Below are 130,414 nucleotides of genomic sequence, written 5' to 3'. Positions count from 1 at the left end.
TCCATTCATGTGGGGAAGATCACATGAGGGCAAGTTTCATGTTTATTTAATGCGTTTCTCTCAGAATAAGTTAGCCAGCAGTGGAACTTCCCGTCACTATTAGAATGGAAACTTCTTTCCTCTCGTAATAGAGTAGGTCTTGCTAAACTAGGCAACCCTACTCAGGGACACCTGTAATTTCAAGAGTTGTAGTAAAACAATGAAACACATGAGTGTTTATCAAATATTTACCTATTAATCAACTCTCCATAAACTGAACTACTGAAGTACTGGCTTGGGTGCCTTAAAAACTGTGCTGTAACTGAATTAATTTACATTTGGGTCAACTGAATGTTTTATTCAAGGCAGGGAAGTAAAATATAAATGGAAGCATCCACTAGATAATCCTATGAGAGTGCCAGGAGGATCAATGAAATGGGAATGTTGCCATGGTTATCAGGAAACAGAGCTGGGACTGTCATTATCAGGAAGATATTGAAAATGTGACCCAATAAACTCATAACACTGGAGACATTCTGTCCTCTGTACCTTAATTATTGTGATCTTGGATTTAGGAAGGAAGCTTGAATGGAGAAAAGTATCTTCTTACCAGTTGGCAATGTATAATTCTTAGAACGTTTTGCCAGTTATGTGGCACAGCCCATCTTGAAAATGAAGGTAATTTTCTAAATGGAAAATGTTATAAACTTATCAATCATTCACGGAAGCCCACTGCCATGGCTACCCGGAGAAAACTCTGGTTCCAAATGAATAACACCTTTCTGTAGTTCCATGTCAGTATGGGGAGCTAGCTGCTCTTGTTTCAAAGGACACAATTTGAAGTTCACATTTCACAGGGCCTTATAGCCTGTCACAGCACACTCTGTATTCACTCTCCATTACAGTTCAGCTAGGCTTAAAGGGGAAGCTCAAATATATATATATAGTAAGCACACCAAAGGGATCATAATGCTCATCTTTATATAGATTATTAGCAGATGAAGCACAGGTGTACCTCAGCAACTCTGGCACTCAAGAGTCAGACACAAGATGCTCTCAAGTTTGAGGCCAAGCTGAGCTACAAAGAAAGACCCTGTCTAAAATTTAAAACTAGAGAACACTAAAACCAGTAGCAACAAGCAAAACAGGCAATCACTAAGACAGACAAAAACAGAAGGCAATTGCCATCTGTAATAGGATCTAGACACAAGTTAGATCCAAATTAAAATTAGACTCAGGTAGCAATGAAGTAAACTTACTGCATCTTCCTTGGAACTTGTTTTGACTATCTTTCTTATATAAAAATCTATTGGACTGAGGGAAAGGAAAGGGAAGGATGACGTTCCCCAAAGATAGGAAATGTACTCATTTGTTAACTTATGAAATGATAGGCCCTTTCTTCCTAACAATTGTTTAAAAAATCTATTGTAATCTTACAAATGTACCTTCTATCAACTGCAAATTTGCCCGCTATAAACTGCTGCATAAATCATAAGAGGAATAATGGATAGCATCATAATTAGAAAGAAGGATGAGCTGGGAGTCAGTGGCTTACATTTATAATTCTAGCTATTCAGGAGGCTGAGATTCAGGGATCCTACTTTGAAGTCATCCCAAGTAGAAAGGGATATGAGACTGCATTCCCAAAAATGTTTAGCAAAATAATTATTCTGGAAGGCTGACAGAAGTGGTAGAATGCTAGCTGAGTGCTAGGCTCTGATTTCAAATCCTGACACTTGGAAAAAAGCAAAAAGAAAAGGAAGAGTGACATTGTAGTGTAGAAAATGGAAATGGAAATATGTCTGATTTACAAATTAAATAGAAATTTGCAAGACCAGTGATCTACAAATATCAAGGTATATATCTGTAGTAAATGAGTGAAAATGCTCAGGTAGTTTAATTGATCTGCAGGGAAATCATATCTATATATAAACAAAATAAAAAAATAAACAGCAAAAAATCCCATCAATAAATGGCCAAATGAATGAGACAGTTCTCAAAAGTACGAATGGGGGGCTGGGAATGTGGCTCAGTGTTAGAGTGCTTGCCTACCATGCATGAAGTCCTGGGTTCGATTCTTTAGTACCACAAACACAGAAAAATCCGGAAGTGGTGCTGTGGCTCAAGTGGTAGAGCACTAGCCTTGAGCAAAAGAAGCTCACAGACAGTCATCAAATCTACATTGAGATTCCATCTCATCTCAGTCAAAACAACTGTTATCAGAAGGGAAAAATATCCACAAATAGCAGCAGATACTAGATGCAAAAAGAATACCCTCTTAATGTGGGTGGGGGATGTAGAGGAAATGTTTGTATGTATGTGCTGTGTGTATGTGTTTATGTGTGTGTGTATATCTCCTTGTGTATTTATGTTAAACACAAGGAGAATTATTCACAATAATAAAGAACAGAAAATGTTATTTGCAGGTGGACCTGAATATAATTATGGTGATAAAAAATAAGTCAGATGTGGAAAAAGCATATTTTCTCTCATAGGAAAAAACTAGATTTTAAGAGAAAAATTGGAAGTAGAAAGAGTATGGTTTTGGAAGAGAAAGAGGATCTGTGTGAGAAGACCAAGAAATGATGATGGTGGTGAATATGGTCAAAGTATACTATGCACATGCATGATATGTCATGTAACATTAATATATGCTGGCATGAGAAAAATAAAACATCAAGAATTAAAAATAAAGTATATAATATATTGATATTCACAAAGTTGTGAATCTGTCATCACTAATTCCAGAATATTTTGAAAATTCTGCCCTGCACACATTAGTTATTTACTTTCCATTCCATCTTCCCCCTCAGCTCCTGAACAAAATTAATTCCTTCATTTCTCTATCTTCTATGCATGTCCTATGACTGGAGTCCTACAATAGTGTGATCTTTTCTTAGCATAATGTTAATTTACCATAATTATTTTCAAGATTCATCCATGTATAGCATAGACCTGCACGTCATTCCTTTTTATGGTTAAATATCTTATTGTATGGTTATGCTCCATTTTGTTTATTCATTAGTTGAAGGGCTAGTTTCTAATGCTTACCACGCTGGGAACACATACAGGGAGCACAAAGTTTGGTCAGGAGGCAGTAAGAGACTAGGCAAAACACAGGCAAGACCCAACAGAGTGAATTTTATGGAAGCAACCACTGAGGCACAAAAGAAGATTTAGAATGTGTTAATTTGAATAAATCTAACAGCCTCTACAGCATAGGGCCCGACTAGTTGTGGTAAGTCTTTTACCTGGTCCTCACATTTCAGACCATTCCCCAGCAGATGGGTAGTGGCATAAAGTGTGGTAATCCCTGGAAAGGATATTCTCTCCAGATCAACAAGGTCCCAAGTACCAAAATGTCAGAATAAAAAGTTGTCTTTGAGCCAGGCACCAGTGGCTCACACCTGTCATCCTAGTTTCTCTGGAAGCTGAGATCTGAGGATCACAGTTCAAAACCAGCCCAGGAAGGAATGTCTGTGAGACTCTTATCTCAATAAACCACCAGATAACCAGAAGTGGCGCTGTGGCTCAAGTGGTAGAGTGTTCGCCTTGAGCTGAAGAGCTGAGGAATAGCACCCAGGCCCAGAGTTCAAGCCCCATGAAAAGTGGTCACTACACATCTATAGTGACCACTTCCTTCTGGCCACCTTCAACTTCTTTTAATTGGTCTACAGAGAGGACAAAACTAAAGAAGAGAGCTTCTGCTAGTAACTAAAGTATAGTACCCAAGGACATAATTTTTCACTTGATATGGTCATACATACAGCATAATGAAGTTGTAGAAATCACTTGCCACTATAGAGTTTTCATTGAAACACAACTTTTTCTTTTAAAAAAACTGCTCAATCGTGAGCAGATAATTAACAACCTTTTATGATAACCTAATAAAATATTATACATTAGTACTTCAATGTGTTAGTACTTACTTAAGTTCTTTTCATTTCTTAAGATTAACTGAAGTGTTTATAGGTGAGTTTTGCTTTAAATTATCCCAAAAAACAAACAGAAAAGCTAAAGGCACTGATGACACAAAATAGAAATAGTAATAATAATTAAGACTTGAAGATGAATCCATTAAAACTACAGATGGGAACCGGTGGCTCACACCTGTAATCCTCCATACCCAAGAGGCTGAGCTCTGAGGATCAGAATTCCAAGCCAGCCAGGGCAGGAGACTCTGCAATACTCTTATCTCCAATAAACGACTCAAAAAGAAGGAGGAGGAGGAAGAAGAGGAGGTGGACGAGGAGGAGTTGGAGGAGGAGGTGGAGGAGGAGGAGGTTGAGGAGGAGAAGGAGGAGGTGGGGGCAGAGAAGAAGAGAAGGAGGAGGAGGAAGAGGAGGAGGAAGAGGAGGAGGAGGGGGAGGAGGAGGAGGAGGATGAAGCCACCACAAGCAGTGCTAAGGCTCAAATGGTACAGCAATAGCCTTGAGCAAAAAGAAGCTTAGGACAGTGGCCAGGTCCAGAATTCAAGCCCCAGGACCGGCAAAATTAATCAATCAAACAAACAAACAAAAAACACTTTGCAATACCTTTGTCTGTGCATGAATACAGTATTCACATAATAAACCCTTTAAAACCAAGGTGAGATGCACAGGAAAAAGAAGTATTAAAATTTGCAATCAGTGTAGGAGAGTAACTTTATAGAAACCCAATTCATATACGGTATGTATTTATACTATTATGAATCAAAACTCCATCCCTTTTCCTTAAATTCCGGGATTGCTTAAGTGACTTGATCTTTTTTCTAGTTCCAAATATCTGCAGGCTAATATTGACACAGGTTGATCGAATTCTTGTTGAAGTAGTTTTATGCTAAACAATGGGATCCTAAGGGTGAGGTAAAGCATGTTGTGATATTTTCTGATGAGAGTTTGATCCAATTAGGAAATTTCACTAATCAAAGACCCTTCACTCTCAAGAGAGCTTTACTGAATAGCAGTAAAGGTTGCTTAATTAATAAGATTAAAACACCCTTCAGAAACAAGCTCAGTATGACATTTCTATCTGTGTCAAGAAACCATCCTCCAAATATAGCACTGTGAAATCTTGGTGGGAATATTTGGTCAGAATGATCAGAAGGAAGGGAAAGAGGGAAGGGAAGGGAAGGGGAGACTATTGATATTTGTACATCTATTAGTTATTGGTTCTAAATAGTATTTCCTTAGAGTTTCCATAAAATAACCAATTATTTTTTGCTTAAGAAAATTATTTCTGCTGTAACAATTAAAAACCTATTTTAAAAAATCCCCAAATGATACATGTAAACCAAGCGATAGAGGAAATTAGTAAAAGAAACCATTCTCTGAGAGTAATTTCCTCATGGTGCCTGTAAACTGAGGGAAAGAAATTGCAAGAAACATTCAATGTATCTGTGTAAGTAAACTTAAGAAACTTAAATTACTATATGCAACTACAATGGGGAAAAGACAGATAAACTTTGATGAGGTACCTTGAATAAGAGCCACGAAGCCCACATCTGTGGCCCCATAGCAACTTATCTACTACTATCAACTATTCTGCCTGGACCAGGACCTTGTCTCCTGAAATTCAGGATACACATTTAGCTTCTGGGAGCATTCATTAGAAATGCTTCAGAACAAGGAGTGATTAGAAGGAGATTTAGTTACTAAGACAGCAGGTGAAGCAAATACCCTGACACCATCACTGTAGAAACCAACTCCCACAGTGTAAACAGATGGGCCAAAGAAGGAGGAAGAAAATGACTGTATAATTAAAACCAGCGTGTTCTGTGTAGACACAGGCTGCCATTCTTCTTACAGGATGGTTTAATGGTGCCAACTTCCTTTCTGAGGTCATAGATTCCATCAGGGGAAATAAGTCATTCAATTCCCATAGGTGTTTGTCCAAACAGCCAACATGGTCATTAAAATTATAGTTATAAAGCACTTTTAATTAACTGAGAAAAATGATAATTAAATAAAAATGATATCTGTAGAAATGGTTTATATACTTTATAATTTCCAAATTTAATCTCCAAATATTTTGTAACCTTTTCAGAGACCAACCATATTGTTCAGAAAAAAGAGAGAATTTAGAGGTATGTTTCTTCTTCCTTGATCTAAGCTTGCCAGAACTGAATTCCGCTTTTCTTTTCTGGAGATAACAGGCCCATGAGAACAACCGTTGCTAGGCACAGAATACCAGAAAATGACACTCAGAGGAGAGGCTTACAGACAGGACTGAGAAGCCTCTCAAAGTCCCAGCTCTGCCAACATGAAGGATCTGGGTGGGTGCTGGAGTGGGTGCTGCTGGCCAGGTAAGATGTGGAGAAAGGACTAGAAGATGCTTTGAGTCACAATGCCTGTGTCCTAACATTGTGCAAAGTGCTTTCTCTGTCTTCATGTCTGAGGGGTCCAGTCACTTCTGTGCTTCACATGGGAGTTTGATATTGTATTGTATTGTATAGGTTGACATGCAGATGCTGTGAAAATGAAGTCACATAAACAAGTGAATAATCTTAACATTACTGTTGCACTTTTGACTTTCTCTATTACTTCTTGGAGCTTTAGACCTTTATTTAAAGCAGAGCCTTATACTAAGAGGTGCTCTCCTGTAACATCTCTGTGTTCTGACTTTTATCACGTATAAACTACATCCTGATTTTACAAGACGGAGACCTCTGAGTAAAGAAGCTGAGGAGGAGCAGAAGCTGCTTTCTGTGTTGTCAAGGTGACTGGTCACTATTGTTCTTTGCATACATGGGATTCAGTACAGCTAGCCTGAGTCATGAGAGGGATAAAGTAATGGCTACTATTATGAGGACACGATAAGGAGTAGATGTAGAAGATTATGAAGACCGTAGCTAGATTCAAAAGTCCCTTCTCTGGAAGTGGCATTATAGCTCAATTGGTAGAGTGCTAGCCTTGAGTTGAAGAGCTGAGGGACAGTGCTCATGCCCAGAGTTCAAGGTCCACGACCAACAAAATAAGAGTCCTTTCTTTGCACCCTTCTCCCTGCCCCATCCTACTTACTCCTGTACTACAGACCAGCAGACCCTCTATTCACAGGACTGGTCCTAGTTACAAGTTTGTACATTTTATTATCTGTAGCCTATTGAACAAGCATCCCAACACTACTCACTTTTGGAAACTGCTATGTCCAGACCCCCTCTGTCAGATGTGTAGCAAGACAGTGGTGGAGGCCAGTCACTTGCTATCTCAAGCATCTGTGAAAGTCGCTGACTCTTCAGGGTCTCCATTAGTTTCCAAAACTCTTGTGAAAAAGTCATCTGCATCACTGAACACTCCTCTCTCAGAAAACCTAGCAGAAAATGTAATTCCAGCTACAACACCCGAGCCTTCTCTAACTCTACCCTCCACAGACTCTCCCAAGCAGGTGATCTTACCACCAGATCATGCTCTGTCACTAGAGACTATGTTTCCTTTGGAAACTAAGTTTCAAGCAGCTCCATTACCATCCCAACAACTCGCCTCAAATCTTCCTCCCCTAGAACATCATACTTGGGGAATAGGAGATGTTCTCCAACATGCTTCCACTTGTGGAATGACTGGCAAAGCTTCTGACTTGCCCACTCATGACCCACTAACCAGAGAATTGTCCTGCAGAGAGCTGGGTGTGAAAAGCCCGCCCCCTTGTGAGTTAGTAGAATGCGAGGCCAAGCGGGAATCCCTTGCCCTCCATCCTTCCAAGGACTCTACTGAAGGTATTGCTGCATCCTAACAGATCGAGCCTGATAACCACACAATTGTCAGACTTGGCATTCTAGCATTCTTGGAGATCCAAATCAAGAAGAGAGGTGGCTTCTTGATGTGGAAAGAAAGGGAAAGAAAAACTGATTCTTATGCCCAACAAGATAAGCTACGATGCCAATTGAATTCTGTAGGGAAAGTGTTAGTGTCGGTTGCTGAGCAGCAGGAATTGGCATTTTCCTTTCCATTTGGGAGCTCCAACAGCAAGCAAGGGGAGCTGCACAATTAAATGCAGGCCTCATGTCCAAATCCCTATGAAGGCCATTCTCGGCAAAAGTCTATGCAACTCTTTTGGGATCTTCCATCTTTGTACAGTGAGCGTTAAGCTCCACTATCTATGGCTTAGGTGACTATTCTTTGAAATTTGTCTCCTTCAATATAATCTCCAACGTCTTCACAGACCACAAATCGCCAGTAATCCCTGACCCTAAACTTCTGCCATTGCCTGAGATCCAATCTCAAGTCTTGCCTGAGGCTTTGCACCAACATCTTCTAGGAACCCAGGCACAGGCCCAGCTTCACTCTCTGCTCCATGGCCTGCCATCTCCTGAACCTCAGGTTAGGGCTTCTGGAGTCTGTTTTCATGGACTGCAGAGTGAGGCACAGCTCCTTACACCATCTGAAATTTGTCACCCAGAACATAATATATTGCAGAAAAAGCAAGAGAATTTGTAGGATTTACCCTCTGTGGTCCAGAGATCTCGGGAAGACTTTTGTTCTCCAGCTCCAAAACTTCCATTGGTCAGACAGTATTCTAAAGCTAAAGTTATGGTCTCCATCCTTCCTAGTAATTTCCCCCTCACCGGTGACCTGCGGCAAGAACTAGAGCATCAGAAAGAGGCTCATCCAGCAGCACTGGGGCCTGCCCCCAGGATCCAGGAGTCTCTGTTCCTGGTAAGTCGTAGGATAGAAATTCCCCAAAGCTCTGAGTCTAACAGCAGTCAGAGTCTCTCATGGATTTCCTCCTTTAAACATCAGAAGTGCAAACATCCAAACTTTGAATCTAGCTAACTTTAAAGTTTTAATGAGAAGAGCATAGAGATACCTCTGGTAGATGAGGAAGTAGGGAAGGAACAAGGACACAGTGCAGAGACTGGCCCCAAAGACCATCTGTCCAATGCCTCAGTGGGGGCTCCACATAATAGCTCACAGTGTCAGTCTGAGTCAAATTCTGAAAGTTTCACAGGGATTGTGTCAGGCAATGATTTTAGTACCCGACTGGTAATTCTGCATCAGAAACAATTCAAGGATGCCTGGAAGTACATTGGAACAAGAAATTTACAGAAATCAAAGAGTATCAGGTTCCTGGGACTGTGCATGGTTCATGTCATTCCAACAGCATGTACTTGCCCTTGTGTGAAAAATCCCCTAGCCAAAAGAAACAGAGAGATTTGGCACTACTCGTAGGGAAGGACAGAAGTCTGGCCACACCCCATGATATTTCTTTCCCTGAATCCAGCAAGTCAAATATCGTGGCAGACAGAATTACATTTTTTTTCAAATGAAGACAATGCAATGTCTTCCCCAGAAGGCCCAGGAATCAATAGAAACCACTTATGTGAAAGAAGGTCCATCTTGGTTTGCTCCAACTCTAAACTTTCCTCCCCATCCACCTCTTTCTGGAGTATATTCTAAACTTGGGGTATCCCAGCCCCATGGACAAAAGTCTTTTGCTAATAGCCAAAGAAGATGGGAACAACAAATTCAGCCTCACCTGTGAGCAAGAAAGAACAGTGGTTTCAGAGACAATTACTCTCTGATACCAACAAAGAGTACATTGAGAACCTACATAGAATGAAGGAGGGCAGATGGCCTTTTCTGCACCCAACACATGGTGTCCTAGAAAAAGCCAGTGTGACACAAACCATAGCAGACAATATATGCAGTCCAAATGTGTTCCTGAGGACAGCAGTGGCTGCACCTGATGCAGATGATAAGAAACAAATTTTTAGACAAAGCATTCAAAAGACTGATGAAAAAGGGATATGTTCAAAGAAAATTTCCCTATATAATATCTCTAAGGAGATATTCAAGACAAAGGAATTCTGTAATCTTCCATTAGAAGCTAAAAGCAACATCACCAATGAAAGCAAAGCTTCCGTAGTGATACCTATCAATCAAAGCAAAGCACAGGGTATCCTGACCACTAAAAAGACCCCAATAGATACATTGGTTTCCCAAGGTCTGAGTTATCAGACTTTAAAAAATGGACTTTTCAATGAATTAAAACTGAAACTGGAGAGCAGAAAGATAGGAAAGGCCCAGAGTCTTCAGGATGACCAGCCTCTGGAGTCAGATAACTTGAAAAATGTGACTTTACTTACTTTAAACTCTAGTGTCACCAGTGTGGACATGGCAGCTTCCCATGAACTGCATGAACAACTGGACAAGACAACGATCAGCAGAGGGCAGGGCCAGAAGCGTTGCACCATAGTGACCTCCACAATGGCCAAGGTAAAAATTTTCCACAAAGTAACAATGGCACGAGTCCTCCAACACTAAAATCAGACAAGTCTGGTGGAGGAGATACATGGCTTGGGACATCACAACTCAGAAGAGGAGCTGCCATCCTCAAAATAAAACATTAAGGGAGACACCTGCGGGGACATCCTATATTCTGTTACAGAAGGGACAGCCTCCTCCTGAAAACCATTTCAGAAACCACATGAAACATTTTTGTCAGTGGCTTAGTGCAGGTAAAAATGGCAAATGACAAGAAAGCTATCTTGGAAAGGGCAGTTCTCCATGATCATCTGCTCAGGCCAGAAGCCTAGGTAAAGGGAAAGCTTCTTTATCTGGGAACACTGAAAATCAGAAAGTCACCAGAGACACTGGTAAAGTCCCAGTGGCAAAATAAAGGCAGAGGCATGGAGTAGGTGTAACATGCCCCCAGGAATCCCTTGTATCTCCATCTGGTTAGGGTTAGGGTTAGGGTTAGGGTTAGGGTTAGGGTTAGGGTTAGGGTTAGGGTTAGGGTTAGGGTTAGGGTTAGGGTTAGGGTTAGGGTTAGGGTTAGGGTTAGGGTTAGGGTTAGGGTTAGGGTTAGGGTTAGGGTTAGGGTTAGGGTTAGGGTTAGGGTTAGGGTTAGGGTTAGGGTTAGGGTTAGGGTTAGGGTTAGGGTTAGGGTTAGGGTTAGGGTTAGGGTTAGGGTTAGGGTTAGGGTTAGGGTTAGGGTTAGGGTTAGGGTTAGGGTTAGGGTTAGGGTTAGGGTTAGGGTTAGGGTTAGGGTTAGGGTTAGGGTTAGGGTTAGGGTTAGGGTTAGGGTTAGGGTTAGGGTTAGGGTTAGGGTTAGGGTTAGGGTTAGGGTTAGGGTTAGGGTTAGGGTTAGGGTTAGGGTTAGGGTTAGGGTTAGGGTTAGGGTTAGGGTTAGGGTTAGGGTTAGGGTTAGGGTTAGGGTTAGGGTTAGGGTTAGGGTTAGGGTTAGGGTTAGGGTTAGGGTTAGGGTTAGGGTTAGGGTTAGGGTTAGGGTTAGGGTTAGGGTTAGGGTTAGGGTTAGGGTTAGGGTTAGGGTTAGGGTTAGGGTTAGGGTTAGGGTTAGGGTTAGGGTTAGGGTTAGGGTTAGGGTTAGGGTTAGGGTTAGGGTTAGGGTTAGGGTTAGGGTTAGGGTTAGGGTTAGGGTTAGGGTTAGGGTTAGGGTTAGGGTTAGGGTTAGGGTTCGGGTTAGGTCCTGGACTTTTCTTAGCTGGGAGGGCTCTTATTGCTGTTTCTATTCCAATGCTTAATATGGGAATGTTGAGATGGTTTAACTCATCTTGGTTTAGTTTTGGCATGTCAATATTTGCTAGGAAAAGGTCCATTTTTGCCAAATTCTGAAACTTATTAGCATAAAGTTTTGAGAAGTATTCCCTTAAAATGTTCTGAATCTTGGTTGTTTCTGTGGTGATGTTTCCATTCTCATCTCTGAGTTTATTTATTTAGGTGTGTTCTCTTCTTTTTCTGATAAGTTTGCTAAGGGTGTGTCAATTTTGTTAATTTTTTCAAAGAACCAACTCTTTGTTTTGTTGATTCTTTCTATAGTTTTTTTGGATTCTAATTCATTTAATTCTAATTTAATTTTAATTATTTCTTTCCATCTACTCGATTGGGGTTTATATTCCTGCTATTTTTCAAGGAGGTTCAGATGTCTCATTAAATTGTTGGTTTCAGGTCTTTCCAATTTGTTGATGTAGGAACTCAGAGCTATAAACTTGCCTCTGAGTACTGTCTTTACTGTGTCACAGAGGAGCTGGTAATTTGTGTGCTCATTTTTGTTAAATAGCATGAACATTTGAATTTCCTTTCTAATCTCTTCCATGAATCACTCGTGATTCTGCAGTGTGTTGTTCAGCCTCCATGTGTTACCGGACTTTATTTGCTGGCTTTTTGTGTTGAGTTCTAACTTTATTCCCTTGTGGTCTGAGAGAATGCAAAGTATAACTTCCTTTGTGGCCTAAAATGTGGTCTATTTTAGAAAATGTTCCATGTGCTGCTGAGAAAAACGTGTATTGTGATGCTGCTGGGTGAAATATTCGGTAGATGTCTGTCAAAACTAGTTGATCTATGCAGTTGTTTAGACCTGCGGGTTCTCTTTTGAGATTTTGCCGAGTTGATCTATCTAGTGGGGAGAGTGGTGTGTTAAAATCCCCAACAATTAATGTCTTTGGATCTATGTGGGATTTGAGGGAAAGTAGTGTTTCTTGGATAAATTTGTGTGCTCCTTTGTTTGGCGAAAAGATACTTAGAATTGTAATATCCTCCTGAAGGAGAGATCCATTAATTAATCTGTAGAGACCTTCTTTATCTCTTCTCACAAATTTTAAGTTGAAGTCTATTTTATCTGGTATTAGGATTGCAATTCCCGCCTGATTATGGAGGCCATTTGCTTGGTAGATTCTGTTCCAGCCTTTCAGATTGAAAATGTGTTTGTTTTTAGGGGCAAGATGTGACTCCTGAAGGCAGCATATACAAGGATCTTGTTTTTTAATCCAACTAGACAGTCTATGTCGCTTAATTGGAAAGTTAAGTCCGTTAATGTTGATAGAAAGGACTGAGAGGTATTTGGGAGTTCCTGCCATGTTATCCACCTTCTTGGGGGCTGCAAAAACTGGGTTCTTCCTATGGTTCTTGGATTCTCAGTTTGTGTGCAGTTTCTTGGCCTTTATTGTGGTCTCCCTGGTTTTCTATGTGTAGGACATTTTAAAGAATCTTTTGTAGGACTGGTTTGGTGGAGATATATTGTTTCTTTTTTTATTCTTTGCTATGGAAAGTTTTTATTTGGCCTTCAGTTATGAAGGAGAGTTTAGCTGGGTACAGTATTCTTGGTTGATAGTTGTTTGTTTTTAGGGCATGGCATACATCATTTCAGGCTCTTCTTGCTCTCATTCTCTCTGCTGAGAAATCTGAGGTGATTCTAATTGGTTGCCCTTTATAGGTGATTAATCTTTTCTCCTTGATAGCTTTAAGGATCTTTTCCTTGGTCTGAGTTGATCCTGTGTGGATTATAATGTTGCAGTGGGGTGTCCTATTCTCGTCTTGTCTATTTGGGGTTCTAAAAGTTTCTTGTATCTGAATAGACCTATCTTTTTGCATGTTTGGGAACTTCTTTGCTAGGATCCTGTTAAACAAATTTCCTAGACCATTAACTTCTATTTCTAGGTGCTCCTCTACACACATTATCCTCAGATTATTCCTTTTGCTTGTGTTTTCCAAGTGTTGGATAGATCTGTCATATTTCTTGGACTTGTCTTGGATGGTTGTATGTTCTTTCTCTATAATATCTGGGCTGTCTTCAATCCCCGAGATTCGGTCTTCTGCATGGTCTAACCTGCTGTCAAGACTTTCTACTTTGTTTTTTATTTCTTTTCCTTCTAATTGGTCAGCTTTGATGGCTTCAAATTCTTTGTTGAAGCTTTGTTTTAGATCTTGTATGAACTTCCTTACTTCCTTAATTTGGTGCTCAGTGTTTATTCTCAAATCACTTAGTTGATTGGTTATGGTTTCCTTGTACTTCCATTCCTTCTGTTGGTTTCCATTCAGCATTCCGTTTGTGGTCTCCCGACTTCCTTCACCTCTTTGTTAATGGATACCATGAATGCCTTTAGTGATCTTTGTTTATTCTCATCCTGCTCTCTAAATTCCTGTATTACACTTTTTTTAGCTTCCTCACGTTCACACCATTCCTGTAGTTCTTTTTGAGTGTTCTTAGACTTCCTATGCCATTCCTACCTTTCTCTTTGAGAATTCTCAAGCTGCTCATGCAAGTCGTGTATTAGTTTTTGAGTATCTTCCTCACACTCATGCTATTCGTGTATAAATCTTGGTTTGCCTCCTCTCTCTCACTATCACGCTCATACAGAGTCCTTTTTAGGTTTTCAATCTTTTCATTTATCATGTTGGCCAGCAGTGTTTATAGAGCTATTTGGGAACACTACTCTGGATTATTCATTATCTATTTTGTCCCTGATTATCATGAGTGGGAGTGAGATACCCGGACTTGCTATTTTTCTTGTGTTTATTTTTCCGGCTTACTCTGCCCATTTGGGATGAAAATAACACCAGTTTTGTGCTAGAACACTATCTTAAGGCAACCATCAACCAAAGTCTGTATTTGCCCAGTCAATAGTCTGCAGATACAATCTAGTTCAACAGATGCATCAACAATTCATAAAAAAATCATACACGCTTATAAAACAGGATTCATTTCAGGGATGCAAAGCTTGTTCAATACACGCAAATCAATTAATATAATTAATCACATCAACAGGAGCAAGGATAAGAACCACATGGTTATCTCAATAGATGTAGAAAAAGCATTTGACAAGATCAAGCGCCCCTTTATGATGAAGGTTTTTGAAATATTAGGAATCCATGCAACATTCCTCAATACAATAAAAGCTGTATATGACAAACCTACAGCCAGCATTATATTAATGGTGAAAACTAAAGCCATTTCGTCTTAACTCAGGAAAAGGACAAGGATGTCCAGTCTCTTCAATCTATTATTACAATGCCTAGCTACAGCAATAAGATAAGATGCAATCATAAAGAGGATCCAAATAAGAAAAGAATTAAAACTCTCTCTATTTGCAGATGACAGGAAATTGTATTTAAAGAAACCCATAGACTCCACTCCCAAATCACTCAAGCTGATTCAAAACTTTGGCAAAGTAGCAGGGTATAAAATTAAACCCCCAAAATCAATGACTTTTCTGTATGCCAACAAAGAGAAAAGTGTGGCTGTAATTAGGAAAGCAACTCCATTTGTAATAACCCCATAAAAAATAAAATACCTAGAAATAAGCTTAACGAAAGAAGTGAAGGGCTCTATGATGAAAATTTTAAAAACCTGAAGAAAGGATATCAAAGCAGAACTTAGAAAATGGCAAAACCTCCCATGCTCCTGGATTGAAAAGATCAACATCGTCAAAATGGCAATAATTCCCAAGGCTATCTATAAATTCAATGTGATACCTAGCAAAATTCCAACCTCATTCTTCAAGGAAATAGAAGAGGCAATCCAAATATTCATATGGAATAATGAAATATCCCGAATAGCTAAAAGGCTCCTCAACAGAAAGAACAATGCTGGAGAAATATCAATACCAAATTTCAAACTCTACTATAAAGCCATAGTAATCAAAACAGCTTGGTACTGGCACAAGAACAGACCTCAGGACCAATGGAATAGAATTGAAAACCCAGAAATGAACCTACAGACATATAGCCATCTAATGTTCCATAAGGGAGCTAAAAAAAATAGAATGGAAGAAAGACAGCCTCTTCAGTAAATGGTGCTGGCAAAACTGGTTAACTACTCTTAGAAAACTAACGCTTGATCCTTATATATCACCCTGCACCAGAATCAACTCCAAATGGATCAAAGACCTCGGATTCAAAGCAGACACTCTGAAAACATTACAGGATGGAATAGGAGAAATCCTAGTTCTCCTTGGTGCAGGCCGAAATTTTCTTAATAGAGACCCAGAAACACAACAAATCAAAGAAAGGTTGGACAAATGGGATTGTATGAAGTTGCAGAGCTTCTGCATGGCAAAAGATATAGCAAGCAAGATCAATAGAAAGCCCTCAGATTGGGACAAGATCTTCACTAGCCATACAACGGACAATGGTCTCATATCTAAAATATACCTGGAACTCAAAAAATTAAATCCCCCTACAACAAATCCTCAAAGAAAAAAACTGTCCAATAAATAAGGGGGCTAAATTAAAATATACCTGGAACTCAAAAAATTAAATCCCCCTACAACAAATCCTCAAAGAAAAAAACTGTCCAATAAATAAGGGGGCTAAATTCTTAAAGAGACACTCCTCTGAAGAACAAAGAAGGATTTCCAATAGACACAGGAAGAAATGCTCAAACTCTCTAGCCATAAAAGAAATGCAAATCAAAACAACATTGAGATACCACCTCACCCCAGTTAGAATGTCTATAACCAAGCACTCTAATAACAACAGATGCTGGAGGGGATTTGGACAGAAGGGAATCTTACTGCATTGTTGGTGGGAGTGTAAACTTGTTTAACCACTTTGGGAAGTAGTATGGAGGTTACTTAAATGTATCCACATAGAGCTCCCCTATGACCCAGCAATCCCACTTTGGGCATTTACCCAAATGTTTATGAACAACACCACACTAAAGCTACCAGCACAACTATGTTTATTGCAGCATTACTTACCATAGTAAGATGTGGAACCAACCCAATAACCCTCAGTTGATGAATGGATCAAGAAAATGTGGTACGTATACACAATGGAATTCTATGCCTCCATCAGAAAGAATGACATTGCCCCATTTGTTAGGAAATGGAAAGACTCGGAAAAAATTATATTAAGTGAAGTAAGCCAAGCCCAAAGAAACATAAATCCCAAGGTTTCCCTGATTTGCAATATCTAGTATATGTATGAGTTAAGCAAAAAAGTTCAGATAAGGTGATGTTAGGGAAATGAACCCTAAGATATGTATTCAGTTTTTTTTCTTTCATGCGATTGTTTCCAACACATTTATAAGATAATTTCTTTGTTGCTTTGTATGTCCCTCCCCCACAGTATAACCCCTGCTTTCACTGTATTTGATGTCAGTTTAATTTGTGGAGAGTAATGGGAAAAACAAGTCGTTTAAATATAGATACAGGTGGACCCATTGCAACAATGAGGTGTACAAGTCGTTATGTCGAAAACGAACTTTACAGCTTTGGTGGGGGGGGCTTGAAGGCTGGGGTGGGGTGGGAGGAGGTTGGGAAGGGACGGGAAGGAGAAACAAAGGAGGAGGCTACAATGCTTGATAATAAATGTACTCATTTTCTTGTCCATGTAATTGTAACCCCTCTGTACAGTATATTCACAGTAAAAAATAAATAAAAATTAAAAAAAAATAAAAGAAAAAGAAAGAAGAGAAGAGAAGAAAGATTTTAAAAAACTGAAACAGTACAATAAAAAACTTTTTACTTCCATTTTTTGGAGTTCATTTCTATAAATATCATTTTATATGCTCATATGTACATACCTATTGAGCCCTCTATTAAGGATATCCTCTTTTGGTCTCACTGTATGAATGTTTAGACTTCTGTTTAATTCATTATGTCCAAGTGTACTTATTTGTCTTTTACTATCCATTGGAATTTTTTGTAGATTTATAGGCACATTTTAATTATTACAAATGAGGGAAATTATGCAGCTTGTATTTCTTTGGGTCTGTCTTACTTCACTTACTATAATTTTTTTTCCAAGTTTTTCGTTTCCTTATGAACAAGGGAATGTCATGCTCTCCAAAAGAAGCATAGAATTACACTGTGTATACATATCACATTTTCTTTCTTTTGGAAAAACAGTTTTGTTCTATTCTAAAGATGCTATACAGAGTGGTTACAGTTACATGAGTAAGGCAATGAGTATATTTCTTGTTGAGCATTGTTACATACAATATTTTCTTTTTGTTTTCTCATCGTGGGGCTTGAACTCTGGGCTTGGGCCATGTCCTGGTGCTCTTCAGCTCAAGGCGAATGCACTACGGCTTGTGCCACAACACCACTTCCATTTTTTTCCTAGTGGTTTATTGGACTTGCCTGCCCAGGCTGGCTTTGAACCACGATCCTCAGATCTCAGCCTCCTGAGTATCTAGGATTACAGGCATGAGCCACCAGTGCCTGGCCACATTTTCTTGATCCATTCATTCATTGAGGGACATCTGAACTGATTCCATGTCTTGTGTATGGTAATCAATGATGCATTGAACATGGTCATGCTGGTGGCATTTTGTATAGCCTGATTTTAGACAATTAGATACATACCCAGGAGTGAAATTGCTGGGTCATAGGGAAGTTATATGTTTAGTCTATTAAAGAACCTCCATATTGCTTTCCAGAGTAGTTAAACCAGTTTGCATTCCTAACCACAGTGTAGTAATGTTCCCTTTTGGCCACATCCCCAATTGTTAAAGCATGTCTTTGGCCAGGCAGAAACTCTTCAGTTGTATGCAATCCCATTTACCTAGTTTTTGATTTGTTCTGATTCTGGATCATTACTTAGTAAGTTTTGAACTGTACTACCCCCTAACGTGTCCCCTATATCTTCCTGTAATATTATCAGGGTATCTGATCTTACATTAAAGTCTTTCATCCATTTGGAGTTGATTCTGGTGCAGGTTGATATATAAGGATCTAAATTCAGTTTTCTGCACAAGTACTGGGTAGCCAATTCTGCCAGCATCAATTTTGAAGAGGCTGTCCTTTTTGCCATCCTTTGGCTCCCTTATCAAATATAAGGTGGCTATGGGTCTGTAAATTCATTTCTGGTTCTTCTATTTTAGTCCATTGGTCCTCTGTCCTATTTTGTGCCTGTACCAAGTTGTTTTGGTTTGTTTTAATTTCTATAGCTTTTTAATTGAGATTAAAGCTTGGTACTGATATTCCTCCTGGTACTGATATTCCTCCAGCACTGATCTTCCTACCAAGGATTGGTTGTGCTATTCAGGGTCTTCCAATATTCCAGATTAGTTTGTGGATTGTTTGTTCTATATCACTGAAGAATTTTGTTGGATATTGATGGGTATTGAATTGAATTTGTAGATAGCTTTGGGCAATATTGCTATTTTCATGGTTAAACCTTCCAATCCAGGAGCATGGGAGGTTTTTCTACTTCCTTAAACCTGTTTCTAACGTTTTAATCACAGAGGTCCTTCATCTCTTTGGTAATTCCAAAGTGTTTTTTGAGGCTACTACAAAAGGACTTTCTTTCCTGATTTCAGATTCACTCTTCTCCTTATTGGCATACAGAAAAGCTACTGATTTTGGGGGGTTTCTTTCTTTCTTCCTTCCTTTCTCTTTTTCTTCCTTTCTCTTTTTCTTCCTTTCTCTTTTTCTTCCTTTCTCTCTCTCTTCCTTCCTTCCTTTCTTCCTTCCTTTCTTCCTTCCTTCCTTCCTTCCTTCCTTTCTTTCTTTCTTTCTTTCTTTCTTTCTTTCTTTCTTTCTTTCTTTCTTTCTTTCTTTCTTTCTTTCTTTCTTTCTTTCTCTCTCTCTCTTTCTCTCTCTCTTTCTTTCTCTCTGTCTTTCTTTCTTTCTTTCTTTCTTTCTTTCTTTCTTTCTCTCCCTCTTTCTCTCTTTCTCTCTCTCTCTTTCTCTCTCTCTTTCTCTCTCTCTTTCTCTCTCTCTTTCTCTCCCTCTTTCTCTCTTTCTCTCTCTCTCTTTCTCTCTCTCTTTCTCTCTCTCTTTCTCTCTCTCTTTCTCTCTCTCTTTCTCTCTCTTCTCTCTCTCTCTCTCTCTTTCTCTCTCTCTTTCTCTCTCTCTTTCTCTCTCTCTTTCTCTCTCTCTCTCTCTCTCTTTCTCTCTCTCTCTCTTTCTCTCTCTCTTTCTCTCTCTCTTTCTCTCTCTCCTTTCTTTCCTTCTTTCTTTCTTTCTTTCTTTCTTTCTTTCTTTCTTTCTTTCTTTCTTTCTTTCTTTCTTTCTTTCTTTCTTTCTTTCTTTCTTCCTTTCTTACTTTCTTCCTTTCTTCCTTTGTTGGCGATGTGGCTTGAACTCTGGGCTTGGGCTCTGTCCCAGCACTCTTCAGCTCAAGGTAAGTGCTCTATCTTTTGAGCAACAATGACACTTTGGGTTTTCTGGTGCTTAATTGGAGATAAGAGCCTCACGGACTTTCCTGCCTATGCTGGCTTTGAACCACAATCCTCAGATATCAGCCTTCTGAGTGGTTAGGATGCCGGGCATAAGCCACCAGTGCCCAGCTTGGGGTTAATTTTATACCCTGCTAACTCAGCCAAAGTAACTTAGGAAAGGAATCCATGGAGCTCTTTAAATACAGGATCATGTTATCTGCAAAATGGGAGAGTTTTATTCCTTCTTTCCCTATATGGATCCCCTTTATGTTTGTCTCCTGCCTTATTGCTCTAACTAGAAATTCCAGTACTATATTGCAGAGAAGTGGAGAGAGTGAACATCCTTCTCTCATTCTTGATTTTAGAGCGAATGGTTTCAACTTTTCACCATTAAATACATGCTGGCTGTAGGTCTGTCTATATTATATATGCCTATATTATATTGACGAATGTCCCATATATTCCTGGACTCTCCAGAGCTTTCATCATAAAGCGGTGTTGGATCTTGTCAAATGTTTTCCCCCATATGTTGTGATGACCATGTGGTTCTTTTCCTTGCCTATTTTATATATAGAGCACATATTTGGAGTCACTCATCAGTTATAGGGCATCTGGGTTTTTCTCAGGTTTGGCTATTAAGAAAAGTATTGTAATGAACATGGATATATAAGTACATTTATTGTTTTATGACTTTCATTCCTTCAGATAGATTCCTAAGTGTGAGCCAAATGATGATAACTTATACATGTAATCTTACTCAGGAGGCTAAGATATGGAGGATCACATTTCAAAGACAACCTGCCTAAGAAAGTTTGCTAGACTCCATCTTGAAAATGACCAGCATAAAGCAGAGCTGGAGGTGTGGACCAGCATAAAGCAGAGCTGGAGGTGTGGCTCCAGTGGGAGAGCACCAGCCTAGCAAGTTCAAGGCTCTAAATTCAATACCTACTCCCACTAACAATATTCAATAAATAAAATACCCAATCCTGACATGGTTGCAGCATACAGTACTATTTTTTTTTTGAGGAAATCAATTTAGGCTTATTTACATAGTAGTTGCACTAATTTGCATTCCTACAAACAGGACTCTTTTCTCTTGGCATCCTCATATGCTATGTGATGTTGTTTCTGCTCTAGCCATATTGGCTGCAGTGGGATGAAATCTCTGTCATTTTGATTTGCATTTCTTTATGGCCAGGGACGTTATGCATTTCTTTATGTATTTATTGGTCGTTTGTTCTTCTTACCCCAAGAATGATCTGTTCAGCACTTTTGCCCATTTTTGTTTTGGAATAGTTCAGTGTTTTGAGTTTTATGTATATACTGTATATTCTGTATTATGTATATTCTTCGTCAGATGAATAATTGCTTTAGATTTTCTCCCATACAGTAGGTTGTCCCTTTAGCCTTTAGAGACATTGTTGTGTAAAAGCTTTTTAGTTTAATATAATTTTATTTGTCAATACTTGCCCTTATTTGTTGAGCTATTGAATTTCTAATCAGGAAGTCACTACCTATGCCAATGCATTCCAGTATTTTGACTACGACTAGTAGTTTCAAAGTTTCAGGTCTTACATTAAAATTCTTGATTCACTTTTAATTGACGTTAGGAGAGAGAGAGAAAGAGAGAGAGGAGAGGAGAGAGAGAGGGAAAGAGATCTGGTTTCAGTCTGCTGCATGAAGAAAGCTAGTTTTTCCAGCACCATTTCTTGAAAAGTCTGTCTTTTCTCTGATACATGCTTTGAGATCCTTTGTCAGAAATCAGATTGTGGTAGCAGCATTTCTGGGCATTCTATTCAGTAATCTTCATGTCTATTTTGGGGCCAGTTGCTTGCTATTTTTGTTCCTATGGCTTTGTAATATAATTTGAAGTGAGGTATCATGATACCTTCAACTTTGTTTTAGTTTTGTTCAGGATTGCTTTGGATATTTGCTATATTTGTAGTATTGATTTTTTTTTCTGTTTCTGTGAGTAATGATATTGAGATTTTGGTAGGAATTTCATTATCTGCAAACATTGCTTTCCTTAATATAGCCATTTTCTTTATATTAATTCTGTATATTCAGCAACAAGGATGCCTTTCTATCTTCTAGTGTCTTTTTAAAATTTCTTCTTCAATGTTTCATGGTTTTAAGTATAGAAATCTTTCACCTTTGTTAAATTTATTCATAGAAAAAATTGAAACTATTGGGAAATGGAATTATTCTCCTATTTTTCTGTTGATGTACAGAATAGTTATTGGTTTTTTAATGCTGACTTTATATTCTGCTATATTACAAAAGAGGTGGAACTTTAAGGTGCTTTAAGTATAGAATCGTATCATCTGAAAATAACAATACTTTATTTCTTCCTTCCCTATTTGAATCCCTTTTGTTTCTTCTTGTGAATTGTTGCTCTGGCTAGGATTCCAGTGCTATTGTGAATAGAAATAAAGGGAATAGACTGAATGTCTTGTATTGTCCTTGACTTTAGAAAAAATTATTTCAGTTCTGCCTTCATTTACTATGACGTTGACAATATAGGCTTGTCAAATATAGCATTTATTATATTGAGGAACATTGCCTAAACTCATAGTTTCTCCAGAGCTTTTGTCATGAAAAGATGTTGAATTTTTGTCAAAGGATATTTCTGCCTGAATTAAGATGATAATAGGATTCCTTGAGTCTGTTCATATGTGATATTGCATTTATTGATGTAAGTATGTTGATCCACTAACCTTGAGTATCTAGAATATAGCAATTTGGTCATAGGATATAATCTTTTTGATGTATTGCATTTGGCATGCAACAATTTTTTTGGGAATTTCTACATCTATGTTCATCATAGAGATTGGTCTATAAATCTCTTTTTGTTGTATCCTGTCTAGTTTTAGAATAAGTGGAATACTGGCTTCATATGATGAGTTTGTGCCGCGGACCGGCTCTGTCGGGACGACAGAGGATACCTAGTGGAGGTAACTGGAACAGGTGGGGAGATGGCAAACACAACTCACACACAAGAGGAGTGAATGCTGAGTGCGATTTATTGCAGAGGATAACAAGCTTTTATAGCAAAAGTCTCCATGAGAAAGGGCAAAAGGTTACACAATCTTGCTGCAAGGCTTCATTCTTGGGTGGTCACCAGCTGGTCACCTGATCTTGTTTTTTGGATGAGGAGCTATGACGATAGGCACTTGTTTTCGGCTTTAGCTCTACTTTTAAGAAATACAATTGGTTTCGATGTTTATCATCTATTAACCATTAACCAGAGCATATGGGCAAGCTGCTGGACAGAAAGGCATGAACTCTAGTACTTTATTGTTACTTTTGTTTAGTTTTGTACTTCATGCGTTTCAAATCTTTTCTAAGCAATTTTGATCCTTTGCCATTCTTTAGAGGGTCCCCAATTTGTGGCCAAAATCATGATATTCAGTATACTTAGTTAAATCTGGCCATATATAAAATTTAAGTTCATAGTGTCTTTTCTGTAACCCGTTCACATAATCATTTACTCTTTTCCATAGTGGCCTTAACTGTCTCATAAGATCTTTCTTATTCCTTCTTTGATAGTAAGCACCAAGGAGGCCTAGATCTAGCAAGTCTCTCAGTAAATGAAAGAGAGTAATAGGAATTTCTTTCTCCTAAGTAGTTTTCCCAACGGTTGCCATCCTTATCATACACACCTGTAAAAGGCTATGGATCTGGGGGAAGTCTTTGGGGTCCTCTAGATAATGGAGGATCCCACCATTTTCCTCTGATAAGCCATTGTCACCTTTCATCTATCAACCTTTTAGGGATCTTTTTTAGCTTTTGGTCCAAATATCCCTCTGCATCTTTTTTATCTACAGGGTATCTATATGAGTCTATTGTATATGCTTTAAGATTAAAAGGAAGTCTCCAATAGCCATACATTCTTTTTGCTCTAGCCGTGCCTACAGCTTCTTGTAAATTTCTTACAAACAATTCCTTCTGCTGAAGTGACGTCATGAAACCCCCACCTTCCCAGCCCATTATGCTCATTATTTCATTGATGTGTGTGTTATCCCTTTTTGTTTTTTTGTTCTTTTTTATTGTGAAAATACTGTTGAGAGGGGTTACAATTACATGGGCAAGATAATGAGAACATTTCTTTTTTCTTTCTTTTTTTTTGGGGGGGGGGTCCGGTCATGGGGCCTGAACTCTGGGCCAGGGCGCTGTCCCTCAGCTCTTCAGCTCAAGGCTAATGCTCTACTACTTGAGCCACAACTCCACTTCCAGATTTTTTCTTTTTGTTTATGTGGTGCTGAGGAATCAAATCCAGGGCCTCAGGCATGCAAGGCAAGTGCTCTACCACGGAGCCACCTTCCCAGCCCCAATGAGTACATTTCTTATCAAGCATCGTAGCCTTCTCCTTTGTTTCCCCTTCCCATCCTTTCCCATCCTCCCCTCACCCCCCTCACCCAATCCTCCCCACTCTCCCCGCTCCCACCCACCAAAGTTGTAAAGTTCATTTTCGACATAACAACTTGTATGTCTCATTGTTGCAATGGGTCCTCCTGTATCCCTATTTAAATGATTTGTTTTTTCCCTTCCCCTCCACAAATTAAAACAATATCAAATACAGTGAAAGCAGATGTTATACCGTGGGGAAGGGACATACAAAACAACCAAGAAATCATCTTATAAATGTGTTAGAAACAATTGCATGGAAGAAAAAAATACATTTGAATACCTATCTTAGAGTTCCTTTCCCTAACCTATCTGATCTTTTCTGTTTGACTCAGACATACACTAGGAATTGAAAATAGAGAAAACCATGGGACCTATGTTTCTTTGGGTCTGGCTTACTTCACTTAATATAATTTTTTCCAAGTCTTTCTATTTCCTAACAAATGAGACAATGCCATTCTTTCTTATGGAGGCATAGTATTCCATTGTGTATACATACCACATTTTCTGGATCCATTCATCTACTGAGGGGCATAGGGTTGGTTCCATATCTTAGCTATGGTAAATAAGGCTGCAATAAACATAGTCGTGCTGGTAGATTTAGTGTGGTCTGGTTTGTGAGCATTTGGGTAAATGCCCAAAAGTAGGATTGCTGGGTCATTGGGGAGCTCTATGTGGAGTCTTTTGAGGAACGTGCATATTACTTTCCAAAGTGGTTGAACAAGTTTACACACCCACCAACAATTTTATTCATTTGAGCCTGTTTCCGCCTTCCTTTAGTCAGCTTAGCTGAAGGTTTATGTATCGTTTTTTATCTTTTAAATCTCCAACTTCTTGTATAAATTGTTCTATTTTTATTCAAGTAGCCATGTGTGGGTGTGGTGGCATGTGTGCACACAATCGTACATGTGTGCACATGTACTAGTCCCAAAGGTTGAACTCAGGACCTGGGTGTTGTCCTTTACCTTTTTCATTCAAGGCTTGTGTTCTACCACTTGATCCACAGCTTCAATTCTGGCTTTTGGTGGTTAACTGGATATAAAAATCTCACAGATTTTCCTGCCTAGGGTGGCTTTGAACCATGATTCTCAGATCTCAGCCTCCTGAGTAGCTAAGATTACAGATGTGAGCTACAGGTACCCAGTTCATATGCTTATATAAATTTCTTTAAGACATGAGAAAAAGAAAATTACCTCCCAAAGTTTTCAGTTCCTCACTTCCAGATCATGACCTTGGTTTGCATTTCTTTTATTTTTTTGGGTCCGGCCGTGGGCCTTTAACTCTGGGCCTGGGCGCTGTCCCTCAGTTCTTCAGCTCAGGGCTAGCACTCTACCACTTGAGCCACAGCACCACTTCAGGCTTTTTTCTTCTTGCTTATGTGGTGCTGAGGAATCGAACCCAGGGCCTTATGCATGCAAAGCAAGTGCTATACCACTGAGCTACCTTCATTTCTCAGTGAGAATTGCATCAACAGGAAGAAAACTTCACAAGCTCTCATCACATCTCATCTGTCCACATCTGAGCTATGCACTCGGCCTCTTCTTCTGTGCATTCAGGAAATCTCCATGATCTTAGATAAATCCAGTCCTTCCACTCATGTATCAGATCCAATTCCCTCTTGCTTATTCAAGAACATTACTCTGCTCCCTCTCTTCTTCCTTTCCTGTACCATCAATTTTCTCTTGCTCAGTAGCATGAAACACCTCTCATCTCAAAAACCCTTTTAGAGTGTACTTCTCTTTTTAGAAAACCATCCCAATTCTCTGCTCACTTATATACTCTTCCTTATACACCTCACTTATACTCTTCCTTCTCAATGTATTATCTAATTCTTTTTAGACACTGTTCATAATTGATTTTTGCCCCAATGTTTTAGTAGAATTGGAAAGTCACCAATAAGCTTCAAGTTGCTAATAGTTCTCATCTATTTCCCCTTCACCATTAGTTCACAGAGCCTATCACTTGGTTTCCAACACCACACATCTCTGGAAGCTCCTGCTTAATCACCTCAATTATTCTTTTTTTAATAATTTTTTATTGTGAAAATATTGTACAGAGGGGTTACAGTTACATGAGCCAGGTAATGAGTACATTTCTTATCAAGCATTGTTGCCTCCTCCTTTGTTTTTCCCCTACCATCCCTTCCCTCCCACATCTACAACTACACTTCCCTGTAGCTGACCTTCACCTACATTATACTTCCCTTGTCCCCTTTATCTCATCCCCTAAATAATTGGAAATTTCTACTTATTAGTCTACAGACAGCTACCTTTTCTACTTAGACTCAGTTCCTTTTGACCTTATCCAACCTTTGGGCTTTTTGATACCACTACTAACCAGGTGACTTCCAAAATCTGTATCCTTAAATCCAATTTATGGGTCAGTCATCAATTCAACATCTCCACTCAGGTGCTCAGCCTAACATATCAATAGAACTCCAGTTCTATAGCTCCAGTTCGTTTTCCTCAATAGAAGACTCCTCTAGGATTAGCAGCATAGGGAAACAAGATTTACCTTGACCTTTTTATGTCTCTTGCTCTATACTCTAAGCATCTGTTACAACATTTCATGGTATATTTTCAAAATGAAAAATACAAAATAAGAAACAGGAATCAGACAAGAATAGTTGCCTAAACTAATGCTGCTGTTTATATATAGGAAAACAGGAAAAAATGAGCATAGGATAATGAAGTTTCTGGCAGTAAATTATCTGGAACATGGTGGCTAAATGGACTTATGAAGAAGTGGGAAAAGTCATAATGATTGCAGATTCTGACTTAAAAATCACCGTGGACACTGATGACATTGAGATAGGAAATATATGAAAGAATATAATTTTAAGGAAAAGGAAATAAATAAGAGGTCTAATTTTAGTGTATTGCAAGCACCTGTCTACTAAATAGTAAGAAGCAAATGGAATAAATGTTCACATAATATAAATACAGATGATACGTTCATAAATGTGAAAGATAGCCTATAGTTGTGAGAAAATTAGTACTACAATATGGCCAAAACACCTGAATTTTGAAGTGAATCAAATTAAGGAGCATCAAGTATAGATTGCCTTTATTTTCCACATTTGACAGAAGAAACACAAACAAACAATACAAACTAAAATCAGTGCATATCTTTCATATATTATCTTTATATAGCAGTGGGGAAAAGGCAGTGGCCAAGCTGGTGCAAGTGAAAATGTGAGGTGGTCATCATGAAGCTATAACCTTTGAAACCCTCATGTTCTTGTGTAATCCAAATATTTACCTCAACCTGACACATATGAATTCCACCCATTCTAACCCTAATCCCTCAAAAATAACTTCCAAAGAAACCAGTATGCACTCAGGTTCTCTGTGATCAATAACATAAATGCCAGTGCATCTTTCTGACAACAGTCATTCTGGAAGCTTTAGAGCCATGGAAAACACAGGGAAACTGGGACAGAAGTGGATTTGCATCATATTTCATTACTCAAATTATGATTGTGATTGTGAAACCTTTACTACTGTGATTTACAATAATCCAAGAGAACATAGCTGGATTCTTAGATGGTAGGTGGAGAAAACAACTTCTGGCTGGAGACAAATCAGTTTTGCAGTTCTGTATTGTGTTAATTTGATAAGGACGTCACAATGAGAGAATATGTGTGGAATACTGCAATATCCTTATTACAGGTGCTTTTTCTAACAGTAAGATTTTGATTAGAATTTAGCAGCATACAGAGATCCCTATAGGGAATTGTCTTCATACAGAAACTTTCAGAAATCTGATTAACTGAAATTTACTGAAAGTGTATCTGTTGGTCTCATGGAAAACAACAGAAAAATCAAAAACCTCTTCAACTTGGCCCCAATCTACATTGTTAGGACTAACTTTTTACTTACCTCATAGTCACATTTCAACTCATTTCTTCTCATTACACTGTTGTCTGGATTGCAGCTTTCAAGCATTGCTCTATTCTCTCCTGAGCTCTGTAAGATTAGGTTAAAACTCATACCCTTATGCACAAAGCTTTTAAGACTTCTACAGATTAAAGCAATGCTGGATTCTTTGTCTTTAGAGAAAACAGAGAAAAGGATATTCATTCAAAAGTGACTAACAAATACTTGAAATATTATTATGATACTTGGTCTCATAATTTGTTTAGAAAATAGTTTATTTATGAACTTTTAGTCACTTTGAGCTTTAAAGGACTTAAGAACTCCCTCCTTTTTAGTAATTCACTGGAAAGACTTGAAGACCTGGGTAAAGCAGTGCCATTTATTGCAGTGAAAACTGAAGCAAAGGCATTAAAAACAAACCCGACAGCAAAGTCCATCAGCAAACTTTGAGTTATTCTCGACTAATATAGTAGAAGCAGACAGAAGTTAATTCCCCCAGCAACAGTATGAGACAAGGTTTGGTACCAACCAGAGAAACTCACAAGAGTGTTAACATCAGGGTTTTTACTGGGGGCTGCTCATGGAGGCATGAATCAGCTATGAGACTCAGTCCCTATAACCTCCTGTCTTCATTGAAGTAAACTTACATACTATGGTCAGCATCCTAGGATAACAAAAACATTCACACGTGTCATCCTTAGTATAAAGCCTCTGGTTTGTCCCAAATTCTCTGTACAAAGATAGAGCTTTCCAAAGCTCCCAGAGGCTATGAGCCAGGCCTTTGATATGGGCACATGGCTGCAGAGTAAAATCTTCATGGCACAACTTGTTTGGTGATATTAAATTGTTCTACCATATTTTATTGTCCTTTGGTGTCAGTGTAGAGTGAGGTTTACATATTTTATTAAAATATTACTTAATTTTAGAATTTTTGCATCATTATATATTATATGAATATGATAAATATGAAGTGTATGTCTCTCATTTATATACCATGGCTTTTGTTCAGAGTACTATAAAAACATCATTTCTTGGCTTAATTTTCCTCTGTTTTACAATGATATTTTTTGTAGCTATTTCACCTAAGAAAATGTAGTTGGAGCTATAGAATGATATTTTTCAAGAGAAAGTAGGGATATGAAATGTTCAGAGTGCCCATTTTCACTATAAAACCTGAAGAAATAAATCTGAAACCTAAATTCTTTCTTGAAGCCTAATGAGTTTCTCCATCAATTTTGAATAAGGGTTTATTGTTGTCTAATATTGAGTATGATAAAGAAAATATCCCAAATCCCATCCATTATAAGAATAATAATATTTTTTTTAATATTTAAGTTAATATTTTTAAAGCAAGGAAAGCTAAGAATAAACAGTTCTTAGGGATACAAATTTTCTTTGAATAACATCAGACCAGATTCAAAGTTCACAGTATCTAAGTTGAGACACAGGTAAGTGGCACGATAAGAGTAAGTGGCTGAGTATAAGGACTCATTCTGACAGGGACATCTGTAAGAAGACTACATTCCTGCACACATTCTGAAAGTGAGGTTGAGATCATTTGTTTTCATTCTTTGTAAAGGAATTTAATGTGTCACTTCCAGTCTAAGGCAGTAAGGGAAGTAGAATACATTCCTCAGGGTGTTCTGAATACCTAGTAGCCATTATGAAAGAATAAATCACAGTTTTCTATATTAAATCCACTGAGATTCAAGTTTGCTACAACCTTGCTTAACGTAGCCTTGCTATTGTACCTTATAATTCCAGCTCTGTAGTTCACAATATAGTCAAAGGCAAGATACTTCAGCTCTTTGGCTTTTAGTATACTGAAATAAAAAAAACATATAGTTCCCACTAGTTCTATAATATTACCTTCAATTGCAATTGGTTAACAGGAGCCACCTAGATCCAATTCCTAGATAATATCACTGACTATCTGTGATGTTAGCCTCCATATTTCTTCCTCATAAAATTTAGATATGAATGTCTGATATATAGCATCATTTCAAACAATTTTACACATAAAAGGACTTGATAATTCAATAACTCATAAATATATCCAGTATAAACCATTCATGTGAAAAACAAATTGACAAACTACCAATTTGTTTCCTACAGATCCTTAATTTAAAAATAGTATTGTTAGGCTGGAAATGTGGCCTAGTGGTAGAGTGTTTATCTAGCATGTATGAAGCGCTGGGTTTGATTCCTCAGTAGCACATAAACAGAAAAAGCCAGAAGTAGTGCTGTGCCTCAGGTGGTATACTGCTAGCCTTGAGCAAAAGCAGCTCAGGGACAGTGCCCATACAGAGTTCAAGCCCAGGACTCGTGAAGGAGGAGAAGGAGAAGGATGAAGAGGAGGACAAGGAGGAGGAGGAGGACGAGGAAGAGGAGGAGGAGGACGACGAGTAGTAGGAAGAGGAATATTATATTATTAGCCCCTTCCATATGGTTCCCTGGAATGATTTCAAATAAATATTAAACACTTAAAAATAGTATTGTTAACTGAAGTAAATACATACTTATATGTTGATTCTTAAAACCTTTTTTCTAATGAAGAAAAGATCACAAATTTATCCCAACCATTATTGTCTTCTAGTCATGCTTGTGACACTGAAGAATGATAAACCACAGTTCTTGCTTATCAAAACACAAAGCAAAATTCAGAGTATTCTGCAACATTTGTGACTAAAATGATAAATATAAGTATGAAAAGATTATGTCTTCTTGACATGATTACTTTCAACTATGAGACAAATCAATTTTGAATTTCCTTCAGTCTATACTTTAAAGTTGCTAATTTTTATATAAAGAAGATATAATTCATATCTTTGAGGTAAATATATGAATGTTAACATACAAAGATTGCGTACAGATGCTTTAAATAAAATTTCAATGTACCAGATATTGAGATAGTAAGCTATAGTATCCATCCTTGGCCTGTGGTAACCCTCTTTTTATGCCCATTGTGTTTCACAGGCAAGAAGTGATGTTTCTTAGAATCCCTCATCTGCTGGACTTGAAAGGCAGAAGGTTGGCAGCCAGTACTCTGATGGCAGTAGGCACATCTTTAGGAGGCCAGCAGAGGCTCCTCTACAAACTTCTGAGTACCATCCACATTGAGATTCAATTGTACTTCAAGCAAAAGCTGTTTCCACATTGAGATGTTACTAATACGGGTAGAACATAAGATTTTTTTAGAGCTATTTTCAATAATAGATTAGACAATAATAAATAAATAAAAGCTCATTAAGATTGGCAAATTAGTAGTTTCAAACTTTTTTCTTAAAATCTATATCATCTATATTCAAGGACGTGGATTTGATTATAATTTAATTGCTTTTCAAAAATATATAATAGTCTATCCTGTATATCTTTCTCTTTAAGCCTATAGTTACATTTGAACTGTCATGAAATCTCCAAAACAGAGGTGGCTTAATAGAGTTGGCTTATGCCTATAAGCTTAGCTACTCAGGAGGCTCAGATTCAGAGGAACACTGTTCAAAGCCAGCCCAGGCAGAAAAGTACTTGGGAATCTATCTCCGAAATAGACAGCAAAAAACAGGACTGGAGACATGTTCAAGTAGTAAAATGCCAGCAAAGAAAACAAGCTAAGCAAGCACAAGACCTTGAGTTTAAACCATGGTATCAGCAATAAATATATAAATATTATGATATAATAAATACACTATAAATATAAATAAATATGAAATAAAAATAGATTTATATGGCATGTACCATTGCTCACATATTTTGTCAAAAGTCTCAGAGAAGCTGTATGCTCCTACCATGTGTAATTTCTCTGCACTGATGTTATAGCTCTAAATGCCCATGGATTCTTTTTTAAAAAGTAAATTTTCATAGTAGTTAGTGTATCAAAGCCCATCAAGTGGAAGACACAAAGCCAACAGACTCATAGTCCTAATATTGCTTAGTTTTCTTTTCTTTTGTATTATTTATATGCAAGATATCTAATTCTTGCTTATTCATTAACTATGAGCAAAAACTAAACTGGAAGGAAATCTACTGACATTTAGTTTGATATGAAACTGTTCATGAGAAGCTATGGTTGAGATATAACAATTTCTTTACAAAATATTTCCAGGTGGTATGAGATGTTGCTAAGAGACATTTCTGAATTTGATAATGGGTCATGAATTTATTAATGATAAATTAAGTTGATCCCATTCAAGAGAGAATATATATCATTAAAGGATATTTACTAACATTAGTAAATATTACTTACTCTACTACTTTTACTTACGCTTACTCTATTTATTCTATTTACTAACATTAGTAAATGTGACTTACTCTATTACGTTTACTCCTATTTTGCATTTTGGGTGAGTATGCTTTGATTTTATAAGACAGGATATCATCCCCTAGCATAATGCATCCTTATTATATCACACTGAGAGAATATGTTAAATTCAAAGAGGAAAGGTCACAAAAACTGCCCAGATTATATCAATTTGTCCCATCTCCCTTATGCCAGATAGTAAAGAGCACGTTTTTAAGTATCATGTGTAAGTTTTTTCTTTCCTTACTTTTTCCTTCCTTCCTTCCTTCCTTCCTTCCTTTCCTTTCCTTCTTCTTCTTTTTGTATGTGTGACTCATGGTGATTGAACTCAGGATCTGAGTACTGTCCCTGAGCTCTTTTGCTCAAGGCCAGTGCTTTCCTTTCCTTTCCTTTCCTTTCCTTTCCTTTCCTTTCCTTTCCTTTCCTTTCCTTTCCTTTCCTTTCCTTTCCTTTCCTTTCCTTTCCTTTCCTTTCCTTTCCTTTCCTTTCCTTTCCTTTCCTTTCCTTTCCTTTCCTTCTTTCCTTTCCTTTCCTTCCCTTCCCTTCCCTTCCCTTCCCTTCCCTTCCCTTCCCTTCCCTTTTTCCTTCCCACTTTCGTTCCCTCTTTCTTTCCTCTTTTCTTTCCTTTCCTTTTTTTGTGTGAGTCGTGGTGCTCGAACTCAGGGTCTGAGCACTGTCCCTGAGCTCTTTTGCTCAAGGCTAGTGCTCTACCACTTTGGGCCATGGAGCCACTTGTGATTTTCTAGAGTTTGATTAGAGGTAAGAGTTTCATGGACTTTTGTGTCCTGGCTGGCTTCAAACCATGATCCTCAGACCTCAGCTTCTTAAATAGCTAGGATTACAGGCATGAGCCACCAATGCTTGAACTGTTTTACCTATTAAAATTTGATGTGAGATACATTTACTAGGTAAATGAATATGAGACAAACAAAATTCCTTAAAGTTTATCTGATTCTGTTCTTAAGTAATTACAAAATGAATTCAGATTTCAGAAAGGAAGAACTTGGCTGGATTTCAACCCACTGGATTTTGCCATCTGGTAAATAAACAAAATGTTTCCAATTCATTCGATTCCATTGTAAGAGGATACTTCTAGGGAAGAGAAAAGATGACTAGTTAAATATCCTTATAAACAAATATTCTAAGGATAATATCCTTTAACCAAAAACCCAGGGTATTGCTAACAAGAAAGTTGTCATTCACAGCGGGGTATACCTGGCATAAGATTGTTTATTGTAAACATAACAGGAATCCAATCGTATAGATTACCACATAGACATGCTTCATATAAGGTGTTATTTGTATGAAGTAACACCTGTTTGAAATGGATATATTTTATGGCCAAAGTATTAAAGCCTCTGTAAGTAACCTAATTAACATATAATCATTAGAGACCTTGTATGTTAACCTAAACCCAGGATACATTGAGATTTAATTCTTAAGAATTGGCCCTTACTCTGTATTAGCAATTCTGTTACCTAGCTCTTGTCTGCCTTCTGTTATCTGAAAACCTCCCTTAACAAGATTGTTGAGTATATCAGTTCTTTTTGTTTGTTTGATTGATTTTTTTTTGGTATGTTACAGCTTGAACTCTGAGCCAGCTTGCTGTTCCTGAGGTTTTTGCTCAAGGTTAATGTTCTACCACTTGAGTCACACCTCCTTTTCCAGGTCTTTGGTGCTTAATTTGAGATGAGTCTACGGAATTGCCTGCCCAGTCTGGCTTTGAACCTCAATCCTCAGATCTAAGCCTCCTGAGTAGCGAGGTTTCAGGCATGAGCCACCAGCCAGCTAACACTTGAATGTTTTATGACAATATTTGGCCAACATTTTGAATCTTGCTACAAGGCCAGGCATGGTCACTTTTGACTTCGTGTCCATTAAAAACTATGATTGATAACTCTTAGAACCAACTCCTGGAATTTGTGGGCACTGTTTTTGTTGTCTCGTGTCAGAAAAATCCTCTAAAAGAAAAAAAAAACAGGAGAGGGGGTAACACTGTTCAACAAGAAATGTACTCATTGCACTACTTATATAACAGCAACTCCTCTGTATAACACCTTTATAATAAAATTAAAATTTAAAAAAGCCTCCAGTGCATGCTACTGAGTGTATAAGTGCTGTGTCTGCAGTGACTGGCTTTATTCTCGCTTCACTATTAAGAATAATATCAGGTTTATCCCTCTTACTGTTCCCCTTTCCACCCAATCATACATAACAGAAATTGTATCTGAGCATTAATTTATATTTGTCCACAGAACAGACCTGTGCACAGAAAAAGAAAGAGAACCCACATAAGGCCTACAAATTGCTTATGATCACTAACCATCAGTCAAAGTATGAGGAACATCATATAATTTTAAATCTTCAAAAAATATATCCTCAAAATGGACCATTATTTAGTAATAAACACTGGCTTTATCCAAGGCTTTCCTTTCAGAAGAGGAGAGATACAGGGAAAGGATTTTCTGGATTCTAGCATAAACTTGCTCATAAGTCCATGGGAGTTCCTTGTGCATTCTCTAGTTCATTACTATACTCTTTTCACCAGCAATTAAGGCAAAAGAAGGAAATCTTATCAACTGCATCATAGGAATTTAACAGAAATAAGCAATAATCTGTTTAGACTATAGAGAAAGATGGTGCACACCTCATAGAATCTAGGGAGAAAATGAGACAAAAAACACTTCATGTTAATATTTTTCCTACTTAATTTAAATTTTGTGTGAAGAGGTTTTCCCCTATTGTTGAAGATACATTGTCTTGTGTCTTCTTTTTATCATTTGTAAATACATATGAAAAAATTAATTTTGAACACATAATTTTCATTTGGTGGGTCCAAATTAGGTTACATAGATTTGACCCATCTTAAAAATTATTTACAATGATTTATAGTATAGTGATGTCAGTAATGGATCTTCACACTCTTACACAAACTTGATACATAGGACTCCAAGTGAGAAATTTAGTTTTGCCATTTAATCACTAGAGGGAAAGCAAACCAGGCAAAAATATACTTTAAAATAAACAGAAATGTGCTTATTATTAGTCAAATAAAAACATGTACTTTTTTGATATATCATGTAGAAAAAGCTTATAATGTTCTCAGTGGATGCCTCATGTCACAGGACAATTTCATTTTGACACTAGATGCTAATCCTCAGATAGATCTAGTTGTTTCAGTGCCTAGAATATACCCAACATCTTAAGAAATGTTTGTCAACAAACTTCAAATAGTATCTCTTCTGCCTGTGAAATCAGAAAGAAAAGAGGTGGAATAGAGCAGAAAGATAGGTAACAACTTACCTCTTCCAATTCCTACTTTTAAAAAAAATCCTGTAGTAATTATTACATAAAATTCAATTTTTTTCAGTAAAAGTGTGTTGAAACTCACCACTTGTTCAGAGGTTAACAGAGCTGAAATGAGAGACCAGATGACTGCTATTTTGAAACACAACAGATTCAAAGGGAAATTTCTTCACAGAAAAACAAAGATACTGAAATCACCTAACAGAACTTAATTCAGAGCATTAGAAAGTTTTATTTAAGCTAATAAGTGGAGTAGAAATTATCCATACCTCACATTTGATAATGAACCAGAAATAGTATTAAATAAATCCAAATTATCCCAGTTATTTTGGCATATAATAGCTTTACGTTATATCTTTAATCTAAAGAAGATAAAGAGTTAACATATAGCTAATGGCAAAAAGCTTGCCTAGCAAAGGCAATGTTAGAGGTGGTGGTCAAACAGACTTGTATACTTATTACTTGGGAGATTGAGGCAGAAGGATCATGCTTTTGAGGCTACCCTAGGTTATTCAGCAAGCTCTTACTAAATAAAAACGTGGAAAAATTATAAACTTTTTTGCTGTCCTTTGTAGGAGTGTAAGAATTTAGTTATTCTGAAACTTTGTGTATATTGTAGAACTACATAAATTGAACAAGTAAGGAAATGTATTTATAGTGGGAACAAAATTTCTCATTATAGATGGTTATTACAAATGGAATATTGATAGTAAAGGAAAAATTCTATGAAGTCTGGATTAGAATGTAAAGCTTAGTAGAAGTTTGAATGCATGGACATATTTTGTGTTTTCTAGCTTTCTTTACTAAAGAAAATTAATTAAACACATTATCAAGCACTCAAATCTTTTTTCCTTAGTACCTTTCCACACTAATAAGATCTAGAGTTCCTAGGAAAATAATATATATAAATATCTGGGGACACAACAAAAGAATATGGAAATTGATCAATTCTAAAAAAGTCCCATTTGGCCATATCTATGAAAATGTAAGTAGACAATAATCCATTGGATAGAATAAGAATCCAAGGCTACACATTGGTTCTTCCAAAAGTGCAAGACACCAGTGATGATAGACAGACAGACAGACAGATAGATAGATAAATAGATAGATAGATAGATAGATGGCTATGTGGGTAGATGTATGGATAATTATATAAATTAGATAGTAAATAGATGTGAAGAAAAGGCTTCTTTTTACAGTAGAAGTGTGACACTGAATACATCAGAGAGAACAAGGTAGTTAGAAATTTACCATTTTATATTTATAATAAATGCTAAGAGATAAGTCAGACAAAATTACTGGCTGCTAAGTGAAAAGCCTTTGGAGGAAAGGGACTACTGGAAAGAGGATGGATCTTCTGTGATCTTGCCCCTGGTAAAATGCCTATGTGTGTGTGTGTGTGTGTGTGTGTGTATGTGTGTGTGTGTGTGTGTGTGTGTGTGTGTGTGTGTGTGTGTGTGTGTGTGTGTGTGTATTTGTAGAATTTGAACTTCTGTTTCAAAACCCTCTATGAGAATGACTGGAGTTTTCCCTCATAGGTTGATGCAGGAGAAAGTGTGCCTGTCTTCATGCCACACCAGTGCATACTCAATGTAACATGTGGTGCATGACCATTGGTTCTGTTATACAATATAGGACCTAAGCCTTGCACCTGCTAGCTTTTCAAGGACTTACATAAGTGCTGGAAGCATAAAAATACTTTGAAATTAGTTTCGAAATATGAAACTGACTAAAGTCAAAGTCCAGAAATAACTAATTAAATATTTAAATTAGTTATGTCAACTTCATTCTTAGTATTTATAATCATTAATTTTATATGTAAAAAGCAATTTTTAAGCTAAGATTTACAGGGGTGAGCCACTAGTGCCCAACAGAACATATACCTTTAATAGTCAAAAACTTTGAGACACACAAGTTCCAAGCTAACCAGAACTTAACACTCCAACTCTTGGCTGCCTAATCCCTCTACAAAATCCCAATGTCTTCCCTCTGCTTTAGAGTTGGGGGTTGAAATACTCATAGTTTTATGTCTGTATATTTACTTGATATTTTCATGGGGGTCATTCCTCTCTATAATGTTATGATATAAAGTTTAATTACCAAAGCAATCAGAAGGGATACTTTCCACCAAACCCTTAAGCCCTATCACACTCTCAGTTTCCATATCTATGTGCAGTGTGTGTGTGTGTGTGTGTGTGTGTGTGTGTGTGTGTGTGTGTGTGTGTGTGTTCCCTTTTTTCCCAGTACTGGGGCTTACTGAGTGCTTTCCCTTGCTTTTTTTCATTCAAGGCTGGCTCTCTGCTCTCTACCACTTAAACCACTCATCTACTTCTTGTTAATCAGAAATAATTTCACAGGCTTTCCTGTCTGGCTAAGCTCCAAATCAGGATCCTCAGATTTAGTCTCCTTAGTAGCTGTGATAGCAGGCATGAGCGCTTACATATATTTTATCTATTGTTCTAGTTCCCATTGCATATAAATCTTCCTCTTATACCCCTTCTCTTGTCCATTGTATAGAGATCTCTACTTTCATTATGTTTATCTTTCTTTTTTTTAGAATTAATTGAGAAAATGTTTTGAAATCAGTTCTAAATTTTACACATTTTTTCTATTCCTTATGGTTATAATTATAGTCCTATTCCTTATGGCTATAATTATGGGATATAATTCTGTTAATTGTGTATCATTCTTATCTTTTATGAAGATTTAAAGAAAGTTATTTAGGCCCTAAAAAGCTTTGTTCAATGCATTGTTTGACATATTTCATGTATTTTGGAGCTAGTTATTTATTGGAAATTGAGTATCACATGCAGATCTAGAGAACAAAGAGGTTTATGTTGTAATTGAAGACATGAGTTTCTAGGTAACATTCATGTGAGTCTTAAAACCCTCATAAATGTGAGGCTTAAAATCCTCACATTGTAAGTAATTAACACATTCAATGTGAGTGTTTTGGATAAATTATTTAAGCCTTAGTTTTGTTAGCGCTAATTGGGAATAATGATACCAGCTTCATAGAATTGGAAACGGCTGAACATTCCTAACCTGAACATCTAAAGTCCAAAATACTTGAATCCAGAGCTTTCAGAGAATTGACACGACCTCACAAGAGGAAAATTCCCAATTGCCTCTGATGTAATTCAGCGAAAATGAAGGTACACACACACACACACACACACACACAGTATATATATATATATATATATATATATATATATATATATATATATATATATATATATATATATATAATCACCTCAGAATATGTTCATTGTATATGAAACAGTAAATTTCATATTTTTATTTCAATCTTGTCCTAAAAGATACATGCAAACACACACACATGTACAAATATTCCAAAATCCAATCACAGATCTGAAATCTAAAACACTTCTGATGCCTAAAATTTCAAAGAAAGGATAGTTAATCTATATAATTGAAATAATAGAAATGAAACACTTGACCATTGAGTTGAAACCACTTATACAATAATAAAAAATGTTAATTAGAAATAAAATTAATTTAAAAGTGAAACATTCAATTCACAATAAGCACTTAATGAACAGTAGTTACCTATATCATTAATGCCATCGTCATAATTAACATTTTCAGTGTATCTAAAATTTTTGAAATTACTGCTCAAGAGGAACAGAGTATGTATATAGTTCTGTAGCTCTATAACAGAGAGTTCTCACATACCAGAGGAATATCACTTCTTTTAATTTCATGACTATTGTTATACCCAACCCTTTAGAAGTACTCTGTATTCTTAGAACCAATCAATCAAGTTGAAATAATTTGTTTTTACAATCAGTTCAATTTCTTTCAAGTCTGTAATTTTCCAGAATACTTTTGTAACTTATCTATTGTATTATCTTTGGAGACAGAGTGATTTCAAGTGAAGTATTACAATGGAATGACATTTTTATCATTATCTTTGTTTTAGTAGATAATAAATATAGTAGGCATAGATAGATTAATATTAGAAATTACTTAAAGTGCCTAACAAAAATTATATCAATCACTTGCTCTATTATGGCTAGAAATTTTGAGGAAAATATACTATTGACTGAATACTCCTTAAAAGTTTCAGTTATGACAATGTATTGTTTTCTTCCTTTTTTATAGTCTATCCTTTATCTGACATCTTAGTGATCTTTTAAAAGGCAAATTTTTAAACCTATTTTATTTTATTTTTATTGTGAAAATACCGTACAGAGGAGTTACAATTACATAAGCAAGGTAATGAGTACATTTCTTATCAAGCATTGTTGCCTCCTCCTTTGTTTACCCTTCCCATCCCTTCCCATCTCCCCTTCTTCCCCGCACCTCCCCGTCTTCCTCCCCCCTCCCCCGCACCAAAGTTATAAAGTTCGTTTTTCGACATAACGTCTTGTACTTCTCATTGTTGCAATGGGTCAAACTGTATCCCTATTTAAACACTTTGCTTTTTCCCTTCCCTTCCCCAAATGATACCAACATCAAATACAGTGACAGGGGTTATAACGTGGGGGAGGGACATCCAAAGCAACAAAGAAATCATCTCATAAATATATTAGAAACAATAGCAAGTAAGAAAAAAAAAAACATTTGAGTCCCTATCTTGGGGTTCATTTCACCTAACATCAACTTATCTGACCGTTTCTACTTCTGAACCAGGTACCAGAGGCTCGTATCTATAATCACAGATGCTCAGAAGGCTGAGATTTGAGGACTGAGGTTAGAAGCCAGCTAGAGGGAAAAAAAGTCCAAAGTCTCATCTTCAATTAACCAGGAGAATGCCTTGAGGACAATACCTAGCCTCTGAATTCAAGCTCCAGGCCCAGTGCACACATGCTCTGCACATATGCGTACCTACGCATACACACACATGCACACTCAGTGCAAATCTGACCGCATTTCCCTTGTTTACCTTTTTCTGAACTCTCATATAACAAAGCCCCCATGAGGTGTTTTCTACGATGCAATTCATCCGTATGCACCCCATTTCTCAACCAGATAGAACTATTTTCAGTTGTCAGAACATATGATATTTTACTCAGAATATCCTCCTTGCCTTGAAGGCCCTTTCACATTGTTTACTAAATTTCTCCGTGGATTGTAGGACTCAATTCTTTTCTTTTTGAATTATTTCTGTATATTTTATCAAATGAAATTGAGCTCACTGACTTGTACCCACCTACCTGCTGTTATCCTTTATTGTATATACTTTGTATCTGTCCCATCAGCTGGAGTATTGGCTCTATGAATGCAAGGCAGAGATTTGTGCAGTGAGAGTGATTTCTCCTGTATCTTCTGATCTATACCTATATAGATTACACTTCTGGCTTGTCATACTTAATATGGCATGTCTAGGGGAAGAGATGTGGTACTTAAGGACATGTCCTTGAACTTTGCCAACCTCAGCATCCTATACTTTTTACTTTCTCATAAGCAAACTGGAGATGGTAATAAAATGAGTTTATTGCTTGGCACTCAGAAAACAATATGATGTCATTATTATCCTTTGTCTGTACAATGTATTTTTTAAAATAAGATAATACATAGTCTCACTACATGAGCTATTTATTTTTAATAAAGGAATTAATGAAGATTATCATAATAAACTAGTATAGCCAAAAGTAAATACATGAATAATATTTTTTAAAGTGATCAGAAAAAGGTGGGCATTGTGGTATATATCTGTAAGTTCAGCACTTGAGAGGCAGAAGTGGGAATTCTGATAAAGAGTTCCAGGCCAACCTAAGCAACAGGGAGACCTTATCTCAAGAAAGAAAACAGTAATCACAAACGAAATGCCTATTGAAAGCATGGTAGTCTATTCCTATATGGCATCCTCTATAGAAATGGTTCTCAAGATACGATCCCCATTCCAGCATCACATATTGGCATTGTTAGTAAAACCAGTCCTTAAAACTTACCCTAGAGTAGCTAAAACAGAAGTTCTGAAAGTGGATCTAGAGATCTGCTTTAATAAACACTCCAGATTTTTTCTAAACATACAAAGTCTTGAAAACAGTGCTATGCAGTGTGAGTATAAATAATCTACCAATAAATACACGAATATGGAAGGATCTCACAAATACAGTGTTGAATGAAAGAAACCAAACAAAAGAAAAACACATAGTACATAAATCTATTTACATATATCTCAAAAACAGTCAAAATTAATCAGAATTGTTAGAATCCAAGTAATTATTATTGGTCACTCTGGCTACATAATTTGAAGGGCCCAATAGAAAACTAAGAGGCAGATACTCTTGTTAAAATCTAGTCCTTTTAAGTATTTAGCATTCATCTCGGGTTCTAGGATTTCTACTCTGTCAGATTCCATTTTAGAATGGGTTGATTTTTAACATCAGACTTAGTTCTTCTGCAATGTCAATGTCTGGCTGTCACTCAAAATTTTCTTCAAATATTTTTATTCTCATTAAAATAATTCATGTGACATGGTTAAACTCTCATTGGTACTTCAAATCATAACAAGAAAGCATTCCTCCACTCTACCTCTCCCACCATGTCCACTTCCTGTATGACAGTTACCTTCAACTCTAAACATCACTCCTAATATCTTCTACTCTTCTTTGTATAGGATAGTATTAAAAAAAACCTACTACTTCATTTTCAATAAATATCTGTGCTATGTGTAGGACATTTGTTTTTGGTTGGTCGTGGGGCTAGAACTCTGGGCTTGGGCGCTGTCCCTCAGCTCTTCAGCTCAAGGCAAGTACTCTACCGCTTGAGCCACAACTCCACTTCCGGTTGTCTAGTGGTTTATTGGCGATAAGAGTCTCCCGGACTTTCCTGCCCGGACTGGCTTTGAACTGTGATCCTCAGATATAATCCTCCTGAGTAGCTAGGATTACAGGTTTGAGCCACTGGCACCTAGCTTTGCTATGTTTAGAATATTATTGTCTTCTCAGAACTAGCACTGAAACTTCATCATCCAAGGCCTATTAGAAAGAGGCATTGTCTTTAGGAGGTACTTGACAGGTAAGTAGATTACAAGTCCTTGTATGTGTTTGATGAAGGGAATTGTCCCCTCCTTGCCCTTAGATGTCCTATAGGGAAGATAGAGCACCCCTCTTAGAAGAGTGCAGTGACAAGATATCATCTTGGAAACAGAGAGCCTGGGTCCTAACCAAAAGAGACCTTGAGCTTGGATTTCCTAGCCTTCAGAAAAAATGCTATTATTTCATAAAAAGCAACAAAAAAGGCATTCAAAGTTCATAAATGATAAGATATTTTTATCAGTAGGGATTGTATTTTATTTCTAAGAACAAGTTCCTGCTGTGGTGTCATATCTAAACTCCTAGACTATAGTTCCAAGTCTGGAAACCTAGCACTACGTTTATTTTCAATGAGTGACTTGTTCCCCTCATTGCATTTATCAATGGTAACAACAGGAAAACTCTGGAACATTATGGGATAGATGGTGGAACTAGTTTTGTTGCATTTTTGAGGTAGGAGTCACATAAAAATGATTCAGAACAAGTCCACAAACAGTCATAAAGTCTTGAGAAATAACATTGTCTGCTTTTTTTCTTTTTTTTTATACTGAGTTTGTTAAAGCTGACAACACTGCCTTGTATTTTTCAATTAACACTTACATGGAAGATAACCTTGCAAGTGAAAATTTACAAAGAGCCTTCCCCCCAAATGGTTGAAATATTCTAATAGCAGCAGAGGAAGACTCTGAATCATAGAAGGCATCTGATCCTTGAGACAAGAAAAAAAAATTGGCAGACAAGAGCTAAATAATATAACGAATCTTGTTTACCTTGAAACAGCAGAGAATGAAGTAATTTATCCAGAAATACATGAAGTACTGGCAGACCCAGTTTACTACTCTTATTAGAGACCATAATGTAATATACTACCATAAAAAATCTAATAGACATAGTCTTGTTATTCTAAGGCTAGACGTCTAGGACAAACAGAAGTTCCAAGAATCTGAAGCCTATTTAAAATGCAGTCCAAATGACAGCCATGTTCTATAGAAAGTGGGTTCAAAGCCAAAGGAGGAAGAGCACTGTGACTGTGAGCATCACAGGCAGGTAATGGAAGAGAATGCCAAAAGAAAATGCCAAAAAAAGCAGGAACCTGAATACGTTTCGTTCATGGACTGTCTAATATGCAACAGGCTCAAACTTAATTTTGGAAGCCATAAACATCAATTGCTGGTTGCATTTGCAAGAATTCTGTCCCGGCAATCTGAGGATGACAGTTTTTGTTGAAAGTGACATTCTTTCAGAAGAATAAACAGATGTTATAGACTATTAAGAATGTTAACAGATGTTATAGATGTTAAGGATTAAGAAGACAATGATCTTGTTTTCTTATTGTGAAAATACTGTACAGAGGGGTTACAATTACATGGGCAAGATAATGAGTACATTTCTTACTAAGCATTGTAGCTTCCTCCTTTGTTTCCCCTTCCTATCCCTTCACATCCAATCCCCACCACCCCGCCACCTCCACCGAATTCACCGCTCCCTATACCCCCATCACCAAAGTTGTAAAGTTAATTTTTCAATATAATGACTTGTACATCTCATTGTTGCAATGGGTCAAACTGTATCTCTATTTAAACGATTTGTTTGTTCCCTTCCCTGCCACAAATTATACCAACATCAAATACAGTGAAAGCAAGGGTTATAGTATGGGGGAGTGACATACAAACCAACAAAGAAATCATCTTACAAATATGTTAGAAACAATCACATGAAAGAAAAAAAATTGAATATATATCTTAGGTTTCATTTCCCTAACATCAACATAACTGACCTTTTCTGCTTCACTCAGAAATATACTAGTTATTGAAAATAAGGAAAACTATGGGACCTTTGTTTCTTTGTGCCTAGATTACTTCACTTAATGTAATTTTTTCCAAGTCTTTCCATTTCCTAACAAATGAGGCAATGTCATTCTTTCTGATGGAGGCAGAGAATTCAATTGTGTATATATATGGCATTTTCTTGATCCATTCAGCTACTGAGGGGCATCTGGGTTGGTTCCATATCTTAGCAATGGTAAATAATGCTGAAATAAACATATTCGTGCTGATAGCTTTAGTGTGGTCTTGTTGGTGATCATTTGGGTAAATGCCAAAAGTGGGACTGCTGGGTCATAGGGGAGCTCTATGTGGAGTCTTTTGAGGAATATCCATACTGCTTTCCAAAGTGGTTGAACAAGTTTACACTCCAATCAACAATGCAGTATGGTTCCCATCTGTCCACATCCCCTCCAGCATCTGTTGTTATTAGAGTTCTTGGTTATAGCCATTCTAACTGGGGTGCGGTGATATCTCAATGTTGTTTTGATTTGCATTTCTTTTATGGCTAGAGAGGTTGAGCTTTTCTTCCTGTGTCTATTGGAAATCCTCTTTCCTCTTCAGAGCAGTTTCTCTTTAAGTCTTCAGCCCACTTATTTATTAGGCAGTTGTTTCTTTGAAGATTTGTTGTTGGGGGATTTAATTTTTTGATTTCAAGCTATATTTTAGATATGAGACCCTTGTCCATTGTGTGGCTATTGAAGGTCTTCTCCCAAACCGGGGGTTTCTATTGATCTTGCTAGCTATGTCCTTTGCCATACAGAAGCTCTGCAATTTCCTACAACCCCATTTTTCCAATCTTTCTTTTATTTGTTGAGTTTCTGGGTATCTATTAAGAAAATTTCTGCCTGTGCCAAGGAGACCTAGGGTTTGTCCTCTATTCCATCCAGAAATGTTTTCAGAGTGTCTGCTTTAACTCTGAGGTCTTTGATCCATTTGGAATTGATTCTCGGGCCGGGTGATATATAAGTATCTAGCTTTAGTTTTCTACAAGTAGTTAACCATTTTTTTCCAGCACCATTTACTGAAGTGGCTGTCTTTCTTCCATTCTATTTTTTTTAGCTCCCTTATCGAAGATTAGATGGCTATAGGTCTGTAGGTTCATTTCTGGGTTTTCAATTCTATTCCATTGGTCCTGAGGTCTGTTCTTGTGCCAATACCAAGCTGTTTTTACTACTATGGCTTTGTAGTAGAGTTTGAAATTTGGTATTGATATTCCTCCAGCAGTGTTCTTTCCGTTGAGGAGCGTTTTTGCTATTCGGGGTCTTTTATTGTTCCATATGAATTTTTGGATTGCCTCTTCTATTTCCTTGAAGAGTGAGGTTGGAATTTTGATAGGTATTGCATTGAATTTGTAGATAGCCTTGGGAAGTATTGCCATTTTCATGATGTTGATCTTTCCAATCCAGGGACATGGGAGTTTTTACCACTTTCTAGGTTCTGTTTTGATTTCCTTTTTCAGGTTTTTAAAGTTCTCATCATAGAGGTCCTTAATTTCTTTGGTTAAGTTAATTCCTAGGTAATTTATTTTTTGTGGGGCTATTACTAATGAAGTTGCAATCCTAATTTCAGCCACACTTTTCTCATTGTTGGCATACAGAAAAGCCATTGATTTTTGAGGATTAGTTTTATACCCTGCTATTTTGCCAAACTTGAATAAGTTTGAGTAATTTGGTAGTGGAATCTGTGTGATTCTTTAAATACAAGATCATGTCACCTGCAAAAAGGGAGAGTTTAACTTATTCTTTCTCTATTTAGATCCCATTTATATTTGCATCTTGTCTTATTGCTGTATCTAGGCATTCTAATAGTAATTTGAACAGACGTGGAGCGAGTGGAATTCCTTGTTTTGTTCCAGAGTTAAGACGAAATTGCTTTAGTTTCTCACCATTAAGTATAATGCTGGCTGTAGGTTTGTCATATACAGCCTTTACTGTATTGAGGAATGTTCCATGGATTCCTAATTTTTCCAGAACCTTCATCATAAAGGGGTGTTGGCTCTTGTCAAATGGTGCATCTATTGAGATAACGTTGTGGTTGTTATGCTTTCTCTTGTTTATGTGATGAATTATATTAATTGATGTACCTATATTGAACCAGCTTTGCATCCCTGAAATGAATCCTGTTTCATAGTATGATTTTTTGGATGAATTGTTGAAGTCGATTGGCCAAAATATTGTTGAGAAGTTTTGCATCAATGTTCATCAAAGAAAACTGCCTATAGTTCTCTTTTTTTGATGAGTCCCTGCCTGGTATGGGGATGAGGGTATGATGGCATCATAGAATGAGTTTGGTAGTGAACTTTCTTTTTCAATATTATTGAAGTGTTGGGGCAGTATTGGTGTGAGCTCTGCTTGGTGTGAATTCTGCTGAAAACCATCTGGTTATGGGTTTTTCTTAGCTGGGAAGTTTCTTATTGCTGTTTCTATTTCAGTGCTTGATATGGGCCTGTTAAGATGGTTTAACTCTTCTTGGCTTTCTTTTGGCATGTCAATATTCGCTAGAAAAAGGTCCATTTCTGTCCATTTGTCACACTTATTAGCATAAAGTTTTGAGAAGTATTCCCTTACAATATTCTGAATCTTGGTTGTTTCTGTGGTGATGTTTCTGGGTGTGTTCTCTTCTTTCTCTGATAAGATTTGATAAGGATCTGTAAATTTTGTTAATTTTTTCGAAGAACCACCTCTTTGTTATGTTGATCCTATATATGTTTTTTTTCTAATCCTAATTCATTTAATTCTGATTTAATTTTAATTATTTCTTTCCATCTACTGGATTGGGGTTTATCTTGCTGCTCTTTTTCAAGGAGGTTCAGATGTGTCATTAAACTGTTAGTTTCAGATCTCTCCAATTTGTTGATGTAGGAACTAAGAGCTATAAACTTGCCTCTGAGTACTGCCTTTGCTGTGTCCCATAGGTGCTGTTAATTTTTGTGTTCATTTTTGTTCAATATCTTGAACCTTTGAATTTCGTTTCTAATCTCTTCCATGACCCACTCGTGATTCAGCAGTGTGTTGTTCTGCCTCCATGTGTTACAGGATTTTGGTGGTTTTTGGTGTTGAGTTCTAATTTTATACCCTTGTGGTCTGAGAGAATCCAAGGTATAATTTCAAGGTTTCTGAATTTGGACAAGTTTTCTTTCTGACCCAAAAAGTGGTCTATTTTAGAAAATATTCCATATGTTGCTGAGACAAATGTGTATTTGGATGCTGCCTGAATGAAATATAAGGTAGATGTCTGTTAAATCTAGTTGACATATGCAGTTGTTTAGATTTGTGGTTTCTCTGTTGAGTTTTTGCCGTGTTAATCTATCTAGTGGGGAGCATGATGTGTTAAAATCCCCAATTAATATCTTTGGATCTATGTGGGATTTGAGGGAAAGTAGTGGCTAACTATTGGTGCTCCGTTGTTCGGTGAATAGAGATTTAGAATTGTAATATCCTCCTGAAAGAGAGATCCATTAATTTGTATGTAGTGACATATTTTATCCCTTCTCAATAATTTTAATTTGAAGTCTATGTTATCTGATATTAGGATTGCAACTCCCGCCTGTTTATGGGGGCCGTTTGCTTGGTAGAATTTGTTCCAGCCTTTCACCTTGAAAATGTGTTTGTTTTTATGGGCAAGGTGTGACTCCTGAAGGCAGCTGATAGAAGGATCTTGATTTTTAATCCAACTAGACAGTCTAGGTCGCTTAATTGGAGAGTTAAGTCCTTCAACGTTGAGAGATAGGAATGAGAGGTATTTGGGAGTTTGTGCCATGTTATCCACCTTCTTGTGTGCTGCAGCAACTGGGTTCTTCCTATGATTCTTGGATTCTCAGTTTAGGGGCGATTTCTTGGCCTTTATTGTGGAGTTGCTGGTTTTCTATGTGTAGGACATCTTTAAGAATTTTTGTAGGACTGGTTTGTTGGATATATATTGTTTCAATTTTTCTTTGCTATGGAAGGTTTTTGTTTGACCTTTGGTTATGAAGGAGATTTTAGCTGGATACAGTATTCTTGGTTGATAATTGTTTGTCTTTAGGCCATGGCATTCATCATTCCAGGTTCTTCTTGCTTTAATTGTGTCTGCTGAGAAATCTCAGGTGATTCTGACTGATTTCCCTTTATATATGATTAATATTTTCTCCTTGACAGCTTTAAGGATCTTTTCCTTGGTCTGAATTGATCCTGTGTGGATTATACTGTGATGGTGGGATGTCCTATTCTGGTCTTGTCTATTTGGAGTTCTAAAAGCTAATTGTATCTGAATAAGCCTATTTTTTGCATGTTTGGGAAGTTCTCTGCTAAGATTTTGTTAAAAAATTTCCTACACCATTAACTTCTGTCTCTAAGTGCTCCTCTACACCCATTATTCTCAGATTAGGCCTTCTGATGGTGTCTGCCATGTTTTGGATAGATCTATCATATTTCATGGATTTGTCTTGTACGGTTGTATGTTCTTTCTCTATAATATCTAGGCTGTCTTCAATCCCTGATATTCGATCTTCTGCATGGTCTAGCCTACTATCAAGACTTTCAACTTTGTTTTTATATTTCTTTTCCTTCTATTTGGTCGGCTTTGATGGCTTCAAATTCTTTGTTGGGGCTTTGTTTTACATCTTGTATGAACTTTACTTCCTTAATTTGGTGTTCAGTGTTTATTCTCAAATCACTTAGTTGATTGGTTATGGTTTCCTTGACTCCCATTCCTTCTGTTGTTTTCCATTCAGCATTCTCTTTGTGGACTCCCTGACTTCTTTCAGCTTCTTTCAGACATTCATGGATTCCATGAATGTCTTTAGTGATCTTTGTGTATTCTCATCCTGCTCTCTCTATTCCTTTATTACTCTTTGATTAGCTTCCTCAGTTCATGAAATTCCTGTAGTTCTCTTTCAGTGTTCTGAGCATTCTCACAGCATTCCTGACTTTCTCTTTGTCTGTCCTCAGCCAGCTGATGCAATTCCTGTCTCTTTGACTGATCTCAGCCTGTTCACGCCATTCCTTTATTTCTCTTTGAGTGTTCTCAAGCTGCTCATGCAATTCCTGTATCAATCTTTGAGTAGCTTCCTCAAGCTCATGATATTCCAGTATTTATCTTTGTTTTGCCTCCTCTCTCCTTATCACGCTCACAGTGAGTCTTTTGCAGGTTTTAATCTTTTCATTTACCATGTTTACCAATAGTGTATGTAGAGCTTTATGGGAGCTCTCCTCTGGATTATTCATTGTCTCTTCTGTCCCTTGATTTTCATGAGTGGGACTTGAGATACCAGGACTTGCCATTTTTCTTTTGTTTTTCCATCTTCTTCTGCCCATTTGTGATGAAAGTAACACCAGTTTTGTGCTAGAATACTATCTTAATGCAAGCATCAACCAAAGTGTGTAGTTGAACAGTCAAAAGTCTGCAGATACAATCTAGTTCAACAGATATATTTATTCAACATCAAACAACTGTGTATTAATGGACTACGAACAGCAAAGAAGAATTTGTCAAACCAGAAATTATTAGGTTTAGGGTAAGATGTGGGTAAACATAGGAATAGAGGGCTGTGGAAAGACAAAGGGAGTGTTGAATTAACTAAGTCCTACTCTCAAAGAGGGAAATAGATTGGATAGAATGATAGTAGAGAGAGAGAAAAAAAGAAGAAAAAGAAAAAAGAGAGAAGAAAAACAAGAATTATAATTAAAAAGTGAAACACTTTAAAATTCTGCAAAATTAGAAATGTAATATACCGAGAAGAACGGGGATAGGATGAGAAAGGTGGAGGGATAGGAAGAAGACCTGAAAACCTAAAAAATAAAAATGCTTAAAATAGTATATAGGTATAAAGAGGTAGTACTGCTATTAAGGAATTTAAGTCTAATCAACCACGGGTATATTTGAGGGTGAGCAGAACAGCAATTAAGTCACGCAAAAATGAACAAAAGAGAAGAGAATGTGAAAAGAATGAGAAAGAAAGAAAATAAAGGATCAAAACATTAGTAAACCTATATGAACAAAAACACCCACACACATATACCCCTAAAATAAAAATTATGAGGAAGAAAAAAAGTTTAATAGAAAACAATTTTTTAAAGTTAAAAATTAAAAATTAAGAAAAGTTTAAAAAGTTTTTTTTTAAAAAACGGTACAATAAAAGAGTTCTTTGATATTTTTGAGGGGCATGGGAAGATCCTGTATGTCCCTTGTGTCCATAACCAGTCTCTTGTTGGAGTCTCTGGTATGATTATGGTGTTTGATTTTCCTGTGGGTTGATTGGTTTCTTAAGTCAGTTTGTTTGGGTAAGCAGAAAATTGCTCTGCTTTATCCAAGATTTTGTGATCCTCCTCCTAGGGTAGTTCTCTGGGAGGAGATCTGCTTTGAGTATCACAGAAGAGAGAGATGGCTGTTTCCTCTATTTTGGAGATGCTTTGATGAGGCTAGGTTCTGGGTAGAGTTGAGGCCTTTCAGCAAACTGTAGCTTTTCCCTGAGGGGCTAGCTTCTGAGACACTCACAGAGCCCATCCTGGAGCCATTCTCATGCTTTATGTTTACTGAATTTCCATTGATCGTCAAGGCTGCTGTAGGAAGGGGCTGCCTCTGGCTCTATTTACCCAGTGAACAAAACCACTCCTGTATGGGTGGAGCTTTTTCTGCCTGGGCTGGGTGTTGCTGAGCCTGCCAAGTCAGGTTAGGTTCCTGTGACCTGCTAAATCAATCTTTTGTTTTCTTCCAAGTCCTGAGTTGGAGCTAGCTGCCCAGCCAGCCCTTTGTCAGTATCAAAGATGGAGATCTCTGGTAGTGGGGATGGGGAGGGGTGGCCTTCCCTCCTCTGCTCCCTGAGAAGGAGTGAGGATGTCATGCTTCTACTCACTCCAGAGTCTTGGTTCCTGGGTTGTCTCTCTTCTGAGATCTGCAGGATGAAGATGTCTTCTCCTTGTCAGTTCTTGCTGGTGTTGAGTAGAATCTGCATGCCCACTCCGTCTGGCACCTAGGTCCCAGACTCGCTGTGTTGCAAGTATGGTGGCTACGGACGCTGCCACCTCTGCCGTCACTGCAGCTGCGGCTTCTGGCATTTGCTCAGGTCTGTTTCCTTCCTTGGATTTTCCCTCTCTGGCCAAAGTCTCTGTACTGTAGTGGCACACTTGGTGTGATTCCTTGGCTTAAGACTGTTCACTGGAACACTAAACCTGCTTTACATGCGAGAGCTTGTTTAGCCTCCAGCTTCTCCTCTGCCGTCTACCCAGAACCACTGAAGACAATGATCTCTTTCTGAACAGATATCTCCTGGTTGATATATTATTGGGAAAAATAAATGAAATTTCATATTCAATTTGTAGAATACCTGAAATTTCAAATGCACAGAACTTCAGACTGCAGGTATATAACAGAATTCTTTAAAAAAAAAAGATGTGACTAGCTATGTAAAAATAATTTTTAAATTAAAATTAATTAATTAAAATATGAACATTTAGTCCTGTAATCATTATCTTTATTGTCTCTGGAGATACATTGCTCTAGGGCATATCTCAATGACGTCTGTCTTAAGTAGTGTCCTGATCAGATTTATTCACCAAGAGGTATGTATTGCAAATACAATTGTTTCATTACGAAAATGATTATGTGAATGTACAGTACACAAACACACAACCTCCTCTATTTTAAACAGCAAATAATCAAATCAACTTATATCAGTCATGACAAATGTGAAGTGTCATGATTCCTTTTCAATATGCAAATGAAAGATACTAGAATTCTAAAAAGTTCATAAAATCCTGAACAAAGAAAGCATCTTAAAATAAACATAGTGTGTTTCAATTTTCATAGGATGGATTTTTTTCTTCTTTAGTAAAAAAAAAACATAAAGCTTTAAATTTCTGAATACTAATTTTGACAGGATTTTTAAATGCCAAGTATGTGCTAAATAATTCAAAAATTCACTAAGGTCTTTTTGTGCATCTAATGAAAATCTTATGAATCTTTTGAAAGTTTGGAAACAAATATTTTTCTGAGCATCTAACCATTGATTACAGATGTGAGTATTTCGTTATTTATTTAGTTAATTTTTTAATTTTAATTTTTGTCAGTCATGGGGCTTGAATTCTGGGCTTGGGATGCTGTCCCTCAGCTCTTCAGCTCCAGGAGAGTGCTCTACCACATGAGCCACAACGCCACTTCCAGTTTTCTAGTGGTTAATTGGAGATGAGTCTCATAGACTTTCCTGCCCGGGCTGGCTTTGAACTGTGATCCTCAGATCGCAGCCAGCTCATTTGCTAGGATTACAGGCGTGAGCCACTGGCGCCCAGCAGATTTGAGTATTTCTATACAACGTTGCAATTATAATTTAACATAACTGATTCTTTTAATACATCAAATCTTTGCACAGCAAAGGTCCCACAAATTCAATGACTTACAAAATGTGTTACGAAGTATACAATTAAATTTATTAAAACATATCAGCATCATGTGTTAACATTTTATGATTTTACACCAGACTAAGACCCGAGCTACACTATAAGACTTACTCTCTTCATCATGTTTGGACTTATTTTGACATCTTCCAAGGTTTGTGATAGTCTCACCACATCAGTAAAGGATACCAGTTTGTGGCAGATTGTTTATTGTTTAAACCAAATGACTTAATTTCTTCTTTAAACTTGGATTCAACTCTAAACTTTAGCAATCCATATTTTTAAATATGTTTCTCTTCTATGTAACTTGATGGCACAACTTACCAAAAAGTGAAACTTTTAAGAATTATTATAACATTTTCCAGACAAAAGTATAGCGAAGTATAACATTTCTAACACCCATTCACTACCTGAAACCCCCATCAACATGTTTCCAAAATTATTTTATTTCTTCCTACTCTCTTTCTCCTTGAATATTTTAAAGCAATAGCAAAATCATGTTATTCCATGTTTTAACATTTCAAGATGTCTCTGACAAAGGAGTATTATCACAGCTACCCAAATTAGTGAGTCTTTGTTATATTTCAATTAGGAGCCCATTTCCAAATTATCATTACCATTGTTTTATTTCATTTTGTTTTGGGAAATAAGCATAAAAATCAATCTGCTGATATTTATTGGTCTTACTTTTTTGTTTGTTTGCTTATACTGGGATTTGAATCCAGGGTTTTTTAGTTGCTCGGCAGGTGATCTCCTACTTGAGACATGTCCCAAGCCCTTCTTTTGCCTTCGTTATTTTTTGGAGAGAGTCACCCATTTCCATTTTCTCTCGGGGGCTGCCTTGGACCATCATTTTCGTATCTATGCTTCTTGTATATCTGAGTTTATCTTGTATTGCTCCTATTTGTTGGTCTTTTAAGTTGTGTTAAAATCTCATGCTCTTTCATTCACTCTCTTCCTTTATGTTTTTAGCATATTATAGAAATTAGTCAATTATTTTCTTGAATATCTGCAAATGCACGTGGTTATTTCCTCCTATGGCAATTGACGTGTACTAAAGTATTTCCCATTGATTGGAAATGAGCACTAAATACTGAAGTGAATCAGATTCATTATTTGAAGGAGAAAGTGCTCTTAAGGATAACTAATAGGAGGTGCTATTGCTTTAGTAATATATTATGCCAGAAGTTACTGGTGCTGAGACCATCAGTGAATTCAAGGATTTGCCAACTTGATTCCTTTCATTGTAAAGCTCTACATCAAGATCTTAGCTAAAAGTTCTGGCATATATTGATCATCATTACTTAGTGTTTAAATATGACTTTTTTTTATCCTTCACAATTAACTAACTGGAATCTTTCTGTATTCCTTTATAATTTATTTCTTTATAGTTATCTGAAATAACATTTGTAAGTAAATATAGGATAATTGCTTAACTTTTTTTAAAGTTACTAATAGTAAAATAATGAGTTGATGTTTTAACAATGACATACATATTTCAATGAGTTTGGTATGTGATTTTCATTTTTGTTCCTCTGCCTCCTTTTAAGTACCAACAGAAGCAACTTATATTACATTGCAATTTTATTCTTTTTAGTTTTACTTTATTTTCCTTTTGTGCACTTTTATTATTATTATAAAGTGATGTATGGAGATGTTTCAGTTAAGTCAGCTAAACATGTTTTGAACAATATTATTACCTTCTGATTTTCTGGTGGTTGGCCAGAGATCAGAGTCCTACCCTGGCTGACTTCAAACCTGAGATCTCAACCTCCTGAATAGCTAGGATTATAGGCATGAGCCACTGGCACCTAGATTTTTGCATCCTATTTTTGACATAACCTCATTAGTTTTTGTTTCTTGCTTTCTGATACAAAAATACATCAGATGTTCATACTGAAAGAATACTTCCTGTCCTACACAAAGAACCAACCATTTTCCCAAGGAGCTCTGGTTCCATTTAGGAGCACATTTTTATATGACAATTTGGAATTCTTCATGTTCATTGCATCTGATTTGTCATACTCCCATGCCTTAAAAACAGCTGCATTTTTCCTTAGAGGGGAAAATAGCAATCATGAATTCTGTCTAATATTTCTAACTTAAGTTTAAATACACAAGGTTTTTACTTCAACATTTTTGAATTTCTCTCCTCAGCTTTCTCCTCTTCTTTCATCTCTGTCTCTGAAAATATTTCTTACTAATAGTATTAAAACATTTATTTGCCTTTTATGTATCCAGAATAACATCACAAATATTACAAACATGACTACAAAAGTGACCACAATTCAAAATATCTTCGTGGTTCAGGGTCTACAACTAAAATGATGCATTCCACAGTCAGTTACACTAATCATTTTATCTGCATAGTTATGTTGTAAGTTGTACTTTTAAATAATGACAAGGTTAACCATAATCCATTGTTCATCTTAAGATATCGACCTGTATTTTTAATATTGTTACACTTCTATATGTTTATTATTATTTTTTAATATTAGTAAGATCTTCTAGAGTTGTCTCCAAGGTGGTAGAGAAAAACTGAGTTGTCATCATTAATCCCTTCTTGGGTCATTTGAGTCCTTTTTCATCCTGAACACAACCTGTCATCCTTCGTTATGATGTGCAATTGCTGATGCTCAATTCTCCTGAACTGTTGTGACCACCTGGTGTAAACACTAGGCTTTGGTGTAATTTTGGTTTAAGTGCTATTTTTACTGAGACCATCTAAGTGCTATTTTTACTGAGACCATCTTAGTATTTTCATATGTTCGGATAAAAATAAGTAACCATATATACTTCCTAAATGGGCAGCATTATACTGAAATCAATTAATATTCTACAGTAATTTTTTCCTTCTTTCTACTCTATCTTACTCTTCTATCCCCCTCCTTAGACATGAACTCCTTCTCAATCCTAGTTTTGAAAGAGCAGAGATAAAGGATCGAAGATAAAAGATAGAAGATAAAGGATAGAGATCAAAACAAGCAGAAATACAGTTGCTACTATAGTGACAGAGATGATTAATACTGATTTCATTTCCCAAGTTAAAATTTTTCATGGCAAGCATTGCCTTTGTTATAAAACATCGTTACTTTGACAAGATTTTCTCCTACATTGACAAAAGTTGTTAATGAATACCTTATGGTGACAAGGTAACAATACTGACAGAGGCTATATCTTTGATCAAAAGGACTGAATTTTTCTAAGAATACCTTTCCTCTCATCTAACAATTATTAGACACTTACATGTCAAGCACTGGGCTTAGAGCTAAGAGTACAAAAGTAAGAAAGCTGACGGTAAATAATTTAGATATTTTCCTGTCAGAAATTTGGACAATTAAAAAGGGCATGTTCTGATATTTATAATTCTATAAAGGTCATAAAAGAAGGTATCTTGGGTATTGAAAATTGATTCTTATTCAGGACAGGGAAATGAATGTATCTTTGCAATGTTTAGGAACATTCTTACTTTGCCTCATCTTTTTATAAACCTCATTAACTCTAGAAGAAATATAATGCTACCTGACAAACTAAATTCCCAATCAAAAAAGCAGTATATGACTCCAATTAGCATTTTAAATATAAAATTCTTTCAAAAGTTTTCTCTCTACTTGAGAATTTTGTGAGTGGTTTTCAGAAATAGATGAGAAATATGTTTGAGAGTGTGTAATTTGCAGGACCACTATATGTTTTAGAGTATATTTGTGTGGATTAATTTCACCTATTTCTCCTCACTTGTTTGTAATCAGTATGGAAATTTCCAGGAACTGAGAACTTGAAAAGCCATAAAACATTCACTTTCCCACTCTAGATTTCTACTCAACATTGCTGATTCAATGTCTAGTAGAAATGATTACCACTGTCACCTGCTAAATGCAGACAAAGCTTTTGGGCTTTTAGGTCATGATCTTTTGGAGATAATATAAACAGATTACAGAATAATTTGCTCCTTTTTCCCTCCTGGTAATAGACATATCCAACCCAAAATTTCTTCATATTCCCTTGTTTTTCTTTTGTAGCAAAAACTCTTGCTATGAAATCTAAACATCTTAAATTTTGGCATATGCAATATTGAATTGTTAACTACAAGGACCATATTGTAAACCAATCTCCAGAACATACTTATCCAACATAAAGTTTTTTTCTTACTGGGCACCAGTGGCTCATGCCTGTAATATTTGCTACTCAGGAGGCTGAGATCTAAAGATCTTCGTACGAAGTGAGCCCTGGCAAGAAAGCCGATAGAACTCATCTCTAATTACGTACTAAGAAATTTGGAATTGGAGATGTGGCTCAAATGGTAGAGCATTAAACTTGAGCAAAATAGCATCCAGGCCTTGAGTTAAAGTCCCAGGATAGTCACAAGAAAAAAAATCCCAATCATTATTCTCATCAAGCAACTTTCCACTTTCCCCTTCCCCTCAGTTGTTGGAAACCACCACTATGTTCCCTGTCTCTGTAGGTTTGATCATTATAGATACCTCAAAGAAGCCAAATCTCGTAGGCATTCTTCTGTGACTGGCTTATTTCACTTAACATAAAGTCCTCCAGTTCACACCTTTTGGGGAACGTAGCAGAACTTATTTTTTTATTGTAAAGATACTCTACAGAGGGGCTATGGTTACATGAATAAGGTAATGAATACATTTCCTATGGAGCATTGTTACTTATTCTTTGTTTTTCCCCTACTATTCCTTCCTTCCCCATCTCCCGAACTCCTCCCTCTCCCCGACACCGAAGTTGTACAGAGTTGTAAAGTTCATTTTCAACAAAGTGTCTTGTACATCTCATTGTTACAATGGGTCAAACTGTATCCTTGTTTCAGCACTTTGTTATTTCCCTTCCACTCCCCACATTAGAAGATGAAGAGCACTGAAATCAAATAGAGTTTCAACAGGGGTTATACCATGATGGGAAGAACATACAAAAAAATCACCTAGTAAATTAAAAACAACAGTGAGAAAGAAAAAACCACTTTTGTCCCCATCTTGGGGTTAATTTCACTTAGGGTCATCTTCTATGGCCACATGTGCATAGCTTTTGACCTTTTCTGTAGCAGAATTTTTTAAGGCACATTTATATCCCTTTATATGTACATACTGTACTTTCTGCATTCATCTATTGGGGAATGCTTGGTTTGGTTCATTATATTGGCTATTGTGAATAATTTTGCAAAAGATATAAAATATTTATGTCTATTTGGGATCCTGATTTTATTTTATTTATTTATGTATTTATTTATTTATTTATTTTTATTGTGAAAATACTGTACAGAGGGTTACAATTACATGGGAAAGATAATGAGTACATTTCTTTTCTTTTCTTTTCTTTTCTTTTGGGGGGGAGTCCAGTCAAGCTCAAGGCTAGCACTCTACCACTTGAACCAGAGCACCACTTCCATTTTTTTTCTTTTTGCTTATGTGGTGCTGAGGAATCGAACCCAGGGCCTCATGCTTGGAAGGTAAGCGCTCTACCACTGAGCCACCTTCCCAGCCCATGAGTACATTTCTTATCAAGCATTGTAGCCTCTTGTAGCCTCCTCCTTTGTTTCCCCTTCCCATCCCTTCACATCCTACCCCTTCCCTCGCACCCAATCCTCCTCCCACTCCCCCCCCCCGCACCAAGTTTGTAAAGTTCGTTTTAGACATAACGATTTGTACATCTCATTGTTGCAATGGGTCCACCTGTATCCCTATTTAAACAATTTGTTTTCCCCTTCCCCTACACAAATTATACCGACATCAAGTACAGTGAAAGCAGGGTTATACTGTAGTGGAGGGACATACATAGCAACAAAGAAATAATCTTATAAATGTGTTAGAAAAAATCGCATGAAAGAAAAAAAAATATTTGAATACATATCTTAGTGTTCATTTCCCTAACATCACCTTATCTGACCTTTTCTGCTTGACTCAGACATATACTAGATATTGTAAATAAGGCAAACCATGGGACCTATGTTTCTTTGGGCCGGCCTTACTTCTCTTAATATAATTTGTTCCAATCTTTCCATTTCCTAACAAATGGGGCAATGCCATTCTTTCTGATGGAGGCAGAGAATTCCATTGTGTATATATACCACATTTTCTTGAACCATTCATCTACTGAGAGGCATCTGGGTTGGTTCCATATCTTAGCTATAGTAAATAATGCTGCAATAAACATAGTCGTGCTGGTAGCTTTAGTGTGGTGTTGTTCATAAACATTTGGGTAAATGCCCAAAAGTGGGATTGCTGGGTCATAGGGGAGTTCTCTGTGGAGTCTTTTGAGGAATCTCCATACTGCTTTCCAAAGTGGTTGAATAAGTTTACACTCCCACCAACAATGACTTAAGGTTCCCTTCTGTCTACATCCCCTCCAGCATCTGTTATTATTAGACTTCTTGATTTTAGCCATTCTAACTGTAGTGTGGTGGTATCTCAATGTTGTTTTGATTTGCATTTCTTTTGGGCGGGGTGTCTGGTCGTGGGGCCTGAACTCTGAGCCTGGGTGCTGTCCCTCAGCTCTTCAGCTCAAGGCTTGCGTTCTACCAATTGAGCCACAGCACCACCTCCGCCTTTTTTTTTCTTTTTCCTTATGTGGTGCTGAGGAATCGAACTCCGGACCTCATACATGCAAGGCAAGCGCTCTACCACTGAGCAACCTTCCCAGCTCCTGCATTTCTTTATGGCTAGGGAGGTTAAGCATTTCTTCATGTGTCTATTGGCCATCCTTCTTTCCTCTTCAGAGAAGTTTCTCTTTAAGTCTTTAGCCCACTTGTTTCTTTGAAGATTTGTTGTTGGGGGATTTAATTTTTTTGAGTTCAAGGTATGTTTTAGATATGAGACCCTTGACCAATGTATGGCTAGTGAAGATTTCTCCCAATACGTCGGTATTCTATTGATCTTGCTAGCTATGTCCTTTGCCATGGAGTAGCTCTGCAATTTCATGCAATCCCATTTGTCCAACCTTTCTTTGATTTGTTGTGTTTCTGGATCTCTATTAAAAAAATTTCGGCCTGTGCAACGGAGACCTAGGGTTTATTTCTACTCCATCCAGTAATGTTTTCAGAATGTCTGCTTTGACTCCAAGGTCTTTGATGGGATCCTGATTTTAATCTATTAGATATATATCCAAATGTAGAATTACTAATCATATAGAAGTTTTATTTTTAGTTTTATGAGGCATCTTCATACTGGTTTCCATAGTTATTGCACTATTTTGAATTACCCTCAAGAGAGCACAAAGGTTCTGAGATCTAGGTTCTGAATTCTCTATCTGATTGACAATAGTTGTTTTTACTCCTCTTATCTGTTTTCTTATCTTTTTTTATAATAGCGATCTTAACAGCAATAATATCTTAAGATAATTTTACTTGCCTTCCCTGATAATGATGGCAAACATACTCTCAAAGACTAATGATGATGATTTGTATGACTTCTTTGGATAAACATCTGTTTAAACTGACATTAAAAATAGTTCACACATATAGATTGCTTCTTTTTATTTCTCATACAGGGAATATTTAAAGCAGAATAATTTGAGACTCAGGAGAGTCATAAAAGTTTACATTGCCTTCCTGGACTCTGAAATGGGGGAAATACTACCAATTTTGCATAAAAATCCCTTGAGTTTTTCTTTGTTCCCAAAATAGTAAGTGAAAAGAATTTCAACAGCATGTTGGTAAGAGCTATGAGTCAATTATGAATGGTATACATAATGGATAATAGCTTTTCCTGAAAACCCATGTAATGGTCATGGACAATATTAGCACAAAGCAAGTGAAAACTTTTGGATACTGTAAATCATTCGGAGCAAAGCCTCAGTGATGTTCTCATTTATTTATTTTATTTTTCTTAGGTTTCTATGGGAAACTTTACCAAAAGAGAATATTTTGTTTTATTTTAAAATAGAATGTTAACCATTTGTTTATTTATGCAAACCAAAAATGTTTGATAGTTTTCTGAACCCTGAATAAAATATAATTTCATCATTATTCATCTCCTAAAAAAGTCAAAATCACTAGAGACAACATTCCAAAATCTTTTGCAAATGTGCATTTGAGAAGAAAATTATTTCTCATCTCTCAAATAAAAAGGCTTAAATTATTTATTTTAGAAGTGAAATCCCAGGCAATACACATCTTAAGGCATTTAATATTTCACAAAGTCTGGCTAAATTTTTTATTCAACTAAGTTTTATTTTCATATGTTTCATGGTTTTTCTTAAAAGAGAATATTTAAAAACATACAAAACACAAAAACATGCATAGACTTATCAGGTAGGCACTGACTCATGTCTCATGCTTGTAATTGTAACTATTCAAGAGGCTGAGATCTGAGGATCACAATTTGAAGACAGCCAGGACAGAGAAGACTTTATCTCCAGCTAACTAGGAGAAGTTATGTTTGGAACTTCTAGAGCACTAGCCTTGAGCAATAAGCCTATGGGGTAGTACCCTGGCCTTGAGTTCAAGTCCCAGTGCCCAGTGACAACAGCGCGCGCGCATGTACACACACACACACACACACACACACACACACACACACACACACACACACACACACACACAGATCATCTATGAATCATCCACCTATAAAAAACAATTAGTTTTCCAGAAAACAGCTTTTATTTCTATTTCATTTATGCAAATCTTTGTTGCCCATTCCTATTCCTATGATAATTTGTTTTCCCATATTCCTCTTCAGAGAACTACAATGAACTACAGTTCGTCTTTATGGCTATATACACTTGTTTATTTCAACTTATTAAATATATTTGCAACAATAGTGGCTGCCTTTAGTTAAATATTTTATCCTCACTGTTAACCCGACCATCTTGCTCCACGAGGCCCATCTGTCTTTCTTTCATCATTTTATTTGATAGGAAATGGCTGTAGCCACTTTTTTACTCATTTGTTTTTATCATATCACGTCATTTTAGATTGCTTTCTTGGCAGGCGGGTCTTGTCTGGACCAATTCTGTAGTCAGACTTCCAGCTACCATGGCAGTGCTTCATGAGCTGTACCTCTGAATAATGTAAATTGTCACCATCTTTTGTTACCTCACAGCATATAATAATAAAGAATCAAATTACAATATAACCTCCTCCTCTATGTTCTGCAATATATAGCCTCGAAATTGTTTCTAATTCTTTCTTTTCATAAAATTTAAAGACAACATGTCATCAGGCAGAGCTAACTATTGTTCCCATAGCTAAAAATATGTTCTTCAAATTAGATTGAAAATTGAGAAAATGGATTTCCTTTTTCACTTGGATAGTTGACTTTTTAAAGACATAACTAGTTCTAAAAGTTGTAGGCTTAAAACCTAAAATGGGAGATTGAAATTCTTTATACAATCATTTTATTATGAGCACCCAACAGCCCAATAGCTTACCTTGCAGTATATGAAAAAGCTGAACCTTCAAAATAAATTAGTGTTTTGTAATACCACACTTTCATCATTTGAAATTCTTTACTTCAAAATGGTTCTAGAAAACCAGTTGCCTGTAAATTTAAGATATTCCTGTATACACATCGGCCACTCTAACTAGGATGATAAAGGATGACAAATTTTAAGCCTATTTTATTTGGAAGCATTGTTAATTGAAGGCACTGAGAAACAATGACAATTACAAAGCAACAAATTAGCATAACTCTTTTAGATCTAGATGTTACTTTATAAAGCAAAGGTCATACATTTGTTCAAAACCTGAAAAGAACCAATCATTTTTTTCTCTTTTCTTCCTTTTCCTTTGCTTGAGACATTTAAAACTACAGTGCTATCAAATGAAAATCTTGCTTCTGGCTTCTCCTCAGGAAAACAAAACCAAACGAAACAAAAGAACAACACCCAGAAGATCTGGCAGGTCATATTTCCATGGGCAACAAGCAGCTTGGGATTGAGTAGCTGAGTCTTTTGGGTAAATTATGATCTGTGCCGTACTGCACAACAACCCAAACAAATCTAATCCCTGAAATTACCTTATCATTGGGTTTAGGGTCTACTCTAAATTCACATGTTGTCTCACTAAGATCCTTTATTGACTACATTTGCAAAGAGCCTATGTTTAAATGAGATCATACTCCCAGGTACGCAAAGGTAATAGAAGGGTCAGACTTTGTACCTATTTTTGAAGGTCACAATTTAAACCATTAAATATTTATTTATCTTTTTGACAGATTAAAGTAAATCTGTGTCCTATTTGTGTTTTAACTATTTAAGCGTATTTTCTAATTTAAAAGCAAGTACTGAATAAACTCTGGCTGTAACTGTGAAGTTTTACTTTGATTCTGAATCTAGGATCAGTGCTGGATTATCAAGAGTTGAAGCCAATAAGCCACCTGTTAACCATAGTTCTGAAATGACAGAGTAACTGTTATTTTTCTATCTTGGCCAATGTTTTTGAAGAGGAGTTTCATAGTATAATAGTCAGCTGGAAGGCATCTTTGACTTTACAAAAATCCGTGACAAAGTACTTAGAAATATAAAAGGGCTTAACTTTTGATTAGCTTAAAATAGCCCATTATGGGACTACTTACAGCACAAAATTTGGCAAATGCTGCAAATCAAGGTCCTTCCTCCCCAGAGTCACCACTAACTTCAGGTTATCAAATAATCTGTTGGTAGTTTGGAAATTTCAGAGAAAAGGTAATTAAAAACTTAATTTTTCTCACATACATTTCATTAATGTAAAATGCAAGAGCAGTTATTATAGTCCCCAAACTAGTACTTCCTATTATTATTCCTTAAGTGATCCTTAAGATCACTGAAGATAGGTACAAATTTAAAAAGATGAATTGATCTCAGAGAATAAATTTTTAAATCATTTGCCAGAGACTGGACTTGTTATCACAATGTTATTGACTACAGAAATAATGACCCAATTTCAGAAATTATTCATACTTTTCTGATGAACATTGCAATAGAAATATCACTATTCATCAAACATATAAACAATATTCCTGTGTAAAGTTTGAAATTCAATGTGCATAGGTTTATTTGCAAGCAAAAATAAAACAAACAGAATTAGATTTCCAACGCCTGTAATTCTAGCTACTCAGGAGGATGAGATCTGAGGATCATGGTTTGAAGCCAGCCTGAACAAGAAAGTTGGTGTGATTGTTATTTCCAATTAGTCACCAAAACCCTGGAGTGGAGCTATCAAGTGATAGAGCAGTAGCCTTGAGTACAAAAGTTCAGGGATAGTGTTCAGGCCCTGAGTTCAAGCCCAGAACCAATACACACACACACACAAAACCCATAGTCTGGGAATGTGGCTTAGTGGTAGAGTGCTTGCATGAAGTTCTGGGTTCAATTCCTCATTGAAGGCCAGAAGTGTTGCTGTGGCTCAAGTGGTAGAGTGTTATCCTTGAGTAATAGAAGCTCAGGGACATTGCACAGGACTTGAGTTCAAGAGTTAGGAGTTGCAAAAAACAATCCACAATTAGAAATATTTACAAAATAGATTGTTGAGCAAGAGATATAGAAAAATCTATCCCTTTGTATGGGTTTGCTCCTGGAGAGGACCTAACACCACAAAGCTCTTCCATTTTCAAAAAATGCATATCTGGCAAACTAACTACAGTTTAGCAGAATAAGTTCAAAATAATGATTCCATCATAAAGTTGATTAACTGAATCAATATAAGGACACAGGCCTGCCTGGTATCATTCCCCATTGCACCTTTCACAGGAAAAAGATGTAGAGGTTTGGTTGTCACTGAGATGCTTGTTAAATTTGCTACAAAGTTAACAAGTACCATGCTCACAGGGAAACACAAAAAACTCCATTATGTAATGACACTATTAAATGGAATTTATATTACAATCCCATGACAGAGCAATGGCTGTGGCATGTTCACAACGTGTGCTGGGATCAGGGTTGATGTGTGTGTGTATTGAAAGGTGTATCATTAGACATGTAGAGAAATCACACCCAAAGGCCTTCTCTGTGGAAGTGCTGTCAATTATCATCCTGATTTTTTTTTATCTTAACTCAATATTGAAGGAAATGATTGAGATTGAAAAGATGGTTTATATCTTATTATATCTGCCAGGTACTGGATTTAGGGAAGTAGGGATAGGTGACTGATGAAGCAGATAAAATGTCTTGTTTTAATGTTGGACCATGTGGAAGTAAACATAGAAACCAAACAAGAGCTTCTACCCTAAGTGAATCACAATTTCTTATAGTTCAACTTGTTATTTTAGAAGACAGTAAGTAGTGTGGAGAAAATGAAGACAGTGTGAGCAGAGAGACAGAAATTGGGGTTAGAGAAGTGTCTAGGGACAGGGTAGTAGGAGGTAAGGGAAGATTTCTCTGGGACGATTGCTTAGGTGCTGTGGAGGAAAATTGGTATAGAACAGAGTACTGCTACCTGTTCCAATGGCAGGTGATCACAGAGGTTTTGAAAAGTTAAAAATATTTGTTATAGGAGGGTGCCAGCGGCTCAGGCCTGTATTCTAAGCTGCTCAGGAAGCTGCGATCTGAGGATCACAGTTCAAAGTGAGCATAGGTAGGCAAATCCAAGAGACTCTTTTCTCCAATTAACCCACAAGAAGTCAGAAGTGGAGCTGTGGTTCAAGTGGGAGATCACCAGACTTGAGAGAAGAATCCAAGCAAGAGTGCAAGGCTCTGAGTTCAAGTCTGAAAGTTAGCAGAAAATGTTGTCATAAATTCAAAATGCCAAATAGATGGCTTATGAATATAAGCATCAAAGATACGTCCATTAACTTTGATAGATGAAACCCATTGTTACAGGGTCCAGGAATATACTCCTGGTTCCATAGGTCCAGTCTAACCATATATTTTCTTCTTTTTTATGTTTTTTATTATAAAAATAGAATACAGAGGGACAGTTACATAAGTAAGGTAATGAATACATTTCCTATCGAACATTGTTTCCTCCTCCTTTGTTTTTCCTCTACCATACCTTCCCTCCCCACCTCCCCAGCTCCTTCCTTCCCCCTCCCAAGTTGAGTACACATTTTCTTTAGCTTTATATAGGAGGAAAAGGCAGTGGCAGGAGAGAAATGCATATTTTTTTGTTTTTGTAGTTTGGTTTTTTGTTCTACTCTTAGGTCTTGAACTCAGGGCCTGGATGTACTCCTTTAGCTTTTATAGTCAAGCTAGCACTCTACCACTTGTGCCACAGCTCCACTTTGGGCTTTTCAGGGCTACCTAATTGGAGATACATATCACTGACTTTCCTGCCTTGGCTGGCTTTGAATCAGGATCTTCAGATCTCAGCCTGCTGAGTAGCTAGGATTACAGGTGTGAGACACCAGCATCCAATAACAAATGCATAATTTTAAAGTCCCAGTCACACACGTGTTCATGTGGTGAGAGTTGGAAGGCAGTACTCATAGAGAGCCAGGCAGTTCATCATCTCAGGATTTCTCAGCTGGAACCTGGATACAGTAAGTCATTGGTCTGGTAGGTGGATATAAAGTGGAAGCTGAGATACCAAGCTTTTATAATGCTTTTGGTTAATCTCTGAGCCCAAATGATAGTGCCCCTCAGTCAAAGGGCCTTCGGACCTGTTACAATATTATGCTCAAAATGGCACAAAATATTAAGATTGGGGAACTCCAGGTTTCTTCTTGGTAGACGAAGTGAGACAAGTATTTGACTTGCTAAGGTTTTGGATAATCTACAATGCTTATTAGAGAATCTCAGAAATTGGACTTTATTTTAAGCAAAATGCAAATCCTACAAACAGAATATGGTTTATACTTTCAAAATTGATTATTACATAAAAATAGATTGGAAAGTAATTGGACATATCTCCCAATTGAAGCTTTCAGAGTTTGCAGTGTGTGCTAAATTATCTAGACCAGTGGAAAATTGCTTTATAATGCTGGGTCCATATATAGTCTAAAAGTCTGAAACAATAGGACAGAGTAAAAAAATAATCACTGCCCTTTCTAAGACCTAAAATTACAACAGAGGAAATAAAAACAAAGCTATGGAACCCATAGCAAATGCTATAGAATTCAAAGTGAAATAGAAATCCAGGTATGGAATTATAAATGCATCCTATCTCACAGAAGTGGCACAGAGAGGAGTACACTGCACTAAGGCACAAACACCAAATTCTGGTTTGTGCCCCCGGTCTGCCATTTAAACCGCCTCATAGAATTGAACAATTTATTTTGCATCAATTTCTTTCTGGAAAATTTGTAGTTACACCAACCTCAAAGCATAATGTAACTATCACACAGGTTAATAATACATGGAAAAAAAAACTAGAATAGCACCTAGTATAAAAAGGGATAAATAAGTAATAAGATTTCACAGTCTTTGTGATAACTTGATAGACTTGAAGTCATTAAAAATACATTAAGATGGACAGGTTCTGGTTCTCACACCTGTATTCCTAGCTATTCAATTTTTTCAATTGATTCAGACTTATCCTGCTTGATTTCTTCTTGTGTAAGTTTTGACAAATATTTTGGAAGAAATTGGTCTATTACATTTAGATTATCAAATTTGTGGCATAGGTTTGTTCACAATATTCCTTTGTTATCTTTATTATACTTTAACATCATTGAAATTATCAGATTTCTCTTTTATTTCTCATATTGTTAATTTATCTTATCCTCATCTTAAGTAGTATCTTACTGATTTTCTTGATCTTTTCAAAGAATTACTTTTGAATTTATCATTGCAGGTTTCGGTGTATGGATTTTCTACAAGTTTCATTTATTTTTTCTGGGTGGTGGTAGTGGTATTAGAGATTGAATTCAGGAATTTTTCTAGTTAACTAAAATAGAAACTTGGTTTAATAACTTGAGGTCTACCTCCTACTGTATGCATTCAGTGCTAGAAGTTTCTTTCAAAGCACTGCTTCTGATGCATTTCACAGTTTGAGATATATTTGTTCGTTTCTTTGTTTAGGTGACACTGGAGTTTGACTCAGGCCCTCACATTTGCTAGTCAGGTGTCATACTGCTGATCCATATCTCCAGTCTTTTTAGCATTGGTTATATACTTCTGAGATGTGTCTCACCTCCTTCCCATATGGATTTTCATCATTGCTGAGATGACTGGTGTATACCATCTTCATTCCATTAAATGAAGTTTTGAAGACTTTTGTTTTCCACCCTGGCTGGCCTGGAACATCAATCTGCCTAGTCTCAGCCTTTCACATAGCTAAGACAAGAGATATGTACCCTGGACACCTAGCAGTGTTTAATCTTTAAGTATCTTTCTATTATTAATTTATATTATGGATTTCAAGTTTAATTCTATTTGGTCCAAGAGCAGGTATTATATTATTTCTATTGTTTTCATTTATCTTCTTACCTGGAATTTTCTCTGTCTCGATGAAAGCTCATGTGTGACCTTTTTTTTTTTTTTTTCATGTGTGAACTTGAATACAATCCCTTCTAATGTAGATGTCAATTATATTTATCTGATTGATGAAGGATAATTTCATGGGTTCAGAATTCCAGGTTGGTGATTTTTGTTTTTAATAGAGTTTAAGTATTTCACTTCATATTCTTACTTGTTTGGCTTCTAAAAATGAAATTCTTGTCTTTGTTCGTCCATAGAAAAATATATTATAATCTCTCTGTACAGTATTTTCACAATAAAAAAGTAAAAAAAGGAAAAACATATTATATAATCTATATCATGGTTGGACTCTCTTACATGTATAAATTGATTATATATTTTAAATTATAGCTGTACGTATTACATGCGTATATAATATAAAGTTATAAATCTTGAGCCCCTTCTAATACTCAAAAACTTTCCTTTAGCAGTATTCTTTTTTATTTTTTATATTTTTGATGCTCCCCTCCCCCCATAACAGTATTCTTTTAGTTTGTTTTTCTGTGTGCCGTAATTGAGACTTGAACTCGGGGCCTTGGATTCTCTCTCTATTTATTTGAGATTTGAGGCTAGCATGCTACCATTTGAGTCATACTTCTGGCTATTTGCTGGTTCATTGGAGATAGGATTTCCTGGTATTTTTCTGCCCAGTCTGACTTCTTTGACCTGCCATCCTAGGATCTCAGCCTCTTGAGTAGCTATAATTACAGGTATGAACCACTAGCAGTGTTACAATGTAGAAAATAGAAGCAGGTCCAGGGCATGTATATGGTCAGTAGTCAGCTGACTAACTTTGAGAATTCCATTTTCAGAGTTTAGGAATGCTTCCCATTTTCTTATTCTTATATTGAGCTATCAGTTCTTTCTTTCATAAATGCACTTTAAGCAGATTTTGCAGGAGTAAGCTTCATTTAAAGATTCATATAGCTTATAAGTAGTGTAATGACTTTGTCCCCAGGGAAAATAAGGTATTTCAGATTCATTGTCATAGGAACCTCGTAATCCTCTAGAAAGTTCTGCTCTCATGGGGTCAAGGAAGGTTTCCCTCTGATTGTCATAGACATCAGGAAAGTGTCCAGGGACTTGTCATCACCTGTACTACAGTTCTGCAAGATGCTTAGACCTTTTGGCTATTTTTAATTTATAACCATGAACTATTACAGCATGCCACATATACCTGTTTGTGTGAGGATTTTTTTCTTCTTTTAGGGGCCTTTATTGTTGTTTGCAGAATTCATTCTGGTAACTTGCTGTTACCAGAGTTTCTCCTGAAAGTGTAGCTCATACCTGACATTAATTTGGGGAAAGTTCTGTCATTATTATTTCAAATACTTTTTCTATTTCTTTTCCTTTACTCCTTATGATATTCCCAACATCCATATGTAACGTCTTTTGCAATTATCCCATATTCCTTTGGTATCTTTTTTTTCATTCTTTGAAATGAAAAGGTATTTTAATATTTTAGGTTATACTATAAATCTTTTGTAAAATGATAATTGTTTATTAATATATTTTATAAAAAATAATTCATACTTTCATACAATATAATTGACTATATTTTCATTCTTCCATATTTTCAGTTTTGAATTGTCTTGTTTGTGAAATCCTCTCTCTGAAGTTTTTTCTAGGTGAGTTCTACATTCTCAGATCCTTTTATTTTTTTCCTGTCCAGAGACTAACCTTAAATCATTTTCAACTTACTTAGACACTCATTAACCTGTGTGTCTAACAATTATGTTGCTTTCATCAATTTTAAGTGTATATATATCAATCAGCAAGAGAACCAAAATATTCTCTCAATCTATGTGATGAATTCCTCTTCATTAACAAATGATTAAACAATTAAACAGCTTTGCTCAATGTTTCTATTAAAAATGTGCCATAAAAATTATTGCTACAGTACAATCACTATCAGTAAATAAATTATTCAATATGTGATTATCAGAGACTTCTGTAAAGTCAAACTAAATGAATTCCAACTCACATTCTCCTTAGTTAATCTCAAAATAGTCCTAGCCACTCTAGAAAGTATGACAGACCTGAAGTGGAACAGACTAGAAGGCGAAGAAATGAATACAAGAACCCACAGCTATCTGATAAAATGTATGGTGGAAAAAGACAGCCTCTTCAACAAATGGTGCTGGGAAAACCAAATGTCCATATATATGACCTCTCTCACACCTTAAATTAATATCAATTCAGAGTGGATCAAAAACCTCAATATAAGATTTAAAACTTTACTACAGGAAAGAGTAAACATTAGAATGTATTGACATAGGCAGAAACTCCCTAAATATAACTACAGGAACTTAGAAAATAGAAAAGAGACTTGGCAAATAGGATTGTATCAAGCTAAAAAGCTTCTGCACAGCAAAGGACATGGTTATTAACCTAAAAATACAACCTGTAGAAGACCTCTAGCCAAAAAAGAAATGCAAATCAAAACAGAATCAAGATTTCATCTCATTCTAGACATAATGGCCATCATCAAGAATACAAACAGCAACAAATGCTGACAAGAATGGAGTAGGAGGGGAGAAGGAACCTTAATTGGTGGAAATATAAATTAGTACAACTTTGAACAACAGTTGAACAAAAAGAATACTAAGGAGCTCAAATATGAGTGAGAGGGTTGGGAAATAAGGAGAAGTGAGTAGACAAATAGAGGGATGAATGGTGGGCAAATATAGTCATAATATTCAATTTGTACATATGGAAATGGAACTCAGACATATTAGAAAATAGGAAAGGAAATGGATAGGTGGAGGGGAGAATGATGGAAGCATTAACTGATCAAAATGCACTGTACATGTAAAGGGACACATTTAGTTGAAACTCCTACAACTATCTAAAAATAATTAAGAAGGGAAGAAAGCATGCCAAATGACACAGGAGATATTGGGTTAGAAAGATATACTAGTTCTATCCATTTGAATTTATATGTCTCAAAATGTATCAAAATTTTTGACTGGGTGACCACAGCTTGTTCCTCTTCCAGGATCTTGAAGGGCTCCCAAGAGGATAAGCTTAAACTTCATTAGCTTCATACAAACCTATCTCTGCAGATTTTTACTTGACCCTCAAAATTATCTATTAGCTTAGTGTTTTCAGAAGCCTGGGCAGCTCTGGGAAAATGTTTAGTGAATTAATGAAAGTGGTCAAATTTTAATCAACACAATGAGCAGGAAGTCCATCAGAGGTGTGGTAAAAATAATGTACAGAGGGGATTTTTAATACACTAAATCAAGCAGTATTATAGTGTCAATGGTGTGTTAAGTCCTGTGGGTTCTAAAACAGAATTCCTGGCTTCCTCTTCTAAAATATCCTCTGATCTTTCCCATGACTCAGTTTCCTCATCTGGAAAATAAAATAGTATATATAATTCTAGTGACTTTTCGTGTGTTAACTATAGGTATTAGTTAACACAATCATTTTTGTGAGAAGTAAAATTATTAATACCTGTAAAGCTTAAAATTTCATGCCAAGTGTTGTAGTGTGTGTGTGTGTGTGTGTGTGTGTGTGTGTGTGTGTGTGTGTGTGTGTGTGTGTGTGTGTGTGTGTGCGGTAAAATTGGGCTTGTTCACATGCTTGCTTGGTTTTTACTCAAGAATGGTGCTCTGCCACTTGAGCCATACCTTGCCTTCTAAGAGTTTCAATACAGAGTAAATATTTTAAAGGGTAACTATCTTTATTTTTCAAACAGAACATTCCTTCCTTTGCACAAATATTTTAAGGAAAACAAAAGTAAACTATAATTCTTAAAATTAAAATGAAATTGATACTTGGAGTGAATTAAGTGATCCATAAACTAAAGATAAAAAACTTGACAAGAGCTGGTGTATGGACAAAGTGGTAGAATGCCACCCTGAGTTCAAACCTCAGTCAAACAAAAAAATGAGTTAATTTTACATTGAACACGGTGGCATATATATAATCCTAGCTATTCTGGAGGTGGATATAGGGAAGATTGCATTTCTAAATTGTGAAAGTACCATATAGAGAGGTTACAATTACATGAGCAAGGTAATGTACATTTCTTATCAAGCATTGTTGCCTCCTTCTTTGTTCCCATCCCTTCCCCCATATGCGCCCCCCCCCACCAAAGTTGTAAAGTTCGTTTTTTGACATAACGTCTTGTACATCTCATTGTTGCAATGGATCCACCTGTATCCTTATTTAAACAATTTGTTTATTCCCTTCCCCTCCGCAAATTATACCAACATCAACTACAGTGAAAACAGTGGTTATACTGTGGGGGAGGGACATACAAAGCAAGAAAGAAATCATCTTATGAATATGTTAGAAATAATCACAAGAAAGGGGCAGGGAAAGTGGCTTAGTGGTAGATCACTTGCTTGCATGCATGAGGCCCTAGGTTCAATTCCCCAGCACCACATAAACAAAAAGAAAAAAAGCCAGAAATGGTGCTGTGGTTCAAGGGATAGAGCGCTAACCTTGAGCTGAAGAGCTGAGGGACAGTACCAAGACCCAGAGTTCAGGCCCCACAACCAGACCCCCCCCCTCAAAAAAAGAAAAAATCACAAGAAAGAAAAAAAACATGAGTCCTTATCTTAGGGTTCATTTTGCCTAACATCAACTTATCTGACCGTTTCTGCTTGTCTCAGACATATACTAGTTATTGCAAATAAGGGAAACCATGGGACCTATGTTTCTTTGGGCCTGACTTCACTTAGTATAATTTGTACCAATCTTTCCATTTCCTAACAAATGGGGCAATGCCATTCTTTCTGATGGAAGCAGAGAATTCCATTGTGTATATATACCACATTTTCTTGATCCATTCATCTATGAAGGGGCATTTGGGTTGGTTCCATATCTTAGCTATGGTAAATAATGCTGCAATAAACGTAGTCATGCTGGTAGCTTTAGTGTGGCCTTGTTTGTGATCATTTGGGTAAACGCCCAAAAGTGGTATTGCTGGGTCATAGGGGAGCTCTATATGGAGTCTTCTGAGGAACCTCCATACTACTTTTCAAAGTAGCTGATATGGAATAATAAAATACCCTGAATAGCAAACACGATCCTTAACAGAAAAAATAGTGCTGGAGGAATATCAATACCAAATTTCAAACTTTACTACAAAGCCATAGTAATGATACCAGCTTGGTACTGGCACAAGAACAGACTTCAGTACTAATGGGATAGAATTGAGAACCCAGAAATGAACCCACAGACCTATAGCCATCTAATCTTCGATAAGGGAGCTAAAAAAAATAGAATGGAAGAAAGACAGCCTCTTCAGTAAATGGTGCTGGCAAAATTCGTTAATCACTTGTAGAAAACTAAAGCTAGATCCTTATATATCACCCTGTACCAGAATCAACTCCAAATGGATCAAAGACCTGGGTGTCAAAGCAGACACCCTGAAAACATTACAAGATAAAATAGGAGAAACCCTAGGTCTCCTTGGCACAGGCAGAAATTTTTGTAAAAGAGATCCAGAAACACAACAAATCAAAGAAAGGTTGGACAATTGGGAGTGCATGATATTGCAGAATTTCTGCAAGACAAAGGTCATAGCTGGCAAGATCAATAGGAAGTCCACTGATTGGGAGAAGATCTTCACTAGCCATACAACGGACAAGTGTCTCATATCTACAATATACCTGGAACTCAATTAAATCCCCCAACAACAAATCCTCAAAGAAACAATTGCCCAATAAATAAGTGGGCTAAAGAATGAAAGAGAAATTTCTCTGAAGAGGAAAGAAGGATGGCCAATGAAGAAATAAATGCTCAACCTCCCTAGCCATAAAAGAAATACAAATCAAAACAACATTGAGATTCCACCTCACCCCAGTTAGATTGGCTATAATTAAGAACTCTATTAACAACAGATGCTGAATGGGATGTGGACAGAAGGGAACCTTACTGCATTGTTGGTCGGAGTATAAACTTGCTCAACCACTTTGGAAAGTAGTATAGAAGATTGCATTTTGAAGCCAGCTTGGGTAAAATGTGAGTTTCCAGATCAACCAACAAGCAGGGATAATGGTACACATTATAATTTGAGCTATGAAGGATGAGTATGTAGAGGATTGTGATCCGAGGCTGGCCCCTGGCAACAACAGAAATGGATACCTAAACCTACATGCTCAACGTTATCTTTTGCAAAATGTGGGAGAGAAGCCCTTTAAGGCATATGTGTGTGTGTTCTATCTGAATGTCAAGGGTTGAAGTGTTGAAGTAGCATGGAAAATAAAAACATGGACCTCTTCTTGTTGAACTGAGGAGCATAACGTAAATTCTTTTTTTTTTTTGTCGGTCGTGGGGCTTGAACTCTGGGCCTGGGCGTTGTCCCTTAGCTCTTCAGCTCAAGGCAAGCGCTCTACCACTTGAGCTACAGCGCCACTTCCTAATGTAAATTCTTCTATGAACTCAGGAATGCAGCTCAGCTGAATCCCAGCTTTGAGATATTGCAATAACAGACTTTCATCAATTTTTCCTCCTACTGGAAAAAAGATACTAAACGAAATATTAGTGCTTAAGTCTCAAACACCTCTCTTTCTCATCCACTTCAGAGTTTACATGATGGAGAATGATCAAGTTTTCCTGGGGGGACAATGCTCACCAATATGGGGCAGGATTTATCAGGCATGTGCTCACTAATATCTGAGAAAGCAAGATTGGAATAAAGGGGATATTTGGGGGTTTTCTCTTGGGTGGTATTTTTTGTTTGGTTTCGTTTGGTTTTTGCTAATCCTGGGGCATGAACTCAGGACTAGGGTCCTGTACTTGAACATTTCTGCTCAAGGCTAGTACTTTACCACTTAAGCCACAGCCCTATTTCTGGCTTTCTTTGGTGGTTAATTGGAGATAAATTTCTCAGGAAGTTTTCTTCCTGGCCTTTCAACTGCAATCCTCAGATCTCATCCTCAGCTAAGATAACATGTATGAGCCACCAGCAACCAGCTGGAATACTTGGATTTTCTTGCTTTTTTTGATCCTGTGGGGCAAGCCAGACAAAATGTAACATTTTCTTTTACCAAATAAGAAAGAGAAACTTTTAAATCCAACTGTATGTGATCTGTTAGAATGAAGAGTTTTAAATTTTATAAAAACTTCATATTTTCATTGTGCTAATACACAGAATCTTAAAAATCCAGAAAATATTCATTCTGATTATTATTATTATTTTGTTGTCTCAAAAAGAAATTGAGGCATTCCTAAATGGTCGTGTTATTCTTTCCCATATTTTCTTTTAAAAGGTCTTTGATGTGCCTCTAAATGTTACTGGTTTCTGCAAGATAAAAGAAATTCCCTAGTACCACTTGAAATATAATGCTCTCCGTTAGAGTTTATGAGAAATTTCTACCTTCCGCATAAATTATCACTTCAGTTAACTCTGTTAGTGTAAATTGTGTCTCTCTTAGGAGCCACAGATTTGCTAAATATTAGTCAAAGAAATAATAGAAGCCATTCTTATAGGAAATGATCAGTTAAAACAATACTTTTGTTTATGAGTATGTGTGTTGTGATTTGGAGTTTTTTCATAGAAGTCGTGGGGATGGAGCACAGGGTCTTGTGCACACTTCGCAAGAACACTACCACTGAGCTGCATCCCTAGCCCCTTGTGTGTGGTTTTGAAATCATGATGTCACAAGCCTGTAATAGAAATCAGTATAGCAATTCTGGGATTTGCCATGCATTTATGGAAACGCTGAGGAAAGATGAATTTTTAAAAGTTCCTGGATGTGGTTTTCATATCCTAACATTAGGGAAACATTGAGAAAGAACAAATATTAGTAGGTTTCTTGAGTGCTGAGAACAACCATTATCATTTGGGTTTTTTTTTTTTTTGTTCTTTTGTGCTAGTACTGGGGCTTGAGCCCAAGTCCCTTAGCCCTTTTCACACAAGGCTGGCTCTCTACCATGTGAGTCACAGCCACAATTCTAGTTTATTTTGTATATAATTGGAGATCAAAAGTCCTGACTGGATTAGCTGCAAACTGTAATCCTCAGGTCACAGCCTCCTGAGTAGCTAGGATTACAAGCATGAGCCACTCATGTTGAGCTGTCATTTTGGTTTTTATCAGCCCATGAAACACATCTTTAATACTAATTTTCATGTTTTGACATTTTAAACTGTGGTGAATTATAAATAACCAAATTTCCAATATATAAGTGTTTAAGTTACATTGCTCATATTCATAGTGTTGTGCAACCATCACCAGTATTTAAATTTTTTATTGCTTCAAACAGAAACTGTAGAGCACATGGGCAGCAAAGATGGTGCTGGGAGGGAGTAGAGTGGGCAGAGCCCAATTGACCTTCTGATCAGTTCCTAACCAGTCCGTGAAGGCTTAGGTGCATGATAGGGTATGACCTTGACAGTGATTGGTTCCTCTTCCTCCCTTGCCTTTTTGTCTTTAAAAAGGGCTGCTCTCTGTTAATAAATGAGTTTTCTACCTGCTGGATTTGGCTCCTTCCTGTGTCTGATTGTCTCCCGGGCTGAGGGAGGCTGGGGAACGGGCGAGCGCCGCACTTACCTTTCCTCAGACCCCGTCCGTCTTTCGTGGGACGGACAAAGACCCGACAGAAACTGTATCATCATTAATCAATAAATTGTCACTCATCTCTTCCTCCCTCTAACTGTGGACAATCTCTAATCTGCTATCAGTTTCTGTTGTCTATTCTAGATATTTCTTATAAGTACAATCATACATGAGCTATGCTTTTGTGTCTGGTTTGAAATACTTAGTTTTATAATGTTTTTCAAGGTTGGTGCAGTCCATGTTACAGCATGGACAGAGTGTCATTTATTTCTTGTGGCACATTAATTTCCACACTATGAGATGCCATATTTTGTTTATTCATTCATCTATAAATGAACATTCGGAAGGTTTCTCTCCAGTATTTATAAATAAGGCTACAATGAACACTGGCATCCATGTAAGTTCTATTGTCCATTGTTTGTTTGTATCTTTACAAATAGAATTGTTGAGTCATATTGTAATTCTATGTTAGACTCTTGGAAGATTCACCAACTTGTTTTCTATGTGGTTGTAACATTCTACATTCTCATTACCTTAGCTGTGCCAAAAGAGTTCAACTCCTCCTCTTTTTTTCCTAGTCCTGGGTCTTGAACTCAGGGTCTGGGCACTCTTCCTGAGCTTCTTTTTCTCTACCACTTGAGCAACACCATCAGTTCCAGCTCTCTCAGTTTATGTGGTACTGAGGAATTGAACCCAGGACTTCATGCATGCTAGGCAAGCACTCTACAACTAAGCCACATTCCCAGACCATTTTCTGTATTTTTTTTAAGTCACAGTCATTGTAGAAGGCATGAAGCAGTATCTTCCTGTGATTTTGATGGCATTTTCCTAGCAACTTTGGGGTTGCTTAGTGGTGCTTTATCTCTCTGCTTTGAAGAAATGTTTGTTGAAGTTCCACAACTATTTTAAAGTGAATTTCCTTTTGTGTTACTTGATTGAGGAGTTCTTCATATATTCTCTGAGGTTAAAATCTATAATATATAGTTATTTTCTCACATTATTTAGGTTTTCTTTTAGCTTTCTTGGTAATGAAACTTGGTCTGTTTAAGAATAGTATCTAATTTTTTTCTTTGGATAAAAAGGGATACAAAAGTTCTTAAAATAATAATAACAGCCATAATTAAAAATGCCATGGGTTTTTCTCTCAGAGGTTCATTCTTCTTAGTGTATAATAGATTAATTAACCTCTTTTCTTGTGTGTGTAAATAAAAGCTGCTTTTAGTTAGGAGCTCTAGAGTTTTTCAGAGGTTAAAAATGATAAAATTTGATAAAACTAAGTATTTATTTCACTTATAGAACAACTTTCTCTCCTCAACCTGAGTAATTATTTATACTATACTATTGGAGTTAGCTAATATTAATTAGAGGAAGGACTTTTTATCAAAGGAAGGGATTGCATAAGTTGTGGGAATACATGATGTATTGAGGAATACTTACAGGCTTCTGATATATTTTAGAAAAAAATTAAATTTAAGAGAATCTTCATCAGGCTGGGAAGTTGGCTCAGGGGTAGAGTGCTTGCCTGGCATGCCTGAGGCCCTAGGTTCAATTCCTCAGCATCACATAAGCAAAAAGAAAAAAGCCAGAAGTGGCATTGTGGCTCAAGTAGTAGAACGCTAGCCTTGAGCTGAAGAGCTGAGGGACAGTGCCCAGGCCGAGTTCAGGCCCCACAACCAGACCCCCCCCCCACAAAAAAAGAGTATCTTCATCATAGAATCTACAGAAGTTAAATGAGTCGTGAACAAAGTTGAAGTTTGCCCAAATGCACAGAGTACAGAGATGAGACCAAAGTGGGTAAGTACTACCTGGATCTCCTTACTGTGAAATATCCTCCACATATTAATGGGATAAATGGAATTTTTCCCAAGCACACACAATTCATACCTTCAAGATAGAAGCGATTCCATTCAAGTATAGGCTTTGGAGGAATTTAACATTCAACAATAATTTTAAGAGATTCTTGATTATAGTAGACAAAAAGGATTATATTGACCTTTCAGTCTCAAAGCTTTATCCCTATTAGAAAATCTTCAAAAAATGATTTTGTGACTTTGGAGAAAATAATTAACTATAAAGCTTCATAAATTATATTAGGAAAATAAGTTCATAAAATGAAGAGTTGATGCGGAGTTATGAAAGACTTCATACTATTTTTCAAAGTCTCTTGGAATCAAAATCTGTTCTCAGTGTATTGAGAAAGTAGAAATGTATCTAGTGTTAGAATCATGGATACCTAAAACATTGAGTCATCCCAAAATTCATTGTATCCCTGAAAAGTACGTAGAGTTCTAGTATCTTAATGGCACTCTCATGTGGAACCCAACTATTTGTCTTGGCATTTAAAACTGGGGAAGTGTTTTCCAGGGAATGAACCTTTAAAATATTCTTTTCTAAATAAAACAAAGGAAAAATCTTTCTTAAATAATTCTTTAAAAGGATTCATCAGCTGCAGAGATCTGACATTATGGGTATCCGGGATGTGCAGGTACAGCAATGCCCTTGCGGAAGGGCTCTGGGAATATGGAGCCACAATGAGCTCCTGGCTAGAATATGCTGCCAACTACAGGCAGAGCCCTGTGCAGTTAGGTGACCTATTGAAGTCCTCATTTATTTCTTTGTCATTGAAGGCAACTTTTTTTTCGGGGGGGGGGGGTCCGGTCGTGGGGCCCTTCTGGGCCTGGGCACTGTCCCTCAGCTCTTCAGCTCAAGGCTAGCGCTCTACCACTTGAACCACAGCGCCACTTTCGGCTTTTTTCCTTTTGCTTATGTGGTGCTGAGGAACCGAACTCAGGGCCTCAGGCATGCAAGGCAAGCGCTCTACCACCGAGCCACCTTCCCAGCCCATTGAAGGCAACTTTGAGATAGTGGTGCAGGCCCTGGAATCAGCAGGTATGGCTGCTCTGCAAATGCACTGCCCCTCATTTAGGGAAGACAGCCTGAGCCCTGGGTAGCTTCTGCAGGTGTTAGGCCTAGCCAGGACAGGTTAGCTGTGCAAGCTGGAAGTGGCCCACAATGTGCGGCTACATGCTGGCATGTGCAGCAGTTGTTAGCCCAGGTGGGATTCCCTCGTCTGACTTCACTCATCCTCCCCATTAAGGCCTTTGACACACCCTTCACTTCTGTCCCAACTTCTAAGCATGAAGACTGCCTCCTTGGCTCCATCTCCTGAGAGCTCAGTCACATGACTTACCTGATAGAGCTGAGTATAGCCCTCTCCATGCTGACAGGGAAGATCCAGATTCTCCTAGGGTGAATCTCAGAGACTGAAAGGAGGAGGGATGGGTCAAGCACTCTGGTCATTGGCTTCACAGGCTGTAGGGGCACTGAGTGATAGGTAGAAGAACAGCTTATTCACAAAGCCCCAAGCTTAATGCTCTCTGGAGCTGCACATAAGAGAGCACAAAAGAGAAATAAAGAAGTTGGAGGACCAGGAGTGATCCAGAATAGTGAGGGACCTCAGGGGACTGCTTCTAGTTAGAAAGAGACAATGTGTAAGGTAGGCATCAAAACCAGGCTTGCAATCCCAACACTCAGAAGCCTGAGGAAGAAGGAAAGTGAGTTCAAGTCCAGCATGGATAACATGGGGAGACTGCCTCAAAAAACAAGGTCTGGAGGTGTAGCTCAAATATTAGAGTACCAGCCAGTGAGCAAAAGCATCAGATACTGAGTTTGAATGGTGTCTTGGTCTTCAAAATAAGAAAAGAAAGAGAGAAAGAGACAGACCAAGAGAGAGAGAGAGAGAGAGAGAGAGAGAGAGAGAGAGAGAGAGAGAGAGAGAGAGAGAGAGAGAGAGAGAGAGAGAGAGAGAGAGGAAGGAAGGAAGGAAGAAAGAAAGAAAGAAAGAAAGAAAGAAAGAAAGAAAGAAAGAAAGAAAGAAAGAAAGAAAGAAAGAAAGAAAGAAAGAAAGAAAGATAGAAAAAAAAGAAAGAAAAAAGAAAGAAAGAAAAATAAGGGCTAAAATGTGCCTTGATGCTACAGTGTTTGACTAGCACATGAAAAACCCTGGCTGTAATCCCTAGCATAGATAGGAGGAAGAGTGGGGGAAAGCAAGAAGAGCAGGACAGAGAGGGAAAGGGGGAGGGGGAAGGGAGAGGGAGAGGTCTCTGTGAAAAGAACATGCTAACTAATGGGTCTAGAATGTTGCTTTATAAGGCAAAGCTAACTATAGTGACTCCTGTAGCTGTCTATTGTGGTGCAAAAAAAGTTCCCAACACTGTGTGACTGGCATTATCTCAGGTCAGGTATAGAAATCTGGCTCAGCTGGGTGACATGAGGTTGTTGTCAGCTGACTGTGGGACTGCAGTGTCACCCTGGCCTTTCTGAGAAGATATTAACCCAAGATCATTCATGGGAATTGGGGGAATGCCTGGCCTCCTCCATAAGCAGGATTATCATAAGGTCTTAGCTAATAGTTTCACCCATTTACAGTTATGATATCAAGAGGGGCATGCACAGACAGTGAGGGACTCAGTCAGAGACAGGGCCCAGCTGCCCCTTTGCTGATGCTTGCTGCCAACACTATCTAAATCAGAAGTATTGGATTGTGGATATGGTGCCTCAGTTGGGGATGTCTGGCTTTCCCTTCCTGGCTCTACAGTAATGGATTCTTCTATTGTTAGAGTAATGGCTCTTTTTTCTTACTAATGCCTCATTTCCTCTGTAGCAAGCTCTCAGAGTGGATGTTCTCTCCAGGATCATGTACATAACTCCTTTCATATGAAAATGGTTGTTGAGAGTTCTGGGAAGATGGCAGAGGAGAAGCTGGAATCTGAACAAGCTCTCGCATAGAAAGCAGTTTTAGAGTTCCAGTGAACAGTCCTAAGCCAGAGAATCACACCAAGTGTGTCATCACAGGACAGAGAGTTAGACAAGAGAGGGGAAGTCAAGGAAACGCAGCAGCTGCCGCTCCGGCGGCGGGGCCGCGGCGGCGGCGACCACCGCCGCGGAGACATACCTGAGACACAGAGAGTCGGGGACGAAGGAGCCAGACGCAGTGGACGAGCGGATTCTACTCAACACCAACAAGAACCGACAAGGAGCGAACATCTTCATCCTGCTGTTTGCAGTCCAGAGACGACCCAGGATCCAAGACTCGGCGTGAGTACAAGCCCGACATCCTCACTCCTCAGGGAGCAGAGGAGGGAAGGCCACCCCTACCCCCCCAGCACCGGTGATCTCCATCTTGGATACCGACAAAGTTCGGAGGAGCTGCTAGCTCCAGCTCAGGCCTTGGAATAAAATGAGTCATTTAGCAGGTCACAAGAACTTAACAGCGAAGTGACCTGCCAGACTCAGCTCCATCCAGGGAAAAGTCACCCAGCTCAGGCGCCAGCCATCGGAGTGCCTTGCTTCACTGGGTAACCAGAGCCAGAGGCTGCCCCTCCCTCTAGCAGCCTCGACAATCAATTGAAAAACAGAAACCCTGAGAATGGCTCCAGGCTGGGCGCTGTGAGCTTTATCACAAAATAGCCCCAGGGAAAAGCTACTGTTTATTGAAAGGCCTCAACTCTACCCAGAACCTAGCCTCATCACCACATCCCCCTCTTTTGTGACTCTCAAAGCAGACCACCCTCCCAGAAAACTAACCTGGGAGGGGGATCTCAAAATCTTGGGTAAAGCAGAGCATTTTTCTGCCTCTTCCAACCAACCGACTTAAGAAACCAATCAAGCCACAGGACCTCAAGCTGACCAGAGACTCCAACAAGAGACTGGTTGCAGACAAAAGGGAGATACAGGATTCTTCCCACTCCTCCCCCCCACCAAAAAAAAAATCTAAAGACTTTTTTTTCTTTTTTTTTCTTTTTTTTCTTCTTCTTCTTTTCTTTTTTTGCTTGTTTTTTGTTTTTTGTTACCTTATATATATATATATATATAAATTTTTTTCCCTTCTAAAACTTTTATTAATCTTTAATTTTTGCCTCTTCTGAAAAAATAATTGTTTCCCAGTAACCTTTTTTTTTTCTCATCTTATAATTTTTATTTTAGGAATACGTGAATAAGAGTTTTCCTTTCTTTTCTTGTCTTCTTTCTCTTTTCCTTTCTTTCTTAATTATCTTTTTGTTTTTTATCTAGCTCTACTGAACTTCTGATCTTTTCTTCTCCCGTTCCCATCCTTAAAGCTTTTCACATCTCCTCTATGTCCCTCCCCTTCTCTGAACATATTCACATTCCTCTCTAAATAGACGGTCTTTTAACCTCTATAATAACATTAATTTTTACGTTTCTATTCTTTTTCTGGTCTCTCTTTATTCCCCTTTCCGTCTCTTCTTTTTCTCTCTCTCTCTACTTGCATTCTACCCACCTCATTTCCTGCACTGTGATTAGGACATAGTTAACTCTCCCTGTGCCTCCCCACACCAATCTATTCCTATTTTTTACCCACATCTCTCCCTAATCCTAATAATTTCTGGTTTTCCAAATTCTTTTCTGCGGTTCGAAGTCCTTTAACATATAGTCGTTTGATGTTGAATAGATGTATCTGTTGAACTAGATTGTATCTGTAGACTATTGACTGTACAAATGCAAACTTTGGTTGATGGTTGCCTTAAGATAGTGTTCTAGCACAAAACTGGTGCAATCTTTATCTCAAATGGGCCGAGTAAGCCGGAAAAACACAAGAAAAATGGCAAATTCGGGTATCTCAATTCCCAACCTTGATAATCAGGGATTAGAACAGATAAAGAATAATCCAGAGGAGAGTTCCCAAATAGCTCTACAAACACTAATAGCAAACATGATAAATGAGAAGTTTGACAATGTACAAAGGACTCTGTATGAGCGTGATAGGGAGAGAGAGGAGGCATCCCAGAAGTTTATACAGGAATATCATAAGCATGAGGAAGCTTCTCAAAAACTGATACAGGATTTGCGTGAACAACTTGAGAATACTCAAAGAGAAAGGGAGGAATGGCGTGAGCAGGCAGAGAACACTCAAAGAGAACTGCAGGAATCCCACAGAAGGGAGGAAACTAATCAAAGAGTAATTCACGAATTAAGAGACCAGGTAGAGAATACACAAAGATCACTAAAGACATTCATGGAATCCATTAACAAAGAGGTGAAGGAAGTCAGGGAGACCACAAAGGGAATGCTGAATGGAACCCAACAGAAGGAATGGGAGTCCAAAGAAACCATAACCAATCAACTAAGTGATTTGAGAACAAACACTGAACACCAAATTAAGGAAGTAAAGAAAATCATACAAGACCTAAAACAGAGCTTCAACAAAGAACTTGAAGCCATCAAAGCTGACCAATTAGAAGGAAAAGAGATAAAAAACAAAGTAGAGAGTCTTGACAACAGGTTAGACCATGCAGAAGATAGAATCTCAGGGATTGAAGACAGCCTAGATATTATAGAGAAAGAACATACAACCATCCAAGACAAGTCCAAGAAATATGATAGGTCTATCCAACACCTGGAAGACACCATCAGAAGGCCCAATCTAAGGATAATGGGTGTAGAGGAGCACCTAGAAACAGAAGTTAATGGTCTAGGAAATTTGTTTAACAGGATGCTAGCAGAGAACTTCCCAAACATACAAAAAGATAGGCCTATTCAGATACAAGAAGCTTTTAGAACCCCAAATAGACCAGACCAGAATAGGGCATCCCACCGTCACATTATAATCCACACAGGATCAACCCAGACCAAGGAAAAGATCCCTAAAGCTGTCAAGGAGAAAAGGTTAATCACCTATAAAGGGAAACCAATTAGAATTACCTCAGATTTCTCAGCAGAGACAATCAAAGCAAGAAGAGCCTGGAATGACGTATGCAATGCCCTAAACACAACCAACTATCAACCAAGAATACTGTACCCAGCTAAACTCTCCTTCATAACTGAAGGCCAAATAAAAACCTTCCATAGCAAAGAAAAATTGAAACAATACATCTCCACCAAACCAGCCCTGCAAAAGATTCTTAAAGATGTCCTACACATAGAAAACCAACAAGAACGCAATAAAGGCCAAGAAACTGCACCCAAACTGAAAATCCAAGAACCATAGGAAGAACCCAGTTTTTGCAGCCCCCAAAAAGGTGGATAACATGGCAGGAACCCCCAAATACCTCTCAGTCCTATCTCTTAACGTTAACGGACTGAACTCTCCAATTAAGCAACATAGACTGTCTAGTTGCCTTCAGGAGTCACATCTTGCCCGTAAAAACAAACATATTTTCAAAGTTAAAGGCTGGAACAAAATCTACCAAGCAAACAGCCCTCATAAACAGGCGGGAGTTGCAATCCTAATATCAGATAAAATAGACTTCAAACTAAAATTCGTGAGAAGAGATAAAGAAGGTCGCTACATACTAATTAAAGGATCTCTCCTTCAGGAGGATATTACAATTCTAAATATCTATTCGCCAAACAATGGAGCACCCAAATTTATCAAAGAGACACTACTTTCCCTCAAATCCCATATAGATCCAAAGACATTAATTGTTAGGGATTTTAACACACCACTCTCCCCACTAGATAGATCACCTCGGCAAAAACTCAACAGAGAAACGGCAGATCTAAACAGCTGCATAGATCAACTAGACTTAACAGACATTTACCGAACATTTCACCCAGCAGCAACAGAATACACGTTCCTCTCAGCAGCACATGGAACGTTTTCTAAAATAGACCTCATTTTAGGCCACAAAACAAACTTGTCTAAATTCAGAAACATTGAAGTTATACCTTGCATTCTCTCTGACCACAAGGGAATAAAATTAGATCTCAACACCAAAAGCCACCAAAGAAAGTCCGGTATCACATGGAGGCTGAACAACACACTGCTGAATCATGAGTGGGTCATGGAAGAGATTAGAAAGGAAATTCAAATGTTTATGCTATTCAACAAAAATGAACACACAAATTACCAGCTCCTCTGGGACACAGCAAAGGCAGTACTCAGAGGCAAGTTTATAGCTCTGAGCTCCTACATCAACAAATTGGAGAGATCGGAAACTAACAATTTAATGACACATCTAAACCTCCTTGAAAAAGAGCAGCAAGATAAACCCCAATCCAGTAGACGGAAAGAAATAATCAAAATTAAATCAGAATTAAATGAATTAGAATCCAAAAAAACTATAGAAAGAATCAACAAAACAAAGAGTTGGTTCTTCGAAAAACTTAACAAAATTGACAGACCCTTAGCAAACCTTATCAGAAAAAGGAGAGAACACACCCAAAGTAATAAACTCAGAGATGAGAATGGAAACATTACCACGGAAACAACCAAGATTCAGAACATTATTAGGGGATACTTCTCAAACTTTATGCTAATAAGTTTGAGAACTTGACAGAAATGGACCTTTTCCTAGCAAATATTGACATGCCAAAACTAAACCAAGATGAGTTAAACCAGCTTAACAGGCCCATATCAAGTATTGAAATAGAAACAGCAATAAGAGACCTCCCAGCTAAGAAAAGTCCAGGACCAGATGGTTTTACAGCGGAATTTTACAAGGCCTTCAAAGCAGAGCTCACACCAATACTCCTCCAACTCTTCAATGCAATTGAAAGGGAAAGCTCACTACCGAACACATTCTATGAAGCCATCATAACCCTCATCCCAAAACCAGGCAGGGACTCATCAAAGAAAGAGAACTATAGACCCATTTCTTTGATGAACATTGATGCAAAACTTCTCAACAAAATTTTGGCCAATCGACTTCAACAATTCATCCAAAAAATCATACACCATGATCAAACAGGATTCATTTCAGGGATGCAAAGCTGGTTCAATATACGCAAATCAATTAATATTATTCATCACATCAACAGGAGCAAGAATAAGAACCACAGGGTTATCTCAATAGATGCAGAAAAAGGATTTGACAAGATCCAACACCCCTTTATGATGAAGGTTCTGGAAAAATTAGGAATCCATGGAACATTCCTCAATACAATAAAGGCTGTATATGACAAACCTACAGCCAGCATTATACTCAATGGTGAAAAACTAAAGCCATTTCCTCTTAACTCAGGAACAAGACAAGGATGCCCACTCTCTCCAATTCTCTTCAATCTAGTATTAGAATGCCTAGCTACAGCAATAAGACAAGATGCAGACATAAAGGGGATCCAAATAGGGAAAGAAGAAATAAAACTCTCCCTCTTTGAAGATGACATGATCTTGTATTTAAAGAATCCCATAGACTCCACTCCCAAATTACTCAAGCTGATTCAAAACTTTGGCAAAGTAGCAGGTTATAAAATTAACCCCCAAAAATCAGTGGCTTTTCTATATGCCAACAATGAGAAAAGTGTGGCTGAAATTAGGAAAGCAACTCCATTTGTAATAGCCCCACAAAAAATAAAATACCTAGGAATTAACTTAACCAAAGAAGTGAAGGACCTCTATGATGAAAACTTTAAAATCTTGAAAAAGGAAATCAACACAGAACTTAAAAAATGGCAAAACCTCCCATGCTCCTGGATTGGCAAGATTAACATCGTGAAAATGGCAATACTTCCCAAGGCTATCTACAAATTCAACGCGATACCTATCAAAATTCCACCCTCATTCTTCAAGGAAATAGAGGAGGCAATCCAAAAATTCATATGGAACAATAAAAGACCCCGAATAGCAAAAACGCTCCTCAACGGAAAGAACACTGCTGGAGGAATATCAATACCAAATTTCAAACTCTACTATAAAGCCATAGTAATCAAAACAGCTTGGTATTGGCATAAGAACAGACCTCAGGACCAATGGAATAGAATTGAAAACCCAGAAATGAACCTACAGACCTATAGCCATCTAATCTTCGATAAGGAAGCTAACACAATAGAATGGAAGAAAGACAGCCTCTTCAGTAAATGGTGCTGGCAAAATTGGTTAACTACATGTAGAAAACTGTACCAGAATCAACTCCAAATGGATCAAAGACCTTGAACTCAAAGCAGACACTCTGAAAACATTACAGGATGGAATAGGAGAAACCCTAGGTCTCCTTGGTTCAGGTCGAAATTTTCTGAATAGAGACCCGGAAGCACAACAAATCAAAGAAAGGTTGGACAAATGGGATTGCATAAGATTGCAGAGCTTCTGCAGGGCAAATGACATAGCTGGCAAGATCAATAGAAAGCCCACCGATTGGGAGAAGATCTTTACTAGCCATACAACGGACAAGGGTCTCATATCTAAAATATACTTGGAACTCAAAAAATTAAACCACCCAACAACAAATCCTCAAAGAATCAACTGCCCAATAAATAAGTGGGCGAAAGACTTAAAGAGAAGCTTCTCTGAAGAAGAAACAAGGATGGCCAATAGACACATGAAGAAATGTTCAACATCCCTAGCCATAAAAGAAATGCAAATCAAAACAACATTGAGATATCACCTCACTCCAGTTAGAACAGCAAAAATCAAGAACTCTAACAACAACAGATGCTGGAGGGGATGTGGACAGAAAGGAACCTTACTTCATTGTTGGTGGGAATGTAAACTTGTTCAACCACTTTGGAAAGCAGTATGGAGGTTCCTCAGAAGACTTCACATAGATCTCCCCTATGATCCAGAAATCCCACTTTTGGGCATTTACCCAAATGTTTACAAACAAGACCACACTAAAGCTACCAGCACAACTATGTTTATTGCAGCATTATTTACCATAGCTAAGATATGGAACCAACCCAGATGCCCCTCAGTAGATGAATGGATCAAGAAAAGGTGGTATATATACACAATGGAATTCTATGCCTCCATCAGAAAGAATGACATTTCCCCATTTGTTAGGAAATGGAAAGGTTTGGAAAAAATTATATTAAGTGAAGTAAGCCAGGCCCAAAGAAGCATAGGTCCCATGGTTTCCCTTATTTGCAATATCTTGTATAGGTATGAGTCAAGCGGAAAAGGTCAGATAATGTGATGTTAGGAAAATGAACCCTTAAATATGTATTTTAATGTTTTCGTTTCTTTCATGCATGTGTTTCTAACGCATTTATAAGATTATTTCTTTGTTGCTTTGTATGTCCCTCCCCCACAGTGTAACCCCCGCTTTCACTATATTTGATGTCAGTATAATATGTGGAGGTGATGGGGACAAACAAGTCGTTTAAGGATTCAGGTGGACCTGTTGCAACAATGAGAAGTACAAAATGTCATGTCAAAACCAGCTTTACAATGTCGGTGTGTGGGGGGAGGGGGGTATAATTGGGTGGGGGGAGGGGGGTAAAATTGGGTGGGGGGAGGGGGGAGGCGGGGAAGGGAAGTGAAGGGTAAACAAAGGAGGAGGCTGCAATGCTTGGTAAGAAATGTATGCATTATCCTGCCCATGTAATTGTAGCCCCCCCTGTACAGTATGTTCTCAAATAAAATAAAATACAATTAAAAAAAAAAAAAAGAAAATGGTTGTTGATAAAATCTGCCATTTAGGTGAGATGAAGACAAATGTTTCGTTCGTTCAGGTTAATTCTGAACCACACAGCAAGCCCAGAAGCTGTAGACTGTCTGAAAGCAAGGGAGCCAGCCTGCATCCCAGTGAACCATATTTATGGACACAGACATTTGCATTTCATGTAGCATCATGTGTCACAAACTATTTTCATAGACTGCATGCAGTCAGGTAAGAACAAGACTTGCCCTGCAAGGTGTAGTCTTTGTTCTCTGTGACAGACAAGCAGATGGATTGCTCACATCCATTGTTGCTCACATGGAACTCCTCTGATTAGTGCTGATTATTCCATGTTCTACAGCCCGTTCAGGACATGATTGAGAATGCTGGACCTGGCCAATTGTGCTCTGAACCATGTGGACATGAACTTCTTGGCAGACTGTATCCATGCTGCCCAGCTGGATGTGTTGCACCTCAGTAGACACAATCTGCTTCATTTATATCCTTCTACTTTCCTCAAGCTCCGGCAACAGGTTGCCCAGATAGTGCGGGTGTGGACCCCAGTGGAGTGTGCTATTACCCATAGCTATGTGGTCATGATGATCCTGGGCCTGTGTTCCTGCCTCTATCTCTAGGAGCTCAAGTTCCTTGCTAACCTGCTGTCAGCCTGCACCCTCAAGCGCCTCTTCTCTGCACTGTGTAAACTCCCTGAACTTCATTACATGGAGTTCCTGGTGCCTAAGAAATACTACCTGGAGAGTACTAGTATGAGCTGGCCATGTCCACATATGATCAGTAGAAATATGCTTGATTGCAGAAGAGCTGCATGCCATGCTACTATGGGCCAAGCAGGAAGACATCCCCACCTCCCACCACTTTTCTGGAGTTTTCACCCAATAGTTAATGAGACCAGCCATGACTTTGGTGCTTTCTTGTTTCAAACTTTCAAAACTGCTTTAGAAAACTTTCCCAGGGGCTGGGAAGGTGGCTCAGTGGTAGACCGCTTGCCTTGCATGCTCGAGGGCCTGGGTTTGATTCCTCAGCACCACATAAGCAAAAAGAAAACCCTGGAAGGGGCGCTGTGGCTTAAGTGGTAGAGTGCTAGCCTTGAGCTGAAAAGCTGAGGGACAGTGCCCAGGCCCAGAGTTCAGGCCCCACGACTGGACCCAAAAAAAAAAAAAAAAAAAAGAAAACTTTCCCAGAACATTAAAACAAGTAGAGTAGGCCCTTGAATTGTGCTAAGGAAATGTCTTGCATTTCAACCAGCCCTGTTGCCCAGAGATCAATCCCTATATCAGATCCTAAGGCTAAGATGAAAGCAAATGTAATTTCAATGAAAAACCTTTGTTAGAGAAAGCTGTAGATACACATGACAGACAATGTAGGAAGAAAACATGCCTTCTAAATGTGACATCGGAAGCCCTGGGGTTCAATTCTTTTTCCTTTTTTGTGCCAGTCCTGGGGCTTGAACTCAGGGCCTTTGCACTGCCCCTGAACTTCTTTTACTCAAGGCTAGCACTGTACCACTTGAGCCAAAGCACCACTTCTGGTGTTTTCTGCTTATGTGGTGCTGAGGAATCGAACCCATGAATTCATGCATGCTAGGGAAGCATTCTATCACTGAGCCATATTCCCAGCCTCCTGGGATTCAATTATAGGACTAGGTGAAGCTGTTACAGCAGAGGTCCAGGCATTGTGGTAGAGTGTTCAATTGGACCTAGGGCAGCATGTGCTGGAAGCAGTAACAGGGAAAAATCAGATCACTTGTCACAGAATACAAATAAAAGGTAATGGGTACATTTCTTATCAAGCATTGTTGCCTCCCACTTTGTTTCCTCTTACCATCCCTAATAAGAAATGTACTCATTACCTTGCTCATGTACTCATGTAATTGTAACTTCTCTGTAAGGTATTTTCACAAATGTGTGTGTGTGTGTGTGTGTGTGTGTGTGTGTGTGTAAATACAAATAAAAGAAGATCTCATAGAAAAACAAACAAGAGAAAAAGACTGAAAATGAAAAGTAAAATGGAAAGGGAACCCGACTTTTGGGCCTAGCAGAAACTCAGCAGATCTGGTAGGAATTGTTCTGCATGGTGTGGCAATATTTCCTGGAGAATGTTTGCAGGGAATAGAAGCAGGGCTGGTTTTTGGTTGTTACCAGTGGCTTTGTGCTTGTTTTGCTCTGCATCCAGCTCAGTGAAAGCCTGATTTGAGGGTATCTCATGACTAAGAGATGCTCCAGTATTTCTTAGTAAAATTCATATTCCATTTTCTGCTGAGCAGCTAGATTCATTTGACCACCAGCCTCTACCACTCCCAAGCCTCGTCCTTTGGTTCTACTAATCAGAGCCAGCCCTAGCTCTGGGAACAGGCATTAGAACTCTATTCTGTTACAGTAACATTCTTACCTGCCAGTGGCAGTCAACAGAGAGACCCAGTTCTCCTTTAGAGATGCCAGAGACGTTCTGCAGCTAGCTGAATCACAACTAGCTACCAACACTTTTCTGTTCAAGAGTTCCTATGACTCCAACAGAAGTCACATACTGGGGACTCTTTTCATTGCTCTCACTAAACCGCCACAGCACTGTATAACCTGATGTCCCCACATTCTGCTGCAGGAAAGGTAACAGGCTGGAATCTGTGCAATTTGGCTTGAAAAATTTGTTACAGTGAGTGAAAGATTGATTCCTGCCTAATTCCTCCAGCTCAAGCAAGACACCAGGTACAAGAAAACAAGGGTGGCCACATGCCTGTCAGCAGGCAGGTTCCAATCAGTGCCTGGCCAAGGATATAACACTTGGTCCCCAGGGGACAATAGCCCTTCATCCAGTGTAGAACATTCAACTTGTGGGCCTGGTCAAGGAAGTCTCCTTGTGGCCTAAGAGAGCATAAGCCACTTTTTATTTTCTGCTTCTTTGTGAAAACAAGCCCTATATAAGTCCATCCAAAATATAGTCCCTCAAACAACCTCCAAACCTGAAAGGTCTATGCACCTTGCTGGCAATAAACAGTCCCCACCTGTTGATCATTGAGTCTGGCCTATTCCTTTTCTGTTTTCCTCCATTTTCTTAACAGTGAGAATGCTGAAACAGGTATGTGGGTTCAGGAGACAATCATTCCCAGGTTGCCAATGGATGTTCATGGCTACTTCTAGATTTTAGGTCTGATCCTACTCTATTTTTACTTTGAGGTTACCTGAGATATCCTTAAAACAAATTCCCCTCATTAGTGTCTAAGACAACTTAATCACTGTTATTTCAATTCTTACAGGGTCTGAGAATGAGTCCATCAAAGCGGGCTTAGAGATTAAAGAAGTTTTTTAGGTGTTACAGAAGTTGTCCTGCCAGGGACACAGTGTAGACTTGGGAGCTAACACTATGACCCTAAACATGAACACAGCCTAGGCTAATGAAGGCAAAAAACACAAGCAGGTACAAGCTGCAAAGTTCTATTAATATGATAACATCAACTTTTTTTTTCAAACAAGGGACTTTTACAATGGCAATTTCCTGTTATTTCATTCCTCAGTTTCAAGCAAGAGATTATTGCATTCCTCAGTTCCCCATAAGAGGTTAATATTCTGACTCAGTGTCCTTGCTTGGTCTTGGGGTCTTTAATCCTAAGAGATCCTTACATTCCCCTTTCTTTTTGTAACTGAGTCAAATTCTTGACTCTTTTTCCTGACTCAGGAGGCTGTACTGGGCCTGAAGGGCCATCAGCTTGACAGTCCCAATTATTTTTTCTATAAGTGATATCAAAGACTTAACCACACAGGAACCAGTAATAACAAGTAGAAGAAATAGTATAATTGCTGGTGGCTAGGGATACTAGCCACCAGGCCAAAAGGCTTTGAACCCATACTAGATCTAGTTTAGCAGATGGATGCTGTTGGAGTCCTTCACACAGTTTACCTACAACCTTTATGTTTTCTTCTCCAGCCGTGATTCATTTACACAGTATCAGCACTCTTCCCTTAGAAAAACATAGGTTCCCTCTTTGGAAGCTGTGAGAAGGTCTAGTGCCCTATGATTCTGCAAGGCCACCCCCGCTAGAGAGTTCAGTTGTCTTTGTATGCATGCCAGAGACACTGAAGAGGCATGAGTATCCTCATCTACCCTCTCCTCAAATTCTTGAGCAAGTTTTAAACTATGTCTTACAGCACCTCCAGCAAAAGCTACTCCTCCAACAGAGGTAACCATACTCACCCCTAACATTATAGGAATAAAATCTGTCCTCTTGGTTAAGAGGTGGGATAACAATCTCTGAAAATTTTCACTTTTGGTATAAAGATTTAATTGGGGAACTGCTGTTATCAAAATCCAAGAGACCAAGGTTGGATTAATGTATGAACATAGGCTTCCATTGCACCAGAACATAGTAGGAGAAGGGGTGTGACATCAAGATACCTGAAGCAGTTTGTCATATTCCACAAGTTGAGTTGGTTGGTAAAATTAAATTGCTACAATCAGGGACATTACAATAGCAGAAGTAAGAAAACTGTCCCCTTGTCTCTGATTTTAAACTGCCAGTGGTAGTTAACATCATTTAGAGCACAGAAGCATAAATGAAAAATTATGATGAGATAAGTCTTAACTTGAGAGGCTTTTCAGGGTCCTTATACACCATCCATTTGTCTCTTCTGGTAGCAGGGCCACCTTAAGTGGTGAAGCGTGGATCCAGGACCAGATCCCATTCACCTTGACAGTGGTTGGAGCTGTTAGGATAGCAGTATAAGGTCCTTTCCATTGAGGATAGTTAGTTTTTTTTTTATGTCATATGACCCACACAGTGTCTCATGATCAGTAATTAGGGCCAACTACAGGGGCTGCCTGCAGGAGTGCCTGAAATTGGGAATGGAGTTCCTGTTGAACAGTCTGCAGTGCCTGTAAAGACTGGAGCAGTCATCTATGTCAACATTGCAGTTTTTAAGCGAGGACACAAGAAGGATGGTCTGCCAAACATAATTTCACAGGGCATAAACCCTTTGGAATAGACAATGCAATGGGAGCGCAAAAGGGCAAAGGGAAGGAGTCATTCAGTCATGGTAAATTTAAGAGAAACCCCTCTCACAACGAGTCTACCTGGCTGCTCTAATTAGCTAAACCAGCATCTAGATTGAAGTGGGCATATCCTTCCTCCCTACCATACAGATAAACATAAAGAATAGTTCCACATCAATTCACCCATCCTGACTCTATGTATATGAAAGCTAGTTTAATTTCATACCAACTTACTCATAAGCTTCATTTTTAAGACATACTCCTACCATTTGTTACATACTTAAACTTTCTGGGGTTTCTCTTCTTCCCCTTTTCACTGTGACAAACATTTTAAGACAATCCTTATTTTTATATCTTTTTTTTTTAATCCAGATGAGATTTTTTTTCAATTCCTTTCTAAGGCTTTCTTTACTACACTCTTTCTTTCCCTGAGTTTCTTTGTGGCTTTTGGGCCCATTTTGCTTCTTTGGCTTGAGGAACCAGGTTATCAGAACTGCCTCAAGGCATCCCTTGGGTGGAGAATTTTGTTAAATTTTTAATTCTAATAGCAGGGGTGAGTTTCATTCCTCTTACTACCTCCATTGATAAAGATCTCTCCTTTATAGCTATTGTTGGAAGCGGCCTTTTACCACACCCAAACCAAGCAAGGCTTTGATTGTAGAGTGGATTTCTAGTTTCCTAATCCTTGAAGTGCCTGAGGCATGCCAGTGATATCATCCTTGCCCTCAATATCTACTGTGGGAATAGAGAGAGTTACTGGATATCACTAAAATAATATACCACAGACTCAGTTTCAGCAGATCCAAAGCAGCTTTCCACTGGGAAGCAGTCAGAGGTGATGGAGTCAGGCAGGAGTCCAGTCCACTGTCACTATGGTCAACATGGTCAGGATGACAACATAGATTTCCTTCCAGATGACTATAAGGCCGTCCTTGAACTTTATCCAGAAGGGTGGGTAGAAGCAGCAGCAGGGTCCCACACTGACTCAAAAGGGTTATCACACATTTTTCTGGGCTGCAAATTTCTACTAAGACTGGTTAAGGATATGTGGCATAGGCTTGATAGGCGGGTGTCCAGCTGGTTTTTAAGGCAACATTTGAGGCAGTGGCCCAGGACAATTGACCAGGGTGACAACTTTTATTAACTAGATAGTTCTTTTAATAAGGCTTGTAACCATTTCCAAAATGTGCAGTCTCCACACTTACACACTGTTAGCACTATGTCCCATGCCTCTTCCTTTTCAGGTAAGGAAAAAATTATTTCTGACCCCTTTTTGTGGCCATCAGTACTTTAATACAAGAACACATACACAAAGACATTAGAGAGGGATATGATACAATTCAAATAACATCTGGAGCTTGAAAATATTGTGCAAATGTGAATGTCTTAGAATCAGTAAATGAGAGTGGTTATATAAGATGTTAATAGTATGTTCATAGTAAAAAAGCAGTGAAGAAGTATGTGGGAACTCTCACTACTCTTTGCAACTCTTCTTTGAGTTTAAAATAATTTCAAAACAAGAAGGCTTTCAAGACAAGATATGGCTTAAGTATATCCATCCCATATTTTTTGGTTTTGTTTTTGAGAAAAGTGTTAAATCTTTGAAGAGGAAGCATTCACCCAAAGGGAGACAAAACATTCAAATCCAACTTTGACTCCCTAACCTGTGGCATATATCTCTGAATTTTTTATTTCCCTATAACTTCTCAAAGTACAAGATAGTTCTCAATTTGACACTTCGAGATTTGACTCATGGAGGTCGTTGGCACCAAAGGTGAGCAAGTTAGAAGCAACATTAGCCAGGCACCAGTGGTTCACACCTGTAAACCTAGCTACTGAGGAGGCTGATCTGAGGATCACGATTCAAAACCAACATGGGCAGGAAACTCCCTGCAATTCTTTTTTATTTTGGCGTGGGGGTCGGGTGGTGGGGCCTGAACTCTGGGCCTGGGTGCTGTCCCTCAGCTCTTCAGCTCAAGGCTAGCACTCTACCACTTGAGCCACAGCGCCACTTCTGGCTTTTTTTTTCTGCTTATGTGGTGCTGAAGAATCGAACCCAGGGCCTCAAGCATGCAAGGAGAGCTCTCTACCACTGAGCCACCTTCCCAGCCCTCCCTGTGATTCTTATCTCCAAATAATCACCAGAAAACCAAATAGAGTTCTCGACCTCAGCTGAAGAGCACAAGGACAACGCCCAATCCCAAAGTTCAAGCCCTACTACCACCAAAAAAAAAAAAAAGAGAAACAACATTAAAGCTGTTTGTTTTTTGGGCTTTGTGTATAAGCTACACATCCCTCAATTGTGAAATCATACAGTTTGGCTTTCCTTACCATGCCTTTTTCTCATAATATTCTGCATAATCTCCACTTATTTATGATGCATTAGGCTTTGCAGCAATAAATAAGCCCTATGATGAAAGTACCTCATTCTGTTCACAGCTTTGTACCCAGTATTCAGGACAACACTTGATATTCACTGAAAAGAAAAGAGACCATTATAATAAGAGATAATGCCTCGATAAAAGACATAAGGTCTGGGGATATCAACTTCCCACCCCCGCCTCTACCTCGAGAGCCCTCAAACAAGCCCAGATGAGCTGGTTTCTAAGATGATGTCCAGGTCCAATAGGCACTTTGGGCAGGTGACGTCTCTCCTGGGGACAGAGCAGCCAAAGCTTTTGCAAAACTATTGCTGGAAACTTATTTTGGAACTCTTGTGACAAAAGAACACTGAGAATTGCTTTGATGTGCTGATGTTTTCATCATTTTCTTGGTACTTCAAAGACAAAATAGTCGAGAAGCCAGCAGCAACAGCTAGCTCTGCTCAAAGCTTCAGGGTAATCCGTTTGTATGACTCTTCTAGCTCCACTAGGATTAAGGTGCACTCCCATCCATAGATGGTGAATTTGCCAACACAATGCTACAAATGACCAGACTTCATTTCTTTAGACAGCCTAAGTAGTTTGTCCCCTCCAATGTCCCTGGGAACATCAGCTTTTGATGTTACATTGGCAATATAGGAATTGTCTACATGACCAAGGGTGGAGCCACAAAGAGGCACTCCAGCCCAGGAATGCTAGCTAGTAAATGGAGAGGCCTCATGGAGGGAAGACCATATTCCAAGCAATTTCCAATCTATGACTCTTTCTCAAAGCTCTTTTGGGAGGTCTTCTATTTCACTGTTGTCTTTTTCATTCATTCCATATTAGCTGCAGCTCTGAGTGCCCAGTCAAAATCCTGGCAGATGGGATTGGGCAGAAACCTGAGTTACTGCCCAAAGAGGTATTATGTCTCATTCTCCCTGGAGACAGAATGCATCTTCCAACAAAGCTTGCTCAGCCTTTTGGAGAGGAGCACACATGAGCTGAATCCTGACAACAGGAGGAAGAAAACTTCAGAGGAGGTTTCAGGAGCCAGGGGGCAGAAAAGTCTTTTTTGTTTGTTTGTTTTATTATTAGTAAATTTTATTGTGAAAACATTGTACAGAGGGGTTACAATTACATGAACAAGGTAATGAGTACATTTCTTATTAAGCATTGTTGCCTCCTTTTTTTCCCCTTACCATCCCTACCAGCCCAACACCCTCCCCCCCCCCCGCTGAAAAGTCTTTACATTACAAGGGACAGTCACTTACATAGGAAGTGTCTAAAGACTAGAAGTACCCTGTGGACAGTGTCAGCTGGCAAAGGCAGACTCAACCATCAGTTGATTTCATTCAGGCATAACATCCCAGTACTTGTAATATTCAGTTGTTGAAACTCAGGGGTTTGAGGAAAACACAGGACTTACATCCAAGTTCACTGTAGAAAAAGCAACTGAAATGTGCTCTTTCCTAAGGTTGTAAACAAGTAGCCTTATTCAAACACCAAACAATAAAACCAGATTACATTATGTGTTTTAATGCGTATTTGTGTACATGCACAACAGACCTGGGCCTGTACATGGTCCCTGAACTTTATTACTTAATGCTAGCGTGTTCTGTCACTTGAACCACAGCTCAACTTCTAGTAGTTAAGTGAAGGTAAGGTTCTCGTGGGCTTCACTCTTACTAAGCTGACTTTGACCCACAATCCTCAGATCTCAGACTCCTGAGTTGCTAGGAATACAGGCTTGAGCTATTGGAATCCAGGGGTTCTTTAAATGCCAGGAATGGGATGGATAGATGACTAGTTCCAAGGTAATGATGAGATTATGCATGTCTGGGTAGAAGGTGAGAAAAGGGAGAAAGGATATAAAAAGATTGGAGCTAGAACATGGCAGGGAGATGCCTCATGTGGTGAAGGCTTCGGTAGGGTCTAGTGGGATGAAATCACAGGCTTTGAGACTGTCAGTTTTGGCTGCCTCCATCTTGAAACCATGGACAGAATGGGTAAGCTTTCTATGGCTAGAAGCCCTTTGGGTGATGACACAAACCATAGGAGGTGTATGAAGATAAGAAGTCACCCAGGGGTGGCTCACATTTGTAATCCTAGCTACTTGGAAGGATGAGATCTGAGGATTGTGTTTCAAAGCCACCCTGGGCAGGAAAGTCCATAGCCTCTTATATTTAATTAACCCGCAAAAAATTGGAAGCAGAAGTGTGGCTAAAATGGGAGGCTGACAACCTTGAACAAAAACAGCTAAGGAAGAGCATGAGGCTTTCTGTTCAAACTCCAGTACTGGCACACAAAATAGAGCATAGATAGACAGACAGACAGACAGACAGACAGACAGACAGACAGATAGATAGATAGATAGATAGATAGATAGATAGATAGATAGATAGATAGATAGATAGATAGATAGATAGATAGATAGATAGATAGATAGATAGATAGATAGATAGATAGATAGATAGATAGATAGATAGATAGGTAGGTAGGTAGGTAGGTAGGTAGATAGATAGATAGATAGATAGATAGATAGATAGATAGATAGATAGATAGATAGATAGATAGATAGATAGATAGATAGATAGATAGATAGATAGATAGATAGATAGATAGATAGATAGATAATGGACTAATGGACTAATGGACTTCAGGTACTGTAAGGAATATCCTATCTCAAGTTGGGAGACATGGACTGGAGATTGGGGTGGTCAGTCTTCAGTGTGCAACCATAAAGCTTCCCTAACTGATAGAAACCTGGTGGGAAGAAAAAGCCATGCCAGTGTGTCAGGGTGATGTCAGGGCCAGCTCTAAAGCAAGAAGGCTATCAGAATCTGTGTTCTGCCTATGAAGAAGAGAACTCATTGCTCTAGAAAGTGAGGGAATTGATACCTAAATTACCCATCTTGAATAGAAATGGAAGTGGAGTTGTTTTTACGATAACTTAATATTCTGTCTAAGAGCTATTTCTGTACATACTACCTCCTAAATAAAAGCAGGTTTATTGACAAAAATACCAATTACGTATGATTATACATTTCAATAAAATAATTGTAGTACTTAATACTTTAGGGAATATACTACAGTATTTGTTCTGAAAATGTTTATTCCCTATTTTTACCTGATACATAATGTACTATGTGCTACCACATGTTGTTCAGATGCATGTATAACATGGCATATTTTTTAAATCAGAGTAATTCTAGTGTGAGTTAGTGCAAAGTAGTCAATCAGAACATGTGGTCTATAGAACTGGCAGATGGCATGATCAGCTGCTAAACCAAAGCTAGCTGACATGGATATGGGCGAAGAGGGCTACAGAAGAATAAAGAGTATGCTCAAAATGTTGAGTACATAAGGATGGGGCAATAAATCTTTGAAGTCATAACATTACAAGAAACAGAAAGGATAGCCACCAATCGGAAAGCCATCTTCAAGGTCTACAATTCTCCCTATTTAACCCAAGACCAATCTCTGTAATGAGGAAGATGGCCAAGATGGCTGACCTGGGCCGAATTGCCCTTTTCTCTGTGGTGTGTCTATAATATGTGCTCTTTGTTATTTTTCTCTTCTACTAAACCCTTCGATCATCTTTACATATGTTTTCTTCTTACCTGAATTCTCCTTATGCTGGATGCAAGGACCCAGGTTGGATAGCTGCCTTATAATTTGTGGTAACATGTAATGGATTCAATTAAGTATGTTTTATTCTGATTTAGGCTCAATGAATGGACACAATTCTATCTGTCTGTCTGATCTGTTCAAATACAGCATTTATAGTGAACACAATAAAAATTCTGTCTTCAAGCCTTAAATATTTGTCATTACCTATCTGTCACCCTTGTATGTGAAGGTACACCTGAACCTCTTCTTCCTAAGTGTACTTTATACAAACATTTGGGACTACATAATTTCTTGAGCATGGTCTGGTTGGATGAAGACAGCTATTTGTGTTTAGACAGTATCTCAATATGTTGCTTAGGTGAGCCCTGAACTAGAGTTCAAGTGAGCTTCTGGCTTTAGGTTCCAGAATAGCTAGAACTATAGACATATGAGACAAGCAGAGATGGTCAGAAAAGATGATGCTAGGCGAAATGAACCCCAAGATAACTCTATTATTTTTAACACTTTGTTTTTGTTTTGCTTCCTGTGTCAAGAATACCTTTTCCTTTCAATAGGCATGTAGTATTTTAAGAATTGCTTTCCAGTTAGTTGAATACATGCGGTAATAATTTTATCACCTAGGTTATTTTTCCAGACCTTGCCTAGGACGGACATATGGTGCTGAGGCATGCTTGCCCAGAATATCTTCCTCTCTCTGTGACTTATTTTGAGGAATATTCAGATGTATTTAGCTGGGTCAAAAATGAGGCATATTTCATTACTTAATGTACTTTGTCAAGCTGTCCACAAAATATTTAATTAATTTGCTCTCCCAACAATAGATTCTAATTTCTTGCTTTCTCTGCAAATCTCACAGTATTTAAAAAAAGAAAAAAGAAAAAATTTCTGCCAGGTGCTGGTGGCCCACGACTGTAATACTTGTTACTCAGGAGGCTGAAATCTGAGAATTGTGGTTCAAATCCAGCCCAGGCAGGAAAGTCTGTGAGACTCTTATCTCCAATTAACCACCAGAAAACTGGAAGTGGAAATTTGGCTCAATGTGGTAGGGCTCTAGTCTTGAGCAAAAATGCCCAGGGACAGTGCCGGGACCCTAAGTTCAAACTCTATGATCAACAAAAACAACAATTCTAATAGACACAGAGAACTCTTCTGATATTTGCTAAAAGCATATTTCTTTGTCCCCTTGCTTATATGTTATACCTCAGAAAGTGAGACAACTGAGAATTAAGGAATTTAAAATTAAAAGAGAACTCCACCTCCAAGGATTTCTATCTTGCCCCATTAGCAACACTGCTCCACCAGAGCCTTGCGTTACAAGAGAGATAGTATATACAAAGAAACTTGCATGAAATAAGGAAGGCAGAAGGAGGCTGTCCTCTGCTGCCCTACCAGCACCCCAGGAATTGATTCCTGGTAAGCAGAGACACATCAGTATGGAAAATAGATGACTTCAAGTATTTTATTCTCTAGATAGAACTGGAGTATAGGGAAGTGGGCACTGAGCATGGAGCTAGTTAGCTGGCAGGCAGGAAAAGAGAATTTTCTTATTTCAAGGTCAGAAAAGACAAATGAAGTGTAGGTTCACAGCTGGAGTCATAGATCCAAGTGCAAGCATTGCTGCTTACCAAGGAACTCAGGCTCATATCCCTGAGCCTCAGTTTATTTAAAGAGTGTTGAGTACAGTGTACTGTATCATCCTTGGCATTTGGGTGAATTGTAAAGGGAAACATGCAGGTAGGCAGAATCCAGGAGGCACATCAACTCAGTGAATGATTTTATTTCACAAATCAAGTGAGGCTTAAATTGAGGGCTTCCACATGTGTGCACCTCCTCTTCTAAGATCCCTAACAAGGGGCTAGGACAACTCTGTGTCTCTGTGGCCCTTTCGATCCCCTCTGTTTTTTCCTTTCAGTGTCTTTTCCAAGACAAGCTCTAGTGCATTAAGCAGCCTTTAATGTAGGCAAAAGAAACACTGAGAGCTATTCCCAATGCTTAGACAAGAATCTCCCACTGGCATTACTGATGATCTTGTCTAATGTAAAATCTCACCTATCCCCTATGGTCATTAAGGCCAGCGATGGACACAGCTAAGTCCATCACTTTGTTGCCTGTATTTTCCATGCCACATATTAGTGAGATATCCCTTCTATTGTTCAGCTATCTTGGGGAGGGCAGAGATAGCTATGCCAGCAACAAAGAAAGGTACTTTCTGCTTTATTAAGCTGGCACAGGGAGGAGCTTCTCTGTGGAACAAGTGGCCAAGGATGCCGCTTGCTTCTATGGCAACCCAACATGCAGCCAGGATTCAGGGTTAGCTCTGTCCACCACATTTAACAGAACTGAAAAACGTGGCAGAATTTCTGTTATTTCTGAAAGACCAGGTTACACTTTAATCACTGGTTGTAATAGCTAATCTGAGAGGGTGATCTATCCCACTGCCCAGGGGCCTTGAAAAATTAGCTCAACTTCAAGGGTTACCCACAATGATTTCCATGGTGTCAAGTGAGTACAACATCAGCAGAGTGGGAAACAAATAAAAATAGATGCATTTGGGGCTATTCCAGTTTCCCATCCAGGAAACACGAATTCAAACAATCTTGAAAATACATTCTTAAAATATGGCTGCAGAATTTTAGCTCAAAAACACGAAGGAGAGATGGGAATTCCATTGCTTATTTGTCAGGACTTTTGATTGGGACTGGCAAAAGGTGAACTGTTTTGTAAGACGTTGGTTGGGGTGAAGCCCCTGTCTCTGAACAGGTTAGGAGAATGGCTTTACAGCCCAGAAGGATAGCAGAGGTTGGCAAAAATTTTTTCAGGGGACTGTAGTAAGGGCATGGCTGGTCTACATCCCAGTTCAGCTGCAAATATGTCTGAAATCTGACCTGCTGCTTCCATTTTTAGTGTCTCAAAGCAATGCTTGACATTCTTCCTCGATAAATTGCCAATTTCTTCTGAAGCTCTCATATTCATTCTAATTGCCTATTATTCCCACCATAATATAAATAAGATAAATAAGCCATGTTTGCTGCAATTGCAATTTGTTGAAATTCTTATCTCTTTCTAAAAATTCCTGTATAGATTTGATGGCTAAATGGTTATCTAGAAATATCTGCACAGTATCAACTTTGATAATTCAGGATTTTTTCTCTTCCTTTTCACTTTTGTTTCCCCTGAAGATTGAACCAAAGCCTGTGCATGCTATGTAGGTGCTATAGTATTTGAGTTATGTCCACAACCCCTTTTGTTTATACTTGGGGGTTAATATAGTTTTGCTAATCTACTAGGGCTGGACTTGAACAAGAAATCTTCCTACTTTGGCCTCCAAAGAAGACAGTATTATACCTATATACCAGAACACATAGCAATTTTTTATTATTGTTTTTTATTGTGAAAATACCACACAGAGGGATTACAATTACATGGGCAAGGAAATGAGTACATTTCTTATCAAGCATTGTTGCTCCTCCTTTGTTTCCCCTTCCCATACCTTCCCATTTCCTCCTCCCTCCCCCCCTCCCCGCTAAAGTGGCAAAGTTTCTTTTTTTTGCCCCATGACCGACAAAAATAAAAAATAATGAAACACATAGAAAATTTTTCTAGCTAAAATCTCCACAGGATCTATTTGTATATGAAAGAATTTTCCACAATTATTTGAAACTCATTTAAAAAAAGAGAATGTACCAAAAAAACGAAAAAATCACATAGTACATTAAAAGTGCAACAACAGGATGGGAAGGTGGCTCAGTAGTAGAGTACTTGCCTCTATTTATTGCAATCATGTGGCCCTGGGTTCAATTCTTCAGCAACATCTAAACAGAAAAAGCCAGATGTGATGCTATGATTCAAGTAGTAGAACATTAGCCTTGAGCTGAAGAGCTGAGGGACAGGCCCCAGCCCAGAGTTCAGGCCTCATGACCACCCGCCCCCTGCCAAAAATAAAAAATAAAAACAAGTAAATTTTTTGTATTTTCTTCCCACTATGATATATCCCCTGTTGTCACTGTATTTGATTTTGGTACTCTGGTATTTTATATACGTTTATCTGAATAAGGAAAAGGAAGGGGAACAACAGAAAGGTGAGAAAAGATGACAGAGCAGCAATATACACAGAATAATATGTCGGAAATGATTGTACAACTTGGGGGGACGGTGTAAGAGGGGAGGGAAATTATGAGTAAAATGAGGGAAGTGGTAACATGTTTGAGAAGAAATGCACATTCTACTTTACTTAGGTCAATGTAACCCCTCTGTACATCATCTTGAAAATAAAAAAAAATATGAGTAAACATATGAATGATTAAGTGCTTGCAGCTGCACTAGTTCAAAAGACAGTTACCTTGATGGAATGCCATATGCATTAAATAATTGATGGTGATGTAATTAGCAAAGCAGATCTGTAGAAGGTGCATTTCTCCAATGTTTCAATTAGAGAAGATGGAAAAAGTTTCAAAGTAGATCACTGGACAACATCATTAATGTACTAAATTGCATAGAAATGCACATTTTAAAATATCTAAGTTGGCAATAGTAGATCTACTATGTGATCTTGTCCATATTTATTGCAATCATTAAGAAAGCTGTAGGTCCACAAATGATGAATGGGTAAAAGAATAACACAATCCCTACGTATGTGTGTGTGTGTGTGTGTGTGTGAGTATGCACATTTTTGGTTATGGGGCTTGTACTCTGGGCCTGGGCGCTGTCAGTTAGCTCTTCAGCTCAAGGCTAACACTGTACTTGAATCACAGTGCCAGTTCTGGTTTATCTTGTGGTTTATTGGAGATTAGAGTCTCATGGAGATGGAATTCCGGGAAGATGGAGGAGCAGAAGCTGGAGTCTAAACAAGCTCTCCCATAGAAAGCAGTTTTAGAGTTCCAGTGAACAGTCCTAAGCCAGAGAATCACACCAAGTGTGCCATCACAGAAAAGAGAGTCAGGCCAGAGAGAGAAAATCCAGGCTAGGAGACAGATCTGAGCTCTTGCTAGCAGCTGCGGCAGCGGCGGCGGTGGTGGCAGCGGTGGTGGCGGCGACTGCAGGGGCCATACCTGAACCACAGAGAGTCTGGCATGAAGGAGCCAGATGCAGCGGGCAAGTGGATTCTACTCAACACCAGCAAGAACCAACAAGGAGCGGACATCTTCATCCTGCAGTTCAGAGAACCAGAGATGACCCAGGAACCAAGACTCGGCGGGAGTAGAAGCCTGACATCCTCACTCCTTCCCAGGGAGCAGAGGAAGGAAGGCCACCCCACCCACCCCCCCCAGTACCGGAGATCTCCATCTTGGATACCGACAAAGCTCGTTGGAGCTGCTAGCCCCAACTCAAGCCTTGGAATAAAACAAGTCATTTAGCAGGTCAAAAGAACTTAACGGCGGCGTGACCTGCCAGACTCAGCTCCACCCAGGGAAAAGTCATCCAGCTCAGGCGCCAGCCCTAGCAGTGGCTTTCAAACTGGGTAATCAGAGCCAGAAGCTGCCCCTCCCTTCAGCAGCCTCGACAATCAATTGAAATTCAGTAAACAGAAACCCTGAGAATGGCTCCAGAGTGGGTGCTGTGAATTTCTCACAAACTAGCCAGCGGGAAAAGCTACTGTTTGTTGAAAGGCCTCAACTCTACCCAGAACCTAGCTTCATCACTGCAACTCCCTCTTTTGTGATTCTCAAAGTAGATCTGCCTCCCATTGAACTAGCCTTGGAGGAGGATCGCAAAATCCTGGGTAAAGCAGAGCATGTTTCTGCCTGTTAGAAAAAACTGACTTAAGAAACCAACCAAGACACAGGACCACAAGCAGACCAGAGACTCCAACAAGAGGCTGGTTACATACACAAGGGAGATACTGGATTTTTCCCACCCCTCCCCCAAAAAATCAAAGAACTTTCTTCCTCCTCCTCCTCCTCCTCCTCCTCCTCTTCTTCTTCTTCTTCTTCTTCTTCTTCTTCTTCTTCTTCTTCTTCTTCTTCTTCTTCTTCTTCTTCTTCTTCTTCTTCTTCTTCTTCTTCTTCTTCTTCTCCTTCTTCTTCTCCTTCTTCTTCTTCTACTTCTTCTTCTTTTTTTGGTACCTTATATAATTTTTTTTTTCTTTTCTAAAACTTTTTTTAATCTTTAATTTTTGCGTTTTTTAAAAAAAATTGTTTTCCAGTAACTTTTTATTCCTCTTATAATTTTTATTTTAGGGATACCTGAATGTGCGTTTTTCTTTCTTTTTTTGTTTTCTTTCTCTTTTTTTCTTTTATAATTATCTTTTTTGTTTTTTGTTTAGCTCTACTGGACTTCTGATCTTTTTTTCTTCCTTTCTTGTCCTTTTCACCATTTCCTCTCTTTTGTTCTTCTTTATGTGACTTAATTGTTGTCCTGCACATCCTCAGATAAACTCTTAGTTGACTATTAGACAATATCCCCCATTGTGTACACACTTAATCCACAAATTTATTACTCAATTCAAAACCTCTGAGGCTTAAATTCCTTAATAGCAGTACTACCTCTTTATACCTATATAATATTTTAAGCATTTTTATTTTTATTTTTATTTTTTTGGTCGGTTGTGGGCCTGAACTCTGGGCTTGGGTGCTGTCCCTTAACTCTTCAGCTCAAAGCAAGTGCTCTACCACTTGAGTCACAGCACCATTTCCGGCTTTTTTTGTATATGTGGTGCTGAGGAATCGAACCCAGAGCCTCATGCATGCAAGGAAAGCACTCTACCACTGAGCCACCATCCCAGCCCCTTAAGCATTTTTATTTTTAAGTTTTTCACATCTCCTTTATATCCCTCCCCTTCTCTCAATATATTCACGTTCTTCTCTAAATAGATTGTTTCTGTTCTGCATAATATTATTAATTTTTACTTTTATATTTTTTCTATTCTCTTTCTTTTCCCTTTCCATTTCTTCTTTTTTATCTCTCTCTCTACTTTCATCCTACACAACCTATTTCCTGCTTTGAGATTAGGACTTAGTTAACTCTCCCTGTGCCTTCCCACATCAATCTATTACTTTTTTAAACCACATCTCTCCCTAAACCTAATAATTTCTGGTTGTGAAAATTCTTCTTTGCAGTTCGTAGCCCATTAACATATAGTTGTTTGATGTGGAATAGATGTATCTGTTGAACTAGATTGTATCTGTAGACTATTGTGTGTGCAAATTCAGACTTTGGTTGATGCTTGCCTTAAGATAGTGTACTAGCACAACACTGGAGCTCTTTTCATCTCAAACGGGCAGAGTAAGCCGGAAAAACACAAGAAAAATGGCAAATCCGGGTATCTCAATTCCCACTCTTGATAACCAGGGGAAGGAACAAATAATGAATAATCCAGAGGAGAGTTCCCAAATAGCTCTACAAACACTGCTGGCAAAAATGATAAATGAAAAGATTGAAAACATAAAAAGGACTGTATGAGCATGATAGGGAGAGAGAGGAGGCAATCCAAAAGTTTATACAGGAATATCATAAGCGTGAGGAAGCTACTCAAAAATTGATACAGGATTTGCGTGAGCAGCATGAGAATACACAAAGAGAAAGGCAGGAATGGCATGAGCAGGCTGAGAATACTCAAAGAGAACTACAGGAATCCCACGAAAGGGAGGAAGCTAGCAAAGAGTAATACAGGAATTGAGAGAGCAGGATGAGAATACACAAAGATCACTAAAGGAATTCATGGAATACATTAACAAAGAGCTGAAGGAAGTCAGGAAGACCAAAAAGGCAATGCTAAATGGAACCAAACAGAAGGAATGGGAGTCTAAGGAAACCATAACTTATCAACTAAGTGATTTGAGAATAAACACTGAACATCAAATTAAGGAAGTAAAGAAGTTCATACAAGATCTAAAACAAAGCTTCAACAAAGAATTTGAAGCCATCAAAGCGACCAATTAGAAGGAAAAGAGATAAAAAACAAAGTAGAAAGTCTGGACAGCAGGTTAGACCATGAAGAAGATCGAATCTCAGGGTTTGAAGACAGCCTAGATATTATAGAGAAAGAACATACTACCATCCAAGAGAAGTCCAAGAAATATGATAGATCTGTCCAACACTTGGAAGACACCATCAGAAGGCCTAATCTAAGGATAATGGGCATAGAGGAGCACCTAGAAACAGAAGTTAATGTTCTAGGAAATTTGTTTAACAGGATGCTAGCAGAGAACTTCCCAAACATGCAAAAAGATAGGCCTATTCAGATACAAGAAACTTTTAGAACCCCAAATAGACAAGAAGAATATAGAACATCCCACTATCACATTATAATCCAAACAGGATCAACTCAGACCAGGGAAAAGGTCCTTAAAGCTGTCAAGGAGAAAAGAATAATCACCTATAAAGGGCAACCAATTAGAATCACCTCAGATTTCTCAGCAGAGACAATCACAGCAAGAAGAGCCTGGAATGATGTATGCCATGCCTTAAAAACAAACAACTATCAACCAAGAATACTGTACCTAGCTTAACTCTCCTTCATAACTGAAGGCCAAATAAAAACCTTCCATAACAAAGAAAAATTGAAACAATACATCTCCACCAAACCAGCCCTACAAAAGATTCTTAAAGAGGTCCTACACATAGAAAACCAACAAGACCACAATAAAGGCCAAGAAACTGCACCGAAACTGAGAATCCAAGAACCTTAGGAAGAACCTAGTTTTCACAGCCCCCAAGAAGGTGGATAACATGCTAGGAAATACCAAATACCCCTCAGTTCTATCTACTAATGTTAACGGACTTAACTCTCCAAGTAAGCGACATAGACTGTCTAGTTGGATTAAAAAACAAGATCCTTCTATCTGCTGCCTTCATGAGTCACATCTTGCCCGTAAAAACGAACACATTTTCAATGTTAAAGACTGGAACAAAATCTACCATGAAAACAGACCCCATAAATAGGCGGGAGTTGCAATCCTAATATCAGATAAAATAGACTTCAAATTAAAATTCATGAGAAAAGATAAAGAAGGTCGCTACATACTAATTAAGGGATCCCTCCTTCAGGATGATATTACAATTCTAAATATCTATTTACCAAACAATGGAGCACCCAAATGTATCAAAGAGACACTATTCTCCCACAAAACCCACATCGATCAAAAGACATTAATGGTTGGGGATTTTAACACACCACTCTCCCCACTAGTTAGATCAACTCAGCAAACACTCAACAGAGAAACCGCAGATCTAAACAGTTGCAAAGGTCAATTAGATTTAATAGACATCTACCGCACATTTCACCCAGCACCATCAAAATACACGTTTTTCTCAGCAGCCCATGGAACATTTTCTAAAATAGACCACATTTTAGGCCACAAAGCAAACTCAGAAACATTGAAGTTATACCATGCATTCTCTCTGACCACAAGGGAATAAAATTAGAACTCAACACCAAAAGCCACCAAAGAAATTCTGGTAACACATGAGGCTGAACAACACACTGCTGAATCACGAGTGGAACATGGAAAACATTAGAAAGGAAATTCAAATGTTTATGCTATACAACAAAAATGAACACACAAATTAACAGCTCCTCTGGGATACACCAAAGGCAGTACTCAGAGGCAAGAGTATAGCTCTGACCTCCTACATAAACAAATTTGAGAGATCTGAAACCAATAATTTAATGACACATCTAAACCTTCTTGAAAAAGAGCAGCAAGATAAACACCAATGCAGTAGAGGGAAAGAAATAATTAAAATTATATCAGAATTAAATTAATTAGAAGCCAAAAAGTATAGAAAGAATCAACAAAACAAAGAGTTGGTTCTTCGAAACAATTAGCAAAATTGACAGACCCTTAGCAAATCTTATCATAAAAAGAAGAGAACACACCCAAATAAATAAACTCAGAGATGAGAATGGAAACATCACCACAGAAACAACCAAGATTCAGAACATTATAAGGCAATACTTCTCAAAACTTTATGCTAATAAGTTTGAGAATAACGGAAATGGACCTTTTCCTAGCAAATACTCACATGCCAAAACTAAACCAAGATGAGTTAAACCATCTTAACAGGTCCATATCAAGCATGGAAATAGAAACAGCAATAAGAGACTTCCTTCTAAGAAAAGTCCAGGACCAGATGGTTTTACAGTGGAATTTACAAGGCCTTCAAAACACACCTCACACCAATACTCTTCCAACTCTTCAATGAAATTGAAATAGGAAAGTTCACTACCGAACACATTCTATGAAGCCATCATAACCCTCATCTCAAAACCAGGCAGGGACTCATCAAAGAAAGAGAACTATAGACCCATTACTTTGATGAACATTGATGCAAAATTTTTCAACAAAATTTTGGACAATCGACCTCAACAATTCATCCAAAAATCATACACCGCGATCAAACAGGATTCATTTCAGGGATGCAAAGCTGGTTCAATATACCCAAATCAATTAATATTATTCATCACATCAACAGGAGCAAGAATAAGAACCACATGGTTATCTCAATAGATGTAGAAAAAGCATCCGACAAGATACATCACCACTTTATGATGAACGTTCTGGAAAAATTAGGAATCCATGGAACATTCCTCAATACAATAAAGGCTGAATATGACAAACTTACAGCCAGCATTATATTTAATGGTGAAAAACTAAAGCCATTTTCTCTTAACTCAGGAACAAGACAAGGATGTCCACTCTCTCCACTTCTCTTCGATCTAGTATTGGAATGCCTAGCTACAGCAATGACACAAGATGCAAACATAAAAGGGATCCAAATAGTGAAAGAAGAAATAAATCTCTCCCTCTTTGCAGATGACATGATCTTGTATTTAAAGAATCTCATAGACTCCACTCCCAAATTACTCAGGCTGATTCAAAACTTTTGCAAGGTAGAACGGTATATAATTAACCCCCCAAAATCAATGGCTTTTCTGTATGCCAACAATGAGAAAACTGTGGCTGAAATTAGGAAAGTAACTCCATTTGTAATAGCCCCACAAAAAATAAAATACCTAGGAATTAACTTAACCAAAGAGGTGAAGGACCTCTCTGATGAAAACTTTAAAATCTTGAAAAAGGAAATCAAAACACAACTTCAAAAATAGCAAAACCTCCCATGCTCCTGGATTGGGAAGATTAAGATCGTGAAAATGGCAATACTTCCCAGGGCTATCTATAAATTCAACGCGATACCTATCAAAATTCCAAACTCATTCTTTAAGGAAATAGAAGAGGCAATCCAAAAATTCATGTGAAACAATAAAAGACCCCGAATAGCAAAAACGCTCCTCAACGGAAAGAACACTGCTGGAGGAATATCAATAACAAATTTCAAACTACTATAAAGCCATAGTAATCAAAACAGCTTGGTATTGGCATAAGAACAGACCTCAGGACTAATGGAATAGAATTGAAAACCCAGAAATGAACCCAGAGACTTATAGCTATCTAATCTTCGATAAGGGAGCTAAAATAATAGAATGGAAGAAAGACAGCCTCTTCAGTAAATGGTGCTGGCAAAATTGGTTAACTACTTGTAGAAAACTAAAGCTAGATCCTTATCTATCACCCTCCACCGGAATCAATTCCAAATGGATCAAAGACCTCGAAGTCAAAGCAGACACTCTGAAGATATTACAGGATGGAATAGGAGAAACCCTAGGTCTCCTTGGCTCAGGCTGAAATTCTCTTAATAGAGACCCGGAAACACAACAAATCAAAGAAAGGTTGGACAAATGGGTTTGCATGACTTGCAGAGCTTCTGCATGGCAAAGGACATAGCTAGCAAGATCACTACAAATCCCACGGATTGGGAGAAGATCTTCACTAGCCATACAACAGATAAGGGTCTCATATCTAAAATATACTTGTAACTCAAATAATTAAATCCCCCAACAACAAATCCTCAAAGAAACAACTGCTCAATAAATAAGTGGGCTAAAGACTTGAAGAGAAACTTCTCTGAAGAAGAAAGGAGGATGGCCAACAGACACATGAAGAAATGTTCAACCTCCCTAGCCATAAAAGAAATGCAAATCCAAACAACATTGAGATACCACCTCACTCCAGTTAGATTGGCAAAAATCAAGAACTCTAACAACAACAGATGCTGGAGGGGATGTGGACAGAAGGGAACCTTACTTCATTGTTGGTGGGAATGTAAACTTGTTCAACTACTTTGGAAGCAGTATGGAGGTTCCTCAAAAGACTCCACAAAGAGCTCCCCTATGACCCAGCAATCCCACTTTTGGGTATTTACCCAAATGTTTACAAACAAGACCACACTAACGCTACCAGCACAACTATGTTTATTTCAGCATTATTTACCACAGCTAAGATATGGCACCAACCCAGATGTCCCTCAGTAGAGGAATGGATCAAGAAAATGTGGTATATATACACAATGGAATCCTATGCCTCCAACAGAAAGAATGATATTGCCCCATTTGTTAAGACATGGAAAGACTTGGAAAAAATTGTATTAAGTGAAGTAAGCCGGGCCCAAAGAAACATAGGTCCCAAGGTTTCCCTTATTTGCAATATCTAGTATATGTATGAGTCAACCGGAAAAGTTCAGATAATGTGGTGTTAGGAAAATGAACCCTTAGATATGTATTTTAATGTTTTTTTCTTCCATGCATTTGTTTCTAATGCATTTATAAGATTATTTCCTTGTTGATTTGTATGTCCCTCCCCCACAGTATAATCCCTGCTTCCACTATATTTGATGTTGGTATAACTTGTGGAGGAATTGGGGAAAATCAAGTCGTTTAAGAATTCAGGTGGACCTGTTGCAACAATGAGAAGTACAAATTGTCATGTAGCAAAGGAGCTTTAGAACGTTGGTGCGGGGGGGAGGGAGAGGGGGAGGATTGGATCGGGTGGCGGGGTGGGGGGGGGAGGCTGGGAAGGGATGTGAAGCTTGAACAAAGGAGGAGGCTGCAATGCTTGATTAGAAATGTACGCATTATCCCGCCACTGTAATTGTAACCCCTCGGTACAGTATGTTCACAAAAGAAATGAAAGAAAAATTTAAAAAAAAAGTCTCATTGACTTTCCTGCCTGGATTTGCTTTGATCTTCAGATGTCAGCCTCCTTAGTAGCTAGAATTACAGGCATGAGCCACCAATGCGTAGCATACAAAAATATATTTGTTAATATCTAAAAATTATAGTTCAAATATTTTATCATAAGTATGAACTTAACCATGGTTATTTTTTGATAATGAGGTTCCATTTCGTATTGTCACTACATGTGCAACATGGACTGGTCAGGCAGAGGAGTCTGTGATATTCTTATCTCCAATTAAACACAGAGAAGTTGAAGTGGAACAGTGGTTCAAGGAGCAGAGTACTAGCCTTGTGCAATAAAAAGCTCAGGGACAGCACCCAGGCCCTGTCTAAACCACAGAATTGGCACACACAGCAAACTCTCACCCAATTTTTGTTTCAGCTGAGTTGAATAACTCGTATTGTAATAGCCAAAATTCATCTTTGCCCTTTTCATTTTGTCAGGTGAACTTTTCCATTGACACTCTAATAAACTGAGTCATCTAAGGAGACCCACAAACACTCACTTGTTGCTTGCTAATTCATTTAAGTACCACCGTTGTGAGTAATCAAATCTCTACAACTTTATACAACTTTGTATTAAAACTTAAAAACACAAACCTTCAGTGTTTCTCAGGCCTTTTGCCTCTGTGCAGCTCCCTTGTCTCCTTTTATGTCTGCTAGTCCTGAGGCTTGAATTCTGAGTCCCTAAACTGCTTTGATAAAAGCCTAATGCCCTACAACTTGAGCCACAGCCCCACTTCTGCCATTTTTCGGCTCTTAATTGCAGATAAAAGTCTCATAGGCTGTCCTGATAGGGCTAGTTTTATCTATGATTCTCAGATTTCACTCTTCTGAGTAGCAAAGATTACAGGTGCGAACCACCAGTACCAAGCTTATATGTCACTTTGATATACAAAATTTAAGTCAATTAAATCCCCGAAGTTGTAGGGATTTTTAATGACAGCAACAAAATTAATGCACATGCTATAATTAGAATATGCAATCAAAGCTTTTAAGGAGAATAATGATTTGTTCTAATTCTGCATACAAATGAACATGTTAAGATCTCTATAATAAAAGCTTTCAGGATACTGATGATATATTCATAAATCCCAGCTACTCAGGAGACTAAGATCTGAGAATCATATGTATAGCCAGTCTGGGTAGGAAAGTCTGTAATACTCTTAACTCGAATGAACCATCAACAAACCAGAGGTGGAGCCATGTCTGAAGCAGTAGGGCAAAAATCTTGAGCAAAAATGCATGAGGACATTGTCTAGGCCCTGAATTCAAGCCCAGGAAAGGCACAAAAATTAAAGTTAATTAATTACAACTTGAACCCAGATATTTTGTAGACTTTTTTATTGTGAAAATACTATACAGAGGGGGTACAATTAGATGGGCAAGATAATGAGTACAGTTCTTATCAAGCATTGTAGTCTCCCCCTTTGTTTCCCCTTCCCATTCCTTCCCATCCTCTCCACACCCCGCCACCTAATCCTCCTCCCCCATCACAGTTGTAAAGTTCGTTTTCGACATAACGAGTTGTACATCTCATTGTTGCAATGAGTCCAACTGTATCCTTATTTAAATGATTTAAGACACACAAATGCTTGAACTATATGGGCCTACATTGCTGACTGTCTTTCTAATAAAGACTGAAATAATAGTTTATTATTCTACTATTATTCAATTATGCATGTTAACTTAATAATGGATATCTGCTGCCTGCTGGCTGTGTGTGGACAGGATGTTAGCTATGTTTGACAATATGGACATAGTTTTGCCAGCTTTGGATGTCACATGTTTGTGAAGGGACAGATAACAAATTAAAGAGTGATAAACATGTTTTTCCATCACTCATATCTCTTCAAAAATCAGCCTTTATCATCCTTAGAATATTTTTTTAAATTTCTACTAAAGCAGTCCTCAACACAGTTCCTGCAAATCCAATCTACATTTAATCTACATTTCCCCAAAATCATTTGGATAGGCTCACTCTTACCCTTCTTCTCTAATTAACTTATCTGGGGCAAAGGAAAAGGACAGCCAACAATTTGGGTTTGCATTAGCCAATAATCTCAGCTACTTAGGAAGCAAGGAAAACTCAGAAAAAATATTATCAAGATCCTATCTCAGGATCAAACCCATCTGTAAATCCAACAACTCAGAAAGCTAGATGATACGATAATGGTTTGAGGCTTGCCTTGGGGTTGTAAACATAGAACCTTATAGGAAAAATAACTAAAGTTTAAAAGGCATGGCTCAAATTGCTAGAGTGACTACCTACAATGTGTAAAACCCTTCATTCAAACCTCAGAACTACCAAAAAATATTAAAAGACAAAAAACCGGACAGTTCTGACAATTCCTCAGTGCTGATGATGTAGGTTTGAGCCATACTCTGAGAATCACTGTTCTAATTAAAAGCAATTAACCTCCAAAAATGACAGATTTACCTATTTTTATCATTGTGGTAAACACGCTCAAGGGCAGTTTTGTCCTTTGATGAATCTGGGAAGATTCCAGAGAGTCTGCCACATTGTGATGGAAGCATGTGTTAAGAAAAAGCTACTCAGCTCATGGACCAAATAGGAAGCAAACAGAGCACGAGGATAAATGAGAGGAACAGGCCAGGAAAGGATATCACTTTTAAAACCCCAGGTCTTTCAACTAGGTCTTTTAACCTTCAAAGATTCCATCGCTTCCAAAAGTCTATCAAATTAGGAACTTAACAATGGATTTACTTACTGATGAGGACAGAGCACTCAAATGCAATTACTTCACTGAAGCTGCATCTCTGAACATTAATTGCTACAATGGATGACTATCCTTTTTGGAGACATTCCAGGTCCGAACCATAATGAATATGATTTTAATGAGTAGCATTAAAAATTGGAAAAATTATGTAAGTATATCCTAATTTCTATTTAAACAATATTAACTAATACACCTTAGAATCCTAACGACCAGCTCTCTACTCCTATCCTCCTCACCAAGTTTTTAATCTCCTGTTACCTGGGGAAAAATTTCAAGCCCCAACTTTTTCCTTGTATGTCTATCAAACAATGAGATTTGTCCCACCATCAGAGATCTGGTTACTGATATCACTGAATGCCAAAGGAAATGAGTCAGAAAACCACAGAGACTGCCATTGAAAAGAAGAGGGGGGACCATGAATGCACAAAAAAGAAATTTAAGGCTTAAAAATAGTTTAGAGGTCATGAACTCATTTCTCACGCCTGTAACCCTAGGTACTAAATCTGAGATCCAAAGATAAGAGATTGAAAGCCAGTCTTAGGAAGAAAGTTTATGAGACTCTTATTTCCAAGTAAGCACTGAAAAGGTGAATAAGCTACATCACAGTAAAAGGTCCTGAGTTCAAGACCACATAACAGCAAACACAAAACAAAGTGATTTAATTGGAGGACAGAGGGCTGTGCATATGTGGGACTTGCCAGGGGAAGAGAGGATCTTCCCAGAGAGCCTGTCCTTTGCTCAGGGTTGGGAGAGATCTCCTGAGAAGTAGTTTCTAGCATACCTACAAGTTAATCTCTGGCATACAGTGCTAGCATCCTGCTTACCTGTGTGTGTGTGTGTGTGTGTGTGTGTGTGTGTGTGCATGTGTCCCACTATTAGGTCTTGAAAAATGGATCTCTCATTCTTACTGGGGTTCTTTGTTTTATTTTGTTTTGGCTTGTGGCTGGTGCTATGCCATATAGTTATGCCTCTAGTATCATTATTTTTGCTAGTTAATTGGAGATAACAGTCTTGAAAACTTGTCAGCCTATGCTGACTTTGAATGTTGGTCCTCAGATGTCAGCTTCCTGAGTAGCTAGAATTGTATCCATGAGACAATAGTGCCTCGCATAAAATGTATGTTTAAATATGTGCTCATTGTCTTCTGAGGCTGAGTAATATAAAAATGAATATGACATCATCTTTTCCTTCACTAACCTAAGAAACTATTCTTGTTTGACTGTGCTTTCATAAACGTGACTTTTCACTCCCAGTCTGCTATGCTGAAATTTTCCTTTTATTTATACATTTTTATTTATTTATTTTTATTGTCAAGATGATGTACAGTTTAGTGTTACATAAGGTAATAAATACATTTCTTGACAAACTTGTTACCCCATCCCTCAATTTTCTCCTGCTTTCTCTACCCCCATCACCCAGCCCCAAGTTGTACAGATCATTTCCAACATATTGTTTTGTTTATATTGTTGTTGTATTGGTTCCCCCCTTGACCTTTGTCTCTTCATTGTGTTACCAAACGTTTCTTTTAAAAATGCTATTTAGAGTAAAAGATCACTAAGCATGGAATTTTCTGCACTTCATCTGGTCATGTGATTGTTCATTACTCATTCCTGTTGGCAGCGAGGGCTGGTGGTGAGGGTGCCTGGGTACACAGGGTCAGAGAAGCTTCAGAAATTCCTGCCTGGGTTTGACCAGAGCTAGCGCTACCGGTGGCCACTGTCCAAAGGCAGAAGCCACATTCTCAAGCAGAACTCATGAGGGAAGGAGATCATTAAAAACACTGGCATAGCTGGGTGCCAGTTGTTCATCGCTGCAATCTTAACTACTCAAGAGGCTGAATCTGAGCATCATGGTTCAAAACCAGCCTAGGCAGAAAAGTCCATGAGACTCTTTTTTGTTGTTGTTGTTCTGTCATGGGACTTGAACTCTGGGCCTGGGCGCTATCCCTCAGCTCTTCAGCTCAAGGTGAGCACTCTACCGCTTAAGCCACAGAACCACTTCTGGTTTTCTAGTGGTTTATTGGAGATAAGAATCTCACGGACTTTCCTGCCTGGGCTGGCTTTGAACCGCTTTCCACAGATCTCAGCATCCTGAGTAGCTAGGATTACAAGCATGAGCCACCGGTGCCCGGTCCGTGAGACTCTTTTTTTTTAATTTTTTTTTATTTTATTTGTGAACATACTGTACAGAGGGGTTACAATTACATGGGCAGGATAATGCATACATTTCTTACCAAGCATTGCAGCCTCCTCCTTTGTTTACCTTTCACATCCCTTCCCAGCCTCCCCCCTCTCCCCCCACTCAATCCTTCCCCCCCCACGACGTTGTAAAGCTCGTTTTTGACATGACAACTTGCACTTCTCATTGTTGCAACAGGTCCACCTGAATCCTTAAACGACTTTTTTTCCCCCATCTCCTCCACAAGTTATACTGACATCAAATATAGTGATAGCGGGGGTTATATTGTGGGGGAGGGACATAGAAAGCAACAAAGAAATAATCTTATAAATGCGTTAGAAACACATGCATGAAAGAAAAAACATTAAAATACATATCTAAGGGTTCATTTTCCTAACATCACATTATCTGACCTTTTCAGCTTGACTCATACATATACTAGATATTGCAAATAAGGGAAACCATGGGTTTACAGGCATGAGCCACTGGTGCCCGGTCCGTGAGACTCTTATCTCCAATAAACCACCAGAAAACCAGAAGTGGCGCTATGGCTCAAGTGGTAGAGCATTTGCCTTGAGCTGAAGACCTGAGGGACAGTGCCTAGCGTCAGACTTCAAGCCCCATGACCAACAAAAGCAAACAAACAAAACAAAAAACCACTGGCAGAGTCCCAATTGTTCATTTAGTCCATGTAGCTTCTCCCACTCTGTGAGTGTGTGAGTGTGTGTGTGTGCGTGTATATGTGTGTGATGGCCCTAGGGTTTGAATTTTTGGCCTTATACTCTCTCTTCACTTTTGTGGTCAAGGCTAGGGCTCTGTCACTTGAGATACACTTGAGGGTTTTTGTTGATTAACTGGAGACAAAAGTGTCAGTTTTTGGCTATGGCTGGCTTCAAACCTCAAACCTCAGATCTTGTCCTCCTGAGTAGCTCAGATTTCAGACAAGCCACCCTTTTTAAATTTTATTTTATTTTATTTTTTACTTTTTTTACTATGAGAATTCCATACAGAGGAGTTACAATTACATGGGCAAGATAACGAGTACATTTCTTATCAAGCATTGTTGACTCCTCCTTTCCCCTTCCCATCCCTTCCCATACTCTTCCCCTCCCCCCAACCGATCCTCCCCCAAGTTGTTAAGTTCGTTTTTCGACATAACAACTTGTACATCTCATTGGTGCAATGGGTCCACCTGTATCCCTATTTAAACGATTTGTTTTTTCACTCCTCCTCCACAAATTATCCCAACATCAAAAACAGTGAAAGTATGGGTTATACTGTGGTGGAGGGACATACAAAGCAACATAGAAATAATCTTGTAAATATGATAGAAACAATTGCATGAAAGGAAAAAAAACCAAAAAACATCTGAATACGTACCTTGGGGTTCATTCCCCTAACATCAACTTATCTGACCTTTTCTGGTTGACTCAGACATATACTAGTTATTGCAAATAAGGGAAACCATGGGACCTATGATTCTTTGGGCCTGGCTTACTTCACTTAATATATTTTTTTCCAAGTCTTTCCAATTCCTAACAAATGGGGCAATTCCATTCTTTCTGATGGAGGCATAGAATTCTATTGTGTATATATACCACATTTTCTTGATCCATTCATCCACCAAGGGGCATCTGCGTTGGTTCCATATCTTAGCAATGGTAAATAATGCTGCAGTAAACATAGTTGTGCTGGGAGCTTTAGTGTGTTGTTGATTGTGAACATTTGGGTAAATGCCCAAAAGTGGGATTGCAGCTCTATGTGGAGTATTTTGAGCAACCTCCATACTGCTTTCCCAAGTTGTTGAACAAGTTTACACTCCCACCAACAATGCAGTAAGGTTCCCTTCTGTCCACATCCCCTCCAGCATCTGTTGTAATTAGACTTCTTGTTTATAGACATTCTAACTAGTGTGAGGTGGTATATCAATATTTTTTTGATTTGCATTACTTTTATGGCTAGAGAGGTTGAGCATGTGTCTATTGGCCATTCTTCTTTCCTATTCAGAGAATTTTCCCTTTACGTCTTTAGCCCACTTATTTATTGGGGAGTTGTTTGTTTGAATATTTGTTGTTGGGGGATTTAATTTATTGAGTTCCAGGTATATTTCAGATATAAGACCCTTGTCTGTTGTAAGGATAGTGAAGATCTTCTCCCAATCCGTGGGCTTTCTATTAATCTTGCGAACTATGTCCTTTGCCATTCAGAAGCTATGCACTTTCATGCAATCCTATTTGTCCAACTTTTCTTTGATTTCTTGTGTTTCTGGGTATCTATTAAGAAAATTTTGGCCTGTGCCAAGGAGACCTACGGTTTCTCCTACCCCATCCTGTAAAGTTTTCAGAGTGTCTGCTTTGACTCTGAGATATTTGATCCATTTGGAGTTGATTCTGGTGCAGGGAGATAGATAACAATCTAGCTTAATTTTCTACAACTAGTTAACCATTTTTGCCAGCACCATTTACTGAAGAGGCTGTCTTTCTTTCATTCTATTTTTTTTAGCTCCCTTATCAAAGATTAGATGGCTATAGGTCTGTAGGTTCATTTCTGGGTTTTCAATTCTATTCTATTGGTCCTGAGGTCTGTTCTTGTGCCAATACCAAGCTTTTTTGATTACTATGGCTTTATAGTAGAGTTTGAAATTTGGTATTGATATTCCTCCAGCAGTGTTCTTTCTGTTAAGGATCGTTTTTGCTATTCTGGGTCTTTTATTGTTCCATATGAATTTTTAGATTGCCTCTTCTATTTCCTTGAAGAACTGAATTTGTAGATAGCCTTGGGAAGTATTGCCATTTTCACCATGTTGATCTTTCCAATCCAGGAGCATGGGAGTTTTTTGTCACTTTCTAAATTCTGTTTCGATTTCCATTTTCAGGTTTTTAAAGTTTTCATCATAGAGGTCCTTCACTTGTTTGGTTAAGTTAATTCGTAATTATTTTATTTTTTGTAGGGCTATTCTGAATGGAGTTGTTTTCCTGATTTTAGCCACACTTTTCCCCTTGTTGGCATATAGAAAAGCCATTGATATTGGGGGATTAATTTTATACCTTGCTACTTTGCCAAAGTTTTTAATAACCATGAGTAATTTGGGAGCAGAGTCCATGGAATTCTTAAAATACAAGATCACCTCATCTTCAAAGAGGGAGAGTTTTACTTCATTTTCCCTATTTGGATCCACTTTATGTTTGGGTCTTGTCTTATTGCTGTAACTAAGCATTCTAATACTAGATTGAAGAGTAGAGGAGAGAGTGAGCATCCTTGTTTCTTTCCTGAGTTTAGAGTAAATGGCTTTAGTTTTTCACAATTGAGTATAATACTGGCTGTAGGTTTGTCTTATACAGCCTTTATTGTATTGAGGAATGTTCCATGGATTCCTAATTTTTCCAGAACCTTCAAAAGAGGTGGTGGATCTTGTCAAATGTTTTTTCTGCATCTATTGAGATAATCATGTGGTTCTTGTCCTTACCCTTGTTGATGTGATGAATTATGTTTATTGATTTGCGTATATTGAACCAGCACTGCATCCCTGAAATGAATCCTGTTTGATTGTGCTGTATGATGTTTTTGGATGAATTGTTGAAGCTGATTTGCCAAAATTTTGTTGAGAAGTTTGGCATCAGTGTTCATCAAAGATATGGGTCTATAGTTCTTTCTTTGATGAGTCCCTGCCTGGATTTGGGAAGATGGTTATTATAGCTTCATAGAATGAATTCGGTAGTGAACTTTCTCTTTAATTTCATTGAAGTGTTGAATGAGTACTCGTGTGATTTCTGCTTTGAAGGCCTTGTAGAATTCCGCTGTAAAACAGCAGAAAGGAGGTCTCTGATTGCTATTACTATTTCAATTCTTGATATGGGCCTGTTAAGATGGTTTAACTCATCTTGGTTTAGTCTCTGCATGTCGATATTTGCTAGGAAAAGGTCCATTTTTGGCAAGTTCTCAAACTTATAAGCATAAAGTTTTGAGAAATATTCCCTTATAATATTCTGAATCTTGGTTGTTTCGGTGGTGATGTTACCATTCTCATCTCTGAGTTTATTTATTTAGGTGTGTTCTCTTCTTTTTCTGATAAGATTTGCTAAGGGTCTTTCAATTTTGTTAATGTTTTTGAAGAACCAACTCTTTGTTTTGTTGATTCTTTCTATGATTTTTTTGGATTCTAATTCATTTATTTCTGATTTAACTTTCTTTATTTCTTTCCATCTACTGGATTGGGATTATCTTGCTGCTCTTTTTCAAGGAGGCTCAGCTGTCTCATTAAATTGTTGGTTTCAGCTCTCTCCAATTTGTTGATGTAGGAACTCAGATCTATAAACTTGCCTCTGAGTACTGTCTTTGCTGTGTCCCAGAGAAGCTGGTAGTTTGTGTGCTCATTTTTTTTGAATATCATGAACAATTAAATTTTGTTTCTAATCTCTTCCATGACCCACTGGTGGTTCAACCGTGTGTTGTTCAGCCTCCATATGTTACTGGACTTTCTTTGGTGGCTTTTGGTGTTGAGTTCTAATTTTATTCCCTTGTGGTCTCAGAGAATGCAAGGTATAACTTCAATGTTTCTGAATTTGGACAAATTTGCTTTGTGACCTAAAATGTGGTCTATTTTGGAAAATGTTCCATGTGTTGCTGAGAAAAACGTGTATTCTGATGCTGCTAGGTGAAATATTCAGTAGATGCCTGTTAAATCTAGTTGATCTATGCAGCTGTTTAGGTCTGCGGTTTCTATGTTGAGTTTTTGCTGAGTTGATCTATCTAGTGGCGATAGTGGTGTGTTAAAGTCCCCAACAATTAATGTTTTTAGATCTATATGAGATTTGAGAGAAAGGAGTGTTTCTCGGATAAATTTGGGTGTTCCGTTGTTTGGCGAATAACTATTTACAAGTGTACTATCCTCCTGAAGGAGAGATCCCTTCATTAGTATGTAGGGACCTTCTTTATCTCTTCTAACTAATTTTAATTTGAAGTCTATTTTATCTGATATTAGTATTGCTACTCCTGCCTGTTTATGGGGACCATTGCTTTGTAGATTTTGTTCCAGCCTTTCAAAGTCAAAATGTGTTTGTTTTTATGGTCCTTGCCCAATTTCTATACAAGACTGCCCAACATCTTGCTACCTTGTTATCATCTCCACTGGGTCAGAAGCACATGTGAAGGCTGTTCTGATTTAATTCACTTAGTAAAGAAAGGCATATGCAACGTGAGTAATTTTCTACATTCTGGAGTTGGAAAGCTAAGGTATAAATGATTCTTGATTTCTAGATCCGTTCCTGTTGGTGAGAAGACAAACATACTCATGAAATATTTTATTTATTATTAGTATGATCAATGAATTAATTCAGATCAGGCCTGAAGAAGCACCAAGCTCTTCTCCATAGCTGGTACAGGGCTGACACTGGATGTGATGGAAAAAGATGGGGTCAGCTGAAACAAAGAGGCTACCCCTCTTGATGTTTGTCACTGTGTAGTTGGTATGTCTGAAAGAAGACCCTTCTCTCTGCCAGGTGATTGTGACTCATGCTTATAATCCACGTTATTCATGAGGCAAACATCTGAGGAATGAGGTTCAAAGCCAGCCTGTGTAGGGAAGTTCATGAGACTCATCACTAATTAGGAGCCCAAATATCTGGAAGTGAAACTGTTGCCTAAGTTCTACTCTTGACTAAAAATCAAACAAGCAAGAAAAAATAAACAAACAGAAAAACTGACTGAGCCAGTCCCTGAGATCAAGCCCAAGACCAGCACAAAAGATGGAGGGGGAAGAGAAGCCCTCTCCCATACTGCAATCCCCACTCCGCACCCCCATAGAGAGTTCTCAGAGGGCTGGAGCTGACTCCTCTAGCTAAGTGTCAAAGAGCAGAAATGGAGAAAATGAGCATTTCTGGTGAAAGGAGCACTGGTGCAACAGCAAGCTGGGGCAAAAGGAAAAGGCTTCAGCCTGGCCTTTCCAATTGCACAGCAGTTATCCCAAGCCTTTTTATGTCTGAGGCCTCTGGACATATCCAAGGCAGAATATCTCTATTTTAGATTATAAAAAATACTGTGCTACTTCATCAGCTGAAACCTTTAAAATGGAGATATTTGATAACTATTTTCCTATACACAAAGATGAAATCTACTGCTCATTTAAAAACAAATCCAAGGAAAGAAATATAAGTGCAATGGGAAAGTGCTTGCCTTACATGCATGATGTCCTGGTTTCCATCTAAAGCATTGGAGAAAAAGAAGAGAAAACATGGAAAAACCGCCCAGAGTTATCAGAACATAAAAAGAGCATGTCTGTGCTGGGAAGTTGGCTCAGGGGCTGGGAAGTTGGCTCAGTGGTAGAGCGCTTGCCTTGCATGCCTGAGGCCCTGGGTTCGATTCCTCAGCACCACATAAGCAAAAAGAAAAAATCCGGAAGTGGCGCTGTGGCTCAAGTGGTAGAGCACTGGCCTTGAGCTGAAGAGCTGAGGGACAGTGCTCAGGCCGAGAGTTCAGGCCCCACAACTGGACCAAAAAAAAAAAAAAAAAAAGAGCATGTCTGTGCAATGGAGGCAAAGTCTCTCTCCCATGGAAGTTCTCTTTTACTTTGGCCTTGAGCAGTCCTGTGTGCAGGCTCCTTGACATCATATCATGGCCCATTGCCCCTGGAACAATGAACACTGTGATGAGGTGACTATACCCCAGAGGTAGGTACCAAAATTATAACTTACTCAGAAGGACTAAAGAATGCATAAAGATCTTGGGTTGGCTTTGTGGAGCTTCTGACTAGGCCTGGGGAGTGATATGACCTGCAGACTGTCCAATGGTCATGAGAGACATATAGTTCATTCCTAAAGACACCTCATTAATACCTACATAACCCACACCAACTAGTGCCTTCCCTCCCATGGGCCTCTCCTGTCTAGCAAGGGTTCTGATGGTCTTTTCTTTCAATAAAGTTATGCTGTCTTACCTCTTCCTTTTTGTCTGTAGACTCTTTCCTCAAACAAAGGAGACAAAGGACCTGATCCAGGTGTTACATTTTATTTTTCTTGTCAGTCGAAAGGCTTGAACTCAGGACCTAGACACTGTCCCTCAAGGCTAGTGCTTTTGTACTTTGAGCCACAGGACCACTTCTGGTTTTCTGGTGGTTAATTGGAGATAAGTCTCAAACTTTTCTGCCTAGGCTGGATTGAAACTCTGAAGTTCAGACCTCAGCGTCCTAAATAGCTAGGATTACAGGTGTGTGAGCCACCAGTGCTGGACAAATGGTTGTGTGTGTGTGTGTGTGTGTGTGTGTGTGTGTGTGTGTGTGTGTGTGTGTGTGTGTGTGTGTGTGTGTGTGTTGGTCCTAAGGCTTAAATTAATGCATAAACATTGATTTGGATTTTTTTTTGCTGAAGATTAGTGCTCTACCACTTCAGTCATAGTTCTACTTTGGGATTTTTGGTGGTTAATTAGGGATAAGAATCTCACTGAATTTTCTTGCCTGGACTGGCCTTGAACTTAGATCCTCAGATCTTAGTCTGCTGAGTATCAAGAAATACCAGCTAGAGCCACCACCACTACAGCTGAGTATTCTATTTTATTCCATTCTCTGCTAACTCATGATAAAGAGGCTCTCTCCTAAATTCCCATAGATTTTAGAGTGCTGTGTGGAATACCAGCTATACACAAGTAATGAAAGCTGAAAATCTCAATGGGAAAATGGTGCCCTTCTATGGATATTCTGCATCATTCACTATAGTACTGAGCAGTCCCATATGCAGACACTATACATCCCATCACCATGGCACTGAGCAGTCTTGTGAACAGAGCCATAGACATTGGATCAATATGGCCCTGAGCAGTCCTGTGTGTAGACCCCAAAGATATCAAATAACCATGACCTTGATAGTTAAGCATGTGACCTCTACATTAGGATAAAAACCCAACAGTGAAGACTTTCATAGGGGAGGCTGGACGTGAGGGAAGTGTTTATTAGAGGAAAGTGGCTGCTAAAAGATCTGAAGTGGGTGGGTGACATGATGGAGTAGGGTCTTGGAAAGCCTCTACTGAGAGGTATGTGGCCATGGTGTCTTCAAGGAGCAGATGTGTCAGTGTTAGGGAAGAAATGACTAAAAGAAGGATTCAGCTTGTTTCCCCTGGGGTCTATGGAATTCATTTGCTAGGAACAACCAGGATATAATCTGTGTATGAGAAACAAAGGTTTCACCTATCATCCACTCAATGCATGGGGATGAGACTCTGGTCCAGGGAAACCTTGTGCTGAGTGGCTGACATCACTAAGTCACACATCTGTGAGTACCCATCATGTTTGCAGACTCAACACCTAGGTATACCATGTGTGATTGGAACAAACGCATTCCCGGTGTGTCCCTTGGGCACTGATGATACTCTAGCACAGGTTTGGTGGCAACACAAAAAGGGCTCAAGATAAAAGCATTCAGGATCCACCAGCTTTGGTGCCCAGGAAGCAGATAAAAGTTCTGTTTTGAAGCAGGCCATCATGTTGATACTGAAAACCTAATAACTGAATCACATCTTTTGTCTCTATGATCTCAAAAAATGAGTTCATGGATGCAGAGGGAAGAATAAAACAGCAATGATTTATTGAAGAAGAGAATATCAAATGTCTTGCTAGACAGGAGGGGTCCTAAGGGAAGGTACTTACTGGGATGCTTTGTACAGGGTTTAATTGTCTGTAGGAGAGAGCTATATGACTCTCAAGGTCATAGGACAGTCTGTGGCCATATCCATCCCAGACCCAATCAGAGATGTCACACAGCTTGTATGAGATATCTGCATCCTTTAGCCCTTTTAATGGATGTCTGGTCCAGCAGACACCTGTGAGGCTCAATCAGGTCACTGTTCACATGGAAGTCTACTAGTGGCTCAATTGATAGAGCTTCTCTTCTAGCTTTGTGTTGTGTTGTGGTGCGTGTGTGTGTGTGTGTGTGTGTGTGTGTGTGTGTGTGTGTGTGTGTGTGTGTGTGTGCGTGTGTGTGGTTAATTGGAAATAAGAGTTCCAAGTACATTCCTTCCCTTCTGAGCCAACACTGAACCATGATCCTCAGATCTCAGCCTCCTGATTAGCTAGGATTATAGATTTGATCCATAAACAAAGGGCTGAAAAAATAGTCTTTTAATAAGTTCATAAGTTCATTTAAAGAAGTATGAAAACAGCACCATTACTTAAAATTCAATCACCCCTCAATATCCTCATGGAATGGGCTCGAGGACCCCCACCAATAACAACATCTTCACACACTCAAGTTCTTTATATAAAATAGTATTTGTATAGAACCTACAAATAATCTGCCACACACATTCAAGTGTCTCTACATGACATCATACTTAATAACAGGTACATGCTATGTAGCCAGTGGATTTACTATAGAGTACAGTACAAGTATATGAGAAGAAAATAGTGTATAATGGAATCTACAGTGTTGGAATGTGCAGAGACAATAGCAGGTGAATTAAAGGTGAACCTGAAGATGAAAACTGGCAGGAATGGAGACGAGAAAAATGCGAGGAGGTGGAGAAGGAATGGGTTAAGGCCTGAGGCATTTGGAACTGGAGAAGAGGAGCCAGTGGCCCAATTAACAGTACTAGGGAAGGAAAAGGGATGAAGAGGAAGGATTAGTTCACATATATTTGTTCTTATCCTATCAAGATTTATTTAGCTTCCTTCAGAATTGAAGTTCTAAGAGAATTATCAGAATTCTCAAGTCCATTCCTTACTAAGTCAGAAATGGATTTCATCTCACAACAAGATGGTAATCACAAAAATGTTCAACATCTCCATGGAAGTTTTAAAGGCTAATATCAATCAATGACTTGAATTACCTTGGCAAGGAAGACACCTGTAAGAATTTATGGGTGAGTAACTTTAAAAAACTCCAACAATGACAACTGGCTCTTAACAGCCCAACACTCATCATGAAGCAATGAGCTTTTCCTTCAATGTTGTCTTTTCCATTTTTTTTTTGTGAAGCAAGATTACCATATTGTTCCTCTGTAATTTGAGAGACAGTGTCAAGAAAGAGAATGGATAAGTTTGAATCACCTCTGATGACAAGAAAGCTGAAGCAATTTGATTGTCTCATGACTGTCTCATTGGCCAATGGGCAAAAAGGGTAGTCACAGTTGAGAGGCATTTTCCATCCACCTTCCAAATGCATTTCTACTTTCTTCTGCCTGTTCTGAATCCACATAAGCTAGCTTATATTGACTGCATCAGTAAAGACTGACTAGCCCTGGAGGATTGGCAGGGATGGGATGGTGTGCAAAAGGCGGAAGTGACCAGGAGGCCTGAAAAGAAGGGAGGGCTGAAGTGAGAGAACCACTGCTAATCTCCTCTTCAAAAAATCCCTCAATGGTTGAACCAATCTTTTCTGTTTCCATGTCTCAAATGCTGTAATTTCTGTAATGAATGCTGAGAGTCACTCAGAATCATAAGCTCTGCCCCTAAGTTTCTTGTCAATTATAGGCCTAAGTCAACTCTTGTCTCCACAGGCAAAAAATATGTTCCTCGGGCCATCATGGTGGACCTAGAGCCTGGAACCTTAGACTCAGTGAGATCAGGACCATTTGGCCAGAGCTTCAGGCCAGACAACTTCATATTTGGTATGTCATCATGGTCTATGGGTCCTAACATCCAGGCACTCCAGTGCTGGGCTGAGCCTTTATACACCTAGATATTGTCCTCACCTAACCCACCTATTCCAGTCCACTGGAGTCATGCCCCTGGCCACTCAGACAGCTCAGATCAGTGCAACTCTGCAAGCCCTCCATGACAAAGAAGCCTCTGAAGGGAAAGATCAGCAATCAGGGAAAGCCTCCAACAAGGTTTCAGAACTGCTGGTCATTTCAAAGGCCCGGCAATAACAGAGAACTACTTCAGGACACCAGAAATCAAAGCATAGCTCTGTGTGAGCAAGGTGCAGACAAGTGCTTGCAGCTTAGCTTTCCTATGATCACAATGTGCTCCTGTCCCTCCTGTGAAACTAATTACATTTCCAGTATTGAGGCAGGCTCTGTTCTTCATTTCTACAAGTAGTTGATTTGGGTTAAAATGTATCTTCCTCCACATTGTCTTTATTTCTTTAGAACCTGGGTGATTTGTAGGGTCCCAGATACAATGAAAACATTTCCTTTATTTCACCAAAGTTATCTAAATTAAAAGCAAAGGTTGGCTCAGAAGAGTCCTGTTGTCTTCACAATGCAAATGGCACAGTAAATATTCTTGGAGTGTGTGTCCCATCATGGCTTCTGTCTGATAGGCCAGAGCGGGGCAACCAATAACTGGACCAAGGGCTACTACACAGAGGAAGCTGAGCTGGTGGAGCCGGTACTGGATGTGGTGAGGCGGAAGTCAGAAAGGTGTGACTGTCTACAGGGTTTCTAGCTGGCCCACTCTTTGGGAGGTGGCACCGGGTCAAGCATGGGCACCCTGATTCTCAACAATATTCAAGAGGGGTACCCAAACCACACCATGAACACCTTCTGTGTCATGCCCTCCCCGAAGGTGTCAAACACAGTGCTGGAACCCTACAACGCGATCTTCTCTGTCCACCAGCTGGTGGAAAATGCAGATAAAACTTTCTGCATCGACAACAAGGCCCTGTACAACATCTGCTTCTGTAACTTGAAGCTGCCCACGCCCAACTATGGGGACCTGAACCACCTGGTGTCAGGCACCAACAGCGGGGTTACCATCTGCCTGTGCTTCCCTGGCCAGATGAATGCAGACCTGCACAAGCTGGCCTTGAATATGGTGCTCTTTCCCGCCTGCACTTCTTCATGCCTGGCTTTGTGCCCCTGGCCAGCCGTGCCAGCCAGCAGTACCATGCTCTCTCAGTGCGCGAGCTTCACCCAGCAGATATTTGACCCTAAGAACTTGATGGTCACCTGTGATCTCCGCCGTGGCTGCTACCTGACAGCGGCTGCCATCTTCCGAGGCTGCATGTCCATGAAGAGGTGGATGAACAGATGCTCAACGTGCAGAACAAGAACAGCAGCTACGTTGGAGACTGGATCCCCAACAATGTGAAGACGGCTGTGTGTGACATCCCCCCTTCCCTTCCCCCCCACCCCACCCCCACATGGACTCACGATGTCGGCCACCTTCATCGGCAACAACATAGTCATCTAGGATCCCTTCAAGTGCATCTCAGAGCAGTTCAGTGGCATGTTCCAGTGCAATGCATTCTTGCACTGGTACATAGGTGAGGGCATAGATGAGATGGAGTTCACTGAAGCTGAGAGCAATATCAATGACCTGGTGTCCAAGTACCAGCAGTGCCAAGATGACACTGCTGATGAACAGGGGGAATTTGAAGAAGACTTGGTGGAGGAACTAGTTTAAGACTTCCCATTGCTAGCAGTGCAACAGGAGTGTCAGAGCCTGCCTACTTCTCAAATTAATGGTGCTTTCCTGAGCTCCTGTTGTCCTGGA

At 38.4% G+C, this 130,414-nt stretch overlaps 2 pseudogenes; both read left to right on the top strand.

Moving 5' to 3' along the window:
• The first annotated feature begins 9,404 nt into the window (after positions 1-9,404).
• On the top strand, positions 9,405-97,432 carry LOC138821760 (leucine-rich repeat-containing protein 14B-like; annotated as a pseudogene).
• A 27,170-nt stretch (positions 97,433-124,602) lies between these two features.
• On the top strand, positions 124,603-130,324 carry LOC138821759 (tubulin beta-2 chain-like; annotated as a pseudogene).
• Positions 130,325-130,414: the final 90 nt, after the last annotated feature.

This window comes from Dipodomys merriami, unplaced genomic scaffold, assembly GCF_024711535.1.
Source record: "Dipodomys merriami isolate MVZ:Mamm:240054 unplaced genomic scaffold, mDipMer1.0.p SCAF_939, whole genome shotgun sequence".
Taxonomy (NCBI): Eukaryota; Metazoa; Chordata; class Mammalia; order Rodentia; family Heteromyidae; genus Dipodomys; species Dipodomys merriami.
The sequence above is the reverse complement of the archived record's forward strand: the minus strand, read 5'-3'. Positions and strand labels throughout refer to the sequence as shown.